The sequence below is a fragment of the Akebia trifoliata genome, chromosome 10 (genome assembly GCF_017979445.1).
Source record: "Akebia trifoliata isolate Shusen 1 chromosome 10, ASM1797944v1, whole genome shotgun sequence".
NCBI classification, from domain to species: Eukaryota; Viridiplantae; Streptophyta; class Magnoliopsida; order Ranunculales; family Lardizabalaceae; genus Akebia; species Akebia trifoliata.
In genome coordinates, this window is record NC_141384.1 from 25,331,220 (window position 1) to 25,475,398 (window position 144,179).

The following is a 144,179-nucleotide window of genomic DNA, read 5'->3' on the forward strand; positions in this document are numbered from 1 at the left end:
TAACCATGCTGTAATACCTGCTTTGGTAGCATTTTCAAAGCGTAAGTTTGCCCACCATTTTACCTTAAACTTTTTTGCTAGAGATGGAATTGGATGAAATTGTGAGATGGTCCCTATGCAATATTCCCACCAGGAAATCCAAGCTAAGGAGAATTTGGTAAAAAAGATTAATAGGTTTGGTACTTGAGAAAGATATTCTGGTGCTACAAAATTCTGGATGAAATATTGGAAGCCTTCTTGAATCGGTGCTGGAAGAATAGCTGGGATTGGTCCATATTGGTTCTACCATTTAGATAATCAATTTGAAAACTGTACTTTTATTTGGTCATTGAATAAGAAAAATCATGAATGATTATACTGGTCATTTTGAAAGGCAAAGGTATTGAACCATGCTTTTTAGTAGTCTCAATAGTTATAGTATTGAGGGTTGAATGGTTGGGAGAATCGTTTCATGGCATTGGGATTTTGTCCCCAAGTGGTGAGGGTAAGAACTTTTAAAATTTGACACTTGGAATGAGAAATCTTGTTAGAATCATTTTTATCTAAAGTATGAGTTATAAGAGCAGAATCTGAATCTACTAGGATAAACTCATAGAATCTTTGGGTTTTTATTTGGATTGAGGAGATAAATTGATTTGATTTTATGAAAATTGATTAAGCAAAGGTTTTTGGATAGGATTTTTCTAACTCAGGTTTTATTGTTATAATGGGGATTAAATTAAGTTTATAGATATACTAGGGTTTTAGAGAAAAAGTATGAGTGGGTTCTTGTTCTATTTGATTTTGGGAGGATGAAGCTGTTACTGTTTGGGCGTAGGATTTTACTGGACTGGTGGTACCTAAAACTTGAAATTTGTTTGAAAGATTACTAAGGGAACCAAATTGTAATGGATTGACTGGGATTATTTTGGGAACTGAGGGTGTCATAGCATATGAACTTTTGGACTTAGGTTTTGAAAGATTATCAGTCATCTTTCTTACCTTGTAGGAATTCTCTAGTAAGAAAATCTGGTATAGAATTAGCTTCTCATTTTATATATTCTATTTTGAAATCAAAAATAGATAATATAACTTGTCATCTAGCAAAAATATGTTTTGAAGCAATATTTTGACATCTTTTTCTAAAATAAATTTTGCTGACTTACATTATATTCTTAAAAGAAATTTTTGATTTAATAAATCTTCTTGAAATTTTGAAATACATAAAATAATTGACAAAATCTCCTTTTTTACTATCGAATATTTTTGTTGTGTTGGATTTCAGGCTCCAGAAGTATACCTGATTAATTGTTCTTGCATATCATTTTCTTATTTTAATATTGCTCCATATCCTAGATCACTTGCATCAGTTTCTCCAATTTTTGGTAATTTGGGATCTGAAATGTTTAAATAGGGTATTTCTTGTAATCTTACTTTTAATTGTTTAACTGCTTCTGTATGAACTGTTGTTCATTCTGGAGTATTTTTTCTTAATCTTGGGAATAATGGTTTGACTATTATTTGAAGATTTTGATAGAAATCTTTTATATAATTTAGGCTGCCTAAGAACCTTTGCAATTATTTTTTATCTTTTATCTCATCTGAAAATTTACTTGCAAATTGTAATAACTTATCTATATGAATTATTGTTCCATTTTTTATATTGTGTCATAAAAATCTTATTTGGGTTTTGAATAATACAATTTTTGGAGCTGAGACTACCAGATCATGAAATTTGATTGTATTAACAAAAGTTTCTAAATGTTTCCAGTATTGTTCTATGGATTTGGAATATACTAAAACATCATCTATGTATACTATTATAAATTTTGAAAATTGATTGAAAATATCATTCATTATTCTTTGAAATTCGTTTGGAGCATTTTTTTATCCAAATGGCATTACATTCCACTCATAATGTCCAAATGGTACTGTGAAAGCTGTTTTATACCTTTCATTTTCTGCTATTTGTATTTGTCAAAATCCTGATTTCATATCAAATTTTAAAAATATTGTTACTTCATATAATCTGTTCAATAAATCTTCTTTATTTGGAATTGGATATCTTATCCATCTGAGTGCATTATTTAGGGGTTTATAATTTATAACTAATCTAGGAGCTCATCTTTCTATTTCTGAATGTTTTTGTACATAGAATGTTGAACAACTCCAGGGAGAATTACTTGGTCTTATTAGTTTTTTCTGTAATAAATCTTGTATTTCCTTTTTGCAATATTCTAAAGTTTTTTTGTTCATTTGAATAGGTCTAGCTTTGGTTTTAATGGTTTTTTCATTGAATTCTGGTTCATAAGGAAGACTAATTTCAAGTTTTTTCCTATGTCAAAATGCATTACGTAGATTAGAGCAAACTTCCTTTTCTAGGTTTTCTCTGAACTTTTGAATGTTGACTTTAAGATTTGAATTATTTAATTGTTCTTTTATTTTTAAAAAGTTTATCTATTGTTTTAGAAATTTTAATTGTTTTTCTTTTCTAGTTATCAAGTTGACTGTGTTTTTTATGATTTTATTTTTTATTATATCTAATTCTCTTTCTTGGGGTTCTTATATAAATTTGAACTATACTTTTTGTTCTAATAATTTGCATTTAATACCTATGGGGTCTACTATGAAAAATTGTATTAATGTTAGGAATGGTGTGTCGAGGATAACGAATTTTGTTAAATTTTTTACTAGTATACAATGAGTATTTATACATATTCCTTGGTTACAGACATGTACATCTAAAAGTTTGTATTTTATTTTTAAACTTGATCCATCTGCTGTGGATATTCATTCTGTGATTTTTTCAAAATACTTGGTTGGGATAATACATTCTTGTATACAATTTAGATCTGTTCCTGAATCAACTAAGGCTACAATTGTTATCATGAATTCTTTGTTAATTACTAATTGAACATTAATAAATCATTTTTAATATTGAATTTTATTTATTATTTGTATATAATTTTCTTTTTCCTCTTCTTTTTCTAGAACTTCTTTTTGTTTGAGTTTGTTGAAAGTTAGTATATCTATTTGTTCTTGTTGTCATTTGTTTATTATATATAATCTTTGGATTTCTTCTTTTATTTGGTTATTTTTCTTTGTAGGTCTTGAATTGTTGTTTCTTTCTGTGGGTTTTCAAATTTTTTGAATACTTCTTGTAGGCTATAACTTGGGATATCTTTGATCATTAACTTTTCCTGTTTTATTGTATCTCTTAATTGTAAAATGTATCATTTTTGTAATTTTGGATTTTCTATTTTGTCTATATAGTCAAATAGTATTTTATGTTCTCTTGTTAGAGTATTTATTGATTTACATCTACATATAGTATTACAAAATTGTATTGATTTATCGATTTCTTTAAATTGTTCTTCACTATTATCGCTGGAACTTTGTATTATATCTAACTTTTTATCTATGTTACTACTTGAATAGTCTAAATTGATCATTAAGTTAGATAATTGTGTTTTTAGGTTTTCATTTATTTTTAACTCTTTTATTTTTTGTTTTACTCTACATTGATTTTTGTAATAAATTTTTTTTTCACATTTGTAACATGTAGGTTTTTTTTTTATTTGTCTTTGTTGTTTTTTAGAACGTTCAAAAAGTTTTTTATTTAACTTTGTTTTCTTTTTGTAATATTATTTTTTAGTAGATTGTGTAAGTTTATTGTTTTTATTGTACTTAGTATATCGGGGGCAAAAAAAATTTGAACGTTTGGAGATTTTGGAAAGGGAGGAAGTAAAAGGTAGAGGAAGTCCACATTGTTCACAGAATTATCCTAATTCTTTTCTACTAGAGAAGCGATCTTGTTCTAGTTCATGTTGGAGTCGGAGGTCATTACAGAGTTTTAATCCTTCTGAATTGATGAAACAAATGATTTGTCCATATGTGAGTTCGTTGTATGAGATGTTACCATTGTTAAGAGGCCTAATATTTGTTTTCACTTTTTCTGCAAATAATGTGGGAAGTCCCGAGATAAGTTTTTCTTTCTAAAAGCTTTTGCTACAGTTTGTTCTAAGCATTACTTTTGTAAGGAAGACATATTTATACCATCTAAAATCGTGGAGTTTTGGACATTTTAAATTGGTCAATAATTTAGATAACCTATCTCTGTAATGATCTGGGTCTCCTATAAAATGTTTTATTATGGCATAAATGAGGGTATTTACTGCATCTCCTATATCTTGTCATTGTTCATTTTTTATGGGTATCCCTTCTTTTGTGGTCTTATTTTTTGTTAGAATAAAAGTTCTTTGATCTTGAGTGACGTAATTATCCCACCAACCTTTTAACTATCCTGTGAATCCTGAAACTAATCTCTGGGTTATTTGATGATCAAAGGCGTATGGTTGTGTAGCAGTAAATACCATAGCCATTTCTTGTAATAATGATAAAATATTATATTCTAACAATCCATCTACATTCCATTCATAAAGGGATTTTCTATCATAAACTGATTGTGTCATCATACTTCTTTCTTCGTACTGTATATCTACTGGACTTGGTCTTTTGTAGTAATTGGGTATCATTGGTTTATTGTATCTGGATTTATGCAAGGTTGTTACCATATTTACTTCATCTTGGAATTGAAGGATAAGTTGTAACACCCCGTATTTTTAACTCGTATCTCGAGGAGATCAGATAGTATTTATTTGAAGAATATTTTAGAAAGGAAACTTAGAGTCAAGTACCCGAATTATACTATGTTCATTTTTATTGAAGATCGACTTCGCCGTTAGTTTCAAAACGATCGAAATATATACTTTAGCCTATAAGCAAGCTTGAATTCAAGTTCAGGTAGAAAAGTTGACAAATCCTCGAATTTCGCGTTAAGTAAAACTCTAAAATAGTGAAATTTTGTTAGAGTGAGAATCAGGAAGATTCGACCACACCATTAGGACCGCAACGAAAAATTATTCGAAACGGTATACTCGTTTGTCATTTTTCGAGTCCGGATAGTCAAATTACGGTCGGAACTAGAAATAGTAAGGAAATTACAAGTATGCCCTCTCCCTTGTTATAAAAGAAAATTTATTTTCTTTTAAATTACTTTCTTTCTTCTCCAAAGCACCCAAACTCAGATTTTTCTTAAATCTAGGGTTATCTTCTCTTCTCCTCAAAATCCGTTAAGAACTAAGGACCGTTGAACTTCGACGAAGAAGACAAAGTTGTCGGCTATGACGATAGCTACAACCTCACCCTCCTTGTTAACCCATTCTCATTTGTTTTTCCCATCCTCCATCAAAACCCAGCCGTGTGATTCGAGTGAATCTTAACACATCTTCACCGAGGGTTCCATCGAGTGAGAGTTAGGTCCACCATTCATTGTGGAAGCAAAGGAGTGCCGTCGTCAAAGGGGTTGCAAATCCTAGCTCACTTTGCATCAAACTCAACTCAACACCAACTCCTTCACCACCAACCTTGATCATTGGGCAAGTTTATCACCTTTGACGTCTATAAACAAGTAGGGGACTTTCAATTCCTATTGGTAACTTTAGATTTCGAAATGTGCATCTAGGTTATTTTAACAAAACTTATTGTTTATTTTAAATTGTAGAAATCTTCGTTTTAAATTGAAATTCATGCTAGGAATAGAGATTTAATGTGTTTTATTCATGTTTTAAACATTGAATTCGTGGGTGGGTTGAATGGTTTGAAGAACGGAACAAAGATCCAAAGAAGGGATCGAAAAACCCAAAAATCGCGAATGAGGTTCAAGCTGTAGGTAGGAGGGGTCGATGCCACCAGCACCTGCCGAAGGTATTCTGTCGGTCCCACCGACAGAATGAAGCTTCTGTCACCGACGAAACGCGAGAAAATTTTATGTTGTCGGCAGGATTGTCGGTCCCACCGACATCTGCTGATGACCAATCTGTCGGTTCTACCGACAGAACTATGGTTCTTTAATGAAATTAAGGTTTTACCCCCATTTCGGAACAATGGGAATGGTTTTAAGATCCAAATCTCAAATGATCAAAATCTGAATTTTTGTTTCAAGAACAAAACGTAATTTTCAACGTTTTCGGCAAGTTTTCAAAATGAAATAACTTTCGCGTTCCCTTGAATTAGATTACAAAAACTATATGGTGTCGAATCTCATGATTGAGACTTTCATTTCGAAAAATCCGTTTTCCATTTCAAGAACTTTAAAAAATTGAGTTTTCGACACTTAGCAAAATTTTCACCAGTTTTCCTTATTTTTAACAGCTTTGGTCTCGTGCATCGTCGGGACCTTATTTTTTAATAAACTTTGATGGTTTTCAATGGAAAGATCAAAAGAATGACTTTAAAAGATTGAAAACGGATGGTTGACTTGAAAGGATGAAAAGTGAATATCGAGAGAATGGAAAAAGAGAATGAACGGTAAAATGTCAGAATCACACCCGAGGGGTGATATCTGCATTTTACATTGTATGTTGTGTGTAGGTTGGTGAAAGGATATCCAGGTTATTAATGAAAGGGTTGCATGTTTATTTCCGATTATGTTAGCGCGTACGCTGAGTACTGTTATTTATTTTAGGTCGGGTGGCCACAATTGCATGGTAGGAACTGGATATCCATTCTCAATCCTGTTTTGTTAATTTCTCTTTTGTTTTAAATGAAAAACTATATATATACGTAACTATTTTGTGAGCTGTTAAAGGGTCTGTGAATGCTTGAAGGGATAGTGCGTCACATCATCCGGAGGGGTGCACTATCCTAGGATGTACGGTAGGGACCACCAAACTTATACATGGTATGGGATGCGTATGAGAGTGGAGTCACAACTGGAATCCGGGTATATTCCTCTCTTATCTTTATCAGTGAACGTGTATTGTAAAGGTAGTCGTATACGAGTGGAGTGTCTTTTGGGAATCACATGCACGCCTGATAGGCATAGACGAAGATGATTGGTCAGTGATCACTAACAATCTAGTAGTAGTCGAACGTTCTGACACATCGAAAAGAGACCCATTGCTTACGGTCACGTCAAACGGCCAGCCTGAGCCGGATAAATGGTTACCCGTGTGGTAAGTGCAGCGACCGACCACAAAATCAGGAACTAAAAGCCAGATTTATGTTGTAACATCATGTCCCGACTGGGAGCGATCCAGTCATAAATCCCAACGCTCAAATTCCATTACTCCACCACTTGTATTATGTATCTGCTGTTATACTTCGAACTATAAACTGAAAAGCATGTTTATTATTTTAATGTTGCTAACTGTATTTGCATAAAATGGAATTTGTATAATGAGTATGGATGATTGATGTTATGTGTTACTTTTAAATTGTTTAGTTGCTCATCCCTGGCTATATATACCAGTTAAATCGTAGTTTCTATTGTAAAACTTGCATGTTTTGAAATAATGCAGTATGATTATTCGATCACGTTAGGTGAGGTTATTAGTAGGAATTGTTTGTGGACCTATTGGGTAACCCTTGTTACTCACCATTTCCTTCCATTTTTTTTTAGTTGCAGAGCCTGTGCTTGGGGAGACGAGTGTTGAGCCATCCGTCGAGGAGCATCTGGTTGGTCAGATCGACGACCAGTGTCCCTTACCCGGTGAGCGTCATGACTACTTCTACTAGGAGTCTATTCGTCCTAGGAAAGGTCTATATTTTTGGGGCGAGTGATATGACTATGTTCGAGTGAGGATAGACTTTGCAATCCTGTATTTTATACCTTTTTGCGCAACTCTGATCTTGCTTCTTTTGTTGTTTATAAAATCTATTGTCTTTCGTTGCTTTATACAGGATTGTTTGGTGTTGTTTATCAGGTTTGAGTTCCGTGAAACGCTAACATAAACAGAGGAGACCATGCCGAAATTTCGAGGCGCCACCTAGTGCCTCGAGGCGGTCTTGGGATTTGTGTTAGCGTTTGGCGGGGCGCCACATAAGTTTTTGAAGTTCTTTATTATTTACGTTAAATTCTTCTTCTTGTTCTTCAAAACTTGTTTCTTATTCTAAACTATCAATTTTTGTTTCTAATTGGTTTAGTACTATAATTTCTTTTCCTTTTCCTAAATTTAATTTAGCAAGTTTGTTATTTATTTCTTATAGCATTTCTTGTTTATCTGGAATGACTATTCTTAACTTTTCTGGTATCTCATAAGGAGTCAAAATGAGAATTTTATTTTCTTAATTAGAACTTGTTTTTATTGTGTCTTCTGGGGTTTGAGTTTTTGTATAAGTGTTTTCTATTCTTGTTAATTGATCTCCTAGAGAATTAAGATACCTATTGGTATAATTGTTTTGTTTCATTATATTATCCATGTCTCTAAGTGTTGGACCTTTATCTAAGGCTTTGAACTCTACTAACTTATAAGGGGATACTATAACTGTATCTTTGTATACAGGAATTACTATTTCATTTATTGGAAGTGGATGAAGGGATTCTATTTATCCTACTCTAGAAACATCCCAGAGATTTGATTTCATGATATTTAGTTGTTTGTTTAATGGTTTCTTAAAATACTTATAATACCAATTGAAAAATGAAATTTCTTTTTTGGTTTTACTTAAATGTTCATAATAAAATTCCCAAACTTGATCTTGGTAATTTTTTGATTTTTCTTAAAACTCTTTTCTATTTTGTAATAAAAGATAATCTAGCTTTATTTATGAGATGTTTGGTTTGAATTTTTCTATTACATGTATCTGCAGGGAGTCATCTTGCATCTGGGATTGTGTAGGTGATGAATTAGGAGATTGTTGATTATAGATCATTTTTTTAAGGTCTTGATAATATGGAACTGGTATTGTTTCATCTTTAACTCCTTTGAGTTTTAATTCTTTACTTGTAGAAGTTCTACTGGTAGATATTCTTCATGTGGTAATATCATTTTGTAAGGGTATTGTAGTTACTGAACTAGTCTCGTCTGTTAATATAATTGATCTTTTGAATGTAGGGAAATTAATTTCAATATTTCTATCTGCGTATTGAATAATTGATTCAGGTTCTTTGTTTTCTGGTATTTGTGATTGACCTTCTCCTGTTAAATTCGAGGTTATTGGTAATTGGACATCATTCCAAGAAAATTTTTTAGGAACAAATTTGTTTGATTTATAAATGTTACTTTGTAAGAGTAGAGTTTATTGTTCTAAAGATGTTTTGGTCAAGGTTCCTGGATTTATTATTGTTGGCATGATTTTATAAACAATTCTAAATACTAAGGCTAATGGTTGAGATCCTGGTATCATGTTATATCCTGAAATTTGAATATTTAAACTTAAAACTTTCATTATACCATGATCTGTTAATGTTACTATGAAATTGGGAAAACTGTCAAAGTAGATAGGTCAATCACAAAGACTTGACTCAACTAATCCTAACAAAGAATTTGAAAATTTTAAATGTCTTTTATCTCGTAAACATAATAATACTGAAACTTTTAGACCTATTCTGGCTAATTGTTTAATTCCTACTTGAATTAATCTTATGTATAGGAACTTATGTTTCTATTGATGTTTTAATATTGAATCTTTTGAGAATAATTCTACTGTTTGATGTTCTATGATAAAAATGATTGTTTGTTCACAAACTTTTATTGTATAATCTGTTTTTGTAATAAAACTTCCTTTTTTGTATATGTTTTTGATAGGAACCATAGGAATATTCCAATTTTGTAGGCTGGATTCTATATCGACTATTAAGTTTTCTTCCATATTTAAGACGTCTGGGTTTTCTAGATCTGAACTATGTTTTTCAGAAACGAGTTTAATCAAGGAATTCATTTTAAACTTATATGCTTGGAATTTTTCGGACTATCAACAATTTATTCCCGAAATCGGCTCAACTGACCATGAAGGAGGGATACGCGACTTTGGTCTGGCGAAATTTTTTGCATATAAGTTTATAATTCTTTCCCTTTTTAAATTAGTTTTGAAAAATGATGGCTCTGATACCAATCTACTCAGGATCTTAAAACTTTATATTTCTCAATCATTTAAATTAAAATTTAAATCCTACACATTCTTCTTCTGTTAAGAATCTAACCCAAGGGTTTCTTTATTCAAATCTTAGTTTTGAAATTTTAAAGAATTCTTCTCTGGTTTCAACCAATAATTGATGATTTTCCCAATATTCTTCATCTCTATGTTTGTTTTGTTTAGAATATGATAATTCTTTGGTAATTAAATCAGCAAAATGAAGTCTAAACAGTTGATATCTTTTTTCAATGTCAAAATTATAACGAGGCATAAATGAAGATAAAACTTTGAATTTTTATAAGAAAATATTATAGATACAGACTTGTAAAATTATACATAAATTTTACAAAATTAGAAAGAGTTTTGAGAGAAAATATTACTTAAATAATTCTTTTCTTTTAAAGGCTGGATTTTTGAAGCTTTTGGATGAAGTTGGATTGATGGTTGATTGGAATAAGGTTTAATGGAAAAAGTTTTTTAGAAGATTATTTTCTGAGAAGAAGGTTTTAGAATATTTTAAGAGAATTTGAAGGCTTTGTAGAATTTTGTCGGATGTCTTGCTCTTGAAGTTTTCCCCCCATTTAAAGATGACGGATGTGAAATAAGAATTTTGAAATCCGAATAGGGTAAAATAGGTGGCCAGATTCTGGTGGAATGAATCTTTCGAGAATGAGATAATAATTGAGGACACCTTATTCAGATAAGGATGAGGGGTTTTCTTTTTTCTTGTTATTGACAAGTGACTTTTTTAACAGGGAGATGGATAATTGTTGAGTTGGCTTGGTTAAAAGAAAATAGATGGGAATTCTCTGGAATGGGTTGGCCAAGATAAAAGAAAAAAACTATTTGAAATTTTTTGGAAAAAGAGAAAGAGAGAATCTTTAACAGCACATGGGCGGTTGCCTCTGGGTGGTCTCCCACTAAAGATTCTTTGGAGAATAATTATACAGTATTATACAATAATTTATTATAACTTTCTGGACACTTCTTGGCTTTTGTCTTCTTGACTTGATTCTTCTTTTCTTGACTTTGGAACTATTCAATCTTCTGGACTCTTCTTGACTTTTGTTTTCTTGACTTGATTCTTCTTGACTTGACTTGACTCTTTAACAAGAACAAATAGTTAAATTTTACTTTTTATTATCACGAGGCAATTGTTGCATGTTTATTTATGATTATGTAATTGCAAGGTAATGAGTAATGTTTTGTTTTCATGGGTTGACTTATTGCATAGTAGAAAACTAGATATCCATTCCACACATTTATAATGTTAATTTTTATTTTAGTATTCAAAAAAAGAAAAATATTTATATGTAGGTATTTTGGGATCTGTTAAAGAGTGTGTGGATGCTTGCAAAGATAGTCTGTCATATCATATTCGGAGTGATATATTATCTTAAGATGAACAGTTGTATGATAAATTCTTATGTAGTATGAGATGCATAGGGGATTAACATCATAATTGAGATCCAAGATATTCATCTTTATTTTTACTGGTGAATTATGTAATGTAACAGTAGGTTGTTGAAATGTAGAGATGTCTAAGATAATTATATGTTTGCCTAATTGGCATAGATAATCATTAATAGTTTAGAGTAGTAGAACGTATTAACATTTCGTGAAATGACCTGTACCTTATGATTACAGTCAATGACCAATTTGAGTCGGATAAATGATAACCTAATTATGATTAATGCAGCGATCAAGGCACCAGATCATGAACTAACGATGGGACTCCACATCGGTGAAGTTTGGAACATAATTGGATCTTAACTAGAAGGTATCATATCATGGCTCTCAATACTCTTAGGCCCCGTTTGATTCAGTTGCTAGAAGTTGAAACACTAAAAAGCTTGTTTGTGACAGCTTTGTAAAAGTGTTATACTGTTTACCAGAATCTGATAATTATTGTTTGATACAGCTTCTGAAATCTGTTGTTTTATGGTAAAATGATTAGAATACCTTTAAGGTTGATAATGCACCCATAATGCATAAAAAATTACCAGAATACCCTTATAAATATATAATTACATTAAATATATATATAAATATAATAAATTTATATTAAAAATTTATAAAAATAATTATTTTAATTTTAAAAAATTTATAATTCTTTAAAAAATAATGTTCTAATTTATATTTTCAACTTGATATTGTTAGCTTACTTATATTAAAAAATTTGTGTATATTTTTAAATGCTTTATAATGATTTTCCTCATGTTAGGAGACGTTAGTTTGAGATATTTGTTTTCTACTGGATAACTCACCCTATCTTTCACCATTTCAGTTATGTTAACTTTTAAGGAATTAATCTTTGAGGAGCTAAATTTCGAAGATGTACATGACATCCATTATACTGATGAGTTGCAGTCCCTATCTACTTGAGAATGTTTTTAGGATTTTAGTTATTCGCATTATTAGTTGAGGTTGTGTATTTGGTGTATTGTAAGTGACACATAGGTTAAAAGAATTGATGTTTAGTTTTCACACTCTAATATTTTAGTTATTAATTATTTTTTTTCTACTGCGATACTATTATTTTATCACATTGTCACCTATTTATGGTATTATCATTTTTTGGTATTGTTTTTAGTGCCTTTAATTTTAGCATGGAATCATGGGGATTCATGTTAAAATTTGGAGGCGCTATAGTACTAGTCCAAACTAATTCGTAGTATGTATCAAACTGGGTTGTTAAATCAAGTGAACCCATGAGCTATCGAATTTTGATTGGGTTTAATGAACCAAAGTATGTTGGTTCTCAAAAATAGTTCAATTGGTTCCGTAAACTAAACAATTTAGTTTGATGGACCACATAATTTTTTAATTGGTTTAGCGAACTAAACGATTTATCATATTTCTTTTCATTGTTTATATTTAGAATTTGGATTATTGCTTAATTATTTTCTATTTAACTTATAATTTATTAACATTATAGTTATACTTATGAGTCATATACTTGAACAAACATCCTCTTTAGGGGCAAGAGGGTAAAAAAAGAAAAGTAATAAAACTGGAAAGGCATTTTTAAAAAGTTGGATTATCAATTGGTAATCCAACTCCACAACCTTTTACATTTCATGGAAAAAATCTGATTCAAAAGATTTTTTTTTTCAAAACACATTCCTTTTTGGTTTGATTGAAGTTATTGAAAATGGATGGCTACCGAACTCCCAAATTTAAAATTAAAATTCAATGATGAAAATTATTTTGTTTCCAAAGTTTTTAGAATTTTTTTTCTTTGTAACCCCATGGCACTAGATCTTGTTTTTGAAAGCCACAAATTGATGTGGTTAGGATCTACCCCAAAGAATATTAAGTAACAAATTAATCACATAAATTTGAATTTTATGAGTGGACTCGATTCCAAGGTTTGTTAGGCAATAAACTTGATAAAGCAAGATTCCTTTAGAGTTGTCAGAACTCCAAGGAAGTTTTTGTAATAAAAATGCAACAATTGGGTCTATCTGGTAAATTTATCTATTAAAAAAGACGAGATGAAAAAATGTAATAAAATAAGTTAAAGAAGTAAAAGAGGAAAGATAATAAATAAGGACAATTAGTTAAAAAAGAAAATATAGCATGATGAGACATTTATCCCTCACAAAATCGTAAAATATAATATATATACTAAAGTTTGTTGGTGCCTTCAACACGAGCATCCTCTCAAGGGTGAAGAGAAAATGCACTTCACTCCACTGTAGCTGATTAGGCATTTATCACCCATAACATTATAGTTGGAGTGGGATCCACTGTTGTGTTTTATTTTATAGATTAGAGATCATTTGTGCCTATGGCATGAACAACATTTTTAGGGTAAGAGTGATAAATCAAAAAAATAATAAAATTGGATGGGTGTTATTGAAAATTAAAAGATGGGGAAAAGGAAAGTTAATAAAGTTAAATTGGTGAAAAGAAAATGAGGGTAGTGTGAACCCTACTCCATTGTTGGTGGAGGGGATATTATCCCCATAATTGTAGTTGAAGTGGAGTCCACAATTGTGTTTTATCATATACTAGAGTTCACCCGTGCCTACGACACAAGCATTTTTGAGGGTTAAGGGGGGGGGGGGGGTCAAAAAGGAAAATTAATAAATTTGAGGGATGTTATTAAAAAAATTGGGATTAAAATGGTAAATGAGGAAAAATAGTAGTTAGAGGGGTATTATTGAAAAAAAAAATGAGAAAGGGGGGAGGGGGCATGATAAAGTTGAACGGATTGAGACAGAAGGCACTGAAATGAGGGTGAATGAGATGTTTATCCCCTCATATCTGTAACAAACGGTGAGACCTACATTTGTATTTTATTACATAGATCTATGTACAAGTAAAAATGTCAATGGATCAATTATGACTTGGTTATTAAGTAATATAGAACCAAAACCAATATATTTTTTCGATTCCTATTCTTGTTGGTTCCGATTTCAACTTTAAAATAAGTGGAATTAGAATCACAAAAAATACGGGTATCAAATATCAATTTAATCATAATTTGTTCCACTAAAGATAAGAGTTAATGTGCGTTTTTTTATTTTTTCAAAAATTAAAATTCATATTCTTTATGAGTAATAAATTTTTAGAAGAGATGGTACATTTTAAGCTATAATGCATAGTTTGTATGAAAAATTGAAGAAATTCATATAATACGCATTAATTTTAAAATATAAGAAAAAATGACAAAATAAATCGATTCAGGTACACGTAGATACCAAACTCGTATGCACAAGCAGACCGAGTTAGCGAACCGAGTGAACAACCTCAACCATGCAAAAGGGGTGAGGGGTATTAAGAAAGAAAAAGTTTATAACTAGACTATAAAAGTAAGGCCAAAACGGTAGGGGTATTTATAAAATAATCTCTCCGTTAGGGTTCATTAAGTAATTTTACCAAAGATAAAGGACCATTGAACGAGGATCTGCAAAGTATAAATTACAGTTCCGAGGACAACTCATCTTCCACGGCGATTCTCCATTTGTTCTCCAATCTCTCCGAAGCAATCAAATCTTCTCTCTTTGTCTCAGAAGAAACCCTCTTTCGATTCTTTCCTCCTCACAAGTTTCATCCCCTCTCTGATCAGTAGAAACAATCCCTAGAAATCTCTCGAGCAGTTTCACCATGATTGATTTCTCTTCCACCGTTTCGAATCAGATACGGTTCTTGCTTCAGAGCTTGAATGATTCCAACTACGACTCTGTTCTTTACGAGCTCTGTCAGGTACACTTAAAACTCCTTCTAATAATTATTCTTTATTCTCAATTCTATATTTTGATTTCGATAGTTTGTTCAGTTACGAATCCGAACTGCGATTCTTAGTGTAGAAGTTGAAATTCTTGATCGGGTATGTAAACTTGTCTAGATCGGATGGTTTGTGATGGATCAGTAGAGTTTCTTTCCTAAATTGGCTTGATTTTTTGTTTTTTTAAAATTATTTTCTTGTTCGAGAGATCAAAGTTTCTTGAACGGATTTTGTCTAGTTAATGTTTCACTTAGGAATAAGATTCAATAATTCTAGGATTAGATCTCATTAGAAATGTCAGATCCCTTAGCCTTTCTTCATTTGGGAAGTTTGAGACCATGGAATGTCCCCACTTTGCAAAAAGAGATTTCCTTTAGATGAGGGTATGGTGCATGCAGCCATGCGTCAAAGCATTTATCTTCCTCGGATGATATATACACCCCCAAAATCCTAATTTGAGTATTAGCAATGCCCTAGAACATTGTGTTAATAGAACATGTTCTGTTTGTAATACATTTAAAAGATAGTTGACAAGATGACAACTTTGTGGCATAACTAAGCCTAAGAAGAGGTTTAGTTCTTTCTAATGATAGTATTACTCGGCTCAAAATAGAGTTGAATGGAAAAAATAGGATTCGTGAGTCAAATGGTGATGTTTTGGTCCATCAATTCTATGTAACAATGAGACGTAATTACAATCGTAACATTTCACATGGATAATCTAAGGGGTCATCTGTTATATGGATTGTCATGATTGTTACATCAGGCTTTCACACTCAAAAAGCCTCCAATCATTACATGTCTTCTCTTTTTTGATAGATTGATATAAAAGGATTTTTTTAATATGTAGATAAAAGAGAATTATAGAGAAACAAGTGGGAAGGTCGTATAAAAGGATTTTTATGAACGAACGAGGCCTAGAAAACTAAAAAGGATGAGATTAACCTCGCAGAGCTATACAACAGGAAAGCTGAAAAATCTAGGGATCTGAGGACCTTCCAGAAGTGATATGCTTTAATTTTCTTGATCATCCACTTTCCTCAAAAAAAATATGGGTTGCTTCTTTCTTCCTATCGATTCAATTATTTTCTTAATGACACTTTTTCCTATTGATTAAAGTATAATTATGATTTACAACTATGTTGGTCACAAAAAGCATCCAATACTAATAAGAATGCTACAAATGTATTTGAGAAACCTGAAAACTTTGGATGGTGTTTGCCCTATTGCCCCTCCCCCCCTCTCTATTTTTCATTAAAAAGTGCTGATTACCTAGGTTCTAGTGTCACTATCTTATTTGTGTTGGATGCTCATTAGTGTCCAACAAATGGTAACTTTGAATAATTCTTGAATAATCTATGTTAGACAGGTTTGATACTATTTGCTATTATATTGATTTTTATCACTATTATGCTATTATCTGAGGTTACAACTTGAGGGGCCCAACCTGGTCCATCTTTTTTTTTGATAGTTAATAGCAGTTTTCAGTAATAAAAGTGATTGAGGTGACCTGCAGAGAATACACAACAAAGGGAGAACCCAGAACAATCAGCACAATCAATCCCATCTCCCCATAAAGCCTCAAAGAAGACACCTTTCCCCAACCTGGCCCAGCTGGGTTGGGCTCAGATCGATACCGACATACCGTGGATTGCTTGAACTCTTCTGAGACAAAACTTCAGTTTAGGTTGGAATAGGTTGTTACACTCTGACACAATAGAAAAATGAGTCAAAACTTTGTAATTAAAAGGAAAAAAAGAAGGAACCTAGATATGTGTTCCATGTATTTTTCTCAATTTCTCACTTCCTCTCCTCCACTTTCTCTCTTGTCTCTATTTCTCACTATATTTTCCATCTCCCCGCCAATTCCCTCATTTCTTACTCTCCCTCATCTTTCTCTTCCTCTCTATCTCTTTCTATGTTCCATTAGATCATCCATCCAGGATCGGGCTTGGGATGTGTGGAAGTACATGGATTGGGTTCAGGCTCAACATGTCAAGCTCGACCTCGAGGTAGGTTGGGCATTTGTATTGGCCCCTAAAAGAACTCAACCTCCCTGACTGTCCCTACTATGCTAGGTTCATTTGTCAATCAACTAAATGATTTAATTATGATGTTTCACCGCATTTCCTTTTTTTAATTTTTTACGTCCATAAACTATTCAGGATCACTCTGTACTTCAATCCAATAATTGTGATGGAAGTTTATTATTATTTTTTGTCATTTTCACCTTTACATGCATTTTCTTGCATTACTCCCTAATGCAACATTAGTCTTCTGTTCAGTGCGCCAACCATGGGAGCGAAGGAAGCATTTTACTGCTTCAAACCTGCTTGAGTTATATGAATTTTCAAGATGGAGACATGCAGAACTTGCAACTGAAACCAGATTTCGTTGCTTCCATTTTAAGACATTTGTTGAATAGGCCAAACTTCAGCACTGTGTTTTGTGAAGCACTAAGAAGCGCAACGATCAGTGAAGGATTTCTTCTAGATTTATCTAAGGAGCTACATTTGTCGATGTCTGAGAAAATTGGTGTTGGCCTTGCTTTGTCAGATTCAGAAGATCTTGACATCAGAACGAGTGGTATGTTTGTGCACTTGATTTGAAGAAAGGTTTTTGTTGTATTTTTTACTTTGAACTTCTTGGGATTCCTCTGAACAGTTTCCCATGAACTCTTCTGTGCATTTGTCTGCTTCTCACAATGTGGAACCAACTCTTGGCTGCTTCCCAGGTCAAAAATTCTGCATGGCTCAGATTGAGGAATTGTGTGCCAATCCCGTTTCTATTGATTCTCATGAGCAAATTCAGAATATCATAATATTCCTCTCTCGGGCAGAGGGCCTTGTCAAGCATGTGGATTCATTTATGAAAATGTTGTCTTTATTGCCACTGAGACATAAGACTTCTTTTATACTAGCTCCACTGCTTCCAGATGATTTGCGTGAGACAAACTCTTTGAGGTTCTCATTTTTCTTTCTCTCAAGTTTATCCTTTTTTCGCCATAAAATAGATTGGAGATGCTTTTTGTGTTTCATTATTTTTGACTCATGGCTGGTTATATTTGCTGCAGGCATTTGGATTTATTCTATGAATGCAGTGAAGATGATTTTGATTCTGTTCTAGCGGAGATTGAGAAGGAAATAAGCATGGCTGATATTATGAAGGAAGTGGGTTACGGCTGTGCAGTTAATGTGTCACAGTGCAAAGAGATGTTATCTCTCTTCTTGCCTCTCACTGAAGACACTCTTGCTAGGATACTTGGTACAATTGCACGCACCCATGTGGGTCTTGAGGATGGTCAAAACACATATTTGACATTCTGCTCTGCTCTTGGTAGCAGTTCATCAACTGATTCGACCTGGTTGAACTCTTGGAATATTGATGTCCTTGTAGATTCAATTAAAAAACTTGTGAGTTTTAGTGTTAATCTCTCGTCCCATAATTTCTCATCTTCTGTCTTTTGTGGGCAACTATAATCAGTCCAGGCAGGTTTATTTTGTCATTAACTATTGTGTTTTGAAAATTTCAGGCTCCTGATACCAACTGGACACTTGTTATGGAAAACCTGGACCACGAGGGGTTCTACTTGCCCAATGAGGAGGCATTTTCGTTTTTCATGTCCGTTTATGCCAAAGCTTGCAGTGTATGTTTTATAGTGCAAAAATGTGAATTAGAAACAGACATTTTTTTGTGTGATAGTGGTATTAGATTAACTGGAATGATCTGTGCAGGACCCTTTCCCACTTCATGCCATCTGTGGGTCTGCCTGGAAGAATGCTGAAGGTCAACTTTCTTTTTTAAGATACGCTGTTTCAGCGCCACCTGATATCTTTACCTTTGCACATTCTGCGAGACAATTGGTATGATGTTTTTAATGTTCCAGCTAGTCCTTATTCTACTTGTTCATGTTGTTTGATTAACCTGAATTGGCAATATATTCTCCCCAGGCATATTTTGATGCAGTCCATGATCAGAAGCTTGCACATGGACATGCCAATCAGGGGTGGTTATGTCTTGATCTTTTGGAGGTATTATGTCAATTAGCTGAGAGGGGCCATGCTGGTTTTGTCCAATCGATGCTTGAGCATCCTCTTAAGCACTGCCCTGAAATATTGCTTCTTGGGATGGCCCACATTAATGTATGTTCTTTCTCATTTTACACGAACAGTTTGTCTTGAATTTTTTTTTTCTGGTGTGCAAATTTATGATATCTGATGAAATTTTGCTTTGTCAATGCAGACTGCATATAACCTCCTCCAATATGAAGTGTTATCCATTGTTTTTCCAATGATAATTGGGAATGCCTTGAGAAGTGGCGTAATTCTTCACCTCTGGCATGTTAATCCTAATCTTGTCCTGCGAGGGTTTATGGACTTCCACAGTACTGATCCAGAAAACCTAACTAGAATTTTGGGCATTTGCCAAGAGCTCAAGGTAAAACCTGGAGCTAATTTTGAGTTTATCTTTCTTATCAAATTTTTTTTTTTTTTTAAGTTATTAGATTATTATTTTTGGATAAGTTTCTGAAAAGTATGGTCCTATCAGAAGAAAAAGAATCTTTGTTGTATATATGCAGTATGCTTTAACAGAGTGTCATGGTCCTAAGTATAGAGTGGGATTTCATTGACACATTTCCATGCATTTTGGATGTAGTTTCTCCACTTCCTACTTAATTGGTTATTTAGTTTTGAAATGTTATATTACTTTCAACATGGTCTTATTTCACCAAAATTGCAAATGTTCTTCTATTTTTCTCTTTTTTCTTATAATTGACTCAGTATTACTACCTCCATTTTTTTCTTATGACTGTTTTAGTGTCCATCACAATTACTTTTGTTGTAAATCCCATTACATTGACAGCACTGCAACATTGCACTTGGCCTCATGGTAAGTCATGCATTAGTTGTTGATAGTGTAAGGCGATTTTACCCACTCGTGATACATGCCAAATGATACACATGGGCTGTTTGGTAAGACAATGTTTGAAAGTTAAAACACAACAATAAGTACATTTCTAAAACAATGTACTCAAATTTCTAAGATAATTAGGAAATAAATATAAGAAGTTATTGTTAGAAATTAAAATTAAATGGCTATTCTATGACAATTATCAACTTAGTTTTGTCAAGATCAACTAATATAATAATGAAACTTAAAACAATTAACCATGTGATCTTGCAGTAAAATGTGTAATCAGGATGGTAAGTTCTCAGTGAAGTCCTTCTATTCCGCCCTTGAGGCTTGTGGTGATTCTGCCCTCCCGACTTTCTATTTTATGGACTCCTAAAATCCCCTCCGAAGTATCTTTCCTTGTTTAGATGGTGGTCATGGACAAACAATTAATTGCAGGTCATTTTAGAGTTAGGGGAATCATATTTGTGGACTTTTGTTTCATGTGCAAGTCTAGTGGTAAATCTATCATTCATTTACTTATTCATTGCAATTTATAAGGTGTGGGTGCATTTCCTTTTTCTTTTCATATATTGCGGTGTTTTCCCAATTCTGTTCTTCAATTGTTCAATAGTTGGCGGTCCAAGGCTGTGCTTGATATAGAGAGGAACCTGTAGAAGCTGCTTCTCTTTACCGTTTATTGGAGCCCGTGAAAGGAGAGGAGTTGTAGGATATTTGAACTAGGTGCATTCTCTTCAGGAGGTTATAATTAATATTTTGGGTTTTTTGTTCTTTTGGTGTAAGTTGTTGCCAGAGTTAAGAGGTGTGGCTTTTGGTGATTTACTTTTCTGGTGGGACATGGTTTGTAACGTCTATCTCAGGGATAGGTTTTACCTTTTTTTCCTTTTCTCATCTTCTTCTTTCCAAAAATACCCCTAACTTTATTCTCTTTCTTCTTCTACTCTTTTTCAATATTACCCTCCAACGTTACTGTCTTTCCTCTTCTCTCCCCTTTCTTAATAATATCTCCCCAACATTATTATTTTTCCTCCCCCTTAACCCCAAAGATTTTTTAATAATACCCCTCGAACTTTAACATTTTTCCTCTTTTACCCCCTTCCCCACGAACTTAGTTATCTATGAAAAACAAATGGTGTACAATTAAGACTTAACACTAAACAATTTTAGTTGGTATACATACAAACAAACTTGTAAGTAACATGTTTGCGGTAAGATTCCTCTATATCGGTAAAAAAAACAGACACTAGTAACTGTAAGTTTTAACTTAGAGAGCTGCTATTGCCACACCAACTTGTGCCAACACCACCCCAACTGTGTGCAATTCTTCGGTGATTTACATAAGAATTGGTGAGGCATTAACAAAAGTTGGTGTGGCAATAACAACTCTCTTAACTTATTGTGTGGTGATAAACAAACATTGGAGTAAGAAAAACATTTTCAATAGTGTCTGTGGATTTAGACTTGGACATTTTAACGTTTATATTAATGAAGCCTATTTTGCATCGTCATTCTCATCACCATCTATAACTTATCCCAAATATATTGAGGCCAATAGCGGGGAGCATATTTTTCTGTTCAATTTTATGTGGAGCAATATCTTCTATTGAGGCACAAATTTTCATGTATTCTTAGGAATCTCTTTCTTTCTTGCTTTAATTTTGTTTTATTTTCTTTTGTGGCAGGCCTTCTTGATGTCCTAAGTATGTTATCTTTTGTCCTCTTTCAAATGAACTTCTTTACTTAATAAAAGAAGTTGTTGGTCTATTGAAACTTAACCTTTATTAATTTTTTCTTAGAAACTATGCTGTATTCAATCAATATGAAAAAAGCTAAAGTTAATGCCAGAGGTAGAATTGGTGTACATCATACAGCACTCATGATTATTTAGGTGTTTATTTTTATCTATATTTGGCAATTCATTAATTTGCGGAATGAGATGTGGGAAGGAGCTAAAGCTTAGTGGTGATGGTTTATCATGCTGGTCTCCCTTTTTCTTGATTTCTATTGTTGTTTAGGACACTGAAGTAATTTTATTGTGCATCCCCCATTGAAGGGAGTTATACAATTGTGTTGGCAGTGTTAAGCCATGGCCATCAATATTTGATTTTCAAAACTTTATATTTCGTTCGGGCAAAGTTTACTCATCATTTTCTTATATAATAGTGTTCAAGTTTTCCAATATTGTATAGCTAATCCTTGCTACCTTGTTTGTTTGTTCCTCTGTTTTCTTTATTTCTGTTTCACCTCACAGATTCTATCCTCCGTGATGGATATGACTCCATTTCTGTTCAGTATTAAACTGGCTGCCCTTGCTTCTGTGAAAGAACAAGTAAATCTTGAGACATGGTTGAATGATAATTTAAATGCATACAAAGATACTTTTTTTGAGGTAATATCTCTTTTTGTCTTCCCTCAATAATTATGAGATTGATTTCAAGATGCTCTATGGGTTTCTGTTTTTTTTTTTTTCAAAGTTCATATTCACTTGTGTAATAAAAATTTGATTTACTTGTGCTACTTTTCAGGAGTGCCTCAAGTTCTTGAAAGAAATTCCATCCAGTGCCGTTGTGAATATTTATTCGGAAACAAGTTCTTTATTTTTCAAGGTACTACTTTGATATCATAGTTTTCTTAATAGTTTGTTTTGCAAAACCATTGTGCATTTTGTTATCTTCTCTTATTCTGCAGGTTCTTCAAGCTCACGCTGGGCAGAACATCTCTCATCAGCTCTTAGAGGAAATGAAAAGGCTGCAGACATCCATGCATGTTAATTCTAGATTGCAGAATGGTGCAGCTACAGATTCATCATCATCTGATGGGTATCCAAATGATATTGAAGCTAAAGCAAACTCTTATTTCGATCAAATATTTTCTGGGGAGTTAACTGTTGATGCAATGATTCAAATTCTTGCTCGTTTCAAGGAATCTTCTGAAAAAAGGTGTTGTTATTGAACTTAATATGAATTGGTTCCGAAAGGAAAGTGGGATTTGCTATGAAAATTGTTTAATGATATATTCAGTGATTCTATCATATTGTTTCAAATTTACAAAACCATTATTGTTTTGAAACCTGGTCCATTGTTAGTGTCTTCTTTTGTTCTACTTAGACATATCTTCAAGCTGCCTTTCCAGATCTGTTCACATATCATCTTATGGCATTAGATGCACTCGATAGATTAAGATGGTTAATTTATGGCATTAGTTGCATCTAATATTTAACTTTATAAGTTAAGATAGTTAATTCTCTGTTTTATTTCATGGTTGGAGACTTGAAGCTGCATTATTGATTGTTAATCCTCAAAATGTGATATCTCCCAGTCTTCTAAAGGACACTGATATAAATATGATTTTTGTTTTATGAATCTCTGGTTCTCTTTGAGCGAATGGTTGCTATTCGAGTCTGTTTTGTTGATATTGCTATATTTAGAAATGAGTAATATGGTTATTGTTTTGATACTCAACTCCTAGAATCACAATTTAATAATTTTAATAGTGTTCATCACTGCTGATTAAAAAAATGACTTTCATCATTTCCTTGCTTTCAACCATGACAAAGATGCAGAATCCAAAATTAGTTTCTTCTTGGTATAATATCTAACCTTGGCTTAGTTCGATACAAATTTGTGAAATTCTGATATGAGTTCTTGCAATATTGACATATTCCCGTTTGAGAGACCATCTAGTCATTATTTGATTCGTGGCTGAACAAGACTAGTCTAACTAGATCCCTATATGATTTGACAGGGAACAATCAATATTTGAATGCATGATAGCAAATCTATTTGAGGAGTACAAGTTCTTTCCCAAATACCCAGAAAAACAGCTTAAATGTTCTGCAATTCTCTTTGGTAAGGGTTAATTATAATATGTTTTGGTTACTCTGTGTTACTTTATGGGTTCTGCAATTCTCTTCAGTTAACAAGTCTTTCACCAATGAGTCATTTCTTTATAAGGTGCTGTTTCCCCTAGAAAGAAATTTGATGTTTCAATCAGTGAGGTTGTTGTCACTCTTCCATTGTATTTTACTGTTGGAGCTCTGCTGCTTTAATGAGACCTTGCTACTATTGTTGAGTTGGTTTAACTGAATTTATGAGGATAATATATTTGCATTGATTTATATTTAGTCAACTGAAAAAAGGGGTCCAAATCGATTAGGCTTTTCCTAGAATGTGTTCCGTTGAGTTTGGATATGAAAGTATCTTGAGTATGGAAGCAGTAAATGAACACAATCTTGGAACATCTTTGATATTAAGATATCCTTTATGCTTCCAGGTGACAATCACAGACTCCTTCCTGTATTGGAGGACGAATGCTGTGAATTTTTTTTTTCTTCTCATAATATTATCCTAAAAAAAAGTTTGGGCACTGGTTTGTTCTGTTGATCACTTCAAAACATTAAAGTGATTCTTTGTTAGGAGTAATAAGTTATTAGTAGGGGTATATGTGTTATTTCATTATATCTTAGAGTTAATATAGATGGGGCTGATGGTTAGGGTTGGAGTCACTTTGACTCCTCTCACGTTTTCTCCATTCTTCTCTTCTCTCCTCAAACTGCTATTCTACATTCCTTAACCACAAAAAAAAATTCTGTTTACATGTAGTAACCTATGACCTGTCTAGAGGTTTTCACAATTCCATCTCGTGTCATGGAATCTTACGAGGTTTGATCTTTTCGAGAGTAGGATATAACTGACTAGTAGCTTGAAAATCAAAGGCAGGATGCAAATAAACTGAGTGTTCATTATGATATATTTTGGTTAAAATTTTAGAATTTCAACCTTTTAAGCTATATTTTTAGTTGGTAGAACTCGAAACTGAAAATTTTCTGTTGAAATATTGAATTTTTTTCTTCTTCAATTGTCATTGTTAGATTTGAACTTATCAGGCGCAGCATCCTGACACAAATTCTAGCATGAACAATGAAATGTATGGTGTACAAAGTTGACCTGAAAAATATATCTTCAAGCATCTTTTCTGTTTGAAACATTTTTGTTCTACAACATCCATGCTAATATATTCTTCATAGAAGTTTTCAAGTTTCTTGTTATATTTAAGGGGTGGTTAGGAATTTATTTGCTGGATCCAGTTTATTCAGGATAGAAGCTTTGGTTCATGTTTTGTTTCTGAGTACTTTTGCAGGTTCTTTAATAAAACATCAGCTTGTGACCCATATTACCCTTGGTATTGCTCTGCGTTTTGTTTTGGATGCATTGCGCAAATCTGCAGATTCAAAAGTTAGTATTATCTTTTCAGTAAGTCAGGTGTTCTATCTTATAAGCTTTTGTCGTTTAGTATAGTTGACAGGCTTCTTTTCTTGCAGATGTTTGTATTTGGGGCCAAGGCTTTGGAGCAGTTTGTGGATCGTTTGGTAGAGTGGCCACAATACTGTAATCATATATTGCAAATATCTCACCTGCGTGGCACCCATTCAAATCTTGTTGCATTCATTGAGGATGCTCTTGCGAGTATCTCATCAAGCAACTCAGACCCCAACGGAGCTCACAGTGGTTCTCCTGATCAGCACCAAAGATCTAGTCAAGCTACCTTGGAAACCATTGAGGTGTGGCTTGGGTTTTATTTTTGTACAATACAATTCATTAAAATCTACACCCATTATCGTCATCATTAAAGCCTTAACCCACAAATTTGGGGTATGCTATCCTGTTATTGCTAGTGTTTTGATTATCTTCTCTGACTACCTCAACACTTTCTTTTCATTCTTCATTTCAGTCTTTTAGAACCTTCAACTAACTTATTCCTTTAAACTAGGTGTATAGAGTGTAATTGGCCTTCGTTGAACGAGACCTAACCATCTCAGTCAGTTTTCTCTTAGTTCATCACCTATAGGGGCTACTACCACTACATTGTCATAGCTGCATTCATTTCTAATTTTATCTTCTTACACTTTCAATGTATCCACAACATTCTCATCTTTGGTATGCTCGATTTATCAGCTTGTTGCTTCTCGATCAGCTATTATTCATTCCATAGAGCATACTCTCTCTCACTAGTTAGCTTGTGGCTTTCAAAGTTGGGAGGGGCAATAGGATTTGGTTTTGGGAAGATAGGTGGTGTGGAGGCTCACCATTATCAGTACGATATCTTGAAAGAATAATAGGCCAATTGTTGACTTCTTGAGGCCTAATGTAAGTGTGCCTTTGTGGGACTTGGGGTTAAGGAGGGGTTTCAATGATTGGGAGATTCAGGAGCTAGCATATCTAACCAACAAACTCAATCATATACCTTTTGAGGAATCTGGGATTGATTGGCGGGAATGGACCCTTTCCAAGGAGAGGTGCTTCTTGGTAAGTTCTTTCCCGTTGGCTCTTCTGAATCAAAGCTCTTCTTCTTTCCCAGCAGCCCTCATTTGGGGGATAAAGGTCCCTTCTAAGGTATCATTATTTATCTGGTTAGCTGCGTCTGATAAAAACTCCACTCTTGATCACCTAATAAAGTGAGGGTTCACGATACCAAAGTTCTGCTCCTTCTGTGTAAGGCAAAATGAGGACTGTGGGTTATATTTTGTTAAATTGTTCTTTCGTTAATAAGGTTAGTTGGGTCTTTCTTAAATCAGTATTTTCTCTATTCCAAGTTTAGAGCCAAAACATGTTCTTGGGAAGGAAAAGGATTCTATGGGTTCTGATCCCTTTTGCCATCTGCTGGGACTTTGGAAGGGGAGGAATAGGAGAGTCTTCAGGGGTTGGAGATTGACTTGTGGGATTGATCTTGCAAATTCTAGGGCTGGTCTATTTTTGGTGTTAATCAGCTCCTGAGTTTAAAGGAGTTTTCTTCGAGGAGTTCATTTTTAGATGGAAGTTTGTTTGGAAAGCAAGGTATCCGTTTTATGTTCTCATTTGTAGGATGGTCATCTCGATCGCCTTTTGATCTATTAATTATTTATTTACTTTTACTTATCAAAAAAATTAATTGCACCTTTAAGCCAGTAAATTTTTGGTATCCTTACGACCATTTTTAGGGGAAATGTCTGCCATAAAGCTTGGCTTACTACAATGGCTTTTAACTAAAATCCTCTTCAGTTTATTGTTTGTTTCCTTTTTTTTCTTTTTTACTATCTTAAATATTTGATTTTTCTAATTTTGGGCAAATTAAAAATTCCTTCAATCCTTCTTCATGATCACTTTTAGACAAAAGAAAAAATTTGTTGTATAGGCTGACGCAAGTGTGTTAGACACTGACCACAACAACTTTATATCATTAGTTGTACCACTTCCATGAACTCTGATATATTTTATTCTGTTTTTTTTTTTTTACTCCGTGTTACTGGTAATTTTTGGTGGATGTAGTTAGCCTGATTTCATTCTTCTATGATTGTAATATCTGTGGTTAGATTGTTTGTTCATTGGTTAGAAATGTACTTATTATTCATCTTTCTCAAAAACACTGTGTTCTCAGGTGTCTGAGTCCCCGTGGAAGTTAATAGGATCTAGCACCACACAACCAGGACAGCAACTCACTTCTCCACTGCAGCAGCAACAGAGGCATCATGTCTTTCTTGATGACAGGCATAAATCTGCTGCAAATTCAGTTAGCTATGTAAAACCCCCTTTGCTACCTCCTTCTGGACAGCCTTCGTTAGTTCCCACCCATGACATGGTTGGTAATCAGAAGGTAAACAACTTTAATTCTGCTTGCTTTTTGTTTTTTTTCCAGCTTACATCTTAAGTTATCTTTTCTGTCATTCTTTTGTGTATCCAACTGTTAACTCAGTCCTTGCAGATGGTGCCACCTCAGAATGCAGCCAGTGGGTCAGCAACTGCATCATCCTCTCCAGGGTTTCTGCGTCCTTCCCGTGGAATACCATCTACTAGTAATTTTCTGTTTCTTCTGATGATTACAATTGCCCCTGTTTATTCTGGATAGTACCTCTTTCTCAAACTCTTGCTAAAAAGTGCATTACATTAGTGCATCTTATGCTTTTGATTTTGTTGAACTTCACTTACAGGTATGCTTAGACATCACACATATAACACAGGGTTTGGTTCTGCTTTGAACATTGAAACACTTGTTGCTGCTGCTGAGAGAAGGGATACTCCCGTGGAGGTATTTTATTATCTATTTTATGTTTTGTGATTTCTTCCTGCCAACATACTTGTACACAGGGATTTTTGATTAACAATGGGATTTACATGATTTTTGGCTAAAATTTCCACTGAATTCATTTGCATTCACGAAATTTCTTTGACACATGAAATATTATGAATAACTATCATCTCAATATTGATTCAAAGTATCATTAAAACTTAGAAGAAAGTGTTCCTTTGTTTACTTTATTCATTAATCTCTCTACCTGTCAAGGAAAAAAATTGCATCATGACTCTGCTCTTCTAGGCAAGTAGATAGATTAGAAACTTGTCAACAGTCTGTACCAGAATATTCAAGACCAGGAAAAATGTTTCCTTGAAGTTGTAAACAACCATGTGAATGTCAAATGTCAAGATGAATTTTTTAAGGTGAACATCATTGCTACATTGTCCGAGCACCAGTTCGAATCTGGCTAGAAAGGATTCACTCCATTTACTCATTGCTTATCAAAAAGAAAGAAGATTCATTCTATTTGTGTTTTTTTATCATATCTTTAAGATTTTATCATCTTCACTCCTTGAATACAGGCACCCACGTCTGAGATTCAGGACAAGATATTATTTATGATCAATAATCTTTCAGCTGCAAACATTGAAACTAAAGCAAAAGAATTTACTGAGATTCTGAAAGAAGAACACTATCCGTGGTTTGCGCAATATATAGTGATGAAAAGGTTAGTATTCATGAATAATTTTGAGATGATCTTTGATATATTTAGTTCACAATGGACTTTTGAACCATTTTCATTTTTTATCTTAAAAATTGGTCATCCTTTATTTTGATCAAAATATAATTTTTTGGCAGAGCAAGTATCGAGCCAAATTTCCATGACTTGTATTTGAAGTTCGTAGACAAAGTTAATTCAAAATCATTGAATAAGGAGATTGTAAAAGCTTCTTACGAAAACTGCAAGGTACTTGTGCTAATTTTCCTTTTATTGTTCCCTAATCATTGTTATAGGTATCAATATGAAGTATCTGGTATCATCTAAACATTTCCGCAGGTCCTCCTGAGATCAGAGCTCATAAAATCAAGTTCAGAAGAGCGTTCCTTGCTGAAAAATCTTGGTAGCTGGCTTGGGAAATTTACAATTGGCAGAAATCAAGTATTGAGGGCACGGGAAATAGATCCGAAAGTCTTAATTATAGAGGTAGCCATCCCTTGTTACTATTTCTTCTATGATTTGATTCTTTTTCTTGATTACTCAACTTTTGCTTTTTCACATATTCTTTTTAATGCAAGGTTATCATTTTTGCTAAGCTTTTCAGTTGTGGACTCATGGTTTATGTTTTACAGGAGGTCAGGAAGGGAATTATTGTTTTTTGGTACCATTTTTTAGAAGTTACTAGGATTATGTACTCTTTTTTTCCTCATTTAAACTGTCTACATTAGGCCCGTATTTGAAAATTTCCATAGTTGATGCTGATGCTGATGATTACATTGGGCGTATGTTTGGAAGATGCCATGGCTGTAGTATCTATTTTGGAATTTCTTTCTATGTTATACTATTCCTTATCCATGTTGTAGTTCGGACGCTCTAGGGCACTGTTCTTTATGTCAATGGATAATCTTGTAGATCAAGAGCTAAGGACAGTTCTTGCACATACTGTAGTGAAGCTATGTAAATAGCAAATGTTGAAAGGCATGATGTGGCTACTCTCTATTAGTTTCACAGATATAATGTTGAACATTTGTTTTATGTTTATTCCTATGACCTTTTTATGCAATGAGTGCTTCTAATAAATAAGTAGCCAATATTATGCTCACTTCTGATGTGTTTTCATTGTATTGGATCAGGCATATGAAAAGGGGCTAATGATTGCTGTAATTCCATTTACCTCAAAGGTACTATCATTTTGATGATTTGTTCTTAAGTTATTTTGGTGCCATGATTTTAATATGCTAGTACATGCGCCAGATTTTGGAACCATGCCAAGGCAGCCTCGCATATCAGCCCCCCAATCCTTGGACCATGGCTATTCTTGGTTTACTCACTGAGATTTATGCCATGCCAAATCTAAAGATGAATCTCAAGTTTGATATAGAGGTATATAATGGTATTAATTATTATTTTTTTCATGAAAGTTCTGCTCTATAAGCTTTCTGATTGAATTGTGATGCTGCATCCATTTTATACTGTTAATATTCCTTGGCGTTTTAGGTCCTATTTAAGAACCTTGGAGTGGATATGAAAGAAGTAAAACCATCTTCTCTTCTGAAAGATCGGGTTCGGGAAGTAGAAGGAAATCCTGATTTTTCCAACAAAGATGTTGGGGCAACGCAGCCCCAAATTAATTCTGAAGTCAACTCTGGGATGATTTCTGCATTAAGTCAAGTTGAGCTCCCCTCTGAGGTAGTCAATCCATCTCTCCCAGGTGGCCATTCAAATGTATTGTCTCAGGTTTGTATGCTTGAATTTTACTTGTCTGGATGGGTTGGTGCAGTTCTTGTACTTATTTTCCATTGTGTTGGCTGTCTATGTGTTTGATGGCTGTAGTATACTGCTCCTCATCTCGCTTCGGGTCTGTTGGTTGAGGATGACAAGATGTCAGCCTTGAGCTTATCTGATAGGCTTCCTTCGGGTCAGAGACTGTCACAAGCTACTCCATCTCAATCATCTTTTAATGGTAGTCAGGTTGGTGGCAATATCCTAAGAACTGATTAATTACTGTATCTGTAAGGAGTTTGATTTGTCTGTCTCTTGTAGTGTTTTGAGGCAGGAAATCACTTACTATTTTTTCTCCTTTTTCTAATAATAATAATTGTGGTTCATAAAACATGAGAAAAATACTAATAAAAAAAAGGAGAAAAATAGAGAACTGATTAATGAGCTGATTTTGCTAAAACATGAGTGGCTGTGTTTTTTTTTTTTTTTTTGCAGTTGCCTACACCATTTGCTAATATTGGAACTCATGTTATTGTCAACCCAAAACTTAATGCTTTGGGCCTGCAAATGCATTTTCAGAGGTTTGCAATTATTTAATTCAATAGTTATTTCTAGTTTACTATGTAAAGCTGAAAACCATTCCCCCTAATGTTATGGGTAGGCTTAGGGCCCTTTTTTTCGGGTTATGTGAGCTTAGTTGGTCTATCATAATTCATAACACATGTGGTTGCAACAGAATTGTTCCAAGTGCCATGGAGAGGGCTATCAAGGAGATAATATCTCCTATTGTTCAGCGCAGTATTACCATAGCAATGCAGACAACAAAGGAACTCGTTTTAAAGGTTGGTTATTTACCTTATTTTCTCTTTTCTGTATGTTTAAATTAAACTACAAATATTTGCATGGTAACCATGTTCGAATTTGGCAATTATTGAGTGGGTGGTCAGTTTGGTTAATTCAGATAACCACGGGAAAGTTTCAGAAAAAAATCGGGGATGATACAAATATAGTTTGGGGTTTCTACCCTAAACTTATGATCTTTCGACCCCCCAAAAAACCTTATAATGTTACTTAGATTTGAATCTTAAAGGAGATGGATGTTGAGGGATAAAAATTATACCCTAGAGGTTGAAGACAGATGGGTTTTTAGAGAAAAATCAAGGTTGCACAAAAGACCAATAAACCTTGAAATGAATAGAAGAAGAGAAGAAAGGTAAATGAAGAGAGGCATAGTTTGGAACTGCATGGGTTTCACAAAAACAAAAAGATGTGGCTGAAGTCCTTAATATATATATATATATATTTTTTTTTTGAGAGGGGAAGAGAGGGGAGGGGATTAAGCATTCGGTGATCAATCGATAAATCACTTATTAATTTGCTGATTTAATTGGTTGGTCTCTTATTCGGTGAGTTCTTAAAAAATTCTGAGAATTTTGTGACAATGATTTGTGTTTATAATTTAATGCAATGGTAGGACTATGTCATGGAGTCAGATGAGAGCCGCATATACAATGCTGCTCACTTGATGGTGGCAAGTCTAGCAGGAAGTTTAGCTCACGTCACGTGCAAGGTTTGGTCTTTTCCTTCATGGATGTTTCTTGGTGTTAGTTTATATTGTTTGTATGTTTCAGATGCTATATTATACTACAAAGGGGAACCCTTGTGCACTGCTTTGAAATTGCTAATATGCTGTTTTCTACTTCCAATATCTTCAATTAACAATAAATTTGCAATCATTGCTAGGAACCTCTTCGTGCTTCCCTCACAAACCACTTGAGGAATTTGCTTCAGGCCTTCAATCTTTCAAATGAAGTTCTTGACCATGCTGTGCAGATTGTTACAAATGACAACCTTGATTTGAGTTGTGCGGTTGTTGAACAAGCTGCGACAGAGAAGGTAGGTTTGCTCTTTTCTTTTTTCCTGCAACTGGTCACGTACATAATTTCTTAATTGTTTTTAGAATTATTCACAACCCATTTGAATATCCATCAGTAGATCAAGAATGTTGTTGCTCAACATGATTCTATCCTCCCCATATTATAAGGTTGAAAGTTTTGGTTCAAAAGTATGTTTCAGTTATCCTGGAAACGGAAATATTTCTCAGCAGTTTGGAAACTCAAAGTCTCAAAGTATTGTTTTACACTTGCTTATGTAACATGGACAGTTTTGCTAATCTTTTTTACTTGCAATAAGAATATAGAAGATCATTTACACAAGCTAACATGTTTAGAACAAATCAAAGCATTTGTTGCTCTAAAGGTAGGATAATTTTCATTTACAAGTTCTGAAAATTTTCTTTTAATTAAACATCATTTCTCATTTATTTCTAATTATAAAAATATAAGGTTGTAAGTAGATTGTTAGCCCATTAGAGTTAATTGTTACATATTTAGCAAGAACACAAACACTTGTTTTGATGCTTGACACATGTATAAGGTGTTTGATACGGTGCCTTTGAGAAGCCTAAAAATCTGACATGTTTTCGCATGTATTTTAGTATAATGTTTTTTTGCTTAAAAGTATGATTTCTTATAAAAAAATGGTTATGTTAAAACAACCTGATAAATTAATGTATTTTTGAAGGATTACGCCAAACCTCTTGCAAAAGTCATTTTTTGTTTATGGAAAAGTACTAAAATAATTGGTGACACTACTTTAGAGCTTATTTTCTCAGAAAAAAGGTACACAAATTTTGGTTATTGAGAGATTCGGTCATGCATTGAATTGGTGGTAAGCAAAATTTCAGTTTTGATAGGGAATCATATAACAAGTTTTTCCACCAAAAACTCAAGTGAAATTGATATATATTATTCTTTAGTGAGAATTGCAATGCTGGCTAAGTTGGTTATATTTTAATTTGAGAAAATTGGGTTCAAAACCTTCCGTCACCTCCCAGTCATTGATCTCATCTATTTTGCATGGACTCTTCTGAAAGGGTCAATTAATTGTGTCAGACATTTATCGGATTCCAATACTCCACTAACTCTCGTGTGACGCTTCCAATTTTTTTCTTTCCTTAATGCAAAGTATTTATTAGCATTCATCATAAATTGTGAGGTCCATGATCTCCATTTAAGATTTTCTTTGTAGCAAGTATAATATTGAATGCAAGTATACTCTTGCCAGTAGGTATAGGACAAATATAGGATATCCCATCAAATAATCCATTATTATCCTCTTATTAGCTTACAACATCAATATTTTGCTCTAAAATATAGTGCTGAGTTCTCAGATCCTATTTTTTGGGGTTTTCCAAATCTGGCACTTTGCATGTGTCAGACTTTGATACTTAGTCATGTAAGCATGCAACATAGGATCTCTTTATAAACAAGCTTCCTGTTGGCAACAATAGAAATTTATGTGGAATTGATGTTTTGGAGGTTCTTGAGGAAACTAATTGATTTTAAGCCAAACAAGAGGGTTGGGTATGGTTACATATGAGAAAAATTAGGTTTGATATGGTGAGCTATAATTGAAATTTTTCGATTTAAATAGTGCCCATTTTCAGTTGTGCTTCAAAAATTCGACTATTATGAACAATAAGTTTGTAGTTGGAATGTTTATCTCATTATTTATTTTTTCAAGTGATGATTGAACTACCTTCCTCTGCTTGAGAAGTTGATTGGGTGATAATTGCATTTTTTTTGTTGGGGTGTTGTTCTCCTTTTCTATGTCTCTTGGAGAGTTTTTTCCTCAAGATTTATTTATTTATTTATTTTTTTGTTTCTCTCATTTTATTTCTATCTTGTTTATCTCATTTTAAATCTGAGTTTGCCCCTTATTCTCTTAGAATTCAATTTCTATCGAATGAGGTTTTGAAGAAATTATATCGAATGAGGTTATGTAAAATGCCTGAATTGGATAATTATTTTAAGATCTTAGAACTGACTCATGCTTTTAGTTAAAAGTTGTTCCTCTTTGTCCCATTTCCAAAATATACAAGAATATGGATCCTTTATTTAAAAAAAATGTTTTTAACCGAGTTGAAAATCCACTAGTTTGTTATAGACTTGTAGTAGTAGCAAATCTTGTTCAAAGGTACACAAACTAATTAAAACATAAATATGCAATGTGTCTCTGATGTTTCTGATTTTACATATATATATATATTCTGATAAATGATTTATCGCAATATTATAATTGTATGGTTGAGATTCATAACTATTATGTTCATAAAATTGCATCTTAAGATTATTATTTGAATTACTGACTGAAATTTGAATTACTTTTGATGGTTTGAAAGAAAGGTCATATGCTTTGGCTTATATTATTGTTTCAAGTCTAATTTTGCTTTATGAGGGTCTTCTGTTGTGTTTCTGTTTTCTGTGACAGGCACTACAAACTATTGATGGAGAAATTGCTGGACAACTTGCTTCAAGAAGGAAGCATAGAGAAGGTGTAGGTTCCTCATATTTCGATGCAAGTACTTATACACAAGGTCCAATGGTTGTCGTACCAGAGTTGCTCCGTCCAAAGCCTGGTCGCTTGTCCCTTCCCCAACAGCGAGTTTATGAGGTAGTACTTGTGTTGTCCCCCATGTGAGATATCATATAATCTTTATTTCTGAGTTTTATGGCATTTGCTTAGCACCTTTTTACCTCATTTGTTTTTCTCTGCTTCAGGATTTTGTTAGGTTTCCATGGCATAATCAGTCAAGCCAGAGTTCAAATACTATGCCTGCTGGTCAACCCGCTTCATCTAATGGTTCTGTTAGTTCTGGTTTGTCTCGTACTTATGGATCAACCTCAGGACAGCTCAACCTGGGCATCTATTCATCTGCGCAAGGGGGCCCAGGATTCAGTGCAGTTGCACAGTCCCTGGATTTAATTTCCGAGGAGATGGACCCCAGTTCAGCACAGCCTCTTAGGTGTGTCTTGTTTTATTTCTTTTTCTTTTTCTATATAAAATAAAAATTTTAATTAATAATTCATTATCCAATGTTACAGTGCCTCCCCCGTTCATAATGGGGCATCTGATGCTGTTATGCAGCATGGTTCTGAAATCAATGCTGTTGTCTCTTCAATTTCCTCAACAACAGTTGCAGTCCCTGAGATGAATTCAGCAGGACCTTCTGGTGCTTTAAAAGTAAGGAAAGTTGTGGGTGGGTGGGGGGGGGGGTGGTTTCAGATGTTGATGACTCAAATTGTTTGGCACTGACTGACTTGCACCTTTGAATTTGTGAAGGAATTGGGAATTACCACACAAACATCAGCTACAACAGAGCGTCTCGTTAGTAACATATCAGAACCTTTATTGAGCACAGGGGATGCTTTGGAAAAATACCAGGTTGTGGCACAAAAGGTAGGAAACGATCAAATTCATTTATTACTTGGTAAATATTGCATGTTATGCCAGAAAGTTTCTTTATAAATGGGCAGCTTGTGTTGTTCTTGACGTTCTATTAATTTGGAAAGTGAGGTAGATCCTTGTCTTGAGCTTGTTTTGATCGTATACTGGAGTTCGCTTCACTTATACTTCATTTTCAGACCTAGTTTCCTGCAATTGGTGTTTGAGTTGTTTTCAAATGTTTTCTTTCTCTATACGTTCTTTTGTGTTCCCTTTTTTGCACTTTTAGTTTGATTTCTAAGTTGGCTTTCTTTGTGTTTCAGCTGGAAGCTCTGGTAGCTAATGATGCCAGAGATGCTGAAATTCAGGTATTGTTTCTTCTACCTTCCTTTTTCTTCTTTATCAGTTGTGTTGGTCCTGACCCAAAGATTGACTTGGAAGGCCCCCCAGATCTATTATCTGATGAAGACTGAGACATATATTTGTGTTCAGGGAGTTATTGCTGAGGTTCCTGAAATCATACTCAGATGTATAAGCCGAGATGAGGCTGCCTTGGTTGTGGCGCAAAAAGTATGCTTTCTTCCTTGTGGGCTTTACATTTTTATATGATATGAGTTCACTATGAATTTGCAATTGAATGTTTGGACAGGTTTTTAAGAGTTTATATGAGAATTCATCAAACAGTACACATGTCAGTGCTCATCTAGCAATTCTGGTGGCAATTCGTGATGTTTGCAAGCTTGTTTTCAAGGAACTTACAAGTTGGGTATGTCCTTGTTGACTTATTTCTGGGGGCTTTCCTACAAATAGGGTCAAATCGGGAGAATTTTGTTTATAGCTCTAATATTGTCATTTGATGAGATTACTGGTCTACAATCAGTTAGTGTATATTTTCTGAGTGTGGCTTTTATTGTGATCTACACAAATTGATTATAGTTTCTATGCAGTTTTTTTTTTTAATAATAATTTAACAGACAAAAATTGATTATAATTTCTATGCAGTTTTTATTTTATTTTATAATAATTTAACCTTTCTGTTGCACTCAATATTCATATTAGATTCACTATTCCTTGTAACATGTAGTAATGTATATATATCTATATATATATATATGGGAAATGTTCGGCATCCTACTATTTGCCCACGTGTTTTGGAACGGGCTGATTTTTGGTGAGGATGATCTGTATGGTGAGGAGATCATCCCCGCCAAAAACCAGCCCATTCCGAAACAGCCCCATGTTTACAAGTTGATGATTTGTGGACTGTCAATTTTTTGTAAACCACTTTTGATGGGGTTAGAAGTTCCAGAATGGGCTGATTTTTTGTGAGGATGATCTCCTCACCATAGAGATTATCCTCACTAAAAATCAGCTCAACCCATGTAGCACAAAACACGAAGGGCAAAATAGTAGTGTGCCGGACATGATACATATACACATATTCCTGGTAACATGTATATATATTGATAAGTATAATTTTTTATTAAATACCGAAGAAACGGTGGTCAAGGTGATCAGTCTTGCTAGAACACAAGGACTCCTTTCTAAAAACAAACTCTTCAAAAAATATACCTTTAAATTCAGAGAAAAGTTTACCCCAAAAAACAACAGCCCTAAGATATGTATTATCATCTCTTGAGATGAGCTCTCCACTCCTTTTTAAAAATTTAAACATAGGCTTTCTAAGACATTACACTCTACTAGTTACTATTTTCGCAGCTCGAAAGATTTCTCATACAGGTTTCATAGCATAAAGGTTTATAGATATGAATGGATCCTTAACAGAAGTTGCTACCGAAGAAACCCAAAAGTAATTTTTTTTAAAGATTTTACATGGCCCAGAAAGGAATAATTTATAGAGAATAAGTCTGAGAACTTGCTACACATAAAAGTAGTGCTTTGTGTGAGTTCTGATCCATTATTTTCTAGTTGATTTTTTTTCCATGCTCCTAGCTCCCTTGCACCATTCTTTAGCACCCAACAGCTCCACCTCTCTACTCTTACAGTTCCTTTGCTTCTCTTGTTGGATCCATGGTACTCTTGTGATCAATTGCAATGTGATGCATGAGGACTTTATAAATTACATCAATTGTGTAAAACAATTATTTACCCTTTAACTCTCATTTCATATCATGAACTGAATTTAGTTATCCTAAAAAAAGAGAAAAGAACTGATTTAGTCATCTTCATTACACACTGGATCACATTTAGATTATGTAAAACAATTATTTACCCGTTAACTCTCATTTCATATCTTCATTACACACGGGATCACATTTTAGTTTTCTTCATTACACACTGGGATGGCTAAAGCCTGCATGAACCCTGTTTCTCAGACCATGTCTTGCATGAACCCTGTTCTTGACTCTATTTATATGAAAATTATATTTATAAGCACATTGTTATAAGGTATTTTTCTAATATCATTTTATTGGGAGTGCCCCAAGGTTTATTGGTGTTGTACCCTTGTCATTGTGACATTTGATGCTTTCATTCATATGGTTAGTATAACATGGTATCTGAATGGGCATCTTAGTGTCCACCCAATGTAATTAAAGTTGAATTTTGATGTTTCCATCTTTATTTGTGCTATTTTTCTATTTCTTCAATATATCCATTCAGTGAGCGGTCGTTCTTTTTTTTTTTTTTTGCCAGGTGATTTACTCAGATGAGGAGAGGAAGTTCAACAAAGATATAACTGTTGGCCTCATTCGCTCTGAATTACTAAACCTTGCCGAGTACAATATGCACATGGCAAAGCTTATTGATGCAGGACGGAATAGTATGTACATGGAATTTCACGTTTTTTACTTGAAAGGTGGTCATGAAGCATTGATTTAATTAATGAGTTGATATGTGCAGAAGCTGCTACGGAGTTTGCAATTTCTCTTCTCCAATCATTGGTGGTTGAGGAATCTGGAGTTAGTGTGTCAGAACTCCACAATCTTGTTGATGCCTTGGCAAAGGTTTAAGTCCTTTTTTTTTCTTTCTGAAATTTGAAATTGTTTACATTTTCTGATTGATAAGTTGTTTATGTTTTAGCTTGCGACGAGGCCTGGATCTCCTGAATCTTTACAACAGTTGGTCGAGATTGCCAGAAATCCTACTGCTAATGCATCTGCTCTTTCGGGTTTCACCATTGGCAAGGAGGATAAGGCCAGACAGTCTAGAGAAAAAAAGGTCATTTATAATCTTGTTTTGGTGATGCTTAACATGTACGTCAGTAGGTGTGTATGTTGTATCGTGAAGGATTTTAAAATATAACTGTGTTTTTGGTTAAGCAGGCTTCCTCTGGTCGTTCAATGACAAGTAGTGAAGACTCTAACATTGTAGAGCCTGTGCCAGCAGATTCTGCTGGTTTGCTTGAGCAGGTACGACTCATGTTTTCTTGTTCAATTACGTTTAGGTGATTTAGCGTTTTGCTACTACTGATGTATGGATGCCTTGAAGAGTACAAAATGCCAAATTGAAATGAACTCTACTAGTATTTACTATGCCCTTAGTTTTGGTCACTGGGCTATCAGAAAGTGAGAATTATGAGCCCACTTTATGTCCTGCTCCTTAGTAAAGTATGGTCAGGTCTCAGGTGGGCCTTGATGGATGAAGGAACTATTACAGTGGGCATCCTTAGTTTAGCACCCTAGGTGACTTACTTCCAATAGTGTTCCCACTCTGGGATTGGAGTTTGGTTCTGCAACTATACAGGCCTTGTGATCTTGCTTAGCCCACTCTTATATCTTAGTAGGCTTGCTGCTAAGACTGGATCTGTTTGTTGGCTGTCTTCTGACAGACGTGCTTATCCTGCATGTGTTTTGGGGTCCATTCATTCAATAAATATTTCAGATGCTGGGGCGTGAGATGCGGCACTCAGTTGGTCAACACGTCAAGGTGTAAGCCTTGAGACATAGGATCTGAGCCTAACATGCATGGAATTTTTGAATAAATAATGACACATATTAAGAAGTTAATAAGCAAATTAGAGTAACCACCACATATTTCCATATCTCCAGTTTCTAAATAATCAAATTTTATGTTTTAATCCCCTACAGTTGTATTAAAAAATGTAACTATTTTATATTTCAGCAAGAAAGAAACATTTTATGTTTGAATAGCTTACAATTTCTGCAATAAATTGCTATTTTGTAAAGTGTAACTAAATGTTGTTTCTTAATAGCTTTATCTGCAAAGGTGCCACCTCAGTGGGGTGTTTCTATGTATGGTAATACTACAGACTTGGATTCAAAACCCCACTTTCACCTATACACGTATAAAAAATCTACAAATTATTTCAGTGAGAAGCCCTAGGTCAAGGGTAGAGAAGATGGAGAAGGAAAAAGAGGAGAAGAAGAAGAAGAAGAAGAGAGAGAGAGAGAGAGAGAGAGAGAGAGAGAGAGAGAGAGAGAGAGAGAGAGAGAGAGAGAGAGACCCAGCTTGGAGGTTAGGGTTTGGCCTCTCCTCATATATTAAAATCACTTAAAAGTATGTGTAACGTAAGGTGTTGGCCAACATACATAAGGTGGGGGCCCCACCATTATATAAACAGCCCACAACGTACAAGAACTCTAACACCCCCCCTTAAGTTGGAGTATACGTATCAAAGATGCCTAGCTTAGAACATAAATAAGAAGAAGATGCCCAAGATAAGCGTTTGTTGGCAAGCTGATCATCAAATTTCACATAAGGTGTGACAATCTGTTTGCGTGTGAGTAGATCCCGAATAAAGTGGCAATCCACTTCAATATGCTTCCTACACTCATGAAACATAAGTTACTTGAAATGAAAATGGTTGCCTAATTATCACAATACATCTGCATTGGTAAAGGAACCTTAACACCCATTTCTCGAGGAAGAGAACGAACCCATAACATCTCAGATGCAGTGTGCGCCATCGCACGGTATTTAGCCTCAGCACTAGAACGAGCCACCACATTCTGTTTCTTGCTACGCCAAGTAAAAAGATTGCCTCCAACAAATGTACAATAGCTAGATGTAATATCGTCTATCAGCATTAGAAAAGCTAAAAATAGATAGTGAGGATGCGGGACGATACAAGAGACTCTTTCCAGGGGTGCCCTTTAGATAATGCAAAATACGACATATAGCTTCCTAATGAGGTTGTTGAGGTGCATGCATAAATTGATTAACAACTCCCACAGTATAAGTAATGTCTAGGCGAGTGACCGTGAGATAGATGAACTTACCAACCAACTGCCTGTATCTTCCGGTGTCATAAAAAACTGTCCTTTGTTCGGTGTCAAGCTTGATAGAAGAATCTATGTGTGTGTCAGCTGGATGAGAACTCAAAGTTCCCGTTTCAGATAGTAAATCTAACACATACTTTAGTTGGCAGAAAGTAAGTCCTTCCTTGGAGTGAGCCACTTTGAATCCAAGAAAAGTAACGAAGAATTCGCAAGTCCTTAGTGTGAAAATGAGTTCCCAAGTGAGCCTTTAATTGCATAATGCCAATCGAGTCACTCCCTGTAATAATGATATCATCCACATACATAATCAAAATGATAGTACCAGAAGCATAATGGCGAGTGAATACAGAGTGATTAGAGGTGGAGCGCTGAAACCCATATTGAATCTCAACAAAGTTTAATTTTTCAAACCACGCACATGGGGGCTGTTTCAACCCATACAAGGCCTTTTATCATCAGAATGCTCTTACTCGTGAACAACGTACCCCGGTGACTGATCCATTTACACTTCTTTTTGTAAATCTCCATGAAGAAAGACATTTTTTTATATCTAATTGATATAAAGGCCAACTAGAACTTACTTCCACTAAGAGAATTGATGTAAGACATCGACAATTCTAAGTAGTTTTGTAATTCTATTAGGTTTTGTTTCTATTTCTAGTTCTGGTAGGATTTCTATTTCATAGTTATGTTAGGAGTACAATTCCTTATTAGTTTCTAATTTATTTTAAATCTGTTTTTATTATTTAGGTTATAATTAGAAGTGCTTAGTATTATGTTATAGATAGGTTAGGAATATTAATTTTTAATATTTTATTAGGATCCTAAATTGTTATGATGGAGTTATTTATAAAAGGAGTTTCAAATTTGAAAAATTAATAATAATCAATTCAATTATCTTTTCTCTTTTAATTACTTTTTAGCTTTATGCTATATTTCCTTTCAAGCTATTGCATGTTTATCAATTGAATCTATAGATTTAAATTGATTTAGAGTGTTCCATTGAAAACAACATATTGAATCTATTGATTCACATACTTCTGCTATTTCAAATAGTATCATAACTTTTGTTATGATCCACATTCATGACTGGTGAAAGAGAATTCCTCACTAAAACTGAATTGGAAGCCTAATTCGAGAAATTTGAAGAAGGTGAACATCTCAATTGTATAATTTGCAACTTAATGCCAATACAACATGTTGATCCTTCAACTCGATATAGTTTTTTTCGAATCACATGCAAGGTGCATGGCAAGTTGTGTCAATTACTTATAGATAGTGGAATTTTGGAAAATATAATTTCAAGTCACATGGTCGATGCACTTAAGCTACCCACTACGTAACACCCTACACCTTATTCTTTAGGTTGGGTGGATGTTGAATGCAAGAAGAATGTGACAATTCAATGTTCTCTGTCTTTTAGTATTGGACAATATAAGAATGAATTTATTTGTGATATCATCTCAATGAGAGCATATCATATCCTCTTGGGAAGGCCTTGGTTTCATGATAATGATGTCACCTTCCGAGGCAAAGCTAACACCTATTCTTTCATGTATAATGGTGTCAAAGTGATCTTACACCCTTCCCATTCAAAGTCCAAGGTCACCTAACTAGCCAAGGAGAATGGAATATGTTTTGTTTCTACAAACATTGAGGACTTAAGGAAAAAGCCAAGTGTTCCCGATGGTAGTGCAATCTTCCAACTGAGGCCCTCCTACTCAAGTTTTTCATCAAGTGTAGCCCCTTCTTGACGAATTTTCTCGTATTCTTCTTTCGAAAATATCGGATTCATTGCTCCTATGCGGAATATACAACACCACACCGATTTGATGCTTAATGCAAGTCTCCCAAATCTGCCCCGTTATGGGATGAGTTTGAAAGCACATGACATTGAAGGAATAACTGAAAAAGAACCTTAAAGCTTCTACTAAGAAGTACAAAATCGATGTCGATAGAAGATTCAAGAGGTATGAAAAAGGAAACTTATTATGGTTTGTCTTAGTAAATATCGTTTTCCTGCCAGAATTTACAAGAAGACCAAGTTGAAGAAAATTGAACCCTTTCTTATCTTGAAGAAGATGAGCAATAATGCTTATGTGATGGATTTACCTGATGATATGCTATGGTTAATTAAATCCTCTGAATAAAATCTAAAGAACGGATATCACTAAAAGTGAATTAAAGCGAGAGATGAATGGATAATAAGAAAAAAAGAGCCTTTAAGAAAAACTTGAGGACAAGTTTTTTTTAAAGAAGGGGCTTAATGTAGGACATCTACAACTCAAAGTAGTTTTCTAATTCTATTAGGTTTTATTTCTATTTTTAGTTTTAGTTCTAGTAGGATTTCTATTTCATAGTTATGTTCGGAGTGCAATTCCTTGTTAGTTTCCAATTTATTTTAAATTCGTTTTTATTATTTAGTTTATAATTAAAAATGCTTAGAAGTGTTCAATTTGAGTTTTAATGGGATTATAAAGTTAGTATTATGTTATAGATAGGTTAGGAATGTTAATTTTTAATATTTTAGGTTTTATTTCTATTTTTAGTTCTAGTAGGATTTCTTTTTCATAGTTATGTTAAGAGTACAATTCCTTATTAATTTCTAATTTATTTTAAATTCGTTTTTATTATTTAGGCTATAATTAGAAGTGCTTAGAAATGTCCAATTTGAGTTTTAATGGGATTAGAAAGTTAGTATTATATTATAGATAGGTTAGGAATGCTAATTTTTAATATTTTAGTAGGATTCTAAATTTTTATAAACGAGTTATTTATATAAGTAGTTCCAAATCCGAAAATTAATAATAATCAATTCAATTATCTTTTTTTCTTTTAACTACTTTTTAGCTTTATGTTATATTTCCTTTCAAACTATTACTTATTTATCAATTGAATCTATTGATTCACATGCTGTCGCTACATCAAGAACTCTAACAAAATTGAGTCGAGCTACTGGGGAGAAGGTTTCATAATAATCCACACCATATGTCTGGGTATACCCCTTAGCCACAAGCAAAGTCTTAGTACGATCAACTAAGCGATGAGGTTGATATTTGACATTATATACCCAGCGGCAACCAACCGAGGTTTTCCCAGAGAGAACAGAGGTGAACTCCCAGGCCTGATTCTGATGAAGAGCATGTATTTCTTCATTCATAGCAAATTTCCATCCAGAAGAAGTCAATGCCTGTCGATAAGAATTAGGAATAGACACAATAGACAAAGAATAGGCAAATGATTGAAATGTAGGTGAAAGGCGGTAGAATGAAACAAAATTGGAGATAGGAAGGTTAGTGCAAGAATAAGTACCTTTCCGTAATGCAATGGGTAGCGTAGGAGGAGGTGCAGTAATAACAAGAGGATCTCAGGTGAATAAAGTGATTGGGCTGCAGGGCCATATGAAACAACTGGACGATATTTGGACTGTTCATAAACCTTCACAGGAGGAGCCGACGACATAGGAAGAGGAACAATAGGTAAAATCAACTCCTCCTGACGTGAAGACACTAGATCATAATCAAATTGACGACCCAAGAAGAAAAATAGTAGACTAAAAAAAAAACTAACATCTACACTAGTATAATACCGACAACTTATTAGGTCATAACTCTTTTGAGTTCGTGAAAAACAAAATAAAGCACACTTGACAGAATGGGGTGACAATTAATCAAGACTAGTCCCAAGAATATGAATGAAGGAAATGCACCCAAAAACACGAGGAATATGCGCAAAGGAATGACATTCGGGTATAACAAGGGAAAATAATATCATGGTCATTGCATAAATCATTCATAATATGTTGGGTATACTCGAGCATTGTCAGCCTGAATTTTTTTTACATGACGATCAAATTGAACAAAAACTTCATTATAAATGGTTAAAAAAATCTTGGGTAGTTTAGTGCCATCTTTCATTAAGAATAACCAAGTCATCCTGAGAATGGTCATCCACAAAAATAAAACAAATAAGAGAAACCTGAAATTCATTTTATTCTTGCAGGACCACAAATTTTTGTATGGACTACATCAAAAAGACTCAATTGAGGACTATCTAAACTATGAGGACTAGCAACGGATCGGTTCGGTACCAGATCAATGCCACTCCGATCCAAATGGATTATTGAATATGTGAACCAAATCCGATCGGGTCCAATCCGAACACATGCCTTAGTTTCAAATTATCAATGTTCAAAAAATTTAAAATATAAAATTTTAAAAAATCTACTTTCCTACTGCAAATATAGAGGGAAATAAAAGAGACAAACGTTTTATCTATATTTATTTATATGAAATTAAGAATAATAATTTTTTTTTATTGACATATGTTCGGATCAGATTGGGGTAGATCCGAATCCAATCCGAAATTATTTCGGATCTAAGATTTCAATCTAAATTCGATCCGAAAATCCGATTTCATGTTTTTTTTCGGATCAGATTGGACCGCTTCGGATGTCGGTATATTTCGGATCATTGCTAGTCCTATGCCTAATTGGCAAGCCTCACATTCTAACATAGACATAAGACTCAAAGAAGGAACAATTTGACGCAACTTTTCTAGTGATAGATGACCCAACCGATAATGGCATCAGAGAGGAGATATTGTAGCCATTAAAATTGACTTTGACTCATTATGATCCGGAGAGTAGAGTCCATTACATTCATGCCCCGAACCAATCACTTTCTTCGTCCTAAGGTCTTGAAACACAAGAAGAATGAGAAAATGTTGCAAAGCAATGCAATGATTTTGTTAGTTTGTTGACAAAAAGCAGATTAAGAAGAAATTCAGTAATAAATAAATCAGAGGTTAGTTTCATAGAGTTGGTGGGAGAAAGATCCCCAGTCCCAAGTACAGGGTGAGACGAACCATCAATAAGAACAATATAAGATTTAGAAGGTGAAAAATTAGAAAAGATGGAGGAGATACCAGACATGTGAGCACTAGTTCCAGAATCAATTACCCAAGAGGAGAAAGGAGATCGAGCAATTACACAAGCTAAATTACCGAAGTTAGCCAAAGTTGCAGTGGGAGCAAACAACAGAGATGGTAGACCTGACTTAGCTTGCAGTGATGTTTTCCTAGACTCACAACCAGAAACAATGGGCTCAGAAGCAGAAGGTTGACCAACAAAAGTGGAAGACATATCAGCAGACACTTAGTGAGCATAATCAGGGCATCCCCATTTGTCCCAACAATAATCCTCAGTGTACCTAGATTTACCATAGAAATTACACTTCCAATTGGAACAATCAGTACTACGGCTAGAATTACCACCACTTGTGCCACCACAACCACCATGAGTGGTATCACGGCCACCACGAGTGCCACCTCTAGAAACTAAGGCTGAAGACTCCATAGGAGATGAGGTAGTGGCATGAGTGAGAGAAGTGCTTTGAAGGCGTGAGTATGCATTTGCTACATTAGGCAAGGTTTCACTCGCCAAAATCTGATCATTGAAGACACTATATTCGGAGTTCAGGCTAGAGAAGAGCAATGCTACTTGAAATTCTTCATATTGGAGACGTTGAACTTCTAAGTTTGTGCTTAGAGGTTGATATATCATAAGCTCTTCCCACATACCCTTCAAGTGGCTATAATGCTCATTCAGTGGTTTATCTCCTTGTTTGGTAGTGAACATACACTCAAAAAATTCAAAGATATGAGTAACGTTACTCTCCTGATAGTACATCTCGGCTAGAGAGGTTCAAATCTTCTTCATAGTATCAAGAAGTTGAACATTAAAAGCCATCGAAGGTTCCATACTTAGCCACAACCAACAAGTTCTCACTCCACCAATCTTCACAATTTTTCGAATCTTTAGTAGGAGGATCTTCAACTAGATACTTCATTTTCTTCTTGGCACAAGAATACCTTTATAGCGTGAGACTAAGAATGATTGTTATTTCCATTCAACTTGGTTGAAGTAATCTGCTTAGGCGAATCATTACTTGTAGAGATACGATTGTCCATTGGGGCAGCCATGGAGGAGATCAAGTAGACAACGATAGAGACAAAAAAACTTTTAAAAGAGAACTAGAAAAGGAGTGGCACGAGTAGGATGCACAACCACTTAATGATTTTTCGGCTAAATCGAAAAACCCAATTTCGGCCAAGTAATTGATCTAAACACCACAGATCTGAAGCGAAAACGCTAAAAACTTGTTGAAAATAGACCAAACGGCCCCCAAAACACATCCACAACCAATCACAACCACAAACACAAGCCTTAGATACACATTTAGGGTTTATCTTGTAACACCACAATGAATCTCAACACTTTTTCACCACAAAAATGCAGAAAAAAAGACTTAAAAGGCAGAAAAGAAGGTGCAGGCTAGGGTTTGGCCTCTCCTCCTTATGTATATTAAAAACGAATAATGATGAATGCACGTGGTTTTGGGTATACAATTGATACGTGGCTGACGTGGCATGGGCACATAACTGCAAATCTTTGGATCCCGAGGAAAAAGATCTATGGTTTTGTGCCTTTGCCACGTCAGCCGCGTATCCAAAACCGCGTGCATTCATCATGACTCATTAAAAACACTTAAAAGTATGCGGTGCCCACATACATAACATAAGGTGTGGGCCCCACCATTTACATAAACAGCCCACAACATGCAAGAACTCTTAACAATTTCTAAGTGCCATAAACTTTTATTTATGATTTATGAATCAACTAATCAATTCTTTTTTTTGTGTGCATATATTACAAGTGTACAATCACTTTTATATTTAAATGCTTCAAAGATATCGCATGCTATGGATAATATAATTTAAATATACAAAATTAATGTGTTAGGCATATGCTTCGACCTAAAGGCGTATGACTAAGGTCTCACACTGAGGTGACCACGTCCTTCGAGGCGTAAGACTCGCATGTCTTTGAAAACATTGCATTCAGAAACTTGATTGGAGCATTTCTATTTATCCTTGTTAAAAGGAAATTATGTGTCATACTGCTGATATTTTATTTTCAAATGTGTTTATTTCGAATGCTGCTTGAGTGTGCACGCGCTTGGGTGTATGCATGTGCTTTTGTCCATGCATGCGCATGTGTGTGTGGGCGTGTGTGTGTGTGCATGTGTGCGCGCGTGCGCTTGTAGTTCTTCTTAAATTACTTGTGCAGCACTTGGGAGATGAGTCAAATTGATTTTGGTGGGTGTGATCTCAATGTTGATACAATCCTCACAAAAATCAGCTCCTCCTAAAATTTCTAATGTTATAAAATGTGGAATTCATCTGACTATCTTTGTGGGCACAATGACATCAAATCTAGTTCTCAAATTATCATCATCAAAGCGTTGTCCCGAATTATTCCAACCTTTTATGTTTGCTTTGCTGTACTTGCATTTCATTTCTTCTTAATGCTGATTCTTCTATATGAATACACTGCAGGTTCCTATGCTGTTTGCCGATTGGTATAGGATTTGTGAAACTCCTGGTACAAATGATGCGGCTTATACCCATTTTATCTCACAGTTGCAGCAAAGTGGGTTGCTTAAAGGTGATGATATGACCGAGCACTTTTTCCGCCGCCTAACGGTAATTTTCTTGTTTGGAGCTGTATTTCAAAAGAGTACTAGAAATATATTGGGCAATTTCACAGGTTTTTTTTTCTTCTTCAGGAGCTTTCTGTGTCATATTGCCTATCTGCTGAGGTGATAGTTCCAGGTTCATTGTCACTGCAATCACCTCAGCAAGTTCCACAACTATCGTTTATTGCTGTTGATGCATATGCGAAGCTAGTTGTTTTAATTCTGAAGGTACATATATTTTCCTCATGTGTAGTGTATGTGGGATTTCTTTCTGTTGTGAGAGTTATAATTGCTATTAATTACACTGTGCTTCGTAATTTGGTTGCTAGTACTTTGCGACGGATCAGGGAACAATTAAGGTCTTTCTTCTGCCCAAGGTTGGAATCCATTAAGAACAGTTTTGCACTCCTCTCTCTGTACTTTATGTTGAAGGACTACCTTACTGTTCTTTATATGGTTTTTCAACAGATACTTTTGGTGACTGTGAGGTCCATCCAAAAAGATATGGAGGAGAAGAAGGCAGCTTTTAATCCTAGGCCTTATTTCAGATTGTTCATTAACTTGCTTTTGGACCTTGGTTCTTCCGATCCCATCTTTGATGCTGCCCACTTTCAGGTACTATAGTTCTTTACTATTTTTGACAACCTTATGTCCTTGGTGGTGCCTACTTCAGGCATGAGTGATTTGCCCTTAGTGACCTCAATTTATCCTCTATGGATTAACTGAAGTTGGGTGGGTGGTTAACTTGCAGGTATTGACATCACTTGCAAATGCTTTCCACGCATTGCAGCCTCTGAGAGTTCCTGGTTTCAGGTTAGCATGTTAAAGTTGTTACTAGTTTTGGTTGGATTTCATTCAATACAGATAATGATTGTGTTAAATGAATACATGATCTTCCGGAATGTTAACTGTTTTCAACTAGATTTTAGAGCAAGTAGATATTGACAAAAGCCTCCAACTGGGGCAAACTTTTCTCTGAAGTCAAAGGTGTATTTTTGAAGAGTTTGTCTTTAGATGGGAGTCTTTTTGTTCTAGATAGTCCCTCGTATTTGTTGCCTTCACTTGTATTCCAGTAGGTCATCTTGACTACCTTTTGAAATTTTTAATAAATAAATTTCCCAAAAACTAGATCCCAGAATTGAAATTCTCTCTTTAGTTAATCGACCAAAGAGGTATAACTGGGCTCTATTTAACAACCCAATTACACATTGAGAGACCTCCAAGTCTCTCTGCCATGAGCGCACACTTATCCTGTCTAAAATATGAAACAACAATCTTTTAGATTGATAGTTTTTTAAAATTTCCCCCGGCAGATCATCTGACATTTTTGAGTCTATCGGTGTATATTTTTAGCTGTGTTTATCGGTTGTTGTTTGCGAGCCAGTGTGGGGGTTGTCCCCCGGGGATCGAGTTTTATACTTACCAAAAATAGACAAAAGCCTCGAACTAGTGGACATGAATCCTGTCTGCAATAATGGGCATGCCTAAGGTTGGTGAGGGTTCAAGGTTCACTTAAGGTGCTTAGGCTTTCTGGTGCTTTGAGGCACAATGGGAGGCACATACCTGAGTGGGCTGAATAATGGATTGATAGTGATTTTTTTGGGGTAATTGGAGGGTTTGTCTAACTGTTTAATGACTGATTTTATGAAATGTCTGTCAAGTTAAAAAGAACTGGTGCACTTCTTATGACGCTGCTATTTACCCTTTTTATTTTAAAGTTTTTTCTACAAACTAAAATTCCTAAATGCATTGAGCCCTCCACTGGTTACCAAAGGTTTTCTATTATGTCCTCCGTTCCTCTTTGCGTGTAATATCGGGTCCTTTTATTTATTTATTTATAAGTTCCATGTGGTGAGTAACTCTATTTAACATCTTTCAGCTTTGCATGGCTTGAGCTGGTGAGCCATAGGTGTTTCATGCCAAAGTTGCTCAGTGGAAACCTTCAGAAGGGTTGGCCTTTCTTTCAACGTTTGCTGGTAGACTTGTTCAAATTCATGGAGCCGTACTTAAGGAATGCTGAACTGGGAGAACCAGTATGCTACTCTCCATAACTGGGTCTTTCTATACCCTGCAAATATTTTCCTTCACAGTTATGCCATTTAACATTCTTTGCATATGCTGTATGTTCAGGTTCACTTTCTGTACAAAGGAACACTGAGAGTGCTGTTGGTGCTGCTACATGATTTCCCAGAATTCCTCTGTAATTATCATTTCAGCTTCTGTGATGTGATACCTCCCAGCTGCATTCAGATGCGAAATATTATTCTTAGTGCATTTCCATCCAACATGAAGCTGCCTGATCCTTCTACTCCCAACTTAAAGGTGGTGATTGATTCCACAATTTAGTTATTTATTTTTGACAAATGATTATGATCTAAGCATTTTATTGACCGATTCCTAATCATCAGTATGTACTAATCCCAGAATAAACAATTTTAAGTTTATTTTTAATTCTGGTTTGCAGATTGATTTGCTAGCAGAAATCAGCCAATCACCATCAATTTTCTCTGAGGTTGATGGTGCTGTGAAAGCCAAACAGATGAAGGCCGACATTGATGAGTATCTCATGGTATATTGGTTTTATTTATTTTAAATGCTACATGCTTTCAACTTTTTCCAATACACTGGCTAGAATATTATAAATTTCACGGTCTGATGGGTTCTTCGTTTTGTCTTCCTTGCTTATATTTGAAAAATTCTGCAGACGAGGCAAAAAGGCTCCCCGTTCTTGCTAGAGCTTAAGCAGAGGTTGCTGCTTCCCCAAGGTGAGGCAGTGCAGGCTGGGACCCGGTACAATGTACCCTTGATCAACTCCCTTGTGCTTTATGTGGGCATGCAGGTATGTTTTCTTCTGCATTGTTGGTATTTATTTTCTGTTCAATAATATCATCACAATGGCTTTGTATGGTATCAGGATTCTTGTTGCTTGTTATATTACTTTCCACAGTGAAAATCTCTTTGTTATGTTTGGTGAAGTTCCACTTGTTTGGTATTGATGACTATTCCATATTTATGTGACTATGAGTAGACTTTAGCCACAAGCCAGACCTTATAGGTCCATTAACCCATCACCTTTATAATTTACTGTGTACAGCCATTTACAACTGACTGGTTGCTTCCCACTAAGTTGATTAACTTACTCCCAACTTGCATTCTTTTCCAATGTTTTCATATTGTTCGCACATCGCATCCCTCCATTTGGATTGAGAGAGCATCTGAAACACTGACAAGCAAGAACACAGAAGAAGCAGAAGCTATGAAGAACTGATAAGGAGATAAGGCATGAGAGGAAACAAAGTTAGATATTTGATATTGAGTACAAGCATGTATTCCCTTATGAATTACGATAGGAAGACATGAATTGGAGATTTATGATACTTATTTCATGAATTTTGGGTAGATTATGATGCTTTCAATATTAAAAATATTGAAATTTTTGGTACATTTGAAGTGACAAAAATTGTTCTTTGGATAATAGTAGGAAAATATTAATGTCATTTTAGATGAGTAGTTGGGATTTGTTTCTTAGGTCTTAAGTTATGTTTGATGATTTTGTTTCCCTATAAATAGTTGGTTATTATAAGATGTAATGAGACTTTGATTGATTAATAATATTTTTATATCTTTTAAGCTTTGCTAACATTGGTGTTCCGAAGGGTTCACATGTTGGGAGATGTTTATGGGTTATTGCTTGATTCAACCACCTTGGACGATTCTTTTCAATCTTCTTATATGTTCTTCTGGTTTTGCATCAAAATTGCCCTATTTCTCTTTGGTATCAAAACAACTTCATTATGGAATACATGTCGATCTACAAATCAAACCATCTGTGATCACCACAAAGAGATGGGTCCGAAGTGTGGTTCAAGCAACATGTGGAATGTCGTATATGGAGATCCATATATGAAATTGAAGAGATTTATCAGGTCATCACATGGTTGATTATCACACTAGCTGACAACATACCATCTATCATCACCTCAACTGTACCATCCATTATCATGCCATCGATCACAACGATCCACGAGGATCATTTATAGAGAAGTTACTTGATGAAAACAACCAATTGGTTGAAGAGCTTTTTAATTTTTTAATTTTGGTGTCTTTTGTCATGTTTGGCATAGATAGGTCTCCTTGATCTCCTCCCTATATGTTACTTGGTTTACTCTTGGGTGGTCATTATTGCAGGCTATCCAGCAATTACAGGCCAGGAGTTTATCTCCACAGCAACCACAGATGGCACAGTCGCATCACATGGATATTTTCTTGGTGGGTGCTGCCATGGATATATTCCAGACTTTAATAGGGGACTTCGATTCAGAGGGACGCTATCTCTTACTAAATGCCGTTGCTAATCAGTTGCGCTACCCTAACAATCATACACATTATTTCTCCTTTGTCCTTCTTTACTTGTTTGCCGAAACCAAGCTGGTGAGCTCTCTCTCTCTCTCTCTGCATCACCCAACTGTCCAATGCAAGTTGTGCAAAAGTTTGTTTACCCTCTATATACTGTGCAGGAACCCATTCAAGAGCAAATAACGAGAGTATTAGTGGAACGCTTGATTGTTAATCGACCTCATCCATGGGGCTTGCTGATCACTTTTATCGAGCTCATCAAGGTAAGTGGGAGTTCTCTTAAACTCAATAATGCTCAGTACCGAATCTCCCTTGCACCTTTATGTTAAGCTAATAGGTGTTCTCTATGTCTACTGGGTTTTGCAGAATCCTCGATATAACTTCTGGAGTCGGTCATTCACTCGGATTGCCCCTGAACTTGAAAAACTGTTCGACTCGGTCTCTAGATCGTGTGGGGGTCCAAAAGCTGTGGAAGATAGTATGGTTCCCATTGGAATATCTGACGGCACACATTGAATAAATCCCCCCCCCCCCCCCCCCCCCCATTTTAGGGTAGTGCATTTTTGTATAGAAAACATTTGGATATCACATTAGTATGCATTTGATTTGATGGAGAAGTACATTGCTCACTTGTTGCAACCCAGATTTTAAAGATTCCTGTTCAAATTGTAATTTATTGTCTATTGCCTTTTAAAGACTTCTAATGGTGTTCGTTAGATGAATCAATTTTGATGTCTGGCTGCCCTATTATACTGCGGTGATAAATATCGGCTACTTGTTTCCAATTTGAAATGGGAGAACACTGGTACACATGAAGTTGACAGTACCATACCATGGATCTAATGCCGGGTTTGAGAAAGAAAAATTAATCTCTAAATCTTGGTTGTGGGGGGTGTGTTATTTAGGAACGATTCAGGACTCAATTTGCTCAAGTTCAATTTTTTAAGAGAGCTGCTATTGGCAGCCCCAACTTTTACTTATTACACCCCATTTAAAAATAAAGAAATTAAGTAAATATTGCGGTGCCCAATAATAGTTCTCATTTTTTTTATTTTTTTTATTTTGCTATATTTCTATATATAAATGAGGGGTGTTAAATTATTTAAGAAAACGTATCTGGTAATTCTTTATAAAATTTCTTTACCAAGTAAGATTCATTTTGTATTAATGATTTTTATGACTTGGATATTGTATTCGTTATTTATTTTAAATGTTAGTATCCCTTAGATAAAAATAGCACATACTAAATATTTTAAAAATGCTATAATCCTTTCATTGGTATGAAACATTTGAGGGAGGTGAGGCTTGATTTTATTAAGTGAAACATATTAATTTTTATTTTGCTTAAAAGGTTTAGAAAGGTTGCTTACTCTCTTATGAAACAAGTAAAGCTTGGTATCCAACAGGCCAAATGAAAAGTTTCTCAGCTTCAAGATCATTATGGTTTGTTTGAGCAGCAGCAGAGTTGGGGTTCCTCTTGAAATGAACTTCAGTGATTGCTGATTGGTTGTTTGTTAAGAGTTCGAATGTCAGTAGGAGTAATTTTAGCATTCGCGAGGAGTGGAGTTAGTCACAAGAATGGGAACTGCAACTCTGTCTTCCAATTTGGCCCTTAATTAGTTCCTTAATTTTCTGAAAAAATAAAAATAAAAAAGCATATTCTTTCATTCGAAGTGTTAAAATCACTCCATTTGAATTTCGAGAACTTAGCTGTTTACACTACATTACACTTGTTTCTGATGAGCTTACAAGAAGCATGGCGGATTGAGCCAGAAATTATTTCCAGTGGCTTTGATCTTTGTCTGTGACTCGAGAACCGTTGATATCTCCTTGATTATCGAATGTCTCTCCCTTGCCATCTTCTCTTCTGCCTTTCTTTGGGTCTTGCTAATTTTCTTCTGCATATTTTCTAACGCTTTCGCTCTCTTCCTCTCCAGTTTGCTCTGATACAAAGATACATCTATTAGAACTGCAAACTAAGAGTATGTTCATGTTGTCTCATGCAGGGAAATAAAGTTTAACACCTCGATTTTCTTCATTTCGATTGTTGCCTTCTTATTTTGTTTAAGCTCCCGTTCATTTATCCAAGCTTCCTGTCTTCGTAGTCTGCACATGTATCAGAAGCATACAAAAGAGTTAAGGTTTATCCAATTGTTTTGAGTAATTTAAGTTGTAAAGTTGAATTTTTCGAGTTTTGAAACATTGGGTTTGAACTATATTGTTGCATCAAATGAGAAAAGAGATCTTACTTGTTCAAGAGTCTTAGACACTTAGCTTCCTTCCATGCATTGGCCTGATTTTCAAGTTCCTTCTTCTTGATTTCATCTAAGAAGACTTGGTAAGGTTTCGGACGATTCATCAACCTACGATATCCATGGACAATGCTATCGGAATCTAAGTCCTCGTCTTCATAATCATCGTTACTCCTCTTCTGTTGAACTTGTTCTTCATTAACAACCAGTAATGGCATGTTGACAAGATGTTTACTTGTACGGATGGGTTGGTATTTTGATGTGTAACTCGAATGCTTTGGACTATTCTCATGTTCAACATCGTCAACCTCTGATATAAAAGGAGGATTAGAACTAAATTATGAAATACTTATGGAGATAAACTGACATTTGAAGAGGAAAAAAACAAGATTTTACAAAGACTAAGAACCTTTCAAATCTTTGCTCTGCCAATTGGGTTGATAGAAACTGCAAAGATTGTTTAAATTTCTATTTCTGATCTCTTGATCAAGTTCATCAGCGGAAGTCAATAGTTTAGCATCATTAGATCTAGCGCATAAGCTCTGAGAATCCAAAGAAAATCCATGAATCAACTCCAAAGAATGAGAGAAAAAGACAAAGATCAGATATTAACCAATCCATTAAAACAAGAAATGGGTTTCTCTAAATATAAACTAAAATCCATAAAAAGAAAAGAAAAAAGGAAGAAGAGGTACCCATAGATCAAAATTCAACCATCACCACCCATATAAAATATAAATTCATATGAAGAAAAGAAGAAGAAGAAGAAGAAAAGGAACCCATTAGATCAAAATTCAACAACAACAACAACAATAGATATAGGTCATGAGCTCTGATAATAGACCCCATTAACACAAACTCCAAAGAAATAAAGAAAAGTAGAGACCATCTATGAATCCATTTAAACAAGAAATGGGTTTCTCTAAATAAAAATAAAAATTTAAAAAGAAGAAAATAAAAAGTAGAAGAAGAGATACCCATAGATCAAAATTCAACAAGAAGAAGAACAGCAACAACAAATACAAGAGGTTCTTTATGGCGTCTTGACTTGGTACCTTGTTTCTTGGGATTGAAAACTCGGAGGAGCTCTGAGGATAGAAGATGTCAGAGCTGGGAGAGCATGTGATGATGCTATATGGGCTGAAAGAGCTACAATTTGGTGAGGGTGAAGGGGGTAAAATATCCATGAAGGAACTCGTGCTCTCGGATGAGAAACTACACTGCGAGTCGTGCCATCTTTGTATTAATTCCGAGTTAGTAAAGGTTCTAGTGGAGGAATTTCCGAGTTGTTGTGACTCGTTAATGCCTGCACTGTTGGTGGTATTGTTGAAGGGAGAGAAATTGGACCATTTTCTTCTTGATTCAATCATCTTTAACTTAGTGTTTTTAAATGTGGGTGTTTCTTGATCATTCTTCTTCTTCTTCTTCTCTGATCTTCAAATCTTTATTTAATTCGGTGTTGATGGATGGGTAAGAGAGAGTGAAGAATTATCAGTTAGTTTGAAACGGTTAAAATGTGAATTTTGTCCGTTATGTTGACACGCACTCCAGGTAGTTAGTTACATAGCGTAGCTGTTGTCCTTATAGGCGCATTTTAGCAGGATTGTGGCAGTAGAAGCTCAATTGTATCATTGGGTCAGGCTAGCCCCATAACTTAGTAAGATTTCAAATCTTACTAAGGGTTGTGAGCTCACATTGTGGCATCTAGAAATATGATTCTTTGCCACAGGGATGTAGAGGAAAATTTTTTGAGACTTCGAGGAAAAAATAAATATTTAAAAATAAAATAAAAAATTCACCTTTAAATTTGGGAGTTCGTTAGCCATCAATTCTCAACAAATTGGATTGAGCTTAGAACAATTATTATTTATTTATTTATTTTTATTTTTTTTTGTATATGAGCTTTTCTTAATCATTGACTCTAACTTAAGTCGTGCCACTAGCGCCCATCATATTTGCTTTCCGCGCCTACTTTCCACACATATCGAATTATTTTTCACATCCCCGAGCACTTTATAAAATACCCTCATCGAATTACTTTCCACACCCATCATCTTCTCTGGTCCATCGAACAAAAATTCCATTTCTCTCTCTCTCTCTCTCTCTATATATATATATATCCTTTTGAGATTTGCAAGAGGTTGAATCAATAGAGATTTGGTTTCCTTTGCGTGCAAAGGTGGCATATGGATTGAATTTCTATATTCAGGATCCACTTGCAAACCATAAGTCTGTTTTGAATTTCTAACCATTTGATTTGAGCATTTTTAATCAGAGGCATGTTAAATCTTATATGAGTTTAATCCTAATTGTAAACTGTGGAAGTAGTTTGGATGTGTTATAAGGCCCTGTAATGTTGAGGTAATAACTTGAACCAAACTTTTATAATGTTTGCAAGGTGTATTTTTATCTTTAACTAGCATGTGATAGACAATTTAAAAAATTGGGATGTAATAAGTAAAAGTTGGGGTGCTAATAACAATCTTGACAAATCAATCTCACATGCATGTACTCACATCTCTGTCATGTACAAGGAGGAGAGAGAGAGAGATCAAATGTATGAAAATCACGAGGAAGAGACTGCCCCTCATTGACGCTTAATTTCCTGCAAATTAGCTCCATAAGTAAAGACAAGCCTCTAAGATATGACCATAGTCACAAAATTCTTTGAATTTTTTTTAAAAAAAACATAAAATTCTCTGAATTAGGAGTTAACCGATTACTTCGACGAATTGACAAATTAATCGACAACTCCTTAATCTATCATGGAATATGAGAACATTTTTACCTTTCATCTCCAAAAAATTTAGTATTTCTAACATTCAAACATCAAGAAGAATACAAGATTTATTGAGAGATTGAAGAAGATAAGTTTTAGTAAGAAATCCAATAAAATGTTTTGTATAATCTCCGAAATTTAGCCTATTTTTTCACAAACCAAATTGAAGCCCCACCAAAAAATTAACGAATCCAAACTTCGTTACTATGGATATGACGCTCAAAGCATACTTTGATATTATCTAAACATGTTCTCCTAATGAAGTTTCATTTGACATTTTTTTGCCCTACCAAGATTTTCTAATAACTTCTAGATTAGGAGTTGAGGTTTTCCCGATCATTGCTAAACTATTTTGCAAACTCTAAAGGTATTTCTACTTGTAACACAAAACTCTAGTTGAAACTTATGTAGGTTCAAAAAAGAAGAAGAATGAGAAAGAGCAAGAGGCAAATGAGAGAAAGAAAAACATGGAGTAGCAAGACACCGAATCAGATTCGATAGGGATAGTGGGCGAAAGAAGTAAAGTAGACGAGACAAACAAAAAAGTGGGTGCATATAGCGCGGCCCAAAAAATATCTTACAAGAAACATAATTCGGACCATTCAAATGTTATAAATGACCTGTATATGCATAGGGAAATACGGGTTGCATCATGGTATGTGATGGGAAAAGTATCTGACAAGTAAACTTGCCAGATCAGATTAATTTTGGATCAGCTTATCTTGATCCGATTAAATATTGTATATTTTGTGTAAATATATGAACTTTATTTAGATTTTATGTATGAAATAGGATGTGGCCAATCTTATCGGATTGATACCAAATCAAACCAGATACGATCCATTGCAACCCTAATGACAAGATAATGGTCATTTTATAAAGAAGTAACTTCAATTATCTACATGTCCAAGATAGGTAAAAATTGATGTATGTTGGATGTACCAAAGTGGTATCAGAGCTCAAGCATGGACCAATGAGTGGAACAACTGGAGCAAGCTATGGTGTCTTTATCCGCTAGCCAATAAATCTTATAATTAATATGGCTGAATTGTTTGATATATACAATGCTTGAGTAGATCAATTAACGGTCCAAACTGATAAATTTTTGGGTCAAACTCAAAACCAATTGGCAATAAGTGGAGAGGCCCATGAACTTATAAGGAGAGCAAAAAGGCAATCAGTGTCCGATGTGGGATTAAACTCAACATACCCCTGTACATGTGGGCCGGATTGGGCCAAAGCACGTGATGATATGAACTGGATGACGTGGAGGAGAAAAAGACCTGCTCTGATACCATGATAAATTTGGGGGTCTAAGGCATACCTCCAAAAAGGAAGGGATCTTGAGTTCAAGTCTTTCTCTCCTTTTCACCGCTCCACGCTTTCATCCTTCGACCTTATGCTTTCCATTAAAGCCAGACAACCATTCAAGATAAGGGGGAGTGGAGAAGAGGAGAGAAAGTGATTAACTTAGGGGTCCAACTCAAAACCAATTGGCAATGAGTGGAGAGGCCCAGGAACTTATAAGGAGAGAGGCAAGACAATGAGTGTCCGATGTGGGACTAAATGTTGTTTCTAAATACTGATTTCTTATGGCAAAGAGAGAAGAAGTTATAACAAATCTTAATTTCGAAATTGAATGTAATAGAAAAATATTACCTAGAAAGAAATGGTTGAGGCGTGCACAAAGCACTGTCCTAAAATGAAATTCGCCCCTGCTACGGTACCACAGTCTATAGGCGTTTGTTCTGCAGGATTCAACAACCCACGTATCCAAAAGAGTACTCTAAATTGGAACACAACTTCGAACTCGACAATGTTGTGTGCTCTCACAACGAATAATAAATTATTGATAATTCGAAAATATAACATAGTGGAGAAAATCAAGTAGTTTAAATCGACTAAACATTTGATATAAATAAAAGAGAAAGTAACTGTTTACATATGAGATTTTGCACCCCCCCCCCTGCGCACACGTCGTATGTGCGCACACACATTAAGGTTTTCGGACCGGTGGATCCAAATTCCAATTAGAACCATGAGTTTTCCTCTTGGACCCCCGTGTGCGTGCATGAGCCCGCCCACTACTTCTATCCACTTTAAAGTTATTAGAAGCACAACTATTTAAGAATTGCAAATCAATTCTTCTCCTAGTCGATGTGGGACTAAAATTACTCAAGGCAAAAATAAAACTATCAACTAAACATAAAGCAATAAAGTAAAAAGCATAAAACATAAAGCATAAAGCAAACATAGGATTAAAATACCCTATGGTTAATAACTGATTTACCATATGGTTAAAACTAATTGAATATTAAAAGGTTTTCCAATTCAACCCTCTAAATTCCAACACTAAACTCAACACAAACTGCTAGGGAAAGTGGGGGACGTGGGAAGATTAATGGACATGGTGGAATAATTTAAAGAAGAGCTACTCTTTTGCTATGGTCTAAACCAATTCAGTAATTTTTTTCAAAAAGATTATACAAGTTGTAGACACCCCAATTTGAACGGGCCACTACTCGAAAAGGCCCAAAAATACAGATTTTCCAAATAAATGGGCCAACGGGCCTTAAGGGCCCAAGTCATTGAAAAGTGATATTTTGACCAAACCGAGGCCCCTAAGACCTCTCAATGGTTTAGGAAGCCCACAAAAAGGACTCGGCTAACCTTACGCTTTCCCAATATTCACCGCTTCGCTTCCAAAAATTAAAAAGGCCAAATTTTCGATAAATTTCACCAACGGGCCTAAAAAGCCCGATTCGTCAACACGTGGCATTTTTGATCAAACTAATGATTGCAAAAATCTAAAAAAAATTAAAATATTAAAAATGTGAGACTTGGGATGCCTACCCCTCCTCTACTACCACTGCTCCGCCTCCGAATCCGTAAAAATCATAGGCCCACCTAAGGCCCATGAGCCCTCAACACTTTCCTAAATCGATTTCTCATCTTACCCTTAGCCTAAAATCAATCCCACATCACCTAAAATCTAAAACCAACCTATACCCTCAAAATCCATTCCAAAATAACCCTCAACCAAACCACTAAAACCCAAAACCATTTCTAAAACCCAAGCTCAACACTACAAAGCCCACAAATCATTAACCATATCCAATTCATTATCCAACCCACAACCCTAACCCATAAACCACTACCCACATCAACCAATCACCATCTTGATAATCAAAGATGACACATGTCATCACCCCATCTCACCTCCCTCACCCAACTACTTACCCCATTAATTTACTTTAAATCCCATCTACCCACACATCAACCCATCACCTTTTCTCTCAAATCAAACACATCTACCCACACCCCTAACATATACCTCCCATAATCTACCCTCATCATTCCCTACAAAATCCACATCTACAACCTAAACCTACACCATCCTCTCAAGTCAAACACTCAACCTCTCCCATCAACCTATCTCAACCCTTCATTTCCAATCACTTTGACACATGGCATCATCTCCCTCACCCTCCCAAAATATCATCAACCACCTCTTTAAATCCTCCATTATCTTAAATCAAATACCATTTAATCTCAACCACCATCTTAAACTCACCTCACCAAACACTCCACCCAAATGGGTTGGGTAGGATCCAAACCATTCGGGTCAAAACTCACCCATTTAACCCCCCTTACTTAAATACCCTCCAATCTCCTCTAAATGACACCCACTTCTCTCTCAAACTCATAACCATTCTACCTTTTTTCTTCACTTCACCCCATTATATCCATAAAATAACTCCTCAACATCTATAAATGCCCTCCTCCTCTTCCCAAAAATGGCCCCCAACTTTCACTACAAAATTTCTCCCCAACTCTCTCTCTACTAACAACTATCACCTCTCTCATTAAGAAAAATCTCATCAATTCCCTCACACTAATCCTCCCCAAGTCTAATAAAAAAAAATCACATACTACACTCATCTCTCTCATCATCTCTTCTCTACTCCTTCAACCAAAAAAGAGTTGTATTTGCTTAAAATACTAAGGACTCAAGAAGACTCAAAGAAGAAGAAGAAAAGAAGAAAGAAGATACAAGGTGGGTTCAAGGCAATCCCCCCCTCTCTCTTCTACACCCTCTCCTCCTCCCTCTTCTATCACCCCTCTCCCCTTCATTTTATTTTTTAGGATGAATGAACCCCAAGGCTAAAGGTCTATAAGGGTCATTTCCATCAATGGAATGACCCTATGATCAAGCCGAAAATGAACCCCTATCTAGGGTACAAATGCACCCACGTGGCACGTTGTCTTTCACACCTTTTAAAATAAAAAATGACCGAGTTGAGTTGAGGTTACCACTCTTTAGTGGGGAGAAAAGGGTGCCTAACACCTTCCCTTTTCTCCAATCGAGCCACTTACCCCGAATCTCATTGTTTGATTAGTTTTTATCCATCGAGAGTCATCAAATACCAAAAATGTCACATTTTCTAAAAAAAATGCACATCGGGTGACCATTCACACCCACTTACAAAAATGAATGGTGGCGACTCCAAACCATTGTAGATGTGGTCATCGTAATGGCGAAATCCCGTGTCTACATAAGTATTATAATAATCTCAACAAGTAAGTTGTTTTGTTAGTAAGTTACGAGATTCAATTAGAACCAATGTGCAGGCCAGCATGTATACCCACTACTTTTTAGCTGCCATCTCTAGTTGGCATGTCTATAGAAGCCTAGAACCTATCCCAAAGAAGAGCAACCCCACGTCAGCCCGAAAACCTATTTTCCAGTTTAATCAAGCAATTCTAATCACCAACAAACAATTCTAGTGAGAGAAATGTCTTTAATGGAGCTACAAAAATGGAAAAATAAGGGGTTATGTGCAGAAATCCCCAAGATCTCACTGGCAGCACTCACAACTTTGTGATTGAAAAGTTGGCAAAGAAAGTAGGACTGGAACCATTACTTGGCGGCTGATATGAGGTATTGGTGGCATATGAGTGAAACTGGTCAGTAGTCTAGGTATCCACACTATCAAAATTTGAAAAAAATAGCAATTGAGATACTAACAATTCGGGTGATTCGATAAGCAAAAACCTCTATTCTTCTCTAGTATCCTTTTTGAAGAAAAGTGACGGCTCGTGGAGGATGTGCATTTATTATAGGGCTCTAAATAAAATTACAATCAAGAATAAATTTCTTATCCTTGTAATTGATAAGCATTTGGATGAGTTGCATGGTTCAAAGACATTTTTTCAAAGTTGGAATAGGCATCAAAATTTTGAGGAGGTCTTTACAAATTTTATAATAATAAAAAAAAAATCCCTAAAGTTATAAATGGGCCTCACATCCAAATTGAATCCATTGATTGAGAACGTGCCTTCTACAAGCCTGAGTTTTGAGTTTTTATAGATAAAGTCTGTGATCCAACAAATCTAAGTGATCCGCATTAAGTATTGGGCCCATACACCCAACAAACGGGTTAGCCCATGGTTAAATACAAAACCCATTAAAATGGGTTTAATCAATAACCAAATATCATTTAAACCGATTATGTAAAATCCGGTTCCATAGGGGGCATATTTGAAAATACCATTTTACCTTAAATCTATAAATATCAAAGCCTTCCTCATTGAGAAGGGGATCATGATCACTTTCTTTTAGAAGACAAAAGCTCTCCATCTAGAGAAGAAGAAACTCTCAAGTCCTTCTCCAATGATAAAGCAAAACTCTTCAAGAGACTCGAACTTCGATTAAAGAGAAGATCAAGCCTAAAATCCTTATCTGGAAGTCAAGAAATCATTCTCAGTCAATAAAGCGCAAAGTCTGGAGAAAAGAAAATCTACAGAAACCTCTAAGAAAATTAAGCACAAATAAAACCATCATCAAAACAACATTTTCAACCTATCATGCACGAAGCCAGAAGAGAAGAAAGCTACATACGTCATCTTTATTTTTGTACTTGACTATTAATCAGAGGAAAACACTGAGATTTGTAATCTCCTTTTCATTCAAATCAATAAAATTATTTACGATCTTATTTCACGAATCTCGAGATAGATTTGTAAAATTTGTTGTCGACAATTGGATCTATGATTATGATACCATAAAATACAGGTGCATCCAAATGATGTTGAAAAGAAGGCATTCTGCAACCATCAAGGCCATTACATGTTTTTGGTGAAATCGTCCGGTCTTATCAACATACCATCAACATTCCAAGCTTTTATGAATGAGGTACATAAAAATCATTTGAGAAAATCTGTTATAATTTTTTGTGACATAATATAAAGTTGCAATAATGGAAGACTGGTCGAAGCCTAAAACAATCAAGGTTCTATGTGGATTCCTTGGGATAACTGGTTATTATTGCAAATTTATCAAGGATTTCGATAAGATAACTGGACCGGTTACAAAGATTCTACAAAAATCATTTTAATGGATTCCACAGATGAAAAAGGTGTTTATCAAAATCAAGGAAGCTATGACTTCTGCTCCAGCGTTGACACTACTTGATTTCTTAAAAATATTGATAGAGGAGTGAGATGCCCCAGGTTCAAATTTAGGAATTGTGCTAATGCAAGAAAGGCCGATTGCTTTTTATAGTCATGCTTAACACGAAAAATATATCTTGCTTTCCACAAATGGGAAGGAAATTCTTGCACTTGTGCTTGCAGTTCAAAAATGACAGCCTTATATCTAGGGGAGATAATTTGTGATCCACACAGATCAACAAAGTCTTAAGCATTTATGGGATCTAAAACCACAATTGTTTCACAACAAAGATGGATCTACAAATTGATGGATTTGGATTTTTCATGAAGTACAATAGAGACAAGGAAAATATCGTTGCTGATGCTCTTTCCAAAAGAGAAGATGTGAGAGAAAATAATGGAGAACTTGCAATCCTTTTACAACCAATACCAACTTGGGTAGATGCAATCAAAGAAGATGTTCAAATCAATCCAATTCTCCAATGGCTAGTCATACTCATCCAAGAAGGAGAAGCTACGGGCCCATGGAAAATTCAAGATGGACTTCTCTTTTTTAAAGAGAAAATTTATTTGTCAGAAAATTCTTCTATTTTCAAAGACATAATTAGATAATTTCATAATAGCATACTGAACGGTCCATCAAATCTCTACACCATATTCGATCAACATTTTATTGTAAGGGAAAGAAGGTGAAAAATTAAAGAATTTATTCAGAATTGTGATAGTTGCCAACAAAATAGGGTTGAACATCTCTCTCCCATTGGACTGCTACAACCATTGATGATGCTTAATTAGCTATGGGAAGAAATCTCAATGGATTTCATTGATGAGTTACCAAACTCAAAGGGAAAATCTATTACATTTGTTGTAGTAGATAAGTTATTAAGATATTCTTGTTTTATTTCTATATCTCACCCTTCCACAACCATTGGAATTGTAGATATGAAGATTTTTAGTTAGGAATTTCTCCTACTACTTAAAATTTGGAGTCGCCACCATTCATTTACTCTAAGGTGTGACTGGTCGGCTAAAACATATTTTCTAGGAAAGTGACTCCCATGGTCAAAACCATTGAGATTCGGATATGGAGATTCAATTAAGAAGCGAAGAAAGTGTTAGGCACCCCATTTCCCCATCACTAGGATGGTTACCTAATGAACTTAACCATTTTAAAAGCTTTGGGAGATCATGAGATAGTATGTGGAGTTGAGGTGGAGACACGATGTTGGTTCTATGTGGGAATAATCAAATCTATTTTAAACGAACTTTTTTGTTAACGCCACCATTGTATGAAACCTTTGAGAAGTTTATTTTAGCTTAAACATGCAAGAAAAACTTTTAGAAAATAAATTTCAATGCAAATGTGGAATATGGCATACTTGAACCTAAATGCGTGAAAATTTCAACAAACTGTGTTTTCGATATACGGGTAGAAATCATTCTCAAAACCAGATCAAATTAATTTCATTTGAAGAATTTTTTTTTTCTTAGATGAAGTGGTTTTATATAAAAAAAAGAACCAACCTATTTGGAGTCCTAGTTTGAGAGTTATAACCTTGGAAAGTTATTGTGATCAACTTTTTGTCGACACAGACACATGCCTCTTCTTTAGGCTATAGATCTTAAAATATTTTATAAATTGCTTAATTCTTTGGTGAGTAGAAAGTTAATTTCAAGATTGTTCTTCTCTAATTTGAATTAGCTCAAAAAAATTTCTCGAAAGATAAAACCATTTATCCTAAGTTAGCTCACTATTTTAGGATTATCCACTATTTTTAGCAACATAATCTCAATAATGTGAGTAATGTGCTATGTGATAGAAATAGAAGAAAATACAGCATGAATGATATTATTTGTAAGAGAAATGATATGGAAAAGATGAAACAAAATTTAGTCTCATATAAGAGTATCTTCTTAGCTTCTTGCCTTATGAATGTAAGTTTTCCCCATGGTGGGGTTTTTTTTTTTAATCTTGAAGAGGGTAAAGGTGCCTATCTCTAAAAAGAGATCCCTGATTTGCTCATATGACCTTCAATGCATAAATTTTATGAAAAAAATATAGGTTCTAAATATAGGGTACCCCTCATCCATCTTTCGGTTCCATTGTTCGAAAACCATCCCTAAGCAAGGCTTGAGCGATTGATTTGGATGGAGTTGGGGGGGAGGGGGTGTTTGCACACAAAGCTTCTAAGTTATTAAAAGAAAAAAAAAATGATTAAAAGAAATAATTCCTAAGAAAATATGCCTAAATTACAATACACACTACGTTTGTTGTTTTGGCATTTTTCTTCTTCTTCAAAGACTAGAGAGATGTAGGGAACTCAAGAGAATGAGATGAGATTTTTTCAAAGTTTATAAACTAAGGAATTACTTTTTGAAAGCCTTAGGACCAAGAGATAAGGGTCCACACATCCCAAGTTACATTTATTTCAATCAAATCAAGAGTGTGAGCTCAAAAATATTCTCCCACAATGGGGGACTTGATGGTAATTTATCACTTTTTGTTTCTTACCAATCAAGATCATCAAGGATAGAATGGTAAATATCCATCAAGAACTTTCTAGAACTTCTTTGAGGGCCAAAGTCTAATTGAATAATTTTCAAAATAGCCTATGATCTCTTTTTATTTACATTAGAAAGCAAGTCTTTAATGAAAAATTTTCTATGATGGTAAGAGTAAAAATGTAAAATCCAAGTCTAAATACATAGTTAGCTTGGTAATTAACAATAAAAGGAGGGTAAAAACTGAAGGGATAATTTCAAAATAATACAGAAAATCGATTTTAAAAAAAAAAAAAATTCGATAGTCTAAAATAACCCCCCATTGCCGTTTTTAAACTATTGGATCTTGAACTCACCAATCTTAACATGATTACAAATCTAAAACAAAATGGGATAGAGATCTTTGACCAATTTCAGGATGCAAATACAAAATGTAAGAAATCCCTCCAATGTTCTTTGGATAAACACGATTAAAGAATGCTCATCTCCTTTAGATTAGACTTTTCTTCAAAGCAAGAATGAGTGAACTTCCTAATTTTTAATCCCTTGTAGAGCTTCCTAATTTTTAAATGATTATTCTTAGAAGTACATTCATTAAGAACAACAACAAAGAAAGACAAGTTAGCAATATAGGATACACAAAAAATATGCTCCCCTGTGAGTAAGTCCAAAAAGAAAATAAAATCCAATGGATGTATTTGAAAAAAAAAAAAAAAAAAAGGAAAAAAGGCAAAAAGTGCAAAAAACAAAAAAACAAAGAAAGTAAAAATTCAAAAATAAAAAACAAAATATTCAAAAAAGCAAAAAAGAGTACAAAAAAAATTCAAAAAGAAAAAAAAAGAAAAAAAAAGAAAAAAGTAATAAAAAAAGCAAAAAGAGTTTTACTTGATTTAATGAAGGGACACACAAGTCAAGGATAAGGAAAAATATCCTTAAAATCATTTCAAAACACACAAGCAAAGACATGTCAAAGAACGTAAATACAACATAATTAGAATGTGAGAAATTCTCGAAGATGAATCCAATATCACCTTACCTACCAAGTGTGGCGTAGTGGTAAGAGCTTGAGGTCTCCTAAGGGGGGCGTGCGTTCAAACCCAAGTCACATTTTTCAAAAGAAAAGGAATAGCAACATTTCACGCCATTCGAGTAATTTTTACACTTGGAATATATCCATGGACGTTCGATCATTGAAAGAACTCCTAGGTCGAACCTAGTTTTGGAAAGTTTATTCAATTTTAAATACAAAATCAATTTTTGCCAAAGTGAATGCATATTGAAATTTTCATCTTCAAATCATTTCTTTTATCAAACAGTTTCAAGAATCCTACATCGTACCACAAAACTTGTTCTTTTCAAAGCTTCGAGAGCCATACATTATGCCAAAAAGGGCAATTGTAGATACCCCATTTTTTCGTAAGTCGAGCCTAAGAGTCTTAAAAACCTTTCAAAAATAGATTTGACCTAAGGAAGTTTTCAAAAAATTTTAAAACCCAACTTTCGAGAAGTTAAATGGCCCGAAGACCATTTTTTAAAAAACATTTAAGCTTGACTGAACCTTACCTTCGATTAGGTCATATTTAATCCTGGATTGACCTTACCCACGCCAAAGGCAATTTTTTCTATGGAAGAACCTTAGGGTTGGCCAGGTCTAATTTTTGATGAATTTTTGCTTGATTGAACCTTAGGTTTAGTCAATTCTATTGGGCAATTGCTAGTCCATGAGTGCTTGAATTCTCATAAAAGAATACCTTTTAGTCTCATATTATTTTCATATCTACCCATGCTTAAAATCTCCAAATTTACCCCTACCAAGATCTATTGATAATCCTAGAATTCTCTTAAACTTGACCCTAAGTCTTATTTGGTCCCTCCCCACTTAAGGATAATTACCAACCTAACCCAAGTTTGTTAAGATTCATTAGCGTGAATTCTCACTTCTACCCTTCTAATTTTCTTCAAAATTCACATTGCTCCCATGGCATTTAATGTAAATTGACTATCTTTTAAAGCCCATGAGTACTTTGTCCTTGCTAGAGATTCTCTAGAATTTGTGCCAATTAGTTTTTATATCGATAGTTTGTTGGAGACTTTATCAAGGGAAGTGACAAAAGTTGCCAAAAACCTATCATCTAATTACATGATATTTGACTAGGTTCCCTCACAATTGATTCAAAGTCAAAGTCTTAAGACCACTCTACCCCTCCTAAATAATTTTCTAGAAATTTTTTGGTTTTTACCATCTTACTCATTGATGATCATGATTGGTGAGACGCATAGGTAAGTAAAAGACTATCAAGGCCAAGGAGAGGAGAGTAGTTGTGATTTTTCATTAAGATTTTAGTGAAATTATTGGAAACTTAAATATTTAAGACCAATTTATCTCTAAGGATCTCCCAAAATCCTATAAATAGAATACCCTTCTAAGGCAAATGGAGGAGCTCATTTTGATTCAAAATTATGCCCAAACCCTCCCTATCTCTCAAGCTCCCTATTCTTTCAAACCTCTCTCAAAATTCATAGAAGAAAAAGAAGAAAAAAACTAAGGTGGTTAAACCCTTCATGTCCCCCCTTTAATCTCCTCTTTCTTATTACCCCCTTCTTTTTATTTTAAACATTTTTCCTATTTGTAAGTTAACTTTCATGCTTTCTAATGTAATTTCTTAAATTATTTGTCTAGAAATTTGGGGAGAGAAAGTAATCGCTTCTAGAGATTATTTCTCCCAATAAGTTCTCAATAAGCTCCTTGAACGTATTAGATTATGATGTTTTACTTTTATTTACCTTCAAGTAATTTAAATTTCATAATATAGTTACTTTAAATTCTATTTAATTTTTTTACAAATTTAATTTCCTAGACTAAATGTGTATTTTCTTCTTTTCTTTGATGGCAATAGAGCTAGAGAGTTAACCCTCTTATGAAGTAATCTTCTCTTGATGAGTCCATCACATACATACACTTTACACAAGCTCAATTCTAAAATGGCTACAAGTAAAAGTATAGGTCCCTGTGGACCTATATTCAACATTTATAGCCAACAAAAACAATCCAAAAATGGATAAAAAATTTAGGCATAAGGTTTGGTTTCAACATGATTTAGTTCAATCCATGAATATCACTAAAGAACCAAACTAACAAATAAAGTTCCCAAGAGAACACATAAACTTATCTAGTAGTTTTGGGACCTTAAATGATGAAATCTAAGTAGATTTTCATCAAAATTCTTGGCTCACAAAAAAATCCAGCAAGCACCTACTTCTAGTAGAGGTTTGCTCATTACTTTAGTTTGCTTGTTTTTGATAAATAAACTATTGTTATTTTTTTTTTTTTAAATCTACAACTTCCTCTATTTTTAAAACCCCCAAAAATAAGTCTCTAATCTCACATTTGATTAACAATTGATAAGTATCTTACGATGGGAGGGACAAGGTGCCTAACACTCTCCTTGTCCCTCAACCGAACTTCCTTACCTTAGATTCTCAAGGTAGACCTCTCCCCCTTATCTTTGAATATATGAGTCACTACAGGTCAAAGAAGATAAATTTCAAAATCTTTTTAATAATGTCCATTTACACCTTAATTGAATGGTGATGACTCCTAAACCCGTGTAAATGAAATCAAAACCCCAAAGGTTTTGAAGCTCACGTATCTAGAACTACCATTAATCATACCAATTACAACCATTTATTCTATCAATAACCATCCATAACCATTTATCTTATCAATTACAACCATTTATCCTACCGATATCATTTACAATCATCCATTTTACTAATAACCATCCACAACCACTTATTCTATTTAACTCCATTTTTTTTTAATTTCTATAAATTTAATATTTTTATCATGAATATTCATATTCAAACACACTATACTGAGTAATTTAAAAAAAGTCATTTTGAAAGGGGACGTTGATGAATCTTCATTCAATGAAGATCAAAGAACAAATATGGTGCAATTTCTTACATCAAAGTTCTACGAAAACACACAACAAGACAATCAACAAAGGCATGTTGGTTCTTCAAAAGGTCAATGACACGTATATCGTGTTAGAAACTCTGACAATGAGTGATAAATTAAAAATTATTTTGTTGATAATCCTATTTACCCAACGAATATTTTTCAAAGGTATTTTCGAATATGTCATCTACTATTTATTTGTATCTTAAATTCTATACAACAACATGATGACTATTTCATCCCAAAAAAAAAAATGATGTCATCGAAAATGTTAGGTTATCCGATCTAAGAAAAATGACTGCGACAATCAAGATTCTTGCTTACGACATGCCTATAAATGTTGTAGATGAGTATGTAAGAATTTTTAAAAGTACAACAATTAAGTCTTTAAAGAGATTTTGTCGAGTGATCGTCTCAATTTTTGAAGAATATATGAAATCACCAACAAAGGTAGATATTTCTAGACTTCTACAAAATGGGGAGAAACATGGGTTTCCAGGAATGTTGGGAAGTTTGGATTGCATGCACTGAAAATAAAAAAATTATCCTAAGTTAAGATCATTACACGTGTTTATGAGTTGCCAACAACTGGATCTTGAGTGATATTTAACCAAGTATAGCAAATTGTTCTATCTTGAACTGTCGTAAATGTTTTTCCCTATTTGTTGAAGTGCTGATTTTCTTCTATATTGTTGTAAAAAAAAATTAAAATTCAAGAGAAAGTAGAATACAAGAAAAAATGAAATACAAGGGAAAATAGACCAAAAGAAAAATTAGAACAAAAGGGAAATCTTCAATTGTATAGTGTATTTATAATATAATTTTTATTGAAATATTTTGAGGTAAATTGATAAAATATATCAAAAATCAAATTTATAACCATTGGGGACATGTATGTAAATAAATTTATCCTTTTGTAGTTGTTGTAGTGTGGTCAAAGATGTTGGAAAAATTCTAAAATTTTGACTATTCAAAACTTTTAATTATCGATGGTAATATTGTAATAAAAAATGTCTTGGCAGTGATCATCTCAAAATTTGAGATCTTTCAATTGTAATGCTATATTTGAGACGATTTTTTAACTATGTTATATTTAACACGCCATTTGAGACAAGACTTGGAGATATTATTTTGTGAACTATGCTAATTTTGGAATTGTAAGGCCTATATGGCATGGCGTTGGAGACGCTCTTAGTCATGTAGGATATGATTGTTTCTTTTTAGTTTTGAATAAATTTTTGAAGAGTTTTGTGCTCTTTCCAAATCAGTTGAGTACAAACTAAGTGAAAATTTTCGAGTCAGAAAATCATTAGCAATTTTTAAAGAGTGCTAATTTTATAACTCAACTTGATAGGGTAACCCAAAAACTCACTAAGGTGGCGAGTGCAAGAACCATAGATTGTTTTCCCTTTGGATATACAACTGCACATGTTTATGGGGATGTGCAATTGTGTAACTTGAGGGGAAAATATACGATTCTTGCAAGGTACACGTCAGTTGAGTATTTGAGTCACGTTGTCAAGTTGAGTTACAAAATCATTACATATTTTTTGAATCCTGATAAAATGACGCTCTTTTTTATATGCTATCTAACTTGGCAGTTCACAGAACCATAAATCTTTGTTCTTGTGTATCTCAAAGCAAAGGATCTACGATTTTGAGAAGGGAGTGTATAAAGAACGTCAAATTATCATGACTAAATATTTCTCTGTTTGTTAGATGAAGTTCCTATTTTTGTGAGTTATTAGTAGTGATCCAAGTCTTGTGAATATTACCATTGTAAACAATATATTTAGGAAGTTATCTCAATAAAGAAGTAAGGCATGAATTATTCAAATACTTATGTGTAAAACCGGAGTATAAGGATTCCCTCGAAACATCTAATCCTCTTTATTTTTCCGTAATTATCTACATGTCCTACATGGGTAAAGATTGAGGTAGCTTGGCTATAACACCAAACCAAATGCACTCTTGTTCTAGTATACTTAAGCCATGTATCCATTCAATTACTAGTAGGTCTGAGCCCTGAAACAATATACACTTGGATACTATTTCAATTAAAGGCTCAATATATTGGATTTGGGCTTGATTTGATGCCTACTGGTTAAAAGACTAAGAATAAGTTTCAATAATTTAGGCCACCAAATTAAAAAGATAACAATATTATTTCTTTATTTTATTATGTCTAGAAGAATTATATTAATTTATGGTTGCTGTAGTGGTTAACATGCATTAAGTAATAGTTGGAATAGACGACGTGAATCGTGTTTGATTGCTTAATTCTATTCCTTGGAATTTTGGTTTCCCTTTGATAACTTCAACTTGCACCATAGTGCTCTTTCTCAAATTTTTGAATCTCTCTTTTAAAACCTGTAATGTGTTCGAAGTACTTGTAGTGGTTTTTTTGTTCACTAACACCTCGAGATAAATAATATACTAACCTTGCACCAGTGTAGTACCTACCAAAGAGATTTTGATGTCAAAGTTAAGTTCAAAGTTTTATTTCAATTAATCCGAGAATCGAACCAAATTGATTAGTTCTCCATTTTTGTAACTCAGAATTGAACCACAATTTGTTCCAAACCACTCCAAAGCTATCGGTTTGATTTGGTACTCGATTTGAACTGGACCAAGTTGCACCCCTACTCACAATGCTCTTTCGTGGTTTTTCAATTTGGATGGTTTTACTTTCATTGGGTGATTTGCATCTGCTTTGAGAAGATTTTCACTAGATAATTAAAATAATGTTATTTAGATGAGAGCTGCTATTGGCATCCCAAATTCTACTTATACACCCAAATTTCTTAAATTGTTTATCACACCCAATAATTAAAGATTAAAACACACCATTCAAACATTACAAAATATTATAACATCATACAAACAATTTCAACCATTGTTTACCATTATTATTACACTAATATAAAATCTTAAATTCAAAAAATAAAAAATCTAGCAAAAGAAAAAAAAAACGAGAGAGAGCTATTGGCACCCCAACTTTTACTTATTCTCAATCATTTACTTATTTTCTTTATTTTATTTGAGGTGTAATTGTAAGAGTTGGGGTGCCAATGGAAGCTCTTTATTATATTTAGGGACGGCGTTGATTTCTTGGGATTTCCCCTAACAAACAACTATTCTTGGTTGAGGAGTGTACACATTCACATATAAATGCAGAAATGAATTTATAGCTAGTGAAGAAGAGAGGAATGATAAGAGACATGAATACATTATATTTATTGATGGGGTTCGTCACTAAGTTCGACAACTACGTGCTTGAGCTCTGAAGAGTTGATCTAACCTCTTAGGCCATTTTCTAATCTCTCTTTTTTTTTTTTTTTTTTTTTGTTGTTGGAGAAATTCCATTTAAATGAAAAAGTCAATAAACTCTAAGAGGAACAAAACTGATCTCCAATAATTGAGAATTAATAGTAACTTCCCACTTCAATCAACAAAATTGATAAATTCTAATTTAAATTTTGAATCATAAATGTCGCACATTTGACTAACTCAGCTTTCAAATTACGGCCCCAACAAATAAATCTGAATCAAATTTTGAGTCATGAACGTTACATATTATTTCGATTTTTTCCTCCTATACCAAATTGAAAATTGATTGGTACAAAGCAAACTGACTCATGATTCAATTCAAGTTGAGTTCATTGAAACAATGGACTTATATCATGGTTTTTAAACTCGTCCGAGACCGAGACGTATCGTATGAGTTAACTCAGTATGAGAGTTGAACGAGACCAACTCACAAAGTCATTTTTTGACTGAGATTTACGAGTCACAGTTCAATTTATTGATTTGTCTCACGAGATGTCTCAAACGTATCGAAAAACTTGTTCGAGATGACTCGGTATCGAAACTGAACGAGACAAGACAAAATACAGAGTTTAAATATCATGACTTACATACCCTCAAATATTAAATTTCTACACTTTTTTATTTTTTTATTTTGTCAATATTAGACCTATCCTTGAGTTTTCAAACTCATGAAATGTTCCCTTGACCCAAGCCTTCCAATTTGGGACTACCATAAATGACCTAAATGCCCTCTATCAAATTACCTCTACAAACAAATCGGTTTCGTTCTAGAGTTACAAACCACGAACCCAAATTTCGGACAAATCAGGTAAAATAGCTTTATACCATAAGTAGCCAATGAAGAACCTGAATCCGAATTTCTAGAGTCAAGTCAGAAAGCCTTCCTTATCAGGAATATAACACGTGACCTCATCTAGAAGCAAATGTTCGTGTTTATTTTATTTTTCTCTTTATTTATGCAAATATTTGTCTTAGTCTAAGTGATGAAATTCACTTCGTCACCCACGTGAAAAGATGACAAGAGAAGCCCGTAGTCGTGAACAAAACCGTAATGCTGCCACGTATTACGGCCCATTGTTTTTTTTTTTTTTTTAATTTCAATACAAAATGTTTGATGGACAAATCTTGACCGTCAGATCACATGCAAATATAGAAAAGATCCACAAAAATGTCAAATAATTACACACCATTAACGGCATGGTTAATGGAGGCATCACTTTCACCAACCGAAATCATAGACAGGTAAATTGAATTTCCTCGAAATGCGGGTCAAGTTATTGATGGACCAAAATATGTAAAAATCATGGGCCCACCAAACCGTCCACCAACCAAACTCGGACCCACCATACAGACTCGACCGTTTAAGTAACTGCTCTCTATTTGTTCTCCTTCCATGCAACTATTATGGTTGAAAATGAAAGAAAAACAGAAAAATGTGTCGTAACCGATGGTTTGAATCATCAAAACAAAACTTCGATTTGATAATTATTCGGTGGGATTTGATTTGGGATAAAATTAGGAAAGTTTCCTAAAAAGTTTGACAAAATTTCAGAAAAATATGCAAAAGATGTTGGAAAAAAGACATAATTTTGAGGACCATATTGTATGATTAATTGATAAATCATTGATTCGTCGATTTAATTAGTTGGCTAATCCTTCACGAGAATTTTATGAATCTTTTAAATAAAATTCGTAGAATTTTGTGACTATTCTATGACACAAAATAATCTATGTTATAGTAAGAGAATTTTCTAAAATTTCATAAATTCATTTAATAACGGATCAACTGACTAAATCCGCAAATTATTCATCAAAATTTTATTTTCTTCAAATTCCAAGCACAATATAAGGTTTTTAGTGAGGTTGAAGATGAGGGATTGTGGAAAGAAACCCTATAACATCATTTGTTTAATCCCCCAATAAAAATTCAATTTTTTTTTTACAAAACTTTCCTAACAGTTGAATCATCGAACTGACATAATGTGAAAAAAAAAAAAAAAAAAAAACATATATTTGAAGGTCTGAGGCCGTTGAATTTTTCATTGTCAAATTTTTTTTTTTTTTCGATTGATCGAAACCGTCAAATCAATGGAGGATAAGAGAAATTTGATGGCTTTAAGCTGTCGAATTGGGGAACATAAAAATTTTCAATGGTTATAAACCGCCGAAATTCAATTTCTAAAATTTATAGGTTTTGCCCATTTAATTTTCTTGTCAAAATTTTCAGTTTTCACATAATACGAACCCGATGAATAATTGCCCATCGGTGTGCAAGGACTACATAACGAAGGGCTGAGATGCATGGCTGGATATTCCTAATAAAATGGATCCCTAGAAAAGTTATATTGTACCTAAAGAGACCAGCATTGGTGTGTAGGAAATACAATATTATATAAAAAATATTTATTTTTAAAGTCAAAGTTTATGACTTAATAAGCTAAGTTCAGGTAATGACATGAGGGACAATACAAGATTCTCAAATCATTCCCCATAGACTAAAAGGATTCTTCTAACCGTCGGATGAATGTTTAGATAATAAATAAATAAATAAAATCTAAAAATATCAAAATAAATCTATAAAATTGTCTTTTACTGGAATTTAAATAAAAGTAATTTAATTATGAGAGTATGAATAAGATATTTATGTTTAAATAATAATAATAGTACTTATTGATTATGGAATGATATAAGCAAAACATGGTAATTAAAATAATTTATTAATTTTATTCTTAAATTGTATGTAATCTACTAAATCTATGAATTTATTAGTCAAATCTAAAGGATTCTTATGATGTAATTAGGAAGACTTTTAGAAACTAATAAGAGACTCTGATGGTAATATAATATAATTAATATTACTTGTTGAAAAATAAAATTGTTCTTTTTTCACAAATTAAAGAAGAAAAAAAATCCTAAATTAATGGGTTTGATAAAAAAAGTCACGTAGAGAATCTTTCCAAAATTTAAAAAGTTAATTAATTCTTATCTCAAGGACAATGGTGCATAGAAAGACTACATACGTACTCTCTAATTTCTCTATAAATACCAGTTCAATTTTCTCTCAAACACATCAACACAGCTAAATTATAACTAGTTTAGTAGTGAACATGGCTTTCCTACTTCATCAAACTTCATCTTTTTTCTTCTTTTCTCTTGTGGGTCTTATCTTTTTCATGCACTCCTGCTCATGCTTCAATCCTAAACTCTTAAATGTCTCAAAGATTGCTTCGGATTGGTCATCGGCTGGAGCGACGTGGTATGGCAGCGCTGATGGTGCAGGAAGTGATGGTAAGAGAAATTAATTAAAGAGAGTAACATATAAATGTATTAATAAAAGTTATATATATACAGATATATTAAGAAAATTATATATATATATATATGTTTGTATGTGTAGGTGGAGCTTGTGGGTATGGTGATGCTGTAGGGAAAGCTCCTTTCTCTTCCTTGGTATCAGCTGGAGGCCCTTCTCTCTTTAAATCAGGAAAAGGGTGTGGGGCTTGTTATCAGGTGAAACACATTCTATAATAATATGTTCTTACACCATCATCATTGAAGCTTTATTCTAAAAAAATTAAATTGGGTCAGCTAATAAAGTTTAGTTTCTCCATGCAATTTTGTCTAGAGTCATGTCTCATGTTATTTCAAATGTACGTCTCCGTACCCACTTTCGTTATTTTAATTCACGTACTTTCTTTTGATTTTCCTTTTATTTCTTTATAACTTAATTTCAACTTGTATATGTATGTAGATATCTTATTTTGTACGTCAATTTCTAGACCGTAAAATTAGGTGGCAACTCCAATTTAATTTATGTATTAAAAAGGATCATATATCCAACTTTATCTATCAACAACGGAAATAAAAACCCAAGATATGTCCAACAGGAGATATAGTTGCCACATGGCTGAACAATATGTAATTTGGAACATATGTACATAGTCTAATAATAGATAGATAAGGATGATGAATTACATTTAATGTATCAAGTATGATTGAATTTTTTTCAATATTAGGTGAAATGTACGAGTAATGCGGCATGTTCCGGAGAACCAGTGAATGTAGTGATAACGGACGAGTGCCCCGGGGGTCCATGTCTCGCAGAATCGGCTCATTTTGATTTAAGTGGGACTGCATTTGGGGCCATGGCAAAGTCTGGTCAAGGTGATCAATTACGAAATGCTGGAGTGTTGCAAATACAGTATCAAAGGTGGGTATTTGATCTTAAATTAAGGAAAATTTCCATCAAATGGTTGGTATCTGTTGACATATTTTTGATACATACCCATGGGGCCACATGAAGATGAGTCAATGATTTATTCCTGCTAATTACATAGAAGTCAAGTCAATTGTAGAAAAAAGACATTGGTGGTAAAGAAAGTCCTAAAATTCAGACTTGACTCACTTTAATGGTTATGACACCATAATAGAAATTGAACACTAAATATTGCTTTGATCACAAGTCTGACTCGACTCAAATTGTTAAATCGAATCAACTTGTTAAACCAGTTGAGTCAGCTCAAAAATGCACCAAGACGGGACAGAAACTCGACCAAGTTATATAAAAAATAATTTTGTGGAAAACAAAAAATTAAAAAATATTTTATTTATTTTAAAATTAATAAAATTTTATTTGAGTCATCCAAGACGACTCACAAGTTTTTGAGTTGATTCGAGACTGAGTTATGTATTTTTAAACCTATAATTTGAATCATATATATAGTTTTAAAACTCTTTGAATCAAATTGAAACTCATCCGAGTTTAATCAACTTGGTTGGATTTTGTGGTAATTTGGCATGAACTCGATAGAATCAACTCATTGAGTCAATTTGGCAAATAATCAATTCAGCTCGAAAATAATGCACTAAAGTCAAGACCGAAACTGGACTGAATTATTTGGTTATATATATATATATATAATATTCTATTGGAGATCAAACAAAAAAATTTCATTTATTAAATGATATAAAAATAAAAGTAAAACCACTTTTGATGATTCATTAATTAGATCAAAATATTTGTATTTGACTCGATCGAGTTGGCTCACAAGTATTTGAATGACGAGTGAAGTTTTATTTGAATATTTATTATTATATTCATGGTTTTGCAGGGTTAACTGTAATTATCCAGGGATGACAATAGCGTTCCACGTGGACTCGGGGTCGAACCCAAACTATTTTGCCGTATTAGTTGAATATGAAGATGGAGATGGTGAGCTTGCAAGTGTGAGTTTAAAGGAGGCTTTGGACTCAAGTATGTGGATGTCGATGCAGCAATCCTGGGGTGCCGTCTGGAAACTGAACGCTGGGTCTGAGTTGAGACCACCATTTTCTATACAGTTGAAGACACTTGAATCAGGAGACACTCTAGTGGCAAACAATGTGATTCCTGCTGGGTGGAAGCCTGGCTCTACTTATAGATCATTTGTTAATTTTAAAAACTAGATAGCATCAGTAATCACTAATATATGTGTATTATTAGACTATCATCCATGCTTAGTTGTGTTTTGTGGTCAACGTATTTGACCTTTGTTTGACTTCTTACATGAAGTCTATATAAGTAAAATTAATACATATTAATTAGCTTTAAAATATTTCTGTTTAATTTGGTAAGACTTGACATTTTATTTGGATTGGGGGGTTGTGAGCTCCATGGTCAGGGATCAACCAAGTTAGATTTGTCCCCGGCCAGCACTAGATGAAAAAATGGGTGAATTCGGTGCTTAATTAGATCCATCGAGTTTGGCTAAATTCGAAAGACCTTGACGTCGAATTTACCCCTATTTTTCAGATAAAATAATTACAAGTGATTTTACCCAAATTCTCAATTGGATGAAAAAAAAATGTATCCACACATGAAGAACTGCTTGGGTCAGATAAGGTGGGTAAGTCTACCTATTATCCAACCTTATTGTCAATCCCACCACCAAGAACTCTTATCTTTTTCTACCAAAATCAGTCGGACTACAAGTCAGAAGAGAAGAAACCAACAACACCATCAAATTAAAGATTTAGAAACACATAGGCAATCTCTCATCTTCCTCCACATTAATTACTATTAACAGTCTATTAAGTGGTGGGACAAACATAAGATGTTAAGATGGGATGATTTTTTTTTGCCACGTGGGAGTTAACATATTCAAATAAAATTAAAAAAGAGTTACTATTTCCACACCAGCTTTTATTAACGCCACACCAATTGTGTGTAATTTTTTTTTTTTTTTTTGGTAATTTACATAGGAATTGGTGTGGCAATAGCAGCTCTCTTAAAAAATTACCTTCAAGCTCTCATCTTCCACATTAATTACTAACACTCTATTAAGTGGTGGGACAAACACGGGGGAGACTATAACGGTGAAGTGGAGATGACAAGTTTTGGAGAGAAGAAGAGTGGTTAGAAGTTAAAGAAAAGCGTATTTATGTCATTTCTTATTAGTCCGTGAGGAAAGATCCAAGTCAAAAGGTAATGTCTTCAGTTAAAAACGTGAGGTAAATCAAATATTTACAAAAATAACTACCAGCCCACTGACCTCGGTCTTCTCCAATAGTCTAAGGCAAAATGACCTCATTACCCTCAAAAAAATTCTTTGAATTCTCTTCTCAAAACAAGTCATCTTCAACTTCTTGGATAAAACAATTTACCCTAGTTTTCAACTTTACAATTAATCAATTTTAACCTTCAATTCTAAAGAACAAGATAGGATTTTTGAATTAGAAGATTATGAGATTTTTTAATGTAAAATTTTAAGATTTTCTACAAGGGATAAGATGAAGTTCAAAACGATGGATTGATGATGAAATTGATAAATTAAAATTAATTTACTATAGAGGTTGAAGAGCTTAATGATGACTGGTTTAAAGAAAAAAAATTAAGCATCACTTCACATGTGAAGAATTTTATAAAGGTTTTTTTTTAAGTAAGGGGGGGGGGGGGGGGGGGGGGGGTGTTGGCACAACCAGCAACGAGGTCAAAATGGGTGTGTCATCAATTTAAAAACATAGGTGGAATATCTCAAATATTCATCAAAGGGTGGAGGACCCAAAAAATTGGGGAGTGGGCAGCAAAATAGAAGGGGAGGGGCAAGCACGATCAAAGGGCTATCTCATCAACTTAAAAATGAATATCTTAAATTATCACCAAAATATCTGAGGGTATTTAAATTAGATACAAAATTATGGTGAGGGATGCCCCCAGTCCCTTCTGCTCCGCCACTATGTGGCATTATGTAAGTTTGTTTAGGAAGAGAGTTAACATATTCAAATAAAACTAAAAAATTATCTCCATTTTATTATTATTTTTTTGTTTAAATTATTATAAAGCTTAAAAGAAGGTGGAGTAGAATTGGTTCAGCACAAAATTTGGATTCCAAAATTGCCCCCACATTAATCAAGGTAATTTTGATGAGAAAATTTCAGCCCACAGTCCAAGAATAGTTTTCAAAATTATAAAAATATTCTTCTTTATAATGTTTAGACATCCTAATTTGATTGAACAAGTCTGAGAGCTCATGCAAATCCAATATCGAGAGAATTTTAATAATCAAAAAGCAGACCCCACTTACACCAATCAAGAGTGATCAACTGACAATCAAAAATTTGATATTCTGGTTGGCCATATGGACCAAACAACCAAACAACCAAACATAGCTTTGCCTGGCTGTTTGGTACATATGGCCAAGCCATTTGTTATACTACCTTTTCCAAATAATATGTATAGGTTTAAATTGCACTGGCCTTATCTCAAGTAAGGCCATACATAATTTCTTCTGACCATACTTAACATACATCCAATTCTGTTAGGCAATTAGAGATCCCATATATGTGTACGAGATTCTCAACAGAAAAAATAACTTCATCAACCCCTTTAAATAAGATTTTCCCTCACTTAATTTCATTTTTATTCATGCCTTAAACCCCCCCTAATTTTCCCTCACCTAAGACCCTTTGGTAATCAATCATCTACTTCACCTAAACTTGATCCAAAGTCTTGCTTGGTCTCCACTTAAGGTCAATTACCTCTTCTAGCTTTGGTTTGTTAAGATACATTAGGAAGGCTTCACCATTTTACCATTTTCAATATTTTTCAAAATTCAAAAGAATTTCATGGCATTTAAGGTAGATTGACTCAGTTTTAGGATTTATAATCATTATATCCAATTTCAAGAAGTCTCCAGAATTTGTGCCCAATGACCTTTGTATCTCTAATTTGTTAGAGACTCTATTAAGGGAAATGACCAAAAAGGATAAAAAATAAAAAATAAAAACTATCACCTATTTACATGGCACTTGACTTGGTTATCTCAGATTTGGCTCAAAGTTTAAGTTCTAGGACCATTGTACCCTTGTTTAACGAATTCTCTAAAATCTATTAACTTTTACTAATTTATCCATTGATCATCATGATTGGTGAGACACAAGATGAGTGAAAAATCATCAAAGCTAAGGAGAGAATAAGTAATTGAGTCCTTTCATGGAGGTTTTTTAATAAATTTATTAGGAACTTAAAGATTTATGATCAATTTATTCCCAAGGATCTCTTAAAATTCTATAAATAGGAGACAATTACAAGGCAAATAGAGGAGCTCATTTAGTAATCTAAAATTTTTCCCAAAAATCTCCCTAGTCTCTTTAGCCTCACATTATCTTAAACCTCTCTAAAAATCAATAGAAGAAAAACAAAAAAAGGATAAAGGTGGGGTTACCTCCCCCCCAATTATCCCCCATCTAATCTCCCTACTCTCACTTTCTCCCCTTCTCTTTACTTTTAAGCATTTTTTCTTATTAGTTTACTTTCATGTTTTCTAATATAATTCCTTAAATTTCTAGTCTAGAGACTTGGGGAAAGAAAGTAATCCCTTTTAGAGGTAATCCCCCCCCCCCCTAATAAATCTTTAATAAACTCCTTGAGAGCCTTATATGAGGTTGTTTTACTTTAATTTATTTTTCAAGCAATTTAAATTCGTAGATAAAATGTTTTTACTTTAATGCATTTTCAAATCTAAAATAATGGTTCTTTACTTTTTGTTCTTTGATGGCAATAGAACTAGAGAACAAACCATCTTATGAGGTAATACTCTCTTGATGTGTCCGTCATATGCATACACTTTGCACACACTCACCTTTAAAAGGTTAAAAGTGAGGGTGTAGATTGTTGTGAATTTATATCCAACCTTAGAGCTAAAAATATAGTTAAAAATGAACAAAATCTCATGTATGTGGAAGACTACATGGTGTGGTTCAAGTTGTGAACCTCACCAAAAGGTCAAATCAATAAACAAAGTCTCTCAATGGAGCCTAAAAGCTAGTTTTAAAGTTTTGGTAACTATCAATGGTGAGAGGGACAAGGTACCTTCCTTGTCCCTTAATCGAATGCCCTTACTTAGAATCTCTAGGTAAACCTTTACCCATCCATTTGGATATGTGAATCACTACAATCCTAAAAATATTTTAAAAAATCTATTTTAGTAGTGTCCATTCACACTCAAACTCTTTGAATGATGGCGATTTTAAAATCCAAGTAAATGAGTTCAAACATCCCCAAAAGATTTCGACGCCTACGTATCTACATTATGTAATATTCAAACAACCTTCAATCATTATTTTAAATTATAGATAAGCCATTTTGATTCATATGCGTCTGTACATATGCTACCTTCTAGTTAAGGGTGAAGATGTTTCTCAATGTGTTTGATCCACCAAATTTTCAATTTTCCATGTCAACAACTCTTATACAGTTGTTGTTGTTGTTTGTTTATATATTTATGACGAGGGTTCCAAACCCATAGGCCCAACTAACAGAGGCAAAAACAATTGATTTCTTTTAGAGCATCATATCTCACTCAAATTCTCCCCCCCGCAGTACATGCAATATCCCACAAACCATATAAAAGAATAAATCTGTGTGTGGCCAACAAAGAGACTTTAACTCAAGGTCTCTCACTTTTTTAAGGATTATGCCTTGGCCACTGGCCCAACACTCATTGGTTCTATTACAGAGATAATTCTCATGTGCCTGGACCAACACTATTGAAAGCCTAAACAAAATAAGAACTATTCTACCTTTGACAAGGAGACAAAAAGTTGGTAAAAAAATCATTTTTTACTTGTATCCTAGAAAAAAAATAAAGATATTTCATTTTGTTTTGTCCATATATATTAAAAATACTTGATTTGATTTGGCTCCATAAACTTTGGGTTTTGACCCACTATAAATGATCTTACTTTCAACCACAAAAAAGTTGTCAATGTTCAAAGTACGATAAAGGAAGACTAGTGGGGGATAGGGAGAGAGATGAGTGAGGATGCTTCCGGTTCCATAGTAACTGCTGATTAAACTGCTTTTAATGCTCTTAAGGTGGTTGTGGATCAATAGGATCCGAATTGAGATATGGATCTTTATCAAGAACTGGATCTCCTACTCCAGTGTACCTTCCTGTGGACAGATCGAAGTGTGCCCGCGTGGAACCTTATTCCAAAAAACCTAAACCCATTTTTAGAGCTACAATTGATTTTGCAGGTGACGATAGGACTTTTTTTTGGCTCGGGCGATAGAGGAATGCGGAGCCGGTGGGAATACACTAAAGGCAGAGAGCCGACGGAAGCGACCAAAAGGAGATTGCCCAGGCTTCGTAAAGTATATATAGCCTTTCATCGATCTGGTTGGCTCAGTGGTAAAACTAATAATAGGGGTAATCATATGTTCGAAATGGGATAACCTCCTGATTTACTATTTCGCATGTTGGGAAGTGTGATAATAGGGAATAGTCCCATCCCGAATGGTGTGGGGTACCCTCCAGTATCAAAAAAGAAAAAAAAAAAACTTGTAGAGGGTTGGGGATGTCACTTCTAGTGCTATCCATGGATCAGGTCAATTAGGGACCAATCCAATAAAAAATTGATTAAAGCCTCCTTGGATCAGATTTTTTTAATCGGATCTAAATCCAATTGTTTAGGTCATGATCTAATTAAATTCAATTTGATATATATTCAAAATGTAAAACACATAATTTGAACAAAATATATGTGTAGTAACTTACCTACTTTTTCACAATTTAGTAGATTGGGCACTGTCAACTTAGGACAAAAATATTGATCCATAACCGATCCAATAGGTTATCAAATTCTCCACACCAATCTAAAGCTATCAACTCGGAATGAATCAGATATTTTGTCATGATATGATGAATTGACAGCGTTGGCCACATCTAAGATAGGTAGTGAAGTAGCTACCCAACTGTTGGGTGTACTGGACCATGTAATCTAGAAAATCAAAACCAAAATAAATAATAGAAAGAAATAAAGACAGTTATCACCGACTAACCACAATACAAGGGAAATGAGGCCTTCATATAAGTCCGAAAGCAATGGGAAGACTGGTAGAGAGGCTCATGAACGTTAGTTGAAGAGAGAGAGAGAGAGAGAGAGAGAGAGAGAGAGAAAAATAGAGAGATAGAAAGAAAGAAGAAGAGGTGAGAGAAGATGTTAGGGGTCTTGAAAGCCGAATTCTTCGAGGAATTCGGGATAGTCGGGAGCCTAATAATCGTGCAATTCGTCTTCTCGGTCTACTCGTTGTTCATGAGTTATCTCATGTCCATTGGCCTTACACCTTTGTTTCTTGTCATCTATGGCAGTTTTGCCACCTCCATCTTCCTCTTTCCTTTCTCTATTTATTTTGAAAGGTATCAATTACAATTATTTAATTTTTTTTTTTTATCTCATAATTTTCATTTTAAATGTTGTTTTTTTAGGATAAAATAAATATTGATCATGTTTTGAATCATTTTTAAAGGAGTAATTGGCCCGGGAAATTCAGTCTCAAGTTGTTGAGTCAGTTTCTGTTGATTGCATTTGGAGGGTAAGAATTTTTCTATAATTATTTTATTATTCCAATTAATGGCTTTTAATTTTATGTATATTCTTAATTTATTAAAATATAAAATTCAAAAAAAAAAAAAAAAAAAGTAAGGGAATAGTTTGGAATAATCTGACTCGAAAATTTTCGCTCCACTCCATCCATGATCCACATGCCAAGTGCACAAAACCATACATCTTTTTTTCCGGCACTTGCCATGTGGACCGAGTACCGACCAAGTGAAAAATTTTAAGTATCACTGACTCTTTATAGAATCACTTCTATAAGAATTGTGATTGCCACGTTAATTAGTGGTGCTAGTGGTTAGAAAGTGCTTTTCAAGTATAGAATCACTTTCAGAAATATAGGGTATTTTGTGACGTCAATTAAAAAGTAGATATAGAATGCCTAAAGAGACAATTAGACAATATAGATAAGCCCTATAAATAATTTTGGGTATTTTATAATATAAAAAAATAACTTTTAACTTGTTCCCACTTTTTTCAAAAGTGAGAAACTTAAAAGTGAATTTGAGTGTCGTCTGTGGCTTTGTGGACCTTTTTCGATTACAAACTCTCAATACCACAAAAAAAAAAAAAAAGCATGTTTTTATTTATTTATTTTTACTTTGAAAAATATTTTTAATGGATCCAAAATATCAAAAATCACCAACAACTGCACCAAATGAATGAAACCTAACTTAATCATATATTTTGTACGTAAGTGTAGCTGAGCATGAAAGGAAGAGGTTAATTATATATGTTCCAAATGAGTTGTAATTTGTGTTTGTTTGTTTATTAGGATAACTTTGTTCCAAACACTGATGCTGACAGGGATTAAGAAAACCTCTCCTGCAGTTGCTTCAGCAATGCCCAACCTTTCTCCTGGACTCATCTTCATCATAGCTTGGGTTCTCAGGCATATATCAATTTTTATTTTTTTGATTATTATTATTATATTAAGTTGGTTTCCTTCCTAGTTTAACGCCTTGAAATAGCTTGGAGTGCCAATAATTGTTTTAAAAGAGGAGACATTTACCGGCCATATCTAACTGTTGCACTTTTATTACAAGAACATGCCAATGATTGTTTTAAAATAGGAGAGATTTAGCCGGCAGACCTAATTGTCTCACTTTTACAAGAATTCACTTAAAGTTCTAACAACTCCAATGGAACCTTGCTTTATGAAGTTCGTTACCCATTAAACCTCACTTTATCAAGTTCGTTATCAAGCAAATCTCTGGAGCGGGACATACGTCATAAATCTCTAGTTTTTTTTTTTTTTTCAGTTAATTTGTTACATAACATGCCTTGGAGTGGATTCTAATCACATTAATTTGTGACATTCAAAAACATGATCTGACCTACAAGATTATGAAGGACAAAGATCTACGAATTTCAAAAAAAGAATTTGAAAAAACAAAAAAAAATCACCGTTGAATTTTAATTTTAAATTTGGGAGTTTGATATCCATCCTTTTTTAACAGTTACTATCAATATCGAAAAGATTTTTTTGTTTTTATATGTTTTTTTGTTTTAGAATCTGAGTTTTTACATGCAATCCAGAAGTCTGTATTGTTAGATTGTTAATTTGATAGTCCATGTGGCCCAATGACTCTTAATAATATTTGAAATCTTACTAAATTAGTCATGGTAGCATGATTCATAAAGTAAGGTTTGTTCAGATAACAAACTTGATAAAGTAGGGGAGTTTTTGTTACCCAACAAACCTTAGAGTGGGGATCCATATTATTAAATTCACAAGCAAACATAATCTGATGCCACTGGTTATAAAGGATAAAATTCTAAGAAATTTGAAAAAACAATCACCGTTGAATTTTAATTTTAAATTTGAGAGTTCTGTAACCCTCAATTTTAATACCTTTGATCAAGTTCAAAAAGATTTTTTTTTTTTTCTTTTAAATATGAGTTTTTCTGCGAAATCTACAAGGCGTGGTGTTGGATTGTCAATTTGATGATCCACATGGGCCCAACGACCCTTAGTAAGGTTTGTTTAGTAACAAACTTGATGAAGTAAGGCAGTTTTTGTAATAAAATTATCAATCCTTCTCATCAAACGAATGGCATCTTCTTCTGGAAATCCTAGCTATTCTTAGCATGATATTGGGGAACGTATGCTTGCATATTCGTCCATAGGTCAAATCGGATATGTAATTATTGGAATAATTGTTGGAGACTCAAATGATGGATATGCAAGCATGATAACTTATATGCTGTTCTATATTTCTTGATAATTTCAATGGGCCGGTTAACGAACAGCCCGATAAGAAATGGGCCTCAAATTAGTAGTCCAGTCCAGACCGTTAAATTAAAAATGTCTATCTCTGCCCTGGTTGACAACTGAACGGGCCTAGATCTACTACCAAACCTAATTCACAATGGGCTGGGCCAAAACCCAGACAACCTTAATCTTAATCTTGAATACTTTTGGGCAAGTCAATAAAATAATATATAAAAAATATTTTAAATTTAAATAAGGGATAATTTTTGCTTTAATGCTAGATGTAAAAATCATTTTTTAGTACATGAGGATGAGGGCCACTATAAAATTCAAATGAATTGAGAGTTTGGCCGAGTTTTGAGGTTTTATTATTTTTCTCTATCCATATAGTAATACAAATAGAATTATTATCATGATTCTTGAAAAATGACATGGATGGAAATAATACAAAAAAAATATAGAAATATATCCTGAATAATTCTTAATCACCAATTCTAATAGAGGCTATTTATTTTTTGTAGGTTTGAGAAAGTTGACCTAAAGTGCATATATGGTAAAGTCAAGATCTTGGGGACTTTGGTTTGCATTGTCGGGGCAATTACGATGAGTCTCTTGTATGCATCTGGCTCTGGACCTGTTACGCTGACGATTCAATCAAATGTGGCCTCCGATGATGACACGATTGTCGGTACCATGTGCCTCATGGCAGGCGTGTTAGTTATGTCGTTTATGATTGTTTTGCAGGTAGTTAATTAGTTTTTATTATCCTTTAATTTCTAATTTTCATAATATTGTGGACCAATGCATAAAAATGGATATCAAAAGGGATCACTAGAATTTCTTTTCTTTTCTTTTTTTTTTTTTTTACAAAACTATAATGTCACATAAGTTTTCATTTAAATTCGGTAAGTTTGTGCACGGTTTTTAAACTCGTCCGAGATCGAGACGTATCGCCCGAGTTAACTCGATATCGAAGTTGAATGAGACCAGCTCACAAAGTCATTTTTTGATCGAGATTTAGGACTCACATTCACTTTTTTTGTTTATCTCACAAGACGTTTCAAACGTATCGGAAAACTCGTCTAAGACAACTTGGTATCAGGCCTGGATGAGATGAGACGCGAAACCGAGTTTTAAAACCATGCCTCAAAGTTGGTGCGGCAATATTAACTTTTTGTTTCTTTGTTTGTTTTGTCATGTTTATGTTGACATGACATGATTTATTCCCAATCATTGGTACTTTGCAGGCAGCAACTCTGGGTGATTTCCCTGCACCTATGTCTCTCTGCGCTGTAACATCCTTGCTTGGTGCCATTCTTACTGCAATATTTCAATTGATTCAAGAACATAGGTTAGACTTTGGCTCACCAGTTGTGAGTGCAGGATATCTCGCTGGGTATGCACTACTGGTAAAAACATTTCACTCTTTTTTTCCTCCTTTCCTTTATTTTTATTATAAATCTAAGCAAAGTTATCTAATTGAAAAACAGATCATTTTTTGAGTGATTCTATTAACACAAACTTTTTCTTAAAACACACCAATTTAATGTTTATAATTTCAAAAGGTTTGGTGAGTTGTAAGTAAATTTTGGTGTGGCAATAGAATTTCTTCCTTTTTACAATTTTGAAATTTCAAACCATTTTGAGGAAATATTTTTTTAAATAATTTTCATAGTTTTTACCACATGCACCTATTAAAAGTAAACCTCTAATTGTCAAGAGTAACGATTCAAATTATTGAAATTGACCATTCAAATTGTTGAGATCAACCATTTAAGTCATCAATATAAATGATTTGAATTGTTCATCTCAATGGTTCATGTTCAAATGTCAAGATCAATGATTTATAATTGTTGATCTATATGGTTGTAAAAGGTTGATCTGATCCCTACAATTGTATCAAAATTCAGTCTCAACAATTTGATCGCTAGAATTCACCTACTCGTGACCACGTCTTCTCTGCTCATGTAAATTATAACGTACTTGTTATACGACTAAGTATTTTTTACAAAAATTATTGAACCAACAAAAATTCATGTGAGCATGGTTGAAGAAAAATAAAAATCAATAGATCAAAGGAGTGCAATCATCAAAGTAGAGTATAACGGGAATTTTTTTTTTTAAAGTGATGGAATGCAATTGGTAGTGGGTGGGGCGCAACTAGTCAACCTCTTTCAAAATCCGTATAGACGATAATTCTGGCTTCTCGCTCGCCTCTTTTGATAAAACACCCTCTCTTTTTTTCCTGATTTGGGTCATGTTAACAATCCACGGGCCATATTTGGGTTGTTTGATTGATGAAGAAGAAATTAGTTATTGATTCATGTTATCTACCTATAACAAATATTTGATGAAATTACATAAATTTGTGTGACAGGGAGGGGCTGTGGGTGGAACATGCACTAGTCTTCAATCATGGGCAATGAAGAAGAGAGGGCCTGTTTTTATCTCTACATTCAGCCCAGTTGGAACTGTGTTCTCTGTTATTGTTTCTGCCCTCGCCTTCGGAGACTCCGTCACATTAGGAAGGTATGTGTATTCTTTTGCTCTAGTTTTTAAGGCTCGAAAAATAAAAACTAATGAAATTTGGAGTAAGAATGGTCATGGAAGTATGTAGTTTTTCGTTGATCATTGGAGATGATCAATAAGATATGAGATACCTTAAGATCTAAGGTTATACTTTAGATGGGTTGGCATGAGAGAATTAATCGTCGAGTTTCTTTAGGGATTAGTTTTTATTATGGATCAATTAATAGACTATAGAAACTATAAGAGATTTTTTGGGTATTTCGAAAAGATCTTTCCAATATCTAAGCCAAAAAAACAAAATGTAAAAATCTGGATCACATTTACAGTGTTGAGTTCACTACTTTTTATTGTCGAATTCAACACTTTAGCAGTGGATATATCTATGGATTTGGTCCCAGATTGACCCAATCCAACCCATGGACAGCCAAAGGTATATCAACTATATTAATTAACGCTATATTTTTGTGATTTTTAATAATAAACCTTGTAATTGATAGGGTAAACCTCAATCCGTATGTTTAATTTTGCAGTGTGGTTGGAATGCTCCTAATGTTCAATGGCCTCTATTTTGTGTTATGGGCTAAGAAGAAAGAAGATTTAGCTATCCAAAATGAAGACACCCCAATATGTAGAGATTTAGAGAAGCCTCTCCTCAGCTAATCTCTCTCTCTCTCTCTCTCTCTCTCTCTCTCTCTCTCATCAGCTCTTAATTTTGTGATATATTCAACTTAGATTATCTTTAGTTAGCCCATTTTACACAAATATATTGTGACTTAGTTTAACTTTGACCCATGTTTGCCTCATGCTTTGCTCAGTTTCCTGCCATGGCTGATAATATGTCTTGATTAGTGTAGATGCCTGTGGACCTAACTCATCCTCACAAAACTGGCTTATAAAGTAAGATTGCTTATAGCCCAAGGTCATGATACCCTGATGATGGAGATTGTCACTCACACTGCCCCTCACGTGTAACATGCCTCCTACATCCTTGTGATACCATGTAAAAGCCCATGGGCCTAACTCATCCTTACAAAACAGGCTTATAAGGTGAGAATTGCCCTAGATTTATATATAGCCCAAGGTCATACTACTTAGACAATGTGGGACTATCACTCACACTCCCCTCACGTGTAATGTGTCTCCTACATCTTTGAGGTTACCCGCTCTGATACCATGTAGAAGTCCATGGACCCAACTAATGTTCACCAAACCAACTTGTAAGATGAGGATTGCCCTAGGTTTATATATAGTTCAAGGTCATGATACTTAGGCAATGTGGGCTTATCGCTCACAATTAGAACTGATAAGTGGATCAGAAACTTGTCAAATTGGTCGGAACACACTCAGGCCCTGATTCAATTGGTGGATCTATTTGTTTATTGTGGAAAAAAAAAAAAGAGGTGATTATAACATAGCCCATGCACGATAAGGGGAAGATCATCATCTTCCAAATAAAAATAATAATAATAATAATAATAATAATAATGATGATGATGATGATGATGATCCACAAGGAGAGAGAAAGGAAACAAAATTAGAAAGACTTCAATTTTATTCAATTATGATTTTTGAATACCATTAATATAATGTTTATTTTTAGACCCAAAACCCAAATCATGAGAAATAGCAAAAGAGTCGCGATAATATGACTTGCCAGGTGGCATACTCAAATGAGTCCATGACATGACAAGACAAGTTCAGCTATCGTAGATCTGAATGCCTCAGGATACATGATCACACTTCCCCATAAAAAAAAGTGTATCCCAAGGGAACTATGTATCTTAAGACATACAGATCTACGATTCCCAAATTTGTCCACGTCATGGAGTCATTTGTATGCCACCTTGCGAGTCATATTATAAGGACTCAGTAAAATTGTCAAATTAGTAAAAACTATAACTCGACTAAAATCTAACAACCACTTGTCTTAACGTTATAAAACAAATAGGAACTCAAATACTCAAAAATACACTAAAAGATAAAACTAATTAAAAATAATAAATATGATCAAAACCCAAAATGGGATTTGACGACGATCTTAAATTTTCCCAAGAGGCTTTGTCATTGTCCTAATTGTAAAGTCCATCATTAGGTTTTCAAATTGGTATTATAAAAAGAGATTTTGATAATGAGTCACAAAGTTGCCTATTTGAAGCTGAGGTGTGGGTTTAGAACCTTCAAGGGTTTGTGAGATCCAAGACCATGCCGTACAATGAGGAGGTCTTTAGTTCAAATCCCCCCTTAGGGGTCACCCTCAGAAATTTATCCCAGAAATTACCTGATACGTGTGAGGGTGGAGAGGGGCGAGGGAATAGAAATCAACCCATCAGCCCTAAACAAAATTATTATGTGATTGAAGGTTGGAGGAGAGTAAAGGAAGATGTGTTGGAGTTTATATCTTGTTTGTTTGTTTCCATCTATAATGTGAAGATAGTTTTCACAATCTTTTTAATAGGCTTCTTCTAGTTAGATCGTTTAATATGATTAAATATTTAAAGTAAGATTTTTTTATGAGTTAAATTAGGATTTACCCTTAAAATTACCTGTGTTTTAGTGTCATAAAAGGATAAAATATACAGAATGATGATTATTGAAGATTCTACCCATTATGATTGAAAATTAAAAAAAAAAAAATTTAAAATTTGGTTCACTCAATCGCTCATGGTTCATTCAAATAATCCTGTTTTATATTAACTGATCCCACATTTCTACAAAACCTAGTTGGATCCTATTGGACTATCAGTTCGTTTCGGTTTTTTAAACATTGGTCTAGGTTCTATATTTATAATTGAAAAATTCTTACAATACGATCGTTTTCAAGTAATATGGATGCATGGATTCGAACAATCTTTAAATTCAATTCAAATTTATGAATTAGGAAAATAAGAGTAAGAAAAAGATCTCAATGCAGAAGAAGTTAAATCCCAATTTTGGTTCTAGTCACACTCACAAATGACATGGAGACAAATTATCTATTATATCAGCAAGAAGATGCTCAATTACGAAACGCTCATTCCATGGTGAAGGCGTGACCGCCTGTTTGTAAATGGATAAGATTACTCAAGACGATTAAATATAACCTACTAAAAACTAAACATTGCCATATAGTCCAACTTCAAAGATGTCGAATGATGTTCTAAAGGCAGTCTTCATGCATTTCCTAAATCCAAATGAATTAGGTTGTAACCATTATAGACACACATGAATCTCGTGACCGATCATGATCGAGATTGGGTAATAGAAATCCTCATTTGAACATACCAAATTACGATCATGGAGATTGGGTATATTTGCCTTCTTTTTTTTTTTTTCGACAAATAATACACCTAACCTAATGAGTAACAATTCAAGATGGATTTAATAAATTTAACACAAAATAGAATATGGATCTCAAGTTCAATATGTTCCTTAATTTCTATTCGTAATTTTTTAAGTTACTATCTTGTTGGGATGGCTTCAGGGTTGACTTTTGTCTATCGAGGCGAAAACATTCAAAAATTCAAACAGAAAAACAACGATAGTGATAGTGGGATACTTGAACAGATTCAAGAACACGTCCTTGAGATCTCGCTCTTAATATAAGTTAAGCTAGCATGACCACATGGCCTAAGTTAGATTTAAAAATTGAAAACAGATGGCCATTGAACTCCCAAATTTGAAAGTCTAATCAAAGGAAAAAAAAATCAGTCCCTTTATTTTTGTGTAAAATTCTTCAAATTTTTGTGTATGTGGCATCATCACACACATAGATTTCAAAATAATAATGGGAGCGTCTATTTGCACACACCAAAAATACTCTATGTACCCAATTACTCATCATACACACCTAAAAAGTAAAAAATTCTCAACCCACACACTTAATTAAATGAGATTCTCTCAATGCACAAATCCCATGAACTACCGAATGAAATAAATTTGTATTCTCTATGCACCCACCCACTAAACCAATTCTTCTTCTTCATTATATCTCTGTCTCTCTCATTTCTTCTTCTTCTTTGCATTTATAAAGATTTCAACGAGGATTTTTTAAGCTTTTGATCTTACTAATTTTCTGTACCCTAACACTTCCAATCGAGTCGAAGTCATTCTCACATGAGAAAATTTTGTTCAGTAGATAACTAATGAACAAAGTTGTCAAAAATTCTTCAAATTCTTTAATCCAAAATCTCTATTTTGGAGGAAAAAAAAATCATTATTCGGTATGTTAAGATGTGTGAATTCAGAATTTTAGTTTTTACATTTTATGATCAAGTGGGTACGTAGAGTGTTTTTGGTGTGTGCAAATAGTGGCTCCCATAAAACTCTCTGATAATAACCCAACAAACAAACATTTTGTACATAGCAACTGCTATCCCCAGTACTGAACAACATAGAGAACTAAATAAGACCAACACAAAAGGTGACAAACATCTCATCTACTTTTCCTTACTCAATTTTCTTTATAATAATCTATGTAGTTTGAAATTTGTAGTAAAGTTCATAAATAAATAAATAAAAACTTGTTTGTCAAAGAAACATTATAATTAACTAAATTTCATTTTAAAATTCTTGTCAGAGAAATGTCTAGGAAAGAGGAAAGAAAGGATAAGATGAATGGATTCTTGTTGCCCCAACAACAACATGAAGGACAAGCTAAGAAATAGTTTTACTTCTTCTCTCCATATCTTCCAACCAATTTTTTAATGCATTTTTTAAACAAAAATAATATTTCCAGGTTGGTACCTTCTTATATTATTTGATCACTTTAATGAATGTGGGGTGAGGATGGATCCGTAGATTAAGCTACGATGAAATTAACAAGAAAAGTAATCAAAAAATAAAACATACAAGATTTACGTCCGTCTAGAGTTGAGAGTCGAGAAATTTGATTATATTTTAAAATGATTACAGCCCCTACTTATATAATTATAAGTCGGTCCAACTCAACTTGAATCAATAAAATTGTAGATGTGAGAAGAAATTAAACTTCGGAAAATATTTAAAGAAGCTTTGGAAGCAGCATTAAAACTATTAGTCGAATTCTCGGTTGATATCTCAGCTTCAACTTGAAAAGGATTGATTTATTGGGTCAATTAAGAAACTCAAAAACTTGTTGAGTTAGATTGGAAACTTGGACATGATGGTATCCATGTTAAAACCTTTGCTTCCACATCAAACAAGTGAAAGACTAGTTTAGCTTTAATTAATAAGTGTGGGGCCACGCCCACACAAGGCCCAAACAAAAATCAATTGAACCCGACAAGGTGGCTTGGAAATTTAGTTACGGCAAACAATTCTTGATCGATATAATCATTAGCAATTAAATAATCAATATATGTTTTAATGATTGAAGCTTCTTCAATTTTGAACAATTCAAATTAATTATATAATTAAAGTATTTTAATTCTTTCTTAGTCATTACAATATTTAGCAATAATTCATTATAAATTTATTTTTGACGATACACATGACTAATAGATATTTAAGAAATAAAAATACTAACGAGATTCTTTTATGTGAGTGAGTTCCCATATTTTGAGAGTGGGAATTAGAGAAGGATTTGCTTTCAAAGTGTCAGAGCGAGGTTTGAAAGCGAGAGTGACATCTATCGCTAACAGAAGGATTGGGTCACTAAGGGTGCGATGCACGCACACAATAATCGCACATAGGATGGTGCAAATCCTTGTGTGTGTGCACAGGATTGGCCAAATGTTTTTACTATTTTTGTGATTCATTAAAATTAGAACATTTTAATTGAATGGTTGTCATACGTATTTAATAGATAACTTTAGGGTCTGTATAATTAGTGTTTTTTCCTCATTGAGATATTATCTTCATAGGACACGATATACTCTCAAGGGCAGTAACTCATCACGCCTCAATCGTTATATTTCGATTTTGTTATTTGTATGTACTATTTTTTTAAGCAAGTAGGACCTTTGACATGAACTATATTAGGACATGGGCCCATTGGATAGTATGGGTTAACTGAATGTTTGTGGGCCAAGGGACAATGACAAGATACAAAGGGTATGTTTGGATGTGGAGCTTTTTTGTGGTGGATAAGCTCTCATATGCAGATAAAGGAAATCTACTTTCAGAAGGAATATTTGCTTATTTTAGATACAAGTACAAAAATAATATAAATAATAATAATAATAATCTTATTATCTTTTTGGAGAAGGTGGCATGTGCAAAAGCACATGTAAGTGTTTATCTGTAATTTAAAACATTTATTAAAGAATTTTTTAATATTACATAATATAAAAAGGATATTTTTGTAATTTGAAAACTAACCACAGTGATTACAGGTGGGGGCATTTGTGGGATAAAAAATTTGTGTCGAACAACGTCTACTCTGCCTTCTCTCATTGTAATAGTAAAGATAAGTAAAGTTTTTTTTACTAATAAATTCACTTAAAAAAACATAATATAGGATTTTTTTTCACTCATGCCCCTTCAATTTTGGATTACTTAACTCAGTGAGTAATGTGAACTAGCCATGTTTAACAAAGCACCACATAGTGGTATTTTTAGGGTTTGTTCTTATAATTAACCATTATAAAGTGTTCTTCACATGGGCCTTCCAATCATCGATTTGAATCATTTTATTCGAACCATGGTTTCCCATCTTGTTTCGTTCACAAACGATACAGAGATGAGTCGTATGGTCAAGTCGTTATCTTGAACATACAAGAGTGTTTTTAGGTCTATAAATTTGTTAAAGATGATAATGGTTTATCTCGTTTTTACGACATATAGTTAACTAGTCTCATTCACAAATGATATCGAGATAATGACTCGGGCGAGTCATGCCAGTTTCGGACAATTTTTTAAACCTGAATTTGATATATGGTTTCTTGTTAATACATTACTTGGCACTACATTCACATGAAACCCAAGGTGGATTCAATTTTAGCTTTTCAGCTTAAGGTGGGCCCCCAACATATATAAGCTATGTATTATCTTAAGAGCCCATATACCAAGTTAAGTTATGGACTAATTTTAGAACATGGGCCCTATGAAAAGGATAGGTTAAGAGGTAATTGGGCCTAGGTAGACAAGCACAAGATTCAAAGGGTATGTTTGGATGTAAAAAATTTCTTGCAAAAAGCTTTAGACATTAAGTATACTAGATGGTGGCATGTGCAAACGCACACGTAGATTTAAGGGTTTCGAAGATTATATAGTAAAAAAAAGATTCTTTTTTAATTTTGAAAACTAAGCATGATTATACAGTCGTGGTTGCAACACCTGCACATCACACACACTAGGCAAGTGAGGGAATGCCGTCGCGGGTGGCCCCGAGGAAATATTACTTATACTGGGAATCAAACATACAAACTACAGACTCTCAATGCTTATTGGATTCGAAATTGCCATTGAGATTCTTTCCCTGACTAGATAAGATCGCACAACAATATATATAATATATCTCGAGATACGCACAAATATGATCCTTACTCCCCCCGACACATACCATTGAGGACAAGAATAAGTTCAGTGTTTCTTTTCTTCCGTTCCTGTTTTCACATATTTTTCACAAAGATTTATAACATTTTTCATGTGTAGCTCAGCCTTCTTCAAGAGATTAAGAAAAATTATCTAAACACCCTCATTTTCAATCTCTAGCAATAGAACCCCTTGATTTTCTCCAAGAATCTATTATTGGAGTAATTAGATACTATGTATTCTAATAAGGTATATTATTACATACCAAACCATTTTAGAGATAAGGATTAAATTAGATTTGTTAAGATTAGAATTACATTAGATAAGATAAGCTTATTTCTAGTTAAAATTTCCTTACATTATTCCTATATAAACCCAATCTGGATTTATTGTAATCATCAAATGAAATCCGATTCTAGAATTTTAGAGATAGACTTATCTCTAGAATCTTATATATTCTTATAGATAAGATAAGACTTATCCCTAGTATTCTTTCATTTGTAAAAGAGATTATATTGCCACACCAACTCTTACGAAGAGCACACCAATTCACATGATATTAATTAAGAATTAGCACACATCATGAGGTGCTCTTAGTAAAAGTTGGTGTAGCAATAGAAGCTCTTTTTTTATGGAATTTTTTTTTTATTCAAGTGTTGATTTAATAAATTAAGTTACAAAGGGTGTTTTGAGAAAAAAAAAAAATATTCAAAATTTCAAAGTTAATTCATGAACAGAAAGGGAAGTTGACTCTCGATCAAAGAGGTAAACCTAATCTTGCACTTTGTAGGGGGTAAACCTAACATCACCAATTTTTTAAGAGGGTTTTACTAAATTACTCAAAATATAAATTAAAAATTGTAAAAATAATCATAGATTTTAGTACAAATTTATGAATGATTTCTCAGGATATAATCATGATAGAATTTGATTTCATTAATTAAAGGATATTTTGCTAATGAGAGAGAGGGAGAGCATTGGGGATTAATCCAATTATAAAAGAATTTGATAGACTAATATGTCTCAAATCATCAATCATATATCCGATAGATCGTACCCCATATTATATTAACTTTCTACCGGGAGTATCAGATCATATCCACATCACTAACCCTGAAACTGATCTGATCTGAAATTAGTTGTGAAGGAATTCTCTTTTAGAATCAACGTGTGGAGACCCATTTTTCAGTAGGCCCTACTCCATGCACGTGCGCCATGCCCTATCTTCGGATATAAACCGAAGTTTCTAAGGTGAGATGGACGAACCTTGACATGCGTGCATGGAGTAATATCAGAATGTAAGTACGTAACGATAACTCTCCATGAACCCCTTTCATTTTGAGTAATTTAGGCATACCCGCCCAAGTTTTGCTGAATATTTGAGATACCCCCATATCTTCAAACTTAAGACATATTCCTTGACCAAGGTCTTCTATCTCAAGATTATAATAGAAAGTTATTAAAGTACTACTTTCCTCGACGTATTTCTAAAAAGAGTCGTGATGAATGCACACGGTCTTAGTACGTGGTTGGGTATGTGGTTGACGTGGCAATGGCATAGAACCATAGATTGTTTTCATCAGGATACAAAGAAAAAGACGTGCGATTCTATGTTCTTGTCATGTCAGCTGCGTATCAAAATCGCATGCATTCATCATTGTTCTTCTAAAAATTTCCTCTTTTTTTCTGGAACACATCTTCTGTCTTTAACCTTGGGCTTTGATGACAAGATCAATAGTCTAATTCGATCAATTATTCAATTTTTATTATTTTATTTTAAATATTATAAATAAGTAAAAAAAAAATTCTATTCTAGATAATTTTTCCAAATGATTCTTGAGGATAAAAATTAAATTTGAGTGGAAAATTCCTGATTTTTTTATAAGAGATTAATCAATATTTTTCATCTCTAATAGAAGACAATAATCACAAGATATGTAATTAGCTTAAAAACATAGGGGTATCTCAGATATTCACATTAATTTAGAGGGATAATGCCTAAATTACCCTTTCCCTTTCAAGTTTGACCCATCTTACCCTCTCTATTTTCAAATGCAGTTAGCACATTCTTCAGGCCCATTGACGTTAAGTTGACCACCTCTTGTGCACCGATTACTTATAGGTTATATTAATGTGCCCCTCCAATTTTGTTATATATTTGAGACTCCCCAGGTTTTATAACTAGACATACCACCTTGACCATGATCTTCTATGTGGAATTAATAGAAAAATACTAAAATACCACCAATGTGATACTTTGCATTTTCTAACTGATGGGATTTTTTTTATGTTATGGAATTTGGAGATATATATATATATTTTACAAATTATCAAAATACCCTTCATTGGAAAGGTTCAGCTAAATAGAGGAATTTATTTGAATATGTAACAAAAATAACATAAAATAAATAAAGATGATTGTAAAAATACCCTTTATTGTAGATTTTTATTGGAAAATCAAAACACAACTCTAGTTTGAGGTAGATGAGGAAATGTATGGATGAGATAAGAAGAAATTTCTAGGGATTCTGTAGAAAAACAAATCGTATGAAATTGATATTGATCCCAAGGAAATTTGTGTATTTCCTTATAATCTGAGTCGAAAGTTTGATGATCTGCCTCAAACGTCCTTTAATATTTAAAATTTTATTTTATTCAAAATATTTTTTTTATCATATATAGCGGTCTAATGACATAAATGCATCTCTCTCAAGACATGAGTTGGGTTCACTTGAATGAGTCGAGCCAAGGCTTTGACCAAAAATTTGGAATCAATTGAGTGAGCCATGTTCCTCCATTTAATTTTGTTGATCAAGATTTATGTTACGAGATGACTAAATTTTGGTCAACATGACTAACATCAATGAAAGTCGTACAAAACAAACGTTATAAAAGCATTATTTTTTGATATCGACGTCAATATTCAGGAATGAAATCAAAAGATTAAGATCTTAAATTTATTAATTAAAAGCATAGTCATAAAAAATTTCATTTTGTTTTTTTGAAAAAGTCTCGTTTAAAACACATTTTGTAATCCTAACAAATAAAAAATCTATCTTTCTCATAAAAATGCATTTTTACATTTATAACACTTTTTCACGTTTTAAACACATTTTTTATATATATAAAAAAAAAGTAATAAAAATCTATTTGTTTATAAGCATATGTAAATTTTCATAGTCGCTTGTAATTTGATTTATAAATGTTGTTTAATGTACGATTTGATGATAACGTTAATGTCTTGATGTTATACTTTAAAAAAAAAAAAAATTCAAATGTTTTATTCTGCTCAAAAGATAAGTTGATGGCTAAACCTTTTTAACATCATAAAACTTATTATTATGTGTGGAAAAATTGTCATGTATATATAATTAATAATATTTTTTTATTCAAAAATATATTGGAAACTTAGACTATATAGATTATATATATATATATACCCTAAGGAGAGCCAAACATTGTGCCAAACATTTTTCAAAATAGTGGTTACAAGTGTTTCAATAGGCTGATTTTTTTTTTTTTTTTATTTATGAGGATGGTCTCTATGGCAAAGAGATCATCCTCACCAAAAATCAACTCATTCCGAAACTTCTAACCCTAGTTTACAAGTTAAAAAATCGTGAACCGTCCGTTTTTTGTAAATCACTTTTGATGAGGTTAGAAGTTTCGCACAATGTTTGGGTCTCACAAAAAATCACTCCATTCCGAAACTTCTAACCATATAAGACAAAGTGTTGGCTCTCTAACTTTTATTTCTATACTTATTGTTTTTTTAATTTTATTCTCCTTTCTTTCCTCTTTTCAGAAGTTTTTTCCTTCTTGTTTTAAATCAGTATTCCGACTTAATGACTATGATTAAAAGTATAGATGACGAACATTATCTTTATTATTGAAATGAGTCCAAAACATGGTCTTCAAATCTAGTCCTTGTGGTATTTTGACATTTTTATCTCGTGAAATTTGTTATTGCGTTTAGAGAAAGAAGATAAAGAGTTTTTCGCAAAATCTCGAAGACCAATTTTTAGTATTCTCATCTTGGAATCAAATGTCATCATTTTGAAAACCTAAGGGTATCCCAAAAATACCCAAATAGATGTAAACAAGAATCACATAAATAAATCCTGAGGGGTTGACTCAATGGCAATTTCGAATAGATAAGTGGTAAATGTCCGTAGGTCGTGAGTTCGATGCCCAGTATTAGCAGTAATTCCTCAGGGGCCACTCATGAGGGTGCACCCTCACTTACTTGGTGTGTGTGTGATGTGCAGGCTTTACACGTGTACTGAGACTAGTCATTGGACAAGACCATGATCTATAGATTGGGCAAAGCCTAGATACTGGCTTGGACTGTTGTCTACAAGAATATCCTGTTATAAAACAAAATTGACATAAATAAATGAAAAATTATTTAATGCACATTGTGGTAGGGATTGCTCTTAAATTCCCCTAATTTTAATTTCTACTTTTTTCTTTCTTAATGCTCTTGACTTCCTTTCAAGTTGTGACATCGATGATTCAAATTGTCAAGACTGACAAATCAAATCATTGAAATCGATCATTAATTTTTCTACTCGTTGAAATCGACTTTTTACAACCATCAAGATCAAAGATTGAAAGTTGCCAATCTTGACATTTGAATATGAATCATCAATCTTAGCGATTGAAGTTCAATGTTTTATTAAGATAAGAGTGCAATAAGAAATAAATTTACCAACTGGGTTGCTAAGATACCGCCCTAAAACTCAGGATGCATTTAGAAACACCTCACCATAAAATTAGAGAGATACTATTTAGCACACCAACTTTTACTTATAGCACACCAATTCTTTTCAAATTAATTTATTGTTCATGTGTAGATTGGTGTGTAATAAGTAAAAGTTTGTGTGTCAATAGAAGTTCTCAAAAATTATTTTAGATTTCTATTTAAAAATCTAAACAAAAATCACATCTGAGGTAAAGAAATTCCGAGGGAGTCTATAGAAAAAACAAATCCTATGAAAGACGTATTGATCCTAAGGATATTTGTATATTTCCTTGTAATCTAAGGCCCTGTTTGGTACACTACAAATCATTTACATTTGTAATTGTTTTGCGATGAATGATTTACCATTGCTTGGTAATCATCGGAAAATCTCTTGTAAATCAGTTTTTTGTGATTGATTGATTTTTGCAATAAAATATGTCAATGTGATTTTTGCAAATGATTTGTGATACTTTTTGTAGCGCAAATCATTTACTGAAATTTCTTAAAAATTTAAGTGATCCATGCAAATAATTTGCATTGTGTAATAAAACACTCGCAAAATTTATTTCAGAAAATTATTTGCATTTGCAAATGATTTGCAGGGCCTAAGTTGTAAATTTGATAATCTGCCTCAAATTTCATTTAATACTTAAAAAATATATCATATTTTTTTATCAATAAGTGCTCTAATAAGATAAATGCATATATTGGTAATTGGCATCTATCAAGACAAGAGTTGGGTTGACTAAAAGATTTGGGTCAGGCCTTTGATCTTAATTTTGGAATCAATTAAATGAGCCATGTTGCTCTATTTAATTTTGTTGATCAAGACCAAAGTTTAGTCAATATGACAAACCTCGTGGAAAGTCGTAGAGAAATAAACATTATAAAAACATATTTTTGAATATCGCCATCGGTATTCAAGAATGAAATTAAAAGACAAAATAATAAGATCTTAGATCTAGTAATTAAAAGCATAGATGATGATGACGATTTAAAATAAAAATCTATTTTTTTTACCTTGATCATCTTAAATGTCACAATAACACGATTTAATCATTATATGTGAAGGTTATGATCATCATATTGAAGATCTTCTTATTTGGACACATTTGAAATGAGTCCAAAACACGGTCTTTAAAATCCAGTCCTCGACTCTTGGTTTCTCTTGGCACCAACTGAGACACTCGTCTTGGACGAGTCAAAACATTCCAAATTGATCAAATAAATTTTATAAATATGTTTTTATTTTTAAATAATTAATTGTTAGATCATGAACTATTTTAATAGATGTTGAATCATAAAATCTTATTTGTTATAAAATACAAATATTTAAATTCTAAAAAACCCACTAAGTCTATTTGAAAAAAATATCAAACTCGATGAACACGATGAGTTATCAAATGCCCACTCAAGATTATGAAAATCTCAACTAAGAAGACGACTTGAATCTCAAATGAGTTAATGTGATGAGTGATTTTGTTGGACGAGTTTTAAAACCATGGTCCAAAATCCATTCATGTTTAATAGTTTAGAAATCGTTAAAACTTGTAATGAACTTTCTATTCAAGCCCGTTCTGTATCGCCACTCTATACCAATTATATTTCTAAGGGCACACATTAAAGTGCAACAAATACACCTCGGAAATAATCATAGGGGGTATTTTGGTACAAATTCAATTTCCCAGGTGTCTTTATTACACTTTGTCGTGTACCCTTAGGGCACATGTTAACAAAATCCAAACAAATATTTCATGTGGACTTTCGCATCTCCACAATTTTGATTTTTCAAAACTACCGTTGTATTCATTTATTATTTTTTACTTTTAGTGCAAAAAATAAATAAATAAATAAATAAGGGTGTGTTTGTCATTAAGCCATAAATGATATTACAAAAGAGTAGAGATAACTTTACTAAGAGTATCTGTAACAGACTCTTTACCTCTTTATTTTAAAGAGTGAAAGGGGGAAAAAACTGACTCCAAGATACACTTTAGAAGTAAATATTAAAATAAAGAGTGGGGTTCCACTCTCTATATGTAGAGAGTCTCTGAGACTAGTTATTTTAATGTTAAAAAATGAAAAACATTTTTCTTATTAATTTAATAAGATTTAAAATCTTAACTAAGATTCATTCAACCCACATGGATTACAACATTAGCAATGAAACACAACATCTTTCTAGATTTCATGAAAAAATTGGTATCCAAAATTTTGTTTAAAAAAAAAAAAAAAAATTAGCTTGATCCAATGCATTGAAAATGAAAGACTACCAAGTTTTCAAAACTTAAAATTAAAATTAAATGAAAAAAAATAATGTATTTTTTTTTTTTTTATTCTTAGAATTTCATTCTCTACAAACATGTGACACCGGATCATGTTTTTGGATGCCAAGATGTAAGCTCACGACCCTTAATATAATTTAAGTAGGTTTTAGCAAATGTAAAATAATATAAAATATTAAAATTAAAAAAAAAAATTAAAATTGTTGAATCTCCTAGAGCAATCAACAAATTTTAGGTTAGTTAAAATAATATTTATCACTTTTTTGACAAAAGATGCTCTTTACTTTAAAGAGCATTGTTGGAGATGCTCTAACATAGTAAACGCTTAAAAAAATTACAAAAATATTATTGCAATAAGTGCTTACGTGACAAATACAATAAATATTTTTACAAAAATACTATTAAGATTTTAATATTTTCAAAAATGTTGTTCTACAAATATCAAAATACTTTTAATTTTATTTAAATAAAAGATAAAATTATAAATATATTTCAAAAATATTCTAGAAAAATCAAAGTTCTTCGAAATGCTAACATTCCAACGAAGTAATAGACCTAAGCACCTCTCTCTCTCTCTCTCTCTCTCTCTCTCTCTAAAAGACCACCTTTTTATATAGACTGAATGTTAATGTGGTAGCACCCCAAAACATGATCGGGTGTCACATGAATGTGGAGCCTAAAATTTTATGAACTATAAAATAAATAAATAAATTGAAAAATACATTTTTTTTCATAATTAGAAATGAATTTTAAAGTTTGGACTCCAATCATTTTTAGAAAGGTGTTGTGGTTAGATAAAAGATTCGCTCCAATAAGATCTTGGGATAAAAAAAAATATCAAATTGGATTACTTACTGATCCACCTTGATTTGATCAAAAACCAATCCATCGATCACTATCAACAATTACAAGTACAATTAGTATGTTCTTGAGGACTCAAATATTATTAATTCACAAAGTTCTTGTACTTGTACTCTCTTTTCTTGTTTTCTCTTTTTTTGACCAAAGGTATTCGAATCTTTTAAACCACACGATAAATTCTCGAGGAACGTGCAATTTCCTCCCCCTCATGCATCAAGTAATTTCTGGGATAAATCCTCGAGGGTAACCCCCCCTCCTAAAGGGTTGAGTCAAACTCAAGACCTCCACTTCTTGAGGAGTGGTCATTTTCATATTCTCATGTTGAAAGATCCACAAAATCATCGAGATGCGTACTATCATAAAGATTGATATATCTTAGGCAAAGTGGCCCACATTGGAATGTAGATGTAGTAAGAGGTGACTGAGTCCCCCTCATTTACTCCATTGAAAACTCCTCTCTCAAAGGAAGGGAAGTTTCGTTTGCTTCTCCACCATTCCCTCTTTTTTTTTTTTTTTTTTTCCAAATTTTTGATAAAATATATATATATATATAATAAATAATAAATAAATTATTGAAATAAATAATAATAAAGAAAAAGGCAACAGCCGGCATGCCAAAAGCTTCCAAGAGGTACAGTTGGCTAAATGACATGGAAAAGTAACAGAATTCCCAAAAATAATAAATAATAATTAAATGAAAAAAATTAAATAAAAAACACGTGATTTTATCTTCACTGTACCGTTGTTACAACAGACCCCAACAGTTTTCTTGACGAGTACCAGCAAGGCACGTATTTATTCAGTAAACACTAAATTCCTAAAATACCCTTTAAAGGATAAAATGGCCAAATGTCCTTTTACAAATAAAATAAAAAAGCATAATATATTCTGTCAAATCTTCTGTATTTCTATTTTTTTAATTCTAATACTTTTATACAATAAATGGATGACTAATATCCAAACAAGAACTTTCAAGTATTTATTCTTTTGGAGAACCAAAACAGAGACCATTCAATATAATAATTTCAATATATATATATAAAATAAATAATATGGTTCTATGTATCCCGAGGTAAATAATCTATGATTCTGTAATGAGAGTGTAGGGGGCTATTTGGAAAAAAAAAAGCATCAAATCGTCATTAGTCATATTTCATAAAAATGTTAGTTTGTTCTTATTTTTAAAATATTAAAAAAAATACTTATTAATGTTTCTTTACTATAGATATTTTTTAAAATTATTTTATATATAATATAATAAATAATTAATTAATATTTTGTACAAAATGTAACGAAGAGCACTAACCTCAAACAATGTTTGAGAATTTTTATGAGAAGAACGATTGTGATCGAAAGATGATTTAGATATTCCCAAGATAAATAGATTCCAAGAAAATCTATCTTGAATTTTAGAAAATCAAAATCAATACCTTGAAGATTTATGTTATTCATCTAATATTAATCACGGATTTGGAGGAGAATCTCAAACTTTATTTATAATTAAAAGCCCTGATGTACTAAAAAAGAAAGTCGTGATAATCTGACAGTCCCCTCTGACATATGCACCCGTACGCCCCCATCATATAGTCGTAGATCATTAGGCTCGGGATACACAAGAAAAAAATTTATAATTTTACATATCTCGTGGCAAACGGTCTATGATTTTGTGATGGGGGCGTATTTGAAAGGGGGTGTCAAAAAATAATTATTCTAAAAAAGATTTAAAGTAAAATTGAATCCTTCTCTCTCTAAGTCAATCATAATTTTATTTTAAAACAAAAGAAATTTAATTTTATAATTATAATTATAATATTTAAAAAAAAATGTTGAAATGGGTATTTTTGGTAAGAGTGAGACTAGCCTTACCATCCTAGTAACATTTAAAATCTTACTAGGATAGTTGAGCCTTAAAAAATATCTTTAAGAAAGTTATTTTCACGAGTCATGCTGGAGTGACCTCAAGATTGTACCTCATATCTTACTTTCCTGAAGTGGAAGTGTGTAGGAACGATGGTTGCTTTTTCACTCGCATCTCAATGAAAAGTATTTATGGTTACTACACACTTTCACGTCAGGAGAGTTAGACTTTAATTTTAAATTTAGGATTTCATTAGTTGTCCATTTTCAAAAGTTTGAATCAAAATCAAATAGAAATTAATTTTTTGGATTTTTGGATTTGAGTTTTTCCATGAAATTTAGAAGGTTGTGGGGTTAGATTGTCAATTTTGTAATTCATTTGAACTCAATGTACGTAGTAATATTTGAGATCTTATAAGTATGTAAGCAAAGTCTTTCCCTTTCGGTAATGGCAAGAAAAAATCTTACAAAGCTAGCATGTTACATGTCTCGCTATCTCCCTAGTACCCATAAATTTATTTATTTATTTATTTTTCCGTTTTAAAAATTTACTAAATTTAATTAATTTTACAATTTTTATAATTAATATATATTTTTCAGTTTTGGGTGTCTTTTGGTGGAAGAATGCTTGTCACCTACTCCTGTTTTAGTGTCCACTCTGTACTCCTCTCTCTCTCTCTCTCTCTCTCTCTCTTTAAAACAAAATAAAAGAGACAACTTTCTTACTTCTTCTCAGTTTTACTCTGTAATGGAGAAACGCACTTGTAAGCTCTGTTTCAAAAGCTTCTCTAATGGCAGAGCTTTGGGTGGTCACATGAGGTCTCATATGCTCACCCTTCAACCTTCTCCTCCTCCTCCTGCTCCCCCATACACCCAACTGACTCACCAACTCGGAGACCAAACCGAAACAGAAACCGAGTTCGCCTCCTCTTCATCCTCGTATTCTTCATCAGAAGAAGAAGACAAGGGTTTGTGTTATGGGTTGAGAGAGAATCCAAAGAAGAGTTTTCGATTAGTAGATCCTGAGTTTTCCTTCGCTGTCGATGCTGGGTCTGTCGTCCAAGACAGAGAAAGCGAAACCGAGTCGTCTAAAAATCCGTTTCGAAGACGATCGAAACGGACTCGGAAATCTGGTGTGGCAACTCAGACTCTTCATCTTCAACTTCAGAAGAAGCCCAAATCAAACTCACCCAAGAAGAGCGAGTCACTCATTGAGCTAGAACCAGTGAGTTCGGTCTCTGATACTTCTCCTGAAGAAGATGTCGCTCTGTGTCTCATGATGCTCTCGAGGGGTACTTGGGCAAGAAAGGAAGAAATTGTAGAAGACGAAGAAGGAGAAAAATCGTTTGAGGAAACAGAGGATGACACAGACGAGCTCAAATTCTGTCCGAGTCGGAATCGGGGGAAGTACAAGTGTGGAACATGCAAGAAGGTTTTTCGATCTTATCAAGCTTTGGGTGGACACAGAGCGAGTCACAAGAAGATCAAGATCGAAGCTGAGAGCAAATCGGGATTTAATAATGGTGGTGTTGATCGAAGAATCCATAAATGCCCAGTTTGTTTCAGGGTTTTTGGGTCTGGTCAAGCTCTTGGTGGCCACAAAAGATCTCATCTTTCAACGCTAATTACAGACAAAAACACAAATTCTGCTAAATTTGGTGATAATTTGATAGATCTTAACCTTCCTGCACCAATTGAGGACGATGAAATCAGCCAGATTGAACTCTCTGCCGTCTCAGATTGAATTTTGCTTTCTCGGGGACGATTTAGAGGTATAAAAAAAATGATCTTTTTTATACTTAATGAGTGATCTGTGATTAAATTAAAGCTTGATTTGGTAATTCGACCAAATGGGTTCTGTTCTTTTACAGATTCTTCTTCTTTTGTTATTGGCTGACTGTAATTCTTTTTCTTTGAATTTGTTCTGTTTTAAGCTCTGTTACTTACTGTAACAAAAACTGATTAAGTTCATCCATTAAGGGTTATTCTTATTCTATTTAACTTCATTTTCTGGAAGAAGATAAAAAAAAGCACTTTATGGTCTTGTTTGCTTGATTTGATCATTGGAGATGAAGAACTGAATTTTGTTTTCTGACAATGGGTTTCTGGTTTTGCCACAGCTGTTCTTAGCTAACTGTTTGCCTAATTAAGAATTCCTTCCACAAAACGAATTAATCTATTAATCTATTATTTTAAAAAACACTTAATGTTCGGGCTGTCACTACTAGCTTTGTTTAGTTGGTGAAGAAGCTAATTCTCTCTTATCTCTTTCTCTCTCTCCTCTCTCTCTCTCTCTCTCTCTCTCTTTCTCTCATTTTTTTTTCCTGTCTTTCTTTAGTTCTCTTTAAGCTTTGCTTGTAACAGTAAAAGTTCAGATTTCAAGACTTGAAGCAACAGTAAAAAAAAAATTTAATAATAATAATTTATATATATTAAATTGACCAAAATAACCTTGAAAAAGGTATCTAATTTATATTTCCAAGTAAGGAAAAATCTTAAAAGATGACAAAGAGAGAAGATCAAGATCCCTTCTTTCACTGAAAAATATATGCTTTTGAAACCACCACCGAAGTATCTGGCAAAAGGCAGGCCTTCTGGTATTCCATATAGAAACATTTAGTCACACTAGTTAAATTCACATTAAATGAAATAAATGCATTTTTCTTACTTTCTAGGAAGTTTTAAAAGGGTATTTTAGTCGTTTTAGTCTTCCTTTTATATTCCATTGCTAAACCATTGTTTTGTTTTTAATAATTTCTCTACCCCCAATCTGGGAAAAAAAAATCCTAGGGATGTTTTATTATGTTGTGGGAATCCCTAGGAATATCCCCCTTTAAATGATCTTTTTAGATTTCAGTGTTATTTGGGTGCTTTTAAGTACTTCAGGGAGTTGCATAGCCACCCAACTCCAAAGTCTCCCATTTTCTTTTTTCATTTATAGGATGTTTAAAAAGGGCATTTTTGTCATTTTATTCTCACCTTTTTCTATTGTCTAAACAATGGTTTCAAAAATATTTAATTCCTATGGATCTGTACATGTTTCCTAAACAATTAGAATCCCTAGGTATATCCTCTCTCTAGTGATCTTTTTTTTAGATTTCAGTGTTATTTGGATACTCTAAAGTACTTCAGGGAGTTGCATAGCTATCCAACTCCAAGTCTCCTTTGCATACCATATGATACATTCTTCAAGAGAATGACACGTGGACTCCAAATGAGACAGATAACCAGCTCCTTAGATTACAGGATCCCAACCCAAATCATGACCCATATTTTCAGGGATTTAATTGATTTGAATTTGTGTTTTTTTATATTATGGTCTGATATGTGATCCACACCATCTGCCCTAAGGTTCCAAATTGCATCCATAAATGAGACTTTCTGTAGAGTAAAAGACTACTTACTATGTGTTGGTAGACTTCCAAGCCAAGACAATGTGCTTCAATCAGGACCATCGATGGGTGGACCCCTCTTTGATCGGCCATTATCAAAGACGAACCCAAGTTAGATGGACCATGAAACTAGGGCATGTGCTACTGATTTGGTGATTGATTAGTTGGATATCTTATTACATTGACTTTTTGATGTATAATAGATGTATTTCATCACTTTAATATATTTGACTTTTTCAATGAATGGCAGTTTTTTTTTTTTTTTTTTCTTGTAAATTTTGGTCAGCGTGACTTGTGGAATGTGTTATGGAAACGTACAATAAGACTTGACTAGTGAGAGTGGACTTTGGTCAACTTGGATGCTTATATTTGTTTTTAGTAGTTTATTTATTATTATTTTTTTTAATTATTTAAAAGGTGAAAAATACTCTATTACTTGGCGAAATAACAACAACAACAATAACAAAATTATATAATTTATTTCTTACCATGATTTGAAGTAAACTACAAATATACTCCTCAATTACCTTTCCCTTTAATTAGAAAAAGGTGCATTTTACAATAAATTCCAAGTGGTTAGGTTGGAATGCAAAAAAATCATGTTTCATTATTTGAAATATTGACATTAGATAGGGATGGAATTACTTATCGTTGTCATAAATCTATTATAGATAGGGATGTATCAAAGAATAAGGAGTTGTTGCCTGTAAAATTAGAGTTGGATTGTTAAAGTGGACAAGGGAGGATTTACAGTGGAGGTTGTGGGGGCACTTGCCCTCACAAGAGTTTTTAAATTCTATGGATTAATGTGTTATTGAAACAGATTTTAACAGTATATAAAAAAATCTGCCATTATTGTCTCTACAAAAAAAAAAAAATTTCACTTTTAATTGCCCCCACAACTATTTTTTTTCACTCTTAATTGTCCCCACAAATTTTTTTCTACTCTTGGTTGCTGGCTCCGCCCTTGAAAGTGGAGGTGTACTTCTGGAGTGTTATATGATTGATGAAGACCAATAAATCTAAAGAAAAATCGTATAAGACAAGTAGTAAGACTAATTATATATGTTTTATGGAACTGAATGTCGGAAAGTCACGAATAAATAGATTAAGAATAGTAGGGATGAGCATGTTAAGATGGATGAGTAGAAATACTAAGAAACATAAAACAAATTAACACATTTAAGAAATTATAAGACCGACTCTAATATATAACAAATCTCCTGATTCGTGTTATGTATGCACATTAATGTTGTGTTGATAGGTTAAATTAGTTACGAAATAAATTGAAAAGTAGGACTTGTTAAACTATCGAATAAACAATAATCTGAGGAGACGACTTCTATCATATGGGTTAAAATTATATATAAAATAAATAAAAACTCGTTAGGATATGACCCCATAGAATTAGTTTTTGGTGAATAAATTGAGTGATTGTTTATTGAATATTGATGTGTATCAATCAAAGTAAGACGAAAATTTTATATGACGATAATAAGACCAAGCATGCTTGATGGAGTTGAATTCGTAGAATAAATAAAAGTAACAAATGAGACATTAAAATGGATGAGTGGCATGATCAGAAACACAATTGAGATGATTTAAGCATGTGTAAAGTATATCAATGGCATTAGTACCCATAATGAACAATTTGATTCTAGTCCAAGCTAACCCACCGGGGGATTGGCTAAGATGGTAAGGAGCGACTATAGTGGCGGAGCTAGTAAGGAGCTGGTGGGGGCAATTGCCCCCACTTTGAAACACCCCTATATTTTCAACTAATTACATGTCCCATTTGTCCCCACTCCCTCACCTCCCTCCACCCCCAGAGTGTTGGATGGTGTGTTAGGCCCAGGTAGATTAGTCTCACCAAACGTGGGGATACTCCCTAAACTACCAAAAAAATTAAGAAGAAGAAGAAGAAGATAAATGAAAATGACTTAGATAGATTAGCTAGAAAAATATATGAAAGACTAAATATCTTCAAACCAAAGATATAATCACAAATAGTTAAATGATGAAATCTAATTCAATAATTGGGATAAGATGTAAATAATGATGGTTGTCAACCTAATGCAACTCCCTTTAATGGGGCAAAGAAATGTGAACCTTGACCTCCAAAAAAGGGAGTTAATCCATTTATTTTAAAAATAATTACTAAATATACTCAAAAGATAAAGGTATTTTATAATAGTTAAAAAAGTATAATTAGTACTTCTCAAAATTATTTGATTTTGAATATTTTCAGCTATTTTAATATATGAAAAAAAAAATTTTGAAGAGTTCTACCCACTTGAAAATCCCCCCTTATCCCACTTTTTACTTAGGAAAAGTAACAAAGAAGGGAACAAAAATGGTAATAGTAAGGAAATAGATAATGTTAACTTGGTGGACCATCATCCCAAGGTTTAGACCATTGGATGATCAACGAAATTGATGGATTGAAAATCTCGATGATGTTTAAAGGGCATGAACCTTGGGACCACTCCAAATTAAAGCTAAGTCCTCTTCTTCATTTTATTACAATATAATTAATATTATATACAACATATTACCTTGTTTTCCTACCTATCTTTAATGCTGTTCTAATCACCAACTGTTCAACAGCTCTGTGGCTTTATGTGATATGAGTTGGTCGGTTGTTGTTCAAAGATGAAAAGAAGAAACAAACAATATAAGGTGGTGAGGGATGGGAGACTTTGAGAGTACTCTCCACAATCTCACAATCTCACAAAAGTGAAAAAGAGAGAGAGAAGAGAAACAAACAAAGAGCTTCCAATGCAAGCTTATGATTCCAAGGCCTAAAAAGGAGAATGGGTCAACCTTATGTTCCCTTTTTCTACTTTCTTCCTCTATTAATAGTCTAATTTCTAACCAACTTAAAATCACCTTTACCTCTTCCTTTCCTTCTTAGGGTGAAGGGAGTGTTTGTTTGTTTCGGATTGTTAGATTCTGATTTTGAATTATTAGACTTTCATTGTTTTTAGAAATTAATTAATTAATTACAAAATCTAGAATGGAAATCTCCTTTTTCGACATCATTTCTACTATTGTGATGCAAAATATTATATGTCTAAACACAAAAACATAATTAATGCAAAAACACAATAAATGAATTATGAAATTGCAAGAAATGATTCATTCCTGGGTTTTTTATTGTAACCAATTTTTTATATTAATTATAAGATAATCACCTTTTTTTAATCCAAACCCAATGTAATGAAGATGCAAAAAATCTTGCACTACCTCGAGATTTACAACAACCTTGTTGATTCTCCCTTGCTCCTGCAATCCTCTTGAATGTACTTACACTACAGAGCCTCCAATGCCCAAGTCAGTCCACGGAACAATTTTGACAGAGGCTTTGATATAAAGAATTGCATACTTTTGTTTGGCATGGGTGTGCCCATTTTATAGAGAACGGGATAGAATCCCCTATTTTATATGATGACATACCGCTCAACCGGATACCCCGATCTTATTCATTTTGGTTTCATCCTCCCTTTACACCAAACTACATACCCACCTCTCCAGAGCTCTCAGCTCAATGCTACCATATCTCATCCAATCGCCACACACCTCTAGCTGACACATGTCATTATCTTGGGGCTTACAAATTTTACCCTCCACATGTAACATCAGATTACGGGCATGAATCATATTATAGATTCCCGAATCAAACACTCCCTTCCATGTGTAGTCCATATATTTATCTTTGTATTATTAAGTCATTTAATTTGTATCCTAAATTCGTAAAAAACTGCATCAATTTTACAACCTTATGGTTGCATCCCTATATATTGAAAATCTTTTTTTCTGACAGTTTTCATTTTTACATTAGAACATATCGGTAGTTTTTCTTAATAGGTAAGTGGGTGAACATGGGTTCAATCCCAAGTTCGTGTTTTTACCACCCGCAAACTTTACCAAGTCATCAAGTTCAACAAATGTGTTTTGTAACAACTTAAAAGTAGAAATATGGGTAAATGAGTAATATCCGATGCATTAGTGCTAATATGACACAAGTCCGTTAACCTATAAATTACATTTCTTTTCAACCTAAATGTTGGACCACCCTTTAGAGTACTGAAGTACAACTATTACCAAACCCATAAGGGTAGCTTATCAACTTTAGTGGAAATTTTGGGGGAAAAAACATGAAAACCCCATTAGAAGGATTTGCCTTTGAAACCATTCAAAGTACATATACCAAACTTGTGAGTTAAAAACATTGAGACTCTTCTCCCTATCGCCCTTTTTTTTCTACCATGGAAGACAAACCCCTTGTCTCATGATGCATCACTTTTCTTTCTTTGCCTCCCCCACCCACACCTTTATTTCTTTTCATTTCTTTGCATTTTTTTATTTTATTTTATTTTATTTTTGGGGGTACAAAGTCTTAGATTCTAGACTCTAGACTCTAAACTTTGGCCTTGGGTTCACGCTTAAAACACCATGATTCCATGCCCTTGTACTTGTGCCTCACACATGCTGTCGCACTACTAAGTAGTGCCCCTCACATGCCTTGTTTTAAAACTCGTCTAAGGTCAAGTTGACTCATATGAGTCAATTTGGCTTTGGAGACAACTCGATCAATTGTCAATCACATTGCCCCACCATACATGTCTTGAGGTTTTCAAGATATAATTGAAACATGTCTCCTCAAGATACGAGTCACCTTGTTTGAAAACCATACTCACATCACATGTGCCATGCGACTTGTACACATGGCTACCAAATCAGATGCAGCCTTTATACTTCTTTGGATTCCCTTATTTTATCTTGGTGAAGTATAACATGATTGGTCTCTGAGGCCAATTATCCTCAATGTGGTGGCCCACCCATTGATGGGCAGACTTGAATAGGTTGTTAACCATTGATTTCAATTTGAAAAATCCACATTGCTCATTTAAATTGTTAGGTTGGTTTTTTTTATGTAATTAATAATGTTAGAATTGATTGATTTTTTTTTTTTTTTTTTGTAAGTGTAAACGTATTGTTGGAGCAATTATAAATATATAAACTTTTATTAAATCAAATTGGATTATACCGAATTTAAAATGATAAATCCGGTTGAGTTTGGATCTTATAAATTTCTTATCAGATTTTACCAATCTGATCCAAACCCAATCATTGACAATCCTAAGCAAATATTATCATTTATATGGCCTCACGAGCGGGAAGTACAAACAAGTAGTAAGGATATCTCTTAATAGGTTAATGATTCTTAATATATGTAATATATTTTTTCATATTTTCCGGTATATTATATGATTTTTAAACTCGTTCGAGACCGAGACATATCATCCACGTTAACTTGGTATCAGAGTTGAACGAGACCAACTCACAAAGTCATTTTTTGACCGAGATTTAGGACTCATGTTCAATTTTTTGATTTGTCTCACAAGACGTCTCAAAAATATCAAAAAACTCGTCCAAGACGACTTGGTATCAGGCCTGGACGAGATGAGACGTGAAACCGAGTTTTAAAATCATGGTATATTACCCTATTGAATGGGTATGAAATCGATACATGATTGAGGATTGGTCGGTTAAATTTTGGATATAATACAATCCATATCTGATTGGATCCTGATTGGTTCCAAATCTCGATCTAGAACTTTGAGTTAGGATTGATAAGATCAATTTTGGATGGTGTAATGATTTTGTGATGCCCACATATATAACAGAACCATAGATCAGTTGCATCGGGATACAAATGATCATAAATCTTTTTCTTGTGTATCCCAAGACAAATGATCTACAGTTCTGTGACGGGGTCACGGGGGCTTCATATTATATGAAAAAATCACAAAAATATTAGACAGTTACATTAATATTAGGCCTCGAAATTAGCTTTTGCCAACTTGCTCTTTTAAGGAAGAATCTCTCCCAAGCGGTCCCCCTACCAACTATTAATGGTACAGTTAGTTATTTTATGTCTCTAATACTGTCAAACACACATGCATGAGTGTTTCCTTGAACCAACATATATGGACATGTGTTACCTAGAGATAATTAATTGTATAAGATCTGAGTTTGATGTTGGTAGTTCAATTTTGGTTCGATAATTTTTGAGGTAAATTGTGAGATGCTCATGAAACATTCGGAGACATGATTGATTTATTTTAATTTTACTAACTTGAGCGTCGGAGAATCATCTCTTATTGACAAACTCGAAATGCAATCCAATTACTTTAGATATGGTCAAAACTAGATCGGATCATGGTTGATCTTCGACCAATTCAATCGGATTGGATCTATAATTTACATAATTGCTCATATTTTATTGTATAGGAGCCCCAACCAAGACATGATTGATCCAAAATAATCCGATTAGTTATCAATCGGAACCCAAATCGTATTTGTGTTGCAGTCAAAGAATTATGTACATATGATATGCTTCCAAGAACGCTTAACTCACTAATCTAACTATCACAGTTGATCGGACGGCTACGATGGTCAAATGATTGGTCCCACTCCTACTCTATGATATGGTTTTTTCACTTTTTCCATTTATATTAAAAGCATTTTCTGGTCCTAAAAATTGAAAAAAAAAAAAAAAAAATGTCGTTGTGTTAATTGTTTTTGTCGAGTAAAGCATCTACGTACCCTTCACATGCCCAAGATGCTTTGATCTTAATGACAATAACTCGTGTCAATCTAATCACATTCGACAATTTCTTTTAATGTATAATAACTAATAAAATGTCAATCACATGCAATACAACGTTAAAAATCTTTATGAATCTTAGAGATTGTTGTTTGTTGCCGATTTAATTACATCCATTGATGGCATGGTCCAGTATTCTTATTGGGCTTGCCCTTCAAAGGGATCTTTTCCTCTCACTCTGGGCCTTGGCCCGCAAGCTACCCAACCTGGCCCATGCCAGGGTCAGATGCAATGCCGCCAAGACCAATTTTTTGGGTATATATATGTATTTTCGGGTAAGGTTTCTTTATGTTTTTTGCTGTGTGAGGTTTATTGTGGTTTAGAGAATTGTAGAGGACAAAGAGTGTAATCTTTATCATTAATAGTGGATTTTTCTTCCTCTCCTCTAGAGATGTAGGCAATTTGCCGAACCACATAAATTTGTGTTATTTTCTCTTGTTACGCTTTTGCACAACCTAATCCAATTCAATGAACTTACATTAATACTCATCATTGGGAACAAGAAAGGAAAGAATTTTATAGATTTAAACAACTTTTTTTTTTTTAATTTGAACCAATGATTGAACAGAAAATTTATCAAATTGGTGGGGCCTTGATCGGACATTGATTCGATTGACTTTCACTTATAGTGGAGTGGAGTCAGGGCCAGATCCAGATACTTCAGTTGAATCATCAGTTGATCTAGATCTAGTTTCCGTCAGTTAAGCAGTTGATTCAGTTGTTGATTCTGAAGCCGAACGTTCAGTAAATGCATCTGAGCTCGTTTCAGAAGTCTATTGAGTTGACTTTGAATCCGTTGATCGAGTTGACTATGACGCTGTTGATTCAGTTGATTCACTTTGTGCATAAACCCCTAGAAATACATGTACTTTTTCCTAAATTATATTTATGTATGTTTTGATAAAATGTAACGGAACGGAACTTTCTTTCAAGAGGCCCAACAAGCCAAGTAGCAAGCTCTCTGAAACCTCCCACGAAATGAGGTTCATAATTAATCCTTACGTATTAATTATAAATCAACAACTTATCTACTTGAAATTACCGTAAGGAACCATCGTTTCAAGTTTTGAACACCCTTCTTTATTAATATAATTTAACAAAAATCAGTGATTCATTCGTCGGCCAAATTTTATTGCAAAATTTGGTTTGATATAATCAAACCATTGGTTTGGTCTGATATTCAAAACACTAGATTTATTGATCATTTGGTAAACATTTCTCAGAACATGGAGTGTGAATCAAACCCATGTTTGAATTGAAATTGAGATATTAATACAAGTTTTTCCCTTCTGAATTAGAATGATTAAGAGGTTGTAGACCCAATTTTTACTCTCCTGATTAATCAACTCATCAACCCGATTGCGACGGTTCCCAATGATGGATGAATATTTCAATATTTTTAATTTGTTACTAGATATGTTTCAGAAATTCAGATGAGGTATTTCAAGCACGTAAAACTTTAGAAACTATGCTACGCTAGGAAAATATGACTCGAAATGTAGAAATTATCAATCTTCAGATCAAAAAAAGTTTTACAAAAAAAATCACTAAAAAATGACTAAATTATCAAAATACCCCTAACATCAAAACATCCCTAGAGCCTACATTACACTTAGAAAAATCATTTTGAATTCATAAAACAACAAATTAAAATCAAATAAACTATTTTGTCAATTTTCATAAAATTTTAAAAATTATAAAAATGTCCCTTATAGGTCTACAATTATTTCATGCCAAAAATCCATAAGTGACATAAACTGATACTTTAATTAAATTTCTTACGAAAAACTGATTTCAAAACATCCCAAAAGTTGAAAATCAACATCTCAACTTAAAAGCCTTCTTTGAGGGCAAAATGATAATTTTTCAATCTTAAAAATTTTAAATTTCGAAATTAATAATTAAAATATTAATAAACGTAAAGTAAAATATTAATAAATCAAATTAAAATTTTTAAACAAATAAAATTAATTAATTAAGTCCATGGATCAAATTTTAAGTAGTAACCCATTTATTTAAGTGGGGCCCACATAATATTTATAAAAGACCCCTCTATTTGAGATCCCAAAGAATTAAAATATAATTAGGGGGGTTATCAAAAAAATTTAAAAATATTTATTGCACATAAGAATTAAAACCTTAATTCAAGATACTTGATTAAACTTTAATTAAATAACTTAACCTTATCTTAAAAAAACCTAGTTAAACTGAAAAACTCTCAAAAAGCTCTATAAAAATGAGTCTCCACAACTTAAACTCGCAAGTCAAGAAAAATCCTAAGAAAGAGAGGTCAAAAACTCTTCCCAATCTTTCCAGTACCCTAAATCTGAAACCTCAACTCCCTATTTAATACCCAAACTCTATTTTTTAGTTAAAAAACAACTAGAAACCTTCAAAACATCCAAAAAAATATTCAAATCTAGGAAGAGAATACTTCATCTTGGAGATCGGAAGTTGATGTAATGATAGAGACAAAAATAGGAAAACTCATACGATGAACGCACTTCGCCAGTTTTGAGGGAATCGTACGTCGTAATCATCCAGGTAAATTAATTTTTTTAAGTCATTTTTAGCAATAAAATGTTTTTGAAAAAAGTAAAGACCGGCATTTGTCAGGAAAGATTGGTGTCTAACACCTTCCAATCTCGTAACGTGATCCTCAGACTTATAATTTCTTTTTCCTAGATTAGTATTATTTTTCTATTTAGAGTCACAATTAAGTTCCTAGACCGTAAAATTAGGTGGTGACTCCAAACACCAAAAAACAGATCCGCAACCCGCAGATCAAAAGCGCTTTCAGAGGTCGATAATAAATTCTTTTAAAATTGACTATTTGTTCATTAAAATTGGAAAAAAAAAAAATTGATTCAATGAAATTACAATAATACTTATCATATGCGATGAGAAAAGAAAGAGTTGAATGAATTTAATGGATTCAAAAGTGGGAGGAAAGAGGAAGGGAATATGGGTTTAATAAGGGAGATGTGGGTGTGGAAAAATGGAGAATTTATAAAATCATAAAGAAGGGAGAGAAAGAAAAAGAGTATATTTTTTTTATTTATCTTTTGTCTTAAAAACCCTACATGTAAGAGCATCTTTTTATGCAAACCCTAAAAACACATGATCCCAAGCATTAAACGATCGAAATTTATACTTCCTCGATAATATGATAGAACATAAATATTGGATTTCTGTATTTTATGTGCTTTTTTAAGACTCATTTTTCATGGAAAACAAAGGTAAGATGCATGGTGTTAATATAATATATTTTTTTTAAACAATAACAATTAATGTGGATTTTGATTAACAACACCCACCTTTCTCCCATTATTATAGTAAGAATAATGATTTCCTAAAAACCACCCCCCCCCCTTACATACACCTTATCATAGAATCGTATATCATTTGCCCTCGAGATACATAGATCCATAAATCTTTTTCTTGTGCATCTCGAGTCAAATGACCTACGGTTTTGTGATGGGAGTATAGGGGGCATCAGATTATCACGACTCTTATAGTAAAGATAAAGTAGTTATTTTTTCACTAGAGTCGTGATTTCTTGACGCTCCCCTCTAACATATGCCCCCATACACTCCTTGACGTGGCATGGGCTAGAACCATAGATCTTTTCCTCAGGATATATAATTTCACATATTATCACGTCTACCTCCAATCTGATTATTAATCGGATCTTGAACCAACCTGTCAAATTATTACTAGAACTAGGATTGGATTTGATCCAATGAGTGCCTGATGGCCCAGTTTGAGCTCCCATGTACTAGATAAATTGGGTTTGGTGCAAGAGGATGGTGTTCATTAAACGGGCATAGTTATCTTTTAGGCTAAACCGATCGGACCCATACCCATTTAATTTTTAAGAGGTTCGGTCCATCTCAAGATCCACCTAGGCCCAAACCATTAAATGCATTAAAAATGGAACCAGCACTACATCCCCCTCTTGATGACATTAGCCCCTCAGCACACATTGAAGAACTATAAAGTGGCCATCCACTTCAAAATTTCGGTAGAACCCTCTTCTTTGGATTACACGTGGCATTACCAAGGAGGTATCTCAAATTTTAACGAACAAATAGGGGCATGAAATAAATACAAAAAGCCATGTGTCTTGTAATGAGGAGGGTTTCTCCAAAATTTTGAAGCAGCCTGGCCACTTCAAAGTCGAACTCAATGCACATTTTGTTAGGATTGAAACTCTTCAAAATCACAAGTTCTTAGTGATGTACATTTTGTTATTTGTTAAGAGAATTTTAAAAAATAAAAATATTATTTTATTTATATCATTATACACATTACATAAATTTCTTTAACAATATAAGTAAGGATAATTTTCTAATATTAAAAAAATTATCCCCATGAAAAACAAGAGAATGGGGGACAATTGAATGGTTCACAACTCACCTTCATCATTATCATCCATGCAACCATTCCTTATCATGGATGACATTGTCCCCATAAGAAACAAGGGAATGGGGACAATAGGTATTGGCAATGATTCGCTCTCATGGAAAACACCATCGTGGAGCAGCAGAAGCTTTAGTGATCCATTTATTTCTCCTAAGATGACAAACAAAATCTCTAAGAGAGCTGTTAGGAATGCTTGTTCATCGTGTAAAGATGCCTCTGAAAAGAACATGAACAAATATAAAATTAAATTTTATTTTAGATTGACAAGTAAAGTCATTCCATTAAGGATTGGGAGACTAATATTCTAAACTTTAGAAAATCAAAAGAAAAAATTGTGTGATTTTGAAGAAAAACTAAATTTTATCAAAAATAATTAAAACGAATTAAAATTAAGAAAAACTTTGAAAGACTTAAAATTTAAGAAAATCTAGCAAAATAACCTAATTAAATTTAATCATAATATTCAAATTCTTGACAAATAACTCAAACAAAAAATCCAACTAAGGATTTTGATTCAAAATATTTTTCACTAAATACCCTTGTGAAATTGATCTAATTAATTAGCCAAAATTTCTTTCTTTTAAAATATTTTAGTGTCTAATGATCCTCCATTACAATGAGCATCTTATATAATGAATTTTTTTTCGAATAATAACAGATCATGCCAAGCATGATGGATAAGGAGAAATAATTGAATAATACTTATGATCCAAAGTTGTTGAAGAAAAAATTATTAAAAACACATGCAAGAACAAAAATACTAGAATTAAATCTGACTATGTTAATATGAATTCATCAATCTCCCTTAAATGGGAGATTAGCCAAACATGATCATAGAAACACAATAACAAAAATAAATAAAATACTTATATTTATTATTGATGAACACCTTGAACAGCATCCTCCTTGTGTTCCAAAATTACATAATAAGTAAAAAAATAAAACCTAAATCTAAATGATGAAGAAAATGATTCGAAGATGAGAGGAAAGAAGGATCAAAGAGAGAGCCCCCAAAACTATGGTTGCCTTCGCTATAAGTTTTCATCTTTTTTTTTTCATTTGAAGTGCCTCTCCTTCGTGAAATAAAAATATATTCCCCTCTCAATTAGAATTTTAACCTCATTGACTTGTTTCGTTTTAGTAATCAGGTCAAAAGTTATGTATAAAATGTTGAAATGTGACAGATTTAGAGTCTTTAATTTGTCCCATATTTGTCTAAATTAACCTTTCTTCATGAAATATGAATTTGTTCTCCTCTGAATTAATTTTCTAATCTTATTGGCATCATCTTAATTCGATTAGCGAGTCAAAATGTAAAATAATATGACGTGTTAGATTTAGAATGAAAGAAATTTTGATTATGTCAATCCGAGACCATCAAATCTCTTAATCTCTTGGACTGTATTTTGACTTTAAATTTGAAATTGACCTTTAATTTTGACAATTTCTTACTCTTTGATTCTTTTAATTTTCTTATGTTTTGTTTACAAGAAATTGACATATAATTAAACCCTCAAAATCAATGAAAATACATGTAATTTAATCAATAAAATATAACTTATGATAAATTAAATTTCATGAAAAATTGTAATTTTAGGTTAGAAAATACAATTAAGTGCTATATAAAATAAAGAGAAAATACACATATTTAGACACTTAACAATATCCCCCCATCTTTTTTGTCTAGTAAATCTTTAATCCAGAATTTTGTCTTGAATGTATATGAAACAATCGTTTTGTGTGTGTGTGTGTGTTGATACTTGTTCATTTCTCGTTGAAAGTCAAAAATCTGTAGTACTAGAATTTGAGTAAAAGCTGAGAGTTGACACTTATGAGGAATGATTTGAGATCTTAGAAACCTCTATGCTATAATATTGATGTTACGTCGTTTGCCAGGTTTATTTTGACTTTTCATATAGCTTCTATATCTCGTGACTCGAAATTGGAATTCTTACATTGTCCTTCGCCACTTACCTTCATTTCTGGGAACCGATTCCCAGTTGACTTGTTACATTCTAAACTTGATTTTGTGGTAGTTAAGGCATCCCACATTCGGTCAGGCCAATCAGTTGGACTCTCGCAGGTCTGGGCAAAAGATATATGTCCATCCAAAAGGTTATTGCAGTCAATTGGAAGCTGGAAGGCTAAGATGTGCTCAAAAACATAATATCACCTGATTAACTAATTGTCCTAACAATTGGTTTACTTCTTTTTTTAATGAAATTTGTTCAACATTTATAGTTTCTTTGAAGAAAAGGGAAGAAACATATGCAGAGCCTCTGCATAATCACCAGAACGACCAATCAAGGCACATGCAGGACCAAGTATAAATCTAGAATAATTATTTCATTTCTTTTGTAACACCATATTTAACAACAAAACCATCACTTCCATAAACAACCAACAGGGTCCCTCAAACTTTAGGGGAACTTTGTAAGAATCTTATACAAAAACTGTAAATAATCCAAAAAAAAGTGAAAAAAGAATATTATGAGGTATAAATCAGTCGAAATGGGTACTGAGTGCCATGAATGAGAAATTTCTTCAATAACTTTAAAGCCAATAAATAGGGTTTGGCATCAAAATTCGGCAGAACCAGGCGCCCTGGGAAAAGGTATTGCATCCCTTATGTTCTCTATGCCTGTTGCAAACTGCACTAGCCTTTCAAAGCCCAAGCCAAAGCCCGCATGAGGAACTGGTGTTACACAACATCAAAAACTGTCATGTACTAGCAAACTAGCTCTGTATGTAATTTAGCATTGGGAAGGTTACTACTTCCATTTCAGTCTCAACCGTCGAATCTAGCTATATATATATACACAAACTTCGATAAAGAAGAGGTAAAAGAATACAAACCCAAAATTTAGATGATTATTCCATGCAAAGAGGGATAACAGTTTTAAGACCCAAAATTTCGATAGATAAATTACAATTTAGCATGGAGAACTAAATTGTGACCACATCACCCATGTGACATCCAAAAACTTATCCGATGCCATATATATATATATATATATATATATATGGGTCACGTTCAATGGCAAACTTTTTGGCAAAACATTTTTCAAAACTTGAGTTAGAAGTTTTGGAATGGGCTGATTTTCGGTGAGGATGATCTCTACAATGAGGAGATCATCATCACCAAAAATCAGCCCATTCCAAAACTTCTAACCCCATCAAAAACAGTTTACAAATAATGGACGGTCCACGATTTTTCAACTTGTAAACATGGGTTAGAAGTTTTGGAATGGGCTGATTTTTGGTGAGGATGATCTCCTCACGTAGAGATCATCCTCACCAAAAATCAGCCCATTCCAAAACTTCTAACTCATGTTTTGAAAAATGTTTTGCCAAAAAGTTAAACATTGAACGCTACCCTATATATATATATATATATATATATATATATATATATATATATATATTTATTTATTTATTTATTTTTTACCGTTGAATTTTAAATTTAAATTGGGTATTCTAGTTAAAAAACAAAACCTGCGAAATAAGTGATATTAGTGTGTTACCCCTTGCAAAATTCAAGATGAGGTCTTCCCCACTGGACTTTTGTTGACCCAGTCAAACCATTAAAGAAAAAAATTATATGTTAACAGTGATTGTCAACTGTCATCGTTTTAAATTCAGCTTCTTCCTTCTTCTATCTAGAATCTTATTGAACCTTAAATCTCGTCATTCTCAAAGCATCCAGAGATGTCAAGTTGTTTGTTGAAACCCAATCCACATGGGTATGACCCTCTCTCCTAATGGATTTTTTTTTAGACCAAATATTGGGTTTGTAAATTTGCACTAATATCACTGCATTGTAATGAATTTTCCTTTTTCTTGGTTGAATTTTACTTATATATTTGAGATTTGTTGGTTTCTCCCACCTTGCACTTGTATCACTGCATCCGTTTAATCTAGTTGATCCTTAGTCTCAAGTTCTGATTCATACATTCAATCAAATTGATCTATTCGATCCACAGATGATGGATCAGTAACCCTATTACTGCATCTGATTGATCTTTTTGATCCTCAATATGGACTGATTCATTCCTTGAATCAGTAACACTTTTTTTTTTTGATAAAGCACTAACCCTGTTATTATCAAGTCTGATTGATCTGGTTGGATACACCTTAGTAGTGGGTTTGTAACTTTTTGGGTTTCTTTCTTGGTTGATTTAGTTGGATAATTCCTATTAGGATTTACTACCAGTACAACACATCTCTACTAGTTTTATAAAACAGAAAAATAGGTTTTTTTCTTTCTTGGTGTCCTTTTTTTCATAGTGCCGAGTTACTTTTTTATTTGTGTATATTTGGATCTCAGGTTTCTTTACAACTCTAGTGTTTCATGTGACATTAACAACCTTATCATCAGTAGTTTTTTAAGTTGTCAATTTGCACCCCAATATTGACATCATCATTCACTACCGAGGCAGATTTCCTCAAGACTTTAGGATTCAGTGATATAGGAGTAATGATTATATTGGTCGGAAATAAAAGCATATATCTAGACTCGATGTAGATCGGTGTTCTTATATCGGTATCAGTAAAAATACATAAGATCAATGCAAGTTCCCTAATGGCACCATAACATATATTCAGCATATGAATGAAAAGGATTTTTTATACAATATTGAAGGTGATAGGCATTTGATGAAGATGTTTATAACAATTTCAGATGAAAAGTAGATTGAGAAACATATTTATATCATGCAATCCTCTAACAACTATTTATCCTAACCACTCCACTAAAGCTACGGCTTCAACATATTCAGCTAGGGAGTTTTGTACACTGCCGGCTTCAACCTCTTCTCATAGGGTCCAAGGTCGTAGTTCATCTTCTGTACGTTCAGGACATGGGGCACATGGTGTATCATCTCGAATACCTTTTGTGGTGCTAAGTCACATATTCATAAAGAATGGAGAGAATGCCACCTTCTCCTACTAAAAAAAAACACTTCAGAGACAAATCTAATTGTTGATTAAGTACATAATTGTAGAAGATCGCATTAGGGTTTAGAAAAGAAGAAAAGAATGGAGGAAGTAGGAGGTGTCGAACTTGACTCTCCCTATGAATCGTTGTATATATACAGATAAAACTAGAAAACAAAGAGATTACACATATGTCCTTATGACACATATATAAAATATTGATATATCTAACACTCCCCCTCAAGTTGGAGAATATATATCATATAATCCCTTGTTAAACAGAAAAATAACCCTATCACTTCCCAATGACTTAGTAAATAGATCAACAAGTTGATCCTTAGACTTGATATACGTTAGCAATTTCGCCATTTAAAAGTTTTTCACGAACAAAATGACAATCCAACTCAATATGCTCGTCTGTTCGTGAAACACCAGATTGGAAGCTATATGCAAGGTTGTTTGATTATCACATAGAAGACTCATATGTGTCTCTACAGTAAAACCAATCTCCTAGAGAAAATGTCTCAACCAAATAAGTTCACAAGACGTATAAGACATGACTCTATATACAACTTTTGCAGTTTACTTAGCCACCACTATTAGCTTCTTGTTTTTCCATGATACAAGATTACTTTATATGAAGGTACAATAACATGTGATAAACCTCCTATCTGAAGGAGAACTAGCCCAATTTGCATCCGTCCATCCTTCAATCCAAATATGATCATCAGGCTTGTACAACAAACCACGTTCCGTAGATCCCTTTAGATACCTCATAATACGTTGAATAACTACCCAGTATGGCATCATAGGTACTTCCATAAAATGACTCACAATACTAACCGCATATGAGACGTCTAGTCTTGTGATGGTGAGGTAATTCAACTTTCCAACTAACCTCATGTATCTGCTGGGATCATCAAAAACATCTCCTTGTTCAACTATAAGTTTCAATTTCTAATCCATGGAAGTGTTCACTGATTTCGACCTAAGTACTTTGTCTCTTCAAACAAATCTAGCACATACTTCCTCTGAGAGAAACTAATACCATGACCTGAACGAATCATCTCAATACCAAGGAAATACCTCAATTTTCTCAAGTTCTCGGTAAGAAATTGTTGTTGAAGATAAGACTTCAACCTATGTATCCCATCAACATCACTACCAGTGAATACAATGCCATCAACATAGACTAACAGCAACACATAACCCTTTTAAATTTTCTAATGGAAATTTTCTAATGGAAAATTGAATGATTTGTTTAACACCGTATATCCCAAATGCAGAACCTCATCATTGAACTTATCAAACCATTCCCGTGGAGTTGCTTCAAACCATAAAGTGATTTCCGAAGCTCACACACTTTCTCAATCTCCCCCTGAGCAACAAACCCAGATGGTTGCTCCATATACACTTCTTCATGTAAATCACCAGATAGGAAGGCATTTTTAACATCTGATACAAGATCAATCAGATAATCAACACTCGAACTGAAGTAATTTTCGCAATTGGAAAAAGTCTCAACATAGTCAACTCCATAAGTTTGTATATCCCTTAGCAACTAATTGAGCTTTCAATCTATCAATTATATCATTAGGATGAAATTTAACAATATAGACCCACCTTCAACCAACATGTTTCACAGGAGGAAGAGAAACTAGAAACCAAGTATCATTATGATATAGAACATCCATCTCATCAACCATAGTTATCCTTCATCCCAGGCAAGATAAGGCATCTTGGAGATTTTTAGGAATAGAAATAGAAGAAACAGTGGAGATAAAAGAAGACAATAAACCATATGAAACAAAATTACAGATATGATGTCTAGTAACACGAGAACGGGTACATTTGCAATAGGTAATTCACTAAAAGATGAAACAACATCCACTACTTAAATGGAAGGAGGTATCGGTACAGGAGGTGGAGATGGATTTTCAGATGACAAAGAAGTTGATGCCGGCGGTGCAGTAAATGTAACATCATCATAGACAAAGTGTTTGCCTAATGTAGGACTAACATTTATAACCCTTTTGGATACAAGAATACCCAAGAAACACACATTTCAAATTCTTGGGATCTAACTTGTCATGACTAGGACCCAAGTGATGAAAAAAATAAACACACCTAAAAACACGAGGAGGAATATGAAAAATAGGACGATTAGAAAATAAAATTTGATGTGGAAAAGTATCATTAATGACAATAGTAGGCATATGGTTGATAAGATGACAGGCAGTAAACACAGTCTCACTCCAATAATATTTGGGAATCTTCATCTGAAACATTAAGGCATGAGCAACCTCAAGAAGGTGGCAGTTTTTACGTTCAGCTACCCCTGTTTGTTGAGGGGTACGAACACAAGATAATTGATGGATGATACCGTGAGACTACAAATAAGTAGTACAACGAATAAGAAAAAATTATTTTGCATTATTAGGTAAAATGCATAAATAAATACCAAATTGGGTTGGATTTCCATATAAAACTGCTAAAATATATTAAACAACTCCGAAGGATCCTTCATTAAAAATAACCAAGTCATCCTTTAATAGTCATCTACAAAATAACAAACTATTTAAAACCTAATAAGTAGTAGATGAAGTATCCCATACATCAGAATGTACCAAATGAAAAGGACTAGACTCTCTATGACTCACACTAAGTGAAAAAGACACTTGATGGTGTTTGTTAAATGGTAAATTTCTTAAGGCCTTGGTCAACGGCAAACTTGAGTCGGGAAGTTGACTATCTATATATGATAGAGATTGGTTAGAATCATGAACTAATGGTGAGGTTCTACACCGATAAAATGTTAGATCAATCGTATATTGACTAAGATGTTCATATCAGTTGTGACCCTCAACTCATTATTATAATACTCTGTCATTGCATGTTATATTATGAGTTGATGACGTGTTTTTGATATATTTCAAATTTTAAATATATTTTATTATATAATTATTTGAGATCTTTTAGAGTTATTTATTGTTTTAATAAACCTACATTATTTATAAATGAATTTGTATGATTGATCTACAAACTATGACTATGTTTAGTAACGTATGTTTCATGTTGGATAACTCCCCTGTTACTAGCCCTACCAATCATCTCAATTTTGGGATGTTTCTATAATTGTTGAACAACTTTAGGATTGCTATAGTTTTGGGATCAATAGGTTTGTGTGTTGTGAGTGTCATCTATAGATAGAGTAAATTGGTTTATGTTGAGAAAGCATGTTGTATATTTTTGGTAATACATGCCAATATTTCTTTATGTTAAATATAAATACAGGGAACTGTGAGTTAAGAGTTGTTGCTTCTATTTATGTATCACATTTAGTTATGTTTCCTCTACAATATATGTATCATTATCAGAAATTGTTGTTTTGTATGTGTTCATCATCATATGGGAAATATCTCACCTTGAAATTCTACACTTAATCATGGGGATGCGTGTAAGGATTTGGGGGCATGGAAGAAAGTGGGTTTAAAACGATAACATTTGGGGTTGAGGTTGAGAACGATTGAACTAAACCCTAACGAGGTGAGAAACAATGAGATTTAGGGCTCAATAGGATCCTAAATCGAAGAAGAAAGGCGTTGGGTTTAAAATAATGAAATTTAGGGATGAAAACGAGATGATTGATGATTCAAATGATGAGATTCAGGGTTGAGGTTGAGAACAAATTTAGGGTCAGATTGAAATCAATCTCTCAGGGTTTGGGAATGAGAGATTTAGGTTTTTTGTTAGATGGGCATTTTCATAATTACAGTTATATGAGGGTATTTTAGACATTTGACAATCTCAATTAACAGAGAATCGTTTTCGTTAACAGTTTGACTGAGACCTCATCTTGCATTTGGGAAGGGGGGGACAGGCAAATGTAATCATTCTAAGATGGATGGATGATATAAAACAAAACAAAAATTATTAATCTCAACACAAGAACAATTTAATTACATGAGGTAACAACTATATAGAGGTACTGCAACACTTAGCAAGAAAAAAGAAGTAAATCATCTTAACAAGAAGAAAGACCTCTGACCTGAACCAAAACGCCGCATATCTAGGTACCACCAGTAACTTTCCTTATTTAGCTTTAACTCATCTAAACGAGCTTCCAGGTGGTCGAGGCGTTCTTCACGTTGGCTTCCACCAATGAGCTCACCAACCTGATAAAACAAAGAATTGGTTAGAAGCCAATTGAAAGCATTTGACCAGGTTACCACCACACGCACGCACAAATAATAATAATAACAACAATAATAAGGGCTTAGACCCATCGCTCAGTTGGTTTGACAAACTGCAAAGCAACTTTGAGGTTGTGGGTCCAAGTCCAGTTTACCCATAAAAAAAATAACAATAATAATAATAAAGCTAAATTTTGAGATTGAAACTGAAGTACTAAAAGACGAAAAGAAAGAGGATATGAGCCTGTAACACCTCTGAAAATCTATATTATGCTACTTGTTATAAACTATATTATGCCCTTACTGACGATTACGCTGCAGACTACAGTATCTAAAGAACATAAGACATGGAACCATACATATCTACATATACAATATCATCTCACTTGATTAATATGGACAATATCAAGTAATAAGGCAGAAAAACCATAAAATTCTCTTTATTTTTGGTGTTTCAAGTTATCAAGCTCAAACAAAGCTTGGGCTCAATTTTGTCACACCTCCAACTCAGCTCAAGTTCCTTCACTAAACATGCCAAAGTAATGTAGTTTTTACTTGCAAATATCAAACCTGTGGGTTGCTGCCACATTTATTTTTCAACCTTTAACTGAAGGGTTTCTCTTCAAAGATTCATGCATCCAAACTTACAAACTAGGAACAACGTGATATTTCAATGTGGAATGATGACTGTTATGTTTATGTTCTTTTATGTTAACACACAAAAGACACACCAGGAAGGGGGTTGATGAGGAAGAAAAAATTGGCTCTTTTGTGGCACCACTTTTGGCCAATAAATATGAGTCACACATAGCCATCAGACAAATGGTGATGAATCAATGGTTGATTTTTGGTGAGGATGATCTCCTCATTATAAATATCATCTTCACAACGAATCAACCTATTCCAATATTTCTTGCCAAATAAAGCATGGTTTGCAAGTTAAACAATAACAGACCATTCATTTTCACCTTTAACTTGAAAGCCACACTTGGTATGGTTAAAAAAAACTTCATCCTTACCAAGTATCACATATTGACTCATTAAGTGGCCCAAGGGCCATGTGTGAACATTCAACTTTCCAAACATCTACCAATCATGACAATACACATTAGGATCGGTAACCATCTGAAAAGTTCAACTAAAGTCACACACCCTCATTTGGCCCACAAAGACATGGGTCAAGGGCTGGTTTTAAGCGAGGATAACCTTCACAAAAAACTGCCCACTTGTGAAGCCTTTAAAACCCATCAAAAGTGGGATTCAAGTTAATAGTGAAAACGTAAGGTTCATAGTCATTCTACTTGTCAACCACTTTTTACAAGGTTAGAAATTAGAAATATCATAATGGGCTAAGATCATCCTCACCACAAAAAAAAAATTCACTTTGCCTCATCTCCATGTAGGCCCTTTGAACACTTGTGATTTTAGAAGTAAGTTTTCCAAATGTTTACAAATCCCAATGCCATAGAGTAGACTAAAGGAATGGAAAAACAGAACAAGAAATCCCTGTGTTACCCGAGGAACCAACAGATCCATGGCTGCCACAGTCTTCCCATCCTCATTTTGCCGCATGTAGAATGCTTTTATTTCCTAGAAAGTGTCGATTTCGGAAACTTTAGATATAGGTTCAAGCACATTGAAGCCATCTCAGCATAAAAGGGTTAGAGATTAAAGATACCTTCGGATAGTCCCTAATTATTACAGGGCTGCCGACAAAGGCAACTTCGCTTATGTACCGTTCATGCTCACTCTGCAAATCACACCCCCATTTTACCTATCAATTGTGCAGCATCCATAGAAAAATAAATGGTCAGTAAATTTTAGTTCGAAGCCACATATCATAAAATTCAATAAATATAGAATTGATGTGTATCCAGCACATATGCTTTATTTTCTACATAATATTGGTAACTTTCTCCAAAGAACTCAGATTGGTATCAACCATTACTATCAATTTTTATCCATCGTTTTGTCAAAGGACCACCAATGCCGCCTCAAGGTTTAAATTTTACTATGATTTAAAAGTGGTACTCTATCGAATTTTTCCATTGATAATATGAAAATAGTATACTTTAAAAGCTTATATATATAAAAGTAGTTCCCTAGTCGTGAACTGCACCTGAATAAGAGGATAGCAGTTGATAGAGAATGACCTTGAGACGAAGTAACCAATGAAACGGAAGCACATTCAAAAAACCTATGAGAATGGTTTTACACAATGTTTTCAAAGATTGAGGCACAAGGCAAAGCACGCAACTGGCTAGAGCCTTGAAGCATAAGGCACAACACTCAAATACACAAAATTTTACATAAATAAGATTATATATATATATATATATATATATATATGTATAAACCAATATCAAAAATAAAAAAAATTAAGTAACCACCACATGGGCTGAAGGACCATGTAAAGACTGGACCGTGTCCTCATTTGGGGCACGTTGCCCCAGTGGCGCACCTTAGCTCTCTAGAGTTAATGGTCTAGATTAGGTACTAAAAGACCTATCGAAAATAAAGAAATAAATAAATAAACTTTTGTTCAACTTATCAAAGACTTTGAAAATGGACAGCCACTAAACTCTCAAATATAAATCCAAATCCAATGGAGAAAAAATGTCTTCTTTTAACAGTTCTTAAAATTTTGTGCTTTATAAATGGCACTCAATCATTTTTCTGGGTGCTAACGTGACTATGTGGTCCATCTAGATAAGTGGTCCTTCAGTCCATGCAACCCAATCTCATATATATTATATGTATGGGTAGGGATTCGTAGACACATGGAAAAGGAACTCATCAACCCTCAATTTTTACCATTAAGTAAATAACTTTTAAAGGGGTTAGAAGTTTCAGAATGGGCTGATTTTTTATCCTCACAAAAAATAGCCTATTCCAAAACTTCTAACTGTATAAGACAAATGGTTGTCAACTGGATTGTTAAATAAGAATTGTCACCTAATCCTAACCCTACGTTGCAATTTTATGCTAAATCTAAACAGAACAAAACGAGATGAGCTTGCAATTGTTCATCTTGGAGATTGCCTGTGGAAGGAGACAGGCGAGGAATGTCTTTCATACAGTTTCTTTGTACTTTCGACTTCCCTTTTCTCTATCTTTTATGAAAGATGTGACTCCTGAAGAAGGCATTATCCTTAACTCCAAAAGTATGGTACGGATTACTGCGGCATACATCTACTACTTGGTTGCAAAACAAACTCTGAGTCATCTACTCACATGGCAAGACTGTGTCTTATTGGTGCAGACCACTAGAAATTCCCTCGAACATATGCTAGTCCAGAGACTATCCCGGTCCTTTCCACTCTGCTTTGGCTCTTAAATCATCTCTTTTAATACTCTTCATTTCAGTATTACGTGCAGACCACTAGAAATTCCCTCGAACATATGCTAGTCCAGAGACTATCCAGGTCCTTCCCACTCTGCTTTGGCTCTTAAATCATCTCTTTTAATACTCTTCATTTCAGTATTACTGACATAATAGGAAAATTCACTATGCCCAGTATCCCGATTCATTTCTTATCTCTGTTTCTATCCCTAGAAGTCGAGTTGTGAATTGAAAAAATGATCCGTGATTTCTTATGGAATGACAAGGATGAAAATAGGAAACTCTGTCTTATTAAGTGGAGTCAGATTTGTCTGCTTTAGAACAACAGAAGCCTTGGCATTCAAAAACTCGGAAAGATGAGTTAGGCTCGTTTAGGGAAATGGTTATGGAGATTTGGGGAGGAAAGTCGAAGTTTATGGAAGGAAGTCCTTAAGGCAAAATATGGTGTTGATTCCATCTAACTCAGTTTGCATAAAAGCCTATAACACTCTTGTAACACTAACGACAATATCCATCAAGTCTTTCTTAATCACCATTCACCATTCACCATACCGACCATGTTTCTAGCATTATAGATGTTAACATGCCATGATAGAATCAAGATGACTTGAATTTACCACCAAAATTCAATTCTAAGGTTTCACAATGAAAGAATATGCAATACCGGGAATTCAAATTTCTTCTTTGCTCTCAAAAGAAGTTCGATAGCATCAGTGTAAGTCAACTGGACAAAGTCTTTCTCAGCTACATCCTGATAGATAAAGGGGGGAAAGACAATGCTTCAATATGAGCTGGAAAATAGAAATCCATCAATAGTATTGTAAATGAACCAGAGAGCTCATACACTCAATCTATCGATAATTCCTTTCTCAATCCAAGAATTGAAGAAATCCATGTCCTCTTTACAGTTCTCAAGGATGTACCTCACCTGCCATTCAAGAGAGTATATAACATTACACCATGTACAAAACTAAAGAAAGCAGTATAGTACAGTATTGGATGGACTATAGATGAGAAAAGTAACCTACTACGTACTGGAGATAGGCAGTTGCACATGCCATGTCATCATTCAGATCGGCAAAAGCAAGTTCCGGTTCAATCATCTTGCAATACGGGAAAAAAAGACTGGTTAGATATTCTGTTCAGATATGAAAGCAACCGTGAAGCTCAACAAATAGAAGAGGAAAACAAGATTGAAAATTGAACCAGAATAAATTTAAAAAAAACAGTTAAAGAATTACCCAGAATTCTGCTAAATGCCTGGAAGTATTCGAATTTTCCGCTCGAAAAGTTGGACCGAATGTGTATACCTGATATCAATAACATAATTTAGTCAGGCACATTATAAAACAGGACCAAGTCATAGTATCAGACAATCCGTTAAACAGCTCAGGGAGAGATATATACATCAGAAAGTGCAGAAGCGTAAGTCTCAGCATTAAGTTGGCCAGAGACTGTCAAGAATGCTGGTTTCCCAAAAAAATCCTGGCACAAGATGGAATGAGAAATAGCATCAATAGGTGTTCAAGAATACTTTAACTAAACAATGAAAATTAACATGGTGGCTGCTATAAGCCCAAGTTCTCAGCACAAGTGCAAGTGTTCTCTTTATCTACTAGAAGTATTCCCTCTAGGATCGGCTATGCCATATGCAGGACTACAATGGAATCTGGCCATCATCAAACTGTCTACTTTGACGAACAACCAGACTCGTGGACAAAAATATTAAATTGAATAATTGTGTCAGCATCAGGGGATCTTGATGTTTAGGAGAGACAAACATTTCATGTTTCCTTCAATACTCCATAGATAATACACTTTTCATAGGTAATATGAAAAAAATCTTTCTTATTTCCTATCAAGACACAGAAAAATTCATCTTTATATTTCTCATTTGGGGGATGGTAACATATATATTAGCAAAACGTTTACGGGCATAGTTTTGTTTGCTATCTGATGTTCAATATCAAGCAACAACCATTCATTCCTCTACATGATCACTAGAAGTTTCCAAAGCAATTTCTATCTAATTATAAGATCAATGAGATAGGTTAAATCAAGATTCAGATAGTTATCTGCAATCTTGTAACTTGACTTGCACAAATAGCAAAAAATATGCAGTTTTTGGATGGAATAGAAAGGGCAAAACTTAAATTGAAATGCAGATTCACCTGTGACCAATCAATTAAACCATCCTTAGTTGTAGGAATAGTACTGACTGATGAATCCATAGCTTCTCGGGAACTTGGAATCTGCCAAATGAACCAAAGCCATAAGAAGCATAAAGAAATAGTAAACCACTGGTGATACAAACAACAAACATAGAAGATGGCTCAGGGTGCACTAATTTTGCAGCTTCTCATATAGTATTGTAAACCCATTACTCAGCTTCCCCCAAGGATCGAAATGATTAGAATGCTATGAAACATGCATTCAAAAGTGATTCTAGCATGGAAAAATAAGCAAGAATAAAAGGAGCGGGTGAAAGAAGACTTGGATTATTTAAAAGAGAGTGGCAGCAGGCGCGAGCAAGTGAGATTCTTATGGCCAACGTTTGCATTATGCAATTTGATTGATTTCGATGTGTTTGGTAATTGGTATAGCTAAATGGTGCGACTTGGCAATTCTTATCTTGGGTAACAACAAGCACCCTTAACAGAAATGCAAGAAGAAACTCCCCCTCCCGAGAATCGTCAACTCACACGATCGCACAACTCGGGGAATGGACACACGAGGTAAGGGCCCAATAAAAACAATAAATAACGAATGATCAAACATTAAATACAACAAAGAAATAAACTGGGGAAGAGGTAGGGAACATACCAAAGTAGTCACACAGAACTGTTCACCAGCTCCTTCACAATCCGAAGCAGTAATAATTGGGCTTGAAACCCAAACAAACCCATTTTCTTGAAAAAACTTGTGAGTAGCATATGCCAAAGCATTCCTCACTCTTGCAACCTTAAACCAGCTTGAACAAACATAAATGATCCATATTATTCTCCAAAAGAGGAAGAACACAAGGTACCAAACTATTGTCAAGTTCATCAGCAAATTGGAAAGCAATATCAGCGTTTAAACAAGTAAAAGTTGCAACATCGTCTACATGCCATGTGTAGTATTTGTAGGCCAAAACCAATTTGCAGCTAAAGCAAGGAAAATAGCAGGCAATGTCTCACAAGAATAACAGTATAACATAAGGGGATCTGAAAATAAGATGTATCAAACTAATGGTTGATGAGAGCTTCAAATGAACAATTTATTATTTAAAGCAAACTCGTGTGAAGTGTCACAACTTAAAAACAAATATTTTTGTAATTGATAAGAAATAAAACATGATATCTCCAACATTATGACACTTAACAAGAAACAGAAGCATACCGCGCCAAATGTGTTTGTTCGGGGACGAAGATGAGCTTTGGTTCTCAAAAATTCTCTGCTCACTCTTTTCTTTTGAATGGGAAAAGAAGGGTCACTCCTTCCAATCTATGAGAGAGGATAAAGAGGGTATAAGCAAAGTTGTCTCACAAAAAGTAGCAGCATGCAAGAAACTCAAGAAAAATGTCTCTGTGTCTCAACATGTGCAAGATTTTTCTTTCATTTAAGGAGTTATTCTTAATTTATGCATTTGCCTTTTTGTTTAGTTTTCCATTCTAAAAAAATAAAAAACTTTGAGAAATGAAGAACAACACTTCGTCGATCCTGACAAAGAAAGCTTTGACCAAACAATCATGTACCATCAATCATCATTATCCTCATCAAAGCCTTATCTGAAACAACTAGGGTCAGCTAAACGAATCTTGTTCCCACATCATTTTGGTCTTCCACTCAATCTTTTAAGCCATTCAACTTGCACATTCCTTCTGATTTGAGCTGATTTGAGTTGTTATTAGTCTTCGTTGCACATGACTAAACCATCCCAATCACCATTCCCTTAGTTTATCACCAATTGGAACTGCTCCTAATAGCATCCTACATCTTCACTAATTCATTCAATTTCTAATTTTTTCTCTCGTAACATTTCTACTCATTTATGTCAACATCCTCACCTCTATTACACTCAATCCATGAACATATTTCTTGATTACTCAGCATTCAACTCAATAAAGCATGGCTGATCTTATCATCATCTTATACTATCTTCCTTTAAATTTTGGGAAATGTCGAACACATAAGCACTTGAAAATCATACTCCAGTTTAACCATCTTAGTCTAATTTTATGGGAAACATTCTCTTTAATCTCTCTATCCATCGTAAGAGATTTGCCACAGTAACTTCCAATTATGTAAATGTTGAAAAGATTAACACATAATTCAGGTGTATATATAAATATAAGACTAGCACCTGCATTGAATGCTTTTTCACACACTTGTAAATAGAGATACATGCATAGCATGCAAAGAATACTAGCTAATATTATTTGTTTCTTACAAAAAAATTTATAGGTAAGCTGGTTCTGAACCCACAAAATCAAAGTTGCATTACAACAAGTCTACCAAGCTATGGGTCCAAGGCTCCAAGCCCCAATTTCTTTCTTGCAGTTAGTACGTCTATCAGTTGCAAGCTTCAACATAATAATAATTCCTACATAAGCATCTGTGACTGACCATTAACATTGTACAGATAATATATCAGTAGAAACAAATAATAATAACCGTGAACTAATGTCCAAGTGCCAAACACGAAAGCCATAAGTTCCTTACCGTAATGATTTTTTCAACCTTCAGTTCAACTTTTTGCTTGGATCCTTGACTACTAACTAGAACCCCTTCTACCGACACAGATGCACCAGTTGTGATGAAGCCAGATTCCACCTAGAACAACCAGCAATTTTTTCTCAGGAGATTTTATGCCCAACAAGAGAACAAGGGATTACTAAAAGTGATACTATCGCATATGAGCAAAGTAGCAAACCATAAACAGCTACTCCTACATATATAATACACAATACCCAGTACCAATATTTATTTCTTTTTTTTTTATAAGTACCCAGTACCAATATTTCTTCATGGTCATTTCAAGTTACATGGTAAATAATTTTATTTAAGAAGAATCTTCAAAGCCCTTTGTTTTATCTTTCTTTTTTTTTTAAAGACCTTTAACCCTCCTTCAACACCTGAAAAAGGTTCTTACGAAGAAATAACCCTTATTGTCACCAACCCGACATTAATATAAAAGAAGAGGAGCTATGTGAATAAAATGCATTGCCTCCGGTAGCTATATCAATGGAATGGAAGGAAAACAACTAACTTCAACAATAAAACCAATATAAGTGGGCATCGTACGACACTCGGGAATGAGAAAAACATTGTTCACTACTGTTTCAGAAATTCTTCGACGGATTAGATGGTATATAAATATTCTAAGATTATCCTATTTTTCTACACTGAAATGCATTTTTTACAAACATTAGCGGTACATGCATTAGATCAGAATATTTCATCCCAAGGTCATGCAGTAGAACTATCAAGTGTCTTCAAAAAAGGTCCAGTTAATCGAGTAAGAAGTTTATGGCAGGAAATGCACACCAAAGTACAGAACACTTAGTCAAAAACATAATGAATCCTTAAAAGAGAATATTTTATGATTGAAAAATGTTGAATTTTTTGGCTTTTTAGCTTCATCTACTTGTGACCAGTAAACTAAGCACTCATCACACATTCAAAAAAAAAAATATCCTGTATAGATTATATAGATAAACCAAGTAAGAATTTTTTTTCCTGTTTTCTCCCTTTTTGAAGTTTTCAGCATGCTAAGTTGGTTAATGTCTATGAGTGTTGATGCCACGAAAGGGGTTCAAAACCCGCCTTCACTGACAAATTACTAACCGCTAACTCACTCACTTCACAAAAAATATAAAAATTTAATCTCACCAGATGGCACATTCAATTTAAACAATCTAGAATTCAATTTAACATATACAAATCACAATTTATGAAGAACATGTGTACCTTCAAGAAAATACCTGATCATAGCCTTCAGCATCTGAGTTTATGACACATTGCATGTTGGAAAGACATGAACCATCATTAACCTGAATTTATAAAATAAAAAAAATGGGAAGTGATGAGTGCACCCCTGCTTTTGATAACTGGAGAACCCCTCCTCATCGAAAGACATATTTGCCCTTATCAAATGCAAAGTTTGATTGTTGGCCTTTGTTCCAAAACCAAGTTGACTAGCCCGATTCATCTCATCTCGGATGAGAAAAACCATTTGGCTCTGTTTAAATTTAGTTATTAATACACATTTGTATTTAAATTATTACAATGTTTTATTAAATTAGGTGGATAAGAATATGCTCAGTCACAAGATCGTATTTCTATTTAGATAATAAATATAAATATTTAAATAATTGAAAATTAATTATTTACTAAAAAATACAAAAAACCAATACTAAGTTGACTAGCCGATTCATCTAATCTCGGACGAGATAAACCATTTAACTCGGTTTAGATTTATTTATTAAAAAATGTTTATATTCAAATTATTGTAATTTTTTTTATTAAACTAGGTGGATCAGAATATCCTCAGTCACAAGATCGTATTTCTATTTAAAGAATAAATATTTTAATCATTAAAATTTTAATAATTTACCAAAAAACTCTTATTCAACGAGTTTTATTAAATTGACCAATATTCTCAAAATATGGGACGAGTCATAAGGATCTCAAACAAGTCAATATGAGGGATGATTCTGATTGAAAGATATCTCTTTCTCGGATGAATTTTAAAACCACGGTTCTTTGCCAAGGAAATAAAGGCAATTTCATCTTTTCACCAAGAAAGGGAGCCCAATTATCAGAAACAAGGGTGCCCCAATTCCTTCCCTTCCAAAATGTACTAAAAATGTAAGCAAAAATCAGAGCTAACTACATTATTTCGAACAAATTGCGGGGAAAAAGAAACAAATTTGATAAGAGAGCGAATTACAACCTCGAGAAACGTAACGCTGGCCTGCGCTCTAAGTGTTCGAACCCAACCTCTCAAGGTGAGATTCTGCCCTAATCGATCCAACCCTTCATCGGGCCCTCTCTTAACATCAAGGATCCTCAACCGCTTTCGAAATTCCCTAACTTTTGTTCCAGTTTCAACATTGGGCTTTTCGAACACTTCAGGTTTCGCCTTCTCGACTGCCTCACCAGGTGAGAGAGCTCCAGAGATTGAACTACAGAAACATCTCTGATTAGAAACATAGAATGTTGTACGAGCGCGGGAAAGTTGGTGGGAGAAACGAGGGTGTCTATGAAGAAATGGCGGGAAAATAGAATTGTTTGTTATGTTTTTGAATCTTGAGAGAGGGTTTTTAGGGTTTCTGGTTCTGTAGATGGAGAGAAAACGAGCGGCTGAGTTGGGACAGAAGCGAAGAGAAGAAGAAGCTGGAGCTAAAGCAGAAGCCATTCGTCTTGGCTGCTGTTACGGTGTTATCTCTCTCTGCGCCCACCAGTGGAACCGTTTTATAGTCGTTTAGGTGTCAACGTGGCACATCATATTTGATGTGTTTCGATTGAGCCGTTATTTACGGACTCCAAATTTTCACTCGGTCGACGTGGCAGTGGCAAGGGCACACAATCATAGATATTTTCTTCGGGATACAAATGGGAAAAGATCCATGGTTCTGTGCACTTGCCACATCAACCGAGTGAAAATTTCAAGTCAGACAATCATTGGTGGTTTCGATTCGAACACTGTGAGTGAGACTCAAATCTAGAGGCTAGTACCTTTAAAAATAAAAAATAAAATCTATGGCTACTGAAAATTTTGCCCCTCCATGTTTTGGTGAATATTTGAACTACGCTTGTGTTTTCAAACTGAGGATATGCCCCTTGGCCTCAGTCTACTCTCGAACACTAGAAGAAAATGATTTAAATACCCTCATCTTCAATTACTAATAGAGAAATCTTGATTTTTCTCATTACAAATTGTCATCCTCAAGCTATTCAATGTTTACAGTAGATTATTTCTAACTTCAATACATCGTTTTCAACCTCATACCTCATTTTATTATATTATGGACAACCCTTTATTTCTCTACCCGAAAAGTCATAATTTTCACTCTTCCAATTTTTATCTTATTCTTGAGATTTTGAGGTTGATTGAGATAGATTTTCAAAGTTGAAGATAGATACAAATTTTTATCCAAGATGTTGAAGATAACTGATTTTGAGAATAAAAGTACATGGATTTCGATCAAAGATTGATGAGGAGGGTGATTAAATCAATTTCATTAGTTTCTCATGAAATGCCAAGATTAAGGAATATGACATCAATTTGAAAACGTTGGGGTATCTCATATAATCACCAAACACATGGAATAATAGATCTCAATTGTAGTAATGTGATTTTCAACTAAGGAAAATCACGTTACCGTTTAAGTTTGAAGTCATCACCATTTATTTTTTTATTTGGAAATGGTTATGAATGAGAACTGAAAAAATTAAAGATAAAAGTTTTATTTGTAGTGATTCACTAATGGGTAATGGTATGATCTTGTAAGAATCTAAATAAGAGACTTCGATTAAAGAACAAGAAAAGTGTTAGGCATCCCATTTTCTTCAAACTAAGATAGTTACACATTTTTACTTAGTCATTTTGAAAAAAAAAACATTAGAAGATGGAAGCATGATAAAGTATTCATGAGATGTGTAAACACTCTCATTTGCACAAATCCATTATAAATTTTCAAAAATCTCAAATGATTTTGATTAAAAGTCCAAATCCCTTCAACGGACCCACTTGTATAATAGTTGTCACTTGACATATTTCTTCATGCATAAAGGCACAGATGCATTACTTTATATTAATTTACATGCTCAAACATTATCCCTAGTCCAACCTCATCCAACTCCATAATCCATTTTCGACCTAATTTCATACTCACTTCTCAATTTCATATCCAATTTCCATTAATTAATTCATTATCCATAGTCTAATCCAATATCAAGGTCACATTCAAACCTAATTCAAATATCTAAACATAGATCATCTTGAGTCTATAACCTAAGTCCAAAATCAAAATCTAATGACAAGCTCATTTTAAGCCCATGGTCTTATACCTCTATCCAAAAGAGGACACATGGTGGTTTTTCGTAAGCTCCAATACCCAATACTCCAGCTTAATTGAAGAGTTAACTTTCTTGAAAAAACCCAAGAATGTCATTCTCAAAAAGTGAGATCAAACAAAAAAGATGTTTTGGTCTTTAGTAAAAATCTACAAGTTGAGA

General features: G+C 33.7%; 6 protein-coding genes across 15 annotated transcripts; 4 read left to right on the top strand and 2 right to left on the bottom strand.

The window, feature by feature from the left end:
- Window positions 1-14,839: 14,839 nt before the first annotated feature.
- Window positions 14,840-53,643, top strand: LOC147393424 (uncharacterized). 7 transcript variants are annotated; one of them, XM_086455462.1, is made up of 51 exons: window positions 14,840-15,111; window positions 17,407-17,719; window positions 17,868-18,096; window positions 18,207-18,546; window positions 18,666-18,779; window positions 18,868-18,996; window positions 19,084-19,275; window positions 19,376-19,570; window positions 22,299-22,436; window positions 22,573-22,653; window positions 22,736-22,986; window positions 23,792-23,895; window positions 25,187-25,281; window positions 25,368-25,607; window positions 27,461-27,676; window positions 27,776-27,875; window positions 28,011-28,108; window positions 28,678-28,823; window positions 28,955-29,063; window positions 29,154-29,300; window positions 29,948-29,995; window positions 30,069-30,197; window positions 30,312-30,551; window positions 30,648-30,785; window positions 31,032-31,117; window positions 31,273-31,378; window positions 32,011-32,106; window positions 32,280-32,432; window positions 34,869-35,051; window positions 35,159-35,403; window positions 35,483-35,621; window positions 35,721-35,837; window positions 36,146-36,190; window positions 36,315-36,392; window positions 36,472-36,588; window positions 38,478-38,604; window positions 38,685-38,788; window positions 38,865-39,002; window positions 39,107-39,193; window positions 48,422-48,568; window positions 48,652-48,789; window positions 48,891-48,938; window positions 49,030-49,176; window positions 49,313-49,374; window positions 50,441-50,594; window positions 50,692-50,883; window positions 51,026-51,130; window positions 51,266-51,400; window positions 52,750-52,992; window positions 53,079-53,180; window positions 53,284-53,643. In XM_086455462.1, exons 1-51 carry the CDS (start codon window positions 15,013-15,015, stop codon window positions 53,431-53,433), a joined length of 7,335 nt encoding a protein of 2,444 aa, XP_086311588.1. In that variant the 5' UTR covers window positions 14,840-15,012; the 3' UTR covers window positions 53,434-53,643. The 7 variants fall into 7 exon arrangements, with proteins under 7 accessions (XP_086311588.1, XP_086311590.1, XP_086311594.1 ...); XM_086455464.1 differs by having other exon boundaries at window positions 27,785-27,875; XM_086455468.1 differs by having other exon boundaries at window positions 27,800-27,875.
- A 1,019-nt stretch (window positions 53,644-54,662) lies between these two features.
- On the bottom strand, window positions 54,663-56,589 carry LOC147393425 (uncharacterized). Its single transcript, XM_086455121.1, has 5 exons — window positions 56,225-56,589; window positions 55,579-55,711; window positions 55,167-55,479; window positions 54,942-55,023; window positions 54,663-54,860 (listed from the first exon to the last, which is right to left on the bottom strand). The coding sequence occupies exons 1-5, from the start codon at window positions 56,537-56,539 to the stop codon at window positions 54,663-54,665; spliced, it is 1,041 nt and encodes a 346-aa protein (XP_086311247.1). The 5' UTR covers window positions 56,540-56,589.
- Window positions 56,590-77,279: 20,690 nt separating this feature from the next.
- LOC147393426 (expansin-B15-like) lies at window positions 77,280-79,716 on the top strand. The gene is made up of 4 exons (XM_086456329.1): window positions 77,280-77,482; window positions 77,592-77,704; window positions 78,211-78,404; window positions 79,306-79,716. The coding sequence occupies exons 1-4, from the start codon at window positions 77,302-77,304 to the stop codon at window positions 79,637-79,639; spliced, it is 822 nt and encodes a 273-aa protein (XP_086312455.1). The 5' UTR covers window positions 77,280-77,301; the 3' UTR covers window positions 79,640-79,716.
- A 5,913-nt stretch (window positions 79,717-85,629) lies between these two features.
- On the top strand, window positions 85,630-91,618 carry UMAMIT8 (nodulin MtN21 /EamA-like transporter family protein). 2 transcript variants are annotated; one of them, XM_086456754.1, is made up of 7 exons: window positions 85,630-85,872; window positions 85,983-86,048; window positions 86,847-86,963; window positions 88,808-89,030; window positions 89,534-89,695; window positions 90,664-90,815; window positions 91,346-91,618. In XM_086456754.1, the coding sequence occupies exons 1-7, from the start codon at window positions 85,673-85,675 to the stop codon at window positions 91,473-91,475; spliced, it is 1,050 nt and encodes a 349-aa protein (XP_086312880.1). In that variant the 5' UTR covers window positions 85,630-85,672; the 3' UTR covers window positions 91,476-91,618. The 2 variants fall into 2 exon arrangements, with proteins under 2 accessions (XP_086312880.1, XP_086312881.1); XM_086456755.1 differs by lacking the exon at window positions 86,847-86,963.
- Window positions 91,619-108,669: 17,051 nt separating this feature from the next.
- On the top strand, window positions 108,670-111,624 carry LOC147393428 (C2H2-like zinc finger protein). Its single transcript, XM_086457109.1, has 2 exons — window positions 108,670-109,765; window positions 111,345-111,624. The coding sequence occupies exon 1, from the start codon at window positions 108,742-108,744 to the stop codon at window positions 109,735-109,737; it is 996 nt and encodes a 331-aa protein (XP_086313235.1). The 5' UTR covers window positions 108,670-108,741; the 3' UTR covers window positions 109,738-109,765; window positions 111,345-111,624.
- A 13,188-nt stretch (window positions 111,625-124,812) lies between these two features.
- On the bottom strand, window positions 124,813-142,397 carry NS1 (Class II aminoacyl-tRNA and biotin synthetases superfamily protein). Of its 3 annotated transcripts, none has more exons than XM_086455349.1 (15): window positions 141,892-142,395; window positions 140,921-140,989; window positions 139,659-139,769; window positions 138,336-138,440; window positions 137,778-137,915; window positions 137,126-137,206; window positions 136,362-136,439; window positions 136,196-136,264; window positions 135,983-136,057; window positions 135,799-135,882; window positions 135,619-135,705; window positions 133,290-133,385; window positions 133,127-133,201; window positions 131,467-131,593; window positions 124,813-125,178 (listed from the first exon to the last, which is right to left on the bottom strand). In XM_086455349.1, exons 1-15 carry the CDS (start codon window positions 142,354-142,356, stop codon window positions 125,063-125,065), a joined length of 1,776 nt encoding a protein of 591 aa, XP_086311475.1. In that variant the 5' UTR covers window positions 142,357-142,395; the 3' UTR covers window positions 124,813-125,062. The 3 variants fall into 3 exon arrangements, with proteins under 3 accessions (XP_086311475.1, XP_086311478.1, XP_086311476.1); XM_086455352.1 differs by lacking the exon at window positions 124,813-125,178 and adding an exon at window positions 127,093-127,427 and having other exon boundaries at window positions 141,892-142,397; XM_086455350.1 differs by lacking the exon at window positions 124,813-125,178 and adding an exon at window positions 127,093-127,430 and having other exon boundaries at window positions 141,892-142,397.
- Window positions 142,398-144,179: the final 1,782 nt, after the last annotated feature.

Coding starts and splice junctions, on each gene's coding strand:
- LOC147393424 (XM_086455462.1), top strand. CDS start 15,013: ATGATTGATTTCTCTTCCACCGTTTCGAATCAGATACGGTTCTTGCTT. Junction 17,720..17,867: donor TCTTGACATCAGAACGAGTG/GTATGTTTGTGC, acceptor GCTGCTTCCCAG/GTCAAAAATTCTGCATGGCT. Junction 39,194..48,421: donor CTGCTGGTTTGCTTGAGCAG/GTACGACTCATG, acceptor AATACACTGCAG/GTTCCTATGCTGTTTGCCGA.
- LOC147393425 (XM_086455121.1), bottom strand. CDS start 56,539: ATGATTGAATCAAGAAGAAAATGGTCCAATTTCTCTCCCTTCAACAAT. Junction 55,024..55,166: donor TGTCTAAGACTCTTGAACAA/GTAAGATCTCTT, acceptor ATACATGTGCAG/ACTACGAAGACAGGAAGCTT. Junction 54,861..54,941: donor TCGAAATGAAGAAAATCGAG/GTGTTAAACTTT, acceptor TCTTTGTATCAG/AGCAAACTGGAGAGGAAGAG.
- LOC147393426 (XM_086456329.1), top strand. CDS start 77,302: ATGGCTTTCCTACTTCATCAAACTTCATCTTTTTTCTTCTTTTCTCTT. Junction 77,705..78,210: donor GGTGTGGGGCTTGTTATCAG/GTGAAACACATT, acceptor TTTCAATATTAG/GTGAAATGTACGAGTAATGC. Junction 78,405..79,305: donor TTGCAAATACAGTATCAAAG/GTGGGTATTTGA, acceptor ATGGTTTTGCAG/GGTTAACTGTAATTATCCAG.
- UMAMIT8 (XM_086456754.1), top strand. CDS start 85,673: ATGTTAGGGGTCTTGAAAGCCGAATTCTTCGAGGAATTCGGGATAGTC. Junction 85,873..85,982: donor TTCTCTATTTATTTTGAAAG/GTATCAATTACA, acceptor TCATTTTTAAAG/GAGTAATTGGCCCGGGAAAT. Junction 86,049..86,846: donor CTGTTGATTGCATTTGGAGG/GTAAGAATTTTT, acceptor TTTGTTTATTAG/GATAACTTTGTTCCAAACAC.
- LOC147393428 (XM_086457109.1), top strand. CDS start 108,742: ATGGAGAAACGCACTTGTAAGCTCTGTTTCAAAAGCTTCTCTAATGGC.
- NS1 (XM_086455349.1), bottom strand. CDS start 142,356: ATGGCTTCTGCTTTAGCTCCAGCTTCTTCTTCTCTTCGCTTCTGTCCC. Junction 139,770..140,920: donor ATGCTGAAGGCTATGATCAG/GTATTTTCTTGA, acceptor TGGTTGTTCTAG/GTGGAATCTGGCTTCATCAC. Junction 133,202..133,289: donor TAATTAGGGACTATCCGAAG/GTATCTTTAATC, acceptor GACACTTTCTAG/GAAATAAAAGCATTCTACAT.